The following is a 112,657-nucleotide window of genomic DNA, read 5'->3' as shown; positions in this document are numbered from 1 at the left end:
CAATAAAAATAAGGATTAGAGTCCAGTAACTTTTTTTTTTTTTTTTATAATTGAAAATGTCATGGGCCAACTTTCGCGCACTAAACTAATCTCTTGGGCATGATGATTGATTTACATTACCATTCCCCTAAGCCATTATTAACATTCGGACTGCTTTCAAATTGTTCCCACCAACCTATTCGTCAGTCGTCACGTACTCCCCCAAGCATTTTCAACATTCTCTGTCACCATTGTTCTTGTGTAATTTATATTTGCTCTAGAAGTTTTCAAGCTGAGAATGGCAGGAGAAGAAGAGTGTGGTCATGCTATTGGGATTGATCTGGGGACAACGTACTCGTCCGTGGCAGTGTGCCGGAGTGGTAATGTGGAAATCATAGTGAACGAGCAGGGAATTGAAACAGGACCACTCCATCTTGTGTTGCCTTAAGGTTTAAGAGTAAGCATAAATTGGACACTTTAAGAGTAAGCTGTGCAAGAGCATTAAATGCGGATGAGGCCGTGGCATATGGAGCCGCTGTTCAAGCTGCGGTCTTGAGTGGAAATGGAAATGGAAATGGGAAGCTTCAAGACTTCACTCTTTTGGATGTCACCCCCTATGTCACTTGGGGTGGGGACAGAAGAAGATTACATGCATGTTGTGATTCCAAGAAACACCAGGATTCCTGTGATGATCAAAGATGCTAATCTTACTACTCATTGTGACAAACAAAAGGCTGTTTGGATTCCCATTTTTGAGGGTGAGAGTGCAAAAGCAAGAAATAATAACTTTTTGGGTGAATTTAAGCTCTATGGCATTCCTCCGGCTCCTGAGAGTGTTCCTATCTTTGAGATTTGTTTTAATATTGATGCCAATGGTACCGCTAAATGCATGTCTACCGGACAGAGGAAAGGGATTACAATCACAGGTGAAATGGTGACATAAGAACATGTGGGGGAATTGAGGCAGTACGTGGAGTATATATGAAGTATTAAGTTATGCTATATATATAGTACTAGAACTGAAATAGCATATATGTTATTGAATCGATTTGATCTTCTTAACAGTAAGTTTTGCCAATTTTTTTTTTAGTTTTTTTTTTTTTTAAATTTATGATGGCCTTTTATCTTGACTTTACTCGAATATAAATGTTGGACAACAAATTGTGAAATATGTGAGCTCATGCCTTTTTGTGCTTCTGTTTGGTGATGAATCAGATATTTGATGGCCGGAGGCAGCCAATGGGCCAGCACCACTCCGTGGCTAGTTGTGATTTGTCAATGAACTTAGTTTATGTTTAGAATTAAGATGCATTTTCTTTGTTTATGTTTCTGTTCATGAACCTAGTTTGTCCTTATTCAAGTTCTTCTTGATTATAAGTAGGGATGGCAACGGGGCGGGTTTGCTAATACCATACCACCCCCGCCGGGTAATTGGGTCCCCATCGGGGGTATTCAGGGCCTCTATTATTTTTAAAAAAATAATTCTTTTATTAATAACATACCAAATTAATTAACATAAATATATAATATAATAGATGAAATATATTAAAATTCATCATATTATATTACAATAACACTAAAAATCATAAAGAGAACACTATTAAATTTTAAAGACATGCAACAAAAATTAAGATAATAAATTAAAATATAATTATATAATATAATATTTTTATTAAACGGGTATACGGGGCGGGGCGGGGACGGGGATGGTATTACCATACCCGCTTAATAGGGGCGGGTCCCCACGGGATTTTCGGGGGCGGAGAATTTTGCCATCTCTAATTATAAGTCTTATTGCGCGCAACATGCATGCAAAACTGTAATTGCAATATTTTGTGTTTTCGTTTATTTTCTAGACCAAAATCAGTTGATGCATGTAAGCATTAATTAGCACATGCTATTGAGTCTTAGGTGTAGGTTAATAGAAGATTCAAGTGAAGATTGAAGATAAAGTTCAAGACTTAAATGGAATAGATTGGTTCTAAACTAAAGTGTGTTTTATGGTCCAAATCACGTTTAGGAAAGGTAATGAGACTTGCTCTGATATCTAAATCAGATTAGGTGCCGTACGTGTTAATGGCTCTTAAAAGATGTATCTTAAATCTCTTGATTTTCTTACAAAACAAAAAGTGAATATTAAATTCAAAAAAAACTATTTGTACACAATTTCTACCACCTCATAAATTCTTTCATGCGGCATGTCTTAAGGCATTCTCTCAAATAGGTCGGGTTTGCCAATATCATAGCCACTTTGCTGGGTAATCGAGTCTTCATCGGATATTCGGAGCCCCTATTATTATTATTTTTTATTTTATTAATAACATATCAAATCAATATAAATACATAATATAGTATAGATGAAATACATTAAAATTCATCGTATGATATTACAATAACACTAAATCATAAAAAGAACACTATTAAATTTTAAAACCAACAAAAATTTAGATAAGAATTTAAAATATAATTATATAATATAATTTTTTTATTAAACGGGTATACGGGGCAGGGCGAGGACGAGGATGGTATTACCATACTTGCTTAATTAGGATGGGTCCCCGCGGGGATTTTCAGAGGTGAGAAATTTTGCCAACACATGTCACCATACAAGAATTAAAGCTTATTGTGAAATCCACATGTTGTCTTGTATAGATGAGTCCCCCTAGAAAGGTATTATGAATGTAGCAGTATTCTTTTACTAGCACCGGGTTGTGAGGACTTGATTTAGACTCGAATACTATACGGCGATATAAAAACGTCCCCTATATGATGATACGTGGTGTCTATCATATACCTTATATACTAAAAAGCTTTTATGCATAAAGACGTTCTCATATAAGATGGTCATTATGTATTGCCGTATAATATCTGAGTCCGAATCAAATTTTTACAACTAGAGTGTTGATAGGAAAATTTCTGATTAATGTAGTAAAAAAAGATGTAATGCACTTGTACACGGTACACCTAACATTACTTATTAAATTTTGGACTTAGCCCTCAAGAATACCAAGAAATAAAGAAAACATTACTTTTAAATTTGAAATGTGCTAAAATAGTAAAACACAAAACTAAAAATATTTTAAAAATAAAGAAGCTGTTGGAAAAATATGTAGTAGGGTTGGCATTGGTCGGTAATCGAACCGACTTTCAGTTACCGACTTTGAGGAAATTGACACCGAACCGATAGAGGTCGGATGCCATAAAAAGGAGCCGACGCTGAGTCAAAGGCAGTCGGTCACCGATCGGTCGGTGGCGGTTGACTTTGACAGGTGGTGTGGTTCAGTCGGCTCGAGCATGTTGGTGATTCGACAAGGGTGTGATGTGAACCGTAGCCGACCATTGGCGGTTTGGTCGGTGCCACAACCGAAACCGAGCTGCAACAAAAACAACCGGAACCGATAGTGTAGACAGTAAAAATATTATTTCAAATTCTGCTCATGAGAGAAAAAAGTTTCTATGCAACAGTCAAATTGAGTCCATGTAGCTTTCATCCCACTGGTTTGTCTTATCCTCATATCCCTCACCCAGTTGCTTCTCCTTCCTCTGCTTCTCTCACTCTTACACATACCTCCCAAACTCAATCCTTCAGTATATTCTTTCCCATTATTCTGCTACTTTTTACGGAAACAAAGAAAAAAAGAAAAACTTTATTTATTTTTATATATAAAAATAGATGGCACTGAGCTCTTTCTCTATAAAATTCGGTTCCATTTCGTGTCCGTACGCAAATTCCAGAACCGGGAGGTCTCCGAGACTCAAACTCAACCATTTGCTTCGAATTTCGGCCGATTCGACGACCCCGAAAGCTCGATTCGTTGCTCGCCGAACCGAGTCCGTCTCGGTTCCGCAGCTCCAGCGGCCTCTAAGTAATGTTAGAATGCCATTTTTGGATTCATGCCATTCAATTTCGTGCTTAATTCATGGTCAGTTTCTCAATTTTCGTTTTTTTTGGTTGTAATTTAGGGTTTTTTTTTGTTGGGTTTTCAGGTGAGTACCTGAGCTTGCCGGCGAGTCAATACTCGGTGTTGGACGCAGAGAGGATAGAGAGAGTAGATGACAATACGTTCAGGTGCTATGTGTATAGGTTCAAGTTCTTTGCTTTTGAGGTTTGCCCTGTTCTTCTTGTTAGAGTGGAAGAGCAGCCAAATGGTTGTTGCATTAAGCTCTTGTCCTGCAAGGTCGGTGTGTTTGCGCTTGTCACTGTCTCAGTTTCAATTTTTTAATGTTCGTAATTTTATTGGTTTGAAAAAAAAAATATATATATTATATATATACGCATGTATAATGTGGTTGGCCGATTGATGGTACAGCTTGATGGTTCGCCGATTGTGGTTGCGCAGAATGACAAGTTTGATGGTGAGAATTTCTTTGCTTAATTTTATGTCATGGGTAGAATTAGAATACATAATGCTCATTCTACACTTCATATTTGCAAACTACACTTGAGGGCTCAAAAACATTTTAATGCACACTTCTTTGTGTTCTTGTAGAAAAATTTTAGCTATCATTGGGCTTTTTAATAACAATTTGAGATTGCCTGCTTAATTTTGAATGGCTGTTGCATGAAAGTTGCTTGTCACACGTAATGGTAGAATAATTTAGGCTGTCTCTTATTGCGTTCTCTCTTGAGCCTAATGAGCTGAGCATAGGGAAGCTTGGGCTTGGCTTGTTTAGCTTATCAAACCTAAAATTGGGCTTGAGCTTGATAATTGAATGAGCTCGAGGTGAGCCTTTATTGAGCAGCTCGCAACTAGTTCACAAGAGGCTCCAATCATTGACATCCCTATCTATTTCTTGTTGTAAGGCTTGGATGCATGCATAAAAGATACTCTTTTTCAAATCAAATTCGAAAGGAAATTAATGAACTATAGTGGATGCTTTTAAACTTAAGCTGGTGGAGGTCTTTGTATGAATCTAGATATTCACCCAGTACAGAACTGGGAATGAATCAGTGCACTTTTATGTTTTATCTGTAATGCAAATATTTTCTGCACCAATTAGTTGTGTATATGTGGCTTTTGAACAGTTGCCACATCCAGGTTTTTCCAATGACTTAAGAAGGAAACTGCCATCATCTCACTGAATAAAGTTAATGAGATTGTCACTGATTTTTATTGATTATACTTATTGGTGAAAAGATGTCCCTCCATCTATATCTACAATTTGTTTATAAAGAGTAAGGAAGGTGGCTGCAGTTTGTTGTATTAGTTTAATTCTCAATGATGTAAAAAATTAATGTGGCCTTTTCTACTAGAACATGCATTCATTATGTTGAGTCATTTGATTTATGCTTTTTCAGGAGTTCTTTGACTTTGATTTGGTATGGGAATGCAGCTTATATGGTGAACCAAATATCGTGTGGTAGCAACCAAAGCAACTCATCAGGGCAACAACTCACTTCAGATACCATCATTGAGGTGTTGATTGCAAGGAAATAGTTTCTGATATTAGCATAATTATTTAAATTTATAATTTACCATCCCAAAAGACTGTACATAGATTGTTTTGTGAAATTTAGGTTAGCATTGAGATTCCGTTTGCATTTCGTGCAATTCCAGTCCAAGCTATTGAATCATCTGGAGCCCAAGTCCTTGAACAAATACTAAGAATTATGCTTCCCCGCTTTCTGGAACAAGTTAGTGGAAATTTTTCACATATTTCCTTTTCAGTTTTCTCACATGTTCATAGTTTGGTGCGTGTTCCAGTTCCCATTTTTTATGAAAATATAACTTTGGCCTCTGAGGTATATATAGTATAATGTTCATATTAAAAGAAAATATGAACTTTTCTTACATAAAAATTTCCTCTTTTGGATAGATAACTTTTAATCAATTCAGTTCTTTGCTGTTTTTTTGGTTGAACAAAATCTTTGTTGTTTGTATGTGGGTTACTAGTTGCTTTCTTTTTTTTTTGATGAGTGGGCTGATGGCATAAGGTTTCTGCTTATTTTAGAGTTGCAGGTCTACATTTTATCAACTATTATTCTCTCATTAGTCATATCTTCTGTTTGATACATTTTTTTATTTTTTATTTTTTCCAATTAGTGATACAATTCAACATAAATGAACTAGAATTGTTGTAAGCTGAAGCCTACTGACTTTTTGAGGTTATGGCCTTTGATTTGACATAAAAATATCCCAGATAAAGTGTGTTAATCATAAAGGGGCTTGCTGACTATTTATTATTGGGATGGGGATCTTGGAATTTCAAATTGGACCTTGCAGTTCGACATTTGTTGGTTATTGGTTCCTGTGATGTGTTGCCTTGCTGCAGATTTTTTGCAGTATTATTGAATTAAAATTGTGTTTTTACATTGTATCTAATTCAGACTGAATCATGGAAGACGTGCAAGATGAGTATAATGATTTGAAATTTTGAATTCTTTATTAGTTATTATCTTCTCAAGCATGAATAATGCAAGGATTTGCTATAAGTTAATGGATGTGATTGATTAAGCAGGGGGTTCAAATGAGACAAAATCTGAGAAATTATATGAATTTCAGAGAATAAAGTTTACACTTCATGGAGAAATATTTTTTCTTGGGATTTTCTGTTCAACTTTGACTCATTAAGTCATGTGAATTTGTTATCTAGTGTCCATGTTGATATGCAGTGAAATGATTGCACATAGCATTACAAATTGTTATAAGATGTCACATTACTTTTTCATGCGGATGTTTGAAACCTTGATGTTCCATTTTAAAAATTATGATCCTTGCAAGTTACCTCTCAAGGATAGCATTCATATCCTGACAATGTTGGAGTGGCTCCTGTTATATAATTTATATCGTGGTTGGTTGCAGCTTGTGAGGGACTATCAAGCATGGGCTTCTGGTGATAGATCAAGGCAGCCTCTTGGAACTGGTGAAATATGAAATTGTAGATGATCGCACTTGCAAGTTCATTGGCTTTTTATGTTGAGCCATTACATGTTTATTGCTGTGTTATAGGCAGTGAGAATCGCATATGACACACTTGATTTTTATGGTTCACTAGTTTAGTTTGTTCAAGGAGAGAAAAGGATCTAAAAATTACACCTAAGAAATGAATTTTCTGATTTGTTGTCATAGATTGCGTTACAATTGTCATGGGTAACTTATTGTTGTATTGGACTATATCTGCAATGTATTCCTGTAATTCTTAATGTTCAGATGTTGTGCCTTTTTGGAAGGTTAGGAGTGTTGCTGGAAGCCTGGAACTATGGAAAACAAACATTATTGTTACTTGTAAAAGAATAAAAGAAAGGGTGTTTCCATATTTTGTATCCATGAGTTTTCATACAAGTTGTCATCAAAAGGGAACAGAGGATATAGGAGACTTTTCATGATCTGACAAAATCAAATTTTTTTTAGAGTGCTACTTTCGACGATGTTACACATTTTTAAGGCTATCTGAATTCTGATGTACTTACTTTTGATGTTTTAACCTTCATGAAATGAAGTATCTTTCAATTAAGAAACAAAAAACAGGATTACCCTTTGGTGTTGTTCCTGGTTGAGATTAACATAAATTTAACACCTTTAACATTAAGAGTATATACCACATGTGGAATGTAAAGTTTTGCATTACAAAATATAATGTCATGGGTCTGTCCTCATAGTTATAGCCAATTGATTTTGATTCGGATGCTCATTTTAATTTATCTAAAAAACAAGGAAAAATGATTGTTCAACGAGTTGAGTTAGGCCTGACTTTTGGACCCAAATCTATGGGTAGTGGCCAAGGATAGAGCCCAGGTCGAGCCTTTCCTTATTTGAATTGGGCCTAGACCTCTTAAATTTCAAGTGGAGCTGGCTGACCTATTTTACAACCCATATATTGTGTTTTTTTTTTTTTTTTTTTTTTGAGAAGACAACCCATATATTGTAACTTGTAAGACATCTATTAAGTAGAATGGGCAAAATATGATTGTATGTATCATATTATTCAAAGAGTACATCAGTTATTAAAAATTTTATTTCAGTGGAGATAATAAATAAAAGAGTGCTTCTATTTTGATCACTCAAACCACTTTCTTGACAACCCTTTACAATTTTTTCTCAAAACTTCTAATTATGCCCTTAAACTAAACTAAAAAGTAAAAAAATTAAAAAAAGAAATGCAATTTATAAATATAACATGTCAATCTATTGGTGAAAGAAAATTTTATGCATTGTCAATATAGACTAAAAAAAAAATGAGGAGGCAAAGGGAAAATGAAAAGGGAAAGGGGGAAATTAATATATGGTTGTAAGAAGTTTGATGGAGCTAGTGACATTGCTCCATTATGTAGGCCATGGCTATCTGGCAAATCTATGAGTGTACATCCCATTTCCTCAGAAAATGCCAAAACAAAATAGAAGGAAGACAATTAGAGGTCACCCTTAAATCCTTATTTTTCATTTAATATAAGATGATGGTGGATTTTTCTGTGCCACTTGTTATTACATTCCTAAAAAACTTATGCCACCAAAATCAAAACCTCTAGAAAACCTTTCAACAAAAACAAATGGACGTATAAACTACAAAAGAAAATGACAAAGTACCATCAGGGTCACTCAATTAAAAAACACTCGCATCCCCTTCCCCAAAAAAAGAGGGTTTCATGGTGTTCCATGACAAGTGCAGAATGAATGGCGAAAACTTATCAAGAAACGTTTTCTAATTAGATATATTGATATGTATGTATGTTGTCAAATTGTAAATTTAAATTACTGATCGAATAAATTTTTGTTTATATGTGTTCTCAAAATTACAAGATAACTTGCTAGATTTTCTAATAAAGAAAAACATTAACCAAGAATAAATATAATAATTATTTTCACTTCTTTTTGGCTGTTTTATATGTAAAACCTTGTTTACAAAGGATGGTGAAAACACTTGAGTGAGTGGTCTAAATCACCTAGTTGAGGAGTGGGTAAGCAAAATATTTGTTAAAAGATAAAGTGATATATTAGAAAAACTAAGATCATAATCTAGTTACTATATAAAAAAAGAGTCACATTTAATTCATTAACGGTACCATCTCGATCATTCTATTGTTTGGCTTCAGGAGAGCCAAGATTGGCTTCTCTCGACCTTGAAGTATAATGTAACCGTATGGATGAAGAATAAATCTTAAGAGTTTCGAGCCTTTTTTTCTCAAAAAAAAAAAAAGTTATGATCTCTTTTTTTTTTTTTTTTTTTTCTTATCTATAAGAGGATTTGAACTTGAAATGTCTCCAACATTGTGAAAAAAAATATCACTAAATAAATAATTTGTTGGTTGATACATGTGATCTAAAAATATTGGTTTATCTACGTGTGTGTGGAGGAAAAATGGATATATAGTAATACTAGAAAATTAGGATTAAATACCAAATATCAATAGTTTTTCAGTAAAGCAGCAAGACACCAATTTTTTTTAGTTTAGGTACTAACCTAGAGTAAAACATTTTGGATTAAATCACAAATCAGTTTGTTATACAGTTGTGACTGTCGAACAGTTATAGTTGTAATTGTCAAACAGTCACAGTTGTGACTGTTTAAAAAATCAAAATTTTTAAGGGTTTCATACTTTTGATTTAAGTTTGGGAGATGAAGTCTTATAACCCAAAGACTAAACATTAAAGTTTAAGCCTTGCAAATATTGAAAAAACAACAAATCAATAAAAAAGTTATGACTGTTAGACAGTCACAGCTCGATATAAAGGAGGAAAAATGGATATATAGTAATAATAGAAAATTAGAATTAAATACCAAATATCAATAGTTTTTTAGTAAAGCAGTAAGACACCAATTTTTTTTAGTTTAGGTACTAACCTAGAGTAAAACATTTTGGATTAAGTCACAAATCAGTTTGTTATACAGTTGTGACTGTCGAACAGTTATAGTTGTAATTGTCAAACAGTCACAACTGTGACTGTTTAAAATTTATAAAAAATCAAAATTTTTAAGGGTTTCATACTTTTGATTTAAGTTTAGGAGATGAAGTTCTATAACCCAAAGACTAAACATTAAAGTTTAAGCCTTGCAAATATTGAAAAAACAACAAATCAATAAAAAAGTTATAACTGTTAGACAGTCACAGCTCGATATAACCATATTTTTTAAAATTGGTACCTAAACTGAAATTTAGTGCCTAAACTGAAATGACATAAATATTTTGGTAGTTGAAATAAAAAAACATTACAATTTAGTACCTAAAATCAATGGACCTTAGTAATAACTACTTTAACTCATGCATATTCTAAAGAATTTAAAAATTTTGGGGCTCATGGCCCCTCGTCTAATATATGTTGTTCATGTTATTAATTTATCGACTGGTTTATCCTGAAGGATGAACCCAATTAGAAATTTAGAACCATGGCACATGGGCAGAGGCGAAATACTTTTGATAGGAAAAAACTGAAAGTTACTGCTGGTTAGTTTTTCATGTAATGAAAAAACTTGTTCATTTATGTAGCAAAAGGAAAAACTCGTTTATTTAGGTAGTAAAAAGAAAAACTTGTTTATTTTGTTATTTTGATTAGACTGCATGTGATTGGTTTTTCTTGGACTTTGTATGTGTTAAATTATTGGTATAGTAATTTTACACGTGCAACATGTAATAAAAAGGCATTATATAAATGATTAATGTAATTGACTGATTATAACTTAGTGACAGTTAACAACGGTAGAATATAGCTAAACAACAATTACGGGGTAGGGCCGGAACAAATAAAAGGGGAATACTGAATTGTTTTGTACATTGCCATGTCGAATGTCGATCACCTAGCGACTAAAATAGTGTTTTGGTTTAAAAAGTATTAAAAGAGTAAAGAAAAAATTAGTTTTGAAACTGATAATCAAAAAAGTAATTTAGCATTAAGTTGGATTATTTCACAAAATAAATTAAAATAATAATAGTATATTTGATATTTAACATATGTTTATACAACCAACTAGCTATTAGACCGGTCTAATGTAGCAAGTTTGTCACTTCCGTTGTCGTGAATGCAATAGCATAACGCATTTACTTTCCCAGCGGCCCCAGCATGCCATTTCTCATATTGGGATTAATTTTTGGTTTGATGTATATTGCTTTCTTGGTTTCTTGATGTTGTGTACTCTAACTCTCTTTAAATAAATACATAGCTTATCCCTCTTTAACAATAATATCACATGTATATCATCTTTAATAAATGGCCAGAAAACTTATTTGTATTGATGAATCCCACTTTAATTTATAATAAGTGATATTCAATATAGTACCAAAATATGGTGTTCCATCTTATCATTACTTTAAAATAAGTAGCATATATATGTGGAGAAAGAAGCTAAGTGATTTCTTCGTACTATATTTATCTTCTACATGTTCTAGCCTTCTAGGTTGTTGTGCCATAATTTCTAACACAATACCACGTGCACATTCTCTGTAGTTACATGCTTCCACCCACTTGGAAACAAAAAAGAAGAATCATCTACTCTCAAGAGTCAAGACAACCTGAAAGGTTACTGGACTTTTGGGTAACAGATCGATCAGATAGATATGGCATGTTCTTGAACAGAAGTAGACATCAACAACATGCACCTTAGTGCGATATGTCTCATGGACCCAACGACACACACTTTATTTCATTTTCAACACTCAAATCCCTATCCAATACCTAGGATTCTAATCCCTTATCATACTCCCAGTCTCCCACCTTTAAAACTCTAAAAACCCAGAAAGTGTTGTGGGATTGCAATGTGATTTTGTTTCCCAAAAAGCCCACCAATTCTGACCCATTTTGTCTTCATGGAAGACCATCCCTAGAAAACTCCAAGGGCCCATAGTGTGAATGGATAAAATGATTAATTTTCTGGCTTCTTGGGGATGGAGTTTTGCTAAAACCCTAGAGAATGATATGAGTAATTGAGAGGGGACAAGTTGCATGGGGTTAAAGAAAACTTAGACAGATTACCTAACATAACCTACACTGTTTTCTCCACCCAATGCCTTTGTCCATATGCTCATGGACACATATAAATAATTGTGCTTGTATTACGGTTTTGATGTGCACCCATTGTACCTAATCAAATGTGGCATGTTTGGAAGTTGGAACTCCATCCCCAAATTAATGAGCAAAAATTTTCATGTTTTATGTTTACATGATATATATATAATTTTATTCAGGTGCAGACGAGCGAACATGCAAACTTGCCGCCAAGCGCTTGGCAGTCTATTTTTTCTAATAGTCGAGCGCTGGCTGCAGCGCTCGGTATCGCTTCCGCTGCCAATTTTTGAAGGCATTTCCCCAATGATTCACCTCATACCCTCCTAGGGTGTAGAATGATGCTTGTAGAGGCTGCATGGTAAGTTTTAACTCTTGAATCCCGAAGTTAAAACCTAACATAAAGCTGATGAACTAGTGCTGAGCGCTCGGGAGAAGAAGAAAATGACACTGCCGAGCGCTCAGCGCTGGGTATGAACGTGCGGACTTCGCACTTGAAGCGGACTTCGCATTTGATATATATATATATATATATATATAAGGAGTGCTCTAAAACTAACTAGTTAGCAAGTTAATACAAAACTAACCATGCTTTTGGGACCACCACATAACTAATCTCATAATCCGAACCGTCAATTATTTAGGTTATTTAGACGGTCAAATAATTTAGTCATCTAATTGAGATCAAATAAATAGACGGTCAGTGTTTTCGATAAAAGCATATAAATAGTTGTTATTATAATCAAATGACTAAATGATTTCCGAATTTGAAATTTTTTTACAGGGATGATCTTTGAAATATGGCCTAAAAAATAGATGATTCGGATTTTGAGATTACATTGTGCGGTGAGCCCAACATGGTGGTTAACTTTGTATTAACTTACTAATTAGTTAGTTTTAGAGCATTCTTATATATATATATATCAAATGTCTTCCTCATTTAAAATTAATGTCTCTAGCTCCATGTGTATATGGTCGATTATAGTTAATTAGTTGCATGCATGTGCATGTTTGGTTAATATTGCTAAGACATCATCACATAAAATTACGATTAGCCTTACGATTTTGGGGTTTAAAGTGAACCAGAAAAATTGGAGTCTTCGACCCTTTATATGTATTGTTTGATCCTAACATAAGTATATAAATATATACATAATTTATAAAATTTTGGACTTAACATTTTGGGACCTTATAAGGTAGTTACCTACTTTACCTACTCTCAAGGCCAGCCCGGCATAAAATGGATCAAAAGCTAAATATTATTGCTTCAGGATTTGCAAATGAATGCCTTGAAGACAAATGATGCACAGTGTACGCCACCTATTAGATCGAAATATCCGTACTTGTGGTTTGAGGCTCATATTAATCCAAGTTGCTTCCTGTTGCATGCGCGCATTAAAAGACATACCCCAGCCAATTAAACGTACTCATATCTTAGTTTTAGAAAATAAATTCATTTATAAAATCAAGATATTATACATTTTAAGATCTATATTTGTCTTTTTTTTTTTTTTTAATACTAGAAATGGTAAATGCTAAGGATAATCATCCATACGATTTAGTAGTGGAGACAATTCAAATGATAAGTTTATTTGTTTTCGTTATTCTTCAAAACAATTAAGTTTAGCCATGAGCAGAGCTGAATGAGCTAACCGTACGTCTCAAATCCTCATTTCTTATTGTACAAAAATATTTAAAATAAATTGGAAGGGTTGTTATTTACAAAGAAATACACTTAATCAATCATTTTATACCTTTCTTTTTTTTGTACATCCAACTACCCAATAATTTAAGCAATTAAAGATTAGAGTCGTTTTGTATTTTTCTTTCCGCTTACCAATTTTATTGTTTTTTTTGTAGAGCACCAATTATGGTTTTATATTCCGGCGACATTTTATTCTTTGGGAAATGCTATTTATCTTTTCTTTTCTATTTTTTCCTCCTAATTTTTTTATTTATTATTCTCATTCTGCAGTATTGTTTCATGATTAGAATGGTTCGTTTTTTATATCTATATTCAAAGATTATTTTACAAAAAATCAATCAAATTGAAAATTATTTGATTATATAACTGTTATCAAATAAACAGTGAGTGAATTTAACTGTTAACAAAATTGTTGGTTTATTTAATAACAGTTATATAATCAAATAATTTTTTGATTTGTTTTAATTTTTTTATATAAATGATCTTTAAAGAATGATATAAAAATAAATAATTTCAATAATAAAACTATATCACAGAATATAAATAATAAAGAAAAATATTGAAAAAAAAGGTAGATAGATTTCTCTTTTTTTTTTTTTTTTTTTTACGTCTTTATTTATTTATTTTTCTATATATACTTAATTGTTAAAAGGTCAAAGCATGGGGCTTGATTATATAAAATCGGATAACTTAAAGAAAGCAGAGGAAGGATACAGAAGCAGTGCACGTGGCCTCCATCCGGAAACATTCTTTCTTTGTCAATATGATGGATGCAAAATGCAGGACACCTGTGACCTGTACAACACTACAAGCTGTAGACGACAAAGGGATCCCAAATTCTATATTATTATTTTCTAATCTCTCCCAATATTTTATTTTATTTTAATTTATAATTTTCTTAATTTATCCATTTTAAACCCACATCCTCTCCCAAGTCCCAACAAAAAAAAAAGAAAAAAAGACTTGGCCAAAAAAAAAAAAAAAAAGAAACTAGCTAGGTTTTGTCAAGCCTAGTGAAGTACTTAGTGGTAATGATAGTGTAGGAGATATGCGTGATTGCTTTTAAATCTAACACATTAGACTCACTAGATCATAAGGCAAAGTTCAAACCCTTCAATCAAAGGGTCCACCAACATAATAATTTTGTTTAACTTCAATATTATAGGCATGCTAGGGAACTTAAGTACCCTCCAATATCATCACTTGACCAAAAAGATAACCAATGAGTAGCAGTTTAATTAATTGTCTTCAACTTTAAATTGCAATAAGTTATCACATTTTCTCAACTTAATTTCTTGACTTTGAGAGAAAGCAAATTTTGGGAATCTTATCCAATCACAAAAGAAGCTCTAATCATATATGGTTTGTTTAACTTGTGTTTGAGCCTCATTTCATTCTAATGCTACATATATATATATATATATATATCAGAAACATAAAGAAGAGGGTTGAGGAGATCACTGATCTAATTGTTGGTATTTAAAAGGGTTTTAAAATATTCAATCTAATTTTTATTTATAAATTTAAATGTGTAACTGAAATCATTATTTTTTATTTTCTTTTTTTAATTCCATATCTTTATTTTATTTTTTATTGAAATATATATACAATTCCATATCATTATTAGGTATCTACGAATTGGAAATTTAGACTATAAAGGCTACACCTTCGATCTTCACTTTATTTTTTGACAAACGAATATGTTCATTACTTAAAAAGAAGAAGAAACCTTCTTCACTTTTGATTTATATAAAATCATATAATTTCATACAACTTTTTATTATCTTATTCTTACTATTTAAAATTACTGTTTTCTTTATATTCTATTTTATTAGTAATGATTACGTGACTTGGAACTATATTGGTATGTGAAAGTGCTCATAATGGATTCTATGTAGCTTTGTGTTCTAAGGTCGATCACATTGGAATTATGTACTGTTAATACCTACACATAGAGAGACTGCAAAGACCTTTAGGACCCGGTCTCTTTGATGCTTCTTCAACGTAGGCTTTTTTTTTTTTTTACTCTATATATCTTTTAAAATTTATATTGAATTTATGTTCAAAATTTTTATTATACTGTTTGTTTAAAAAATTATTTTGCCATAGAGATTTACTCAAAAATGTTTATTTATTAATTTGTGATAATTCAAATATTTTTACATGCAACAGTAGTTTATTGACTAAGTAGTTTCTCTCTTATTTTATGGTCAGAGTGTACCAAAGCTAAAGGGGATAAGAAAAGTTGTTGTATTGGGCATGCACAACAAAAATCGATATTTTCTATCACATGCATCTATATTTTGCTGCATTCTTTTTTATATGAGGAAGATGACTGAATTCAAATTTAGGACATTTTGTAATAAAGTATAGAGAAAGATTAATACACTAATAGCTAGTTGGTATGTTCTTGCAGCTTTATATACAATAAAAAAAATCAACAGTAGCAAATGTTAAAAAAAATCCTATCAAGAGTTCTTTAAAAAAAAAAAAAAAAAACAAGTGATCGATTAATTTGAATGTTTGTTTTAAATAACTCAGTCCATTTTTAAGTGAATTTCCCATTTTTGTTGTTACTGACTGAAAGTTACTTTCATGTACCTGAAAAACTTTGTGTGTTTTCTTTTTTGGGATAATATATTAGTATAAATAATAGGGTTTTTTTTTTTTAAAGTGTAGTTGAAAAATAAAACTAATAATCTTGTTCACGTGTTATAATAAATCTCAGTCCAGTCTACTTTAATAAAATCCGCACGACATTGTATCCACTGAGTGCTCGGCACTGTTCACAGAATGCTTGGCAATTGCCACTATGTTTTCACGTAAAAATGATTGTTACTTATTGTCACTGTTCGACAGTGCCAATTTGTCCTGTTTCACAAAAAAAAAAAAAAAAAACGTCGAGCGCTCACCAGGGTAAAACATGGAGAAAATTATAATGTTTGCTTATTTGTCACAAAGTGAGTCTATTTATTATTGCAACTTTTTAAGTGAGTTTGTTTATCATTAACGAGTGTAAATAAACTTTAAATAATTTACTGTAAAAATTTGTAACTAGAGTGGAAGTGACATTTACAATTTATTGAACACTAATAAGTAATAACAAGACCAGTTTCCCAATTTTTGAGAAAAAATGACTATTTTATGCATATTCTCTCTCATTAGACTTATTTCAGCCATTTGCAAAGTCGTGACAGTTTTTACAAATCCCTATATATGGTAATTTTTGGCATGAGCTCCTCTTTTTTGGTAATTCTTTTTTTTTCTTTTTTCCCAGGCATTAACTTTTTTCCTTTCTATTTCACTTAGCCTAAAATTTGTTTCAAATCTCTAAACTATAATTTTGATCCCCGGCCCCAATTTATATCCCCAAAATCCTGGCTATATCAAAGTATCAAACCCCCCTCCTCCCCTTCCTCCCTTTTCTTATAGTGTTATGTTTTGTTTTTTGTTTCAATACAAAAGACTTTTACAAGAGACCACATAGTAACTAAGTACTAAAAATAATATTTGAAGATTTTATTGAAAAAAATAATATATACCAAAAATTGTATAATCATATAATATAATGACTTACAACAATTGATTACGTGACCATAATTGAATCGGTTAAATTTTTTTTTAGTAAAGTATGATGTTTATTTCCCAAAATAATTTCTACAACAACATGGATTGAAGTTTGGAAAGGCAGATTGTTTAATTACGACATTGTTGGTCTGCCCGAAACATGACTTTTTTGTTTGAGTTACATTTTGGGGCATATAAGCTAAACACCGATCGAGCGGGCATTGAAAAAGGCAGCCCAACCAACAATGAACATATGTACACGAATGAATGATACCGTCACGCAACATCCAATGCTGCGATCGAGCGTATACAGGAGAGTAAGACAAGGACCTGATTTTTCTCCTCCTGCCAATTCCAAGATATTCAAATGGTCCTTCCTTCTTCACCTATACAACAAAAAAAGCAAAAGCTAGTCTCTCTCACTTTTTAGTTTCTATATATCTACCTTTGCCTTTGGAACCTTTCGGACTTCTCTCTCATCTCAAGCCATCTTTTTTAATTTTTATTTCCCTTCTGCACTTCTCTCACTCTAGTCCTCACTCCTCACACACTAACTTTTGGACTTTGCTATAGCTTTTCCACGTACCCTTTCTTTTTAAAAATCTTGGCCATTACGCATACTATAAGAGCATGCATGCATTGAGAAAGCTAGCACAAACCCACTATTATTTACAAACTAAATTAAGCAACTAGGCATAACTTAAAGTTAGTTTTTCTTAGTCAAAATAATTTCTAAAAATTTCAATAAAATCTCTTATGGATCGATATTTTTGCTAGGATATACTAAGTCGGTCATGCACACGTAATTGACCACCGACAGTGACTAACAATTGTTGATTAACATAGATTTTACATTAAAAACTTGTTCTAGAGTAGTTCTCTAGAAAACGTTTTTGCACTGTAAGACTTTTGTTGGTAGCATTTCTATTAGAAGCACTTACTTTTTTTTTTGTAATTTTCGGTTCATGGTTGCCTACATGGAATGGACAATGCATTGTATTAGTACGAAGAATTTATGGATATAAACTTGAGTTTAACTAGCATCAGTCAACCGTCATCTTTTTGCGTATAAATGACTCTGAATTATTCATAGGTATGGAGTCTTTATATATTAATGCTTGTCAATCATCTATGCACGTGCGGGTGCATATTTTTTTATTGAAAATTAATAAGAAGTGCTCACCCAAGGCCAAGGATTTAATTTGAGAGACAAAGTGAGGGACAATAATACATGTAATCCTTGAATTTTTTTTCTTTTGGTCACTATGTAGCCCTTGAATTTAACTCAACGATTAAAATTAATAAACAATTAAGCAAATCTAGTCTTTAGATAATATACATCGTCTCTAAAATTAAGTCCTTTAGGTGAGTATTTATGTTGAAAATAATAAAACATATTTTTAAGGAAAAGTGGATCGGAATGTAGTGTTATGTTATCAGCTAATATTAGATTTAATTATTTTTTTTTCTAGAAAAACTTTAATTTGGTTGCAAATTAATATTAAACTTGTAAAATCTAGAGAAAGGATTTGAACAAATGGAAATCACAATTTAATTTGCTCTAGATGATAATATGATAATATATATCATCTATAGCTAATGGACTTGTACAAATAGAATTGACTAATGGAATTCATTTTAGTTTTGGTAGTTAGACCTCTTTTTCTTTCCTTTTATGTGAATCCTTAATGTTTTTTTTTTTTTTTTTTTTGAGAGATATTCTATATGTGAATTGAATCCTTAAGAATGCAGAAGGAAAGAAAAAGCGGTCCAACTACCAAAACCAAAATGAATTCTATTAAAATGCCTTCTTAATCAAAATTCCAAGAAATGTTTCTACATCCAAATAATCATGCAGAAGGCATGAAAAACACTTTTAATAATGAGAAGTATGAGGATCGCTTTCACAAAGAATTAATATATATTCTAAGCTCAATCGCTTCTCAACAACTTGGGTGAAGTTAATATGGTAATACCCGAAAGTCTATTATGAAGTTGGAAATGTGCTTCTCACCTAAAAAAAATGCTTATAATAGTCAACATTAATAATTGGATGCTTTATAATTTTGAATTTACATTTTGTTATAATTTTTGTGCATGCTTTGTTTTTACCAATTATCCGTTCCCAGCTGGTAGTCAATATATTTAATTACTATATGCCTTATGATTTCAGAAAAGTGCATTTGACCAAAAATTTTGTTAAGAAATGTTCTTTGAACAAGGACCTATCATTACATTACACCAATCTCCAATTTGTTAGATTATACCTCTATATTATGTTCTCGATCTAGACCAATTTATATTCTAATTACTTTTTATAAACTACTTAGGCAAAATGGTATTAATTTTTAACAAGTTACATATTTATTATAATGTTTACTCACCTTATCTACTTGCCTTTTCAACTTCATAAAAATAAAGACTCAATTACAAATTGCACGCATCAACTATATATAAAGGGTATTTCAAATTGTTCCTTTAACTAAAAAATATTTTAAATACATACATCAATTATCAAAAACTAACAAACTAGCAATCCTGTTAAAATTTTCATCCAAAATAATGTTAATTTACTTTTTCACTATCTTTATATCTCTCATATGTTTTTTTTTTTTGTTTTTTTTCCAGTTTTCTTCTATTAACTTTTTCACCACATTGCATATGCATTGCATGCACAATACTTCTATTAATAACTTAATACAACATAAATAATTATCGGAGAATACATGTAGAAACTTTTACTATCCTACAAGCTAATTTTCCTAAAGGATTGTGTCAAAGACATTTACTATAAAAACAATAGGAAAATCAATGAAGAACATCATGACATATATATAATGCATGGCAAGTGAATCATGATCATAAAGAAAATACCGGAATGCAATGGGTGCATGTATATATATCACACATCTCTTACGGTGATTGCCAAAACTTAATTCGAGTAGACCCAATTTTCACCTCTTATAATAATATTTTATATTTTATCTTATTATTTTTAAATAATATCATGTGTCTCAACCACTAAAGTATATATGAACAACCAAAAATTGTCGAGTGCAAATCATCACTATTATGCATATCAACCGTCTATACCTAATTTACCGGTTAAGAAATAAGTATATCTAATTTCGTGATATTAAATTAATTTTATATGGGGATACAAATTAGATTTTAAATGTCTCTATTATATAAAACAAGAAATATCACTTGGTGGGACAATTATGGCACTTACAATCATCATTTTTCATTATGGGATTTCCTTCCTTATATGTGTTGGATTTAGATATTCTCACATCTTTAATGGGAGAAATAAAGCTTAATTACAGAAAAGACCAACGATAAGTAAACATTACCAATCAATTTTTTGTAATTACATACGTGGAAAATATTCACTGGTGACTGACCCACAAAAAACTAAAATTAATTTAAATTAAAAGTTACGTGGCACTACCTAATAGACCGCCGCTCTTCTCTCTCTCTCTCTCTCTCTCTCTCTCTCTCTCTCTCTCTCTCTCTCCCTCTCTCTCCCTCTTTTGTGTCTCAATGTTATTTATAAATTCTGAAATCATTCTCTTCTCCGATCTCTCTCTCTTTTTTCTCTGCGTCTTCAACAATTTTCTCTTCCATACACATTTTCCTGAAGCTTAGGGTTTCGTTACAGATGAAACTCTCTCTTGCAAACACATACACACACTGAGATTAAAATTTTTTTGAAGCTTTAGAGGTACGTCTTCTTCTTCGCACCATCACAATTCCGACATTTCGTCGAATGCTTCTAAACCGATCTATTTTGCCTCCTAATTTATTGTTTGCTTGTAATTCTTATCGTCCAATTCTCAATTGTATTGGTAAGGAGCGCGTGTTTAGGACCTATGTATGAATTTCAATTTTGATTAGGTTAAGGCTCACTGTTTATTTGTTTTCTCAAATTTTGTGAATTTGGAATCAAATTAGTGTTGGTTATGTATTGTCATAGATTGTGAATGTTGGTTTGGCAAATGTTTGGGCTTGGAAATGGAGGGTTAAGGTTTGGGTGAGTTGTGGGCATTGAATAGAGGGCTCAAGGTTGGTGCTTGGGTGTCCTAGGTGGGATTTGATAGGTTAGAAATGACAGATTTTGAGCCGCTGCAACAGAAGCCGGAATCTGCCGATACCTGCGCTGATTTTGAGCGTGGATTTGAGGAATTCATGCATGGGCACTTGGATGAATGTATGTCATTTGCGTCATGTAGTTCTCCTCGTAATCCCGATGATGATGATGATGAGGGTGAGCAGCTTGTTCGGAGGAGACGGAGGTTAGATTTGGAGGGTAATGATTTGGGGGAATCATCGGCTGCACGGCGCCACCACTCACGGATTTTGAGCCATTGGGCTGCAAGGCAGGCGCAGGAGATGATAACCACAATTGAGAGGAGGAATCGTGAGTCAGAGTTGATGGCTCTTGCGGGGCTGCACACGGTTTCAATGCTTGATTCCTCCTTCTTGAGGGAATCACAGTCTCCAACTGCAAGGCGGCAGGGGGCTGTGGAGAGGCCGAGCACTCAGGCCTCTGCGATTTTGCAAATGTGGCGGGAGTTGGAGGATGAGCATCTGTTGAATAGAGCGCGTGAAAGGGTGAGGGAAAGGTTGAGACATCAGAGGAGTGTTGAGTCTAATACTAATGAGTCAAGCACAAATATGTCAGATAGTCGGGGGAGTGAGAATCAGGGTAGTTTGGTGGATGCGAGTGAGAGTGAGAATGAGTATGGGACTTGGTCACATGAGCAGTTGGGTTCACAAAATGAACGTGGTGTTAACAATGTTTCTAGTAGGGAGCAGTCTCCTGATCTTGGCGAAGTTGAGAGGGAGCGAGTGAGGCAGATTGTACGGGGATGGATGGAAACTGGCATTACTGATCATTCATCCAATGTTGCTCAGAGAAACAATAGTCCCAGAGCAGAGTGGCTTGGTGAGACAGAGCGTGAAAGGGTGAGAATTGTGCGGGAGTGGGTGCAAATGGCAAGTCAGCAAAGAGGAGCTCGTGGGGGCCGGAGGGAAGATCAGGCCACGAGTGCTGGTGCTCAAGTTGATCAAGTTCGTGACGGGTCGGGGGCTGACCATGAAGAAGGCCAACCTGAGCACATTCGCAGGGACATGCTGAGGTTGCGTGGAAGACAAGCTTTAATTGATTTGCTTGTGAGAATTGAGAGGGAGAGACAAAGGGAGCTCCAGTCTTTGGTGGAGCATCGGGCTGTCTCTGACTTTGCTCATCGCAACCGTATTCAGGTCAGTTTTCTCATGAAAATTGTTTTTTATTTTAATAGAATTTTTAAAATAAATCAATTTGCTCCCATGGAGTGACGGATATTTCATAAATGTGAAATCTATGATCTCTAATCGTACAATAGTGCCAAAATGGTAGTTAGAGCTTCAAATTTGAACTGAGTGATGTGTCTGGATTCTTTTGAAGATCAAAATAAATGAGTATGATTGTTGTCATGCGAGTTGTGTATTAAGTCTTCAAAATGTGGCTTTATGGTCACATTCTCTCTGATGAATAAACTTTGGCAGGTCTCTTTGTATCTCCTCATATTAATGTATTAGAAATATGAGCCTGAACTTATGGCTAAGAACTGTATTAGTTTTTATATACATGTCTACTTTCTGCAAAGAAAACATTAGCGCAGATCCTTAATTGATAATTATATTTCTATATGGTAAATATGGGAAGCAAAGTTATCAGTTGATCCTATCCATGTCTCAGTGGTCATTGTTTTCTATCAATCTTGTGTGTTTTATTATCATGCGTATTTATAAGGTTATTCCTGTATCACTGATTAAAAAATTATAATTTGATTACATGCGTGTGTTAGATCTGCATTTTGACGTAATCCTAATCTAATTGAATTGAGTATTTCTTTCTCATGTTCTGCTCCCAAAAATTCCCTTATGTATAATATATATATTGTATTTCCTGCCTATATGGTCATGACTCAGCTATTAATGGCAATTGAACTTTTCCAGTCATTACTCAGAGGTAGATTCTTGCGAAATGAAAGACCTGTTGAAGAAGAAAGACCACCTTCTATGGCTGCTGGTGAATTAGTTCAGTTGAGACAGCGACACACTGTTTCTGGTTTAAGGTATGTAAATTTTTAGGCATGCCATTTTTCTTAAGATTGCCTTAATTTTTTCATTGCTTATTTTTTTGTTTAGACTTTTAGTGGGTCTCTCTTTTGCGATGGATCTACAGGGAAAATATTGAAGTGAAAATATCATACTTTAGAATGCCAAGAAGATTGTTCTGTTCGAATCTGTGTTTTTTTGAAGGAGCACTTTTATTTTTCATTTCTGCCTGCTCTGTTGTTGAATTTATCTACGCCATTATAAATTTGTTGATGTTCCAAAGATGAACTGGAATTTTTTGATTCCCGAAGTGATATATGAAGTTTTGGTTGAGATTGGAGAATTCATTTTGTGAACACATTTGTTTATTTGTATATTTAGGAGATTTTAAATTCGTCCCTAGTCTACTGTGCTATGAAGAAACATTATTAGTGAGTTTGGGCTGGGGTACATAGGAACATTTCTAGATGGCAGGGAGCAGAGCAGTCATTGCTTTATGCATCTGTTTTACTCAGGTGTTAAATAGAACAGATATACATGTATAAATGTGCATCAGTATTACATATTAGTATTGGCAGCTATGTTAGGATACTTATATGGAATGCTTTACAATTCTTTCCCTTACATATTAATAATATAAAACCAGAATAAATAGAGGAGACTCGTTCGATTTATGCTTTCTTTTTCTTGATTTTACTTTGATTTATTTTACCGTTTGTTTGATGCTCATTATGTCTATTGTTTATTGTTTGATTCCATGTTTTTTAAAACAGAAATTTATTGTTTGATTCCATTGAATTATCAGAATTGTGATATTTTTTGTTGAAAGAAAAATGAAAATGCTCTGAATGTCAGTTGTTAGCATAATGACAAGTCTGTTTCCTTATTAGGGAAGGGTTCCGCTCCAGATTAGAAAATATTGTTCGTGGTCAAGTTGGCAGCCATAATGATTCTACGACTAACAGTAATATTAATGATTCTAGAAGCGATCATACTCAAACAAATGCTTCACAGGATGTCCAACAGGAAAATCATGAGCAATCGCAGCCTGGGGGTGAGGGAACTGACCTCAATCAGTTGCCTGATCAAATAGGGAACTTGGAAATCAATACAGCTGTTGAGCATCTTGATTGGCAAGAAACTGCTAATCAAGCAGGCAATTGGCAGGAACCAATAGCTGAAGATGAGACACAAAACTGGCAGCAGACAACCTTTGGTCAATTTAATGAATGGAGAGATGGTAATACTGAAGATATGGTTGAAAATTGGCAAGAAAATTCAGTCAATAATTGGCCTCAAGAAACTCCCAGAAATGCTGATGGAGAAACAGGTCATCAACAAGAAGCCCAGGGGATTTGGCACGAGAATGGTTCTCGAGAAGCTGTTGAAAATTGGTCAGAAGAGCCTTCTGGTCCTGTGAGAAATCGTCGTTCTGTTCCAATTAGAAGATTGAATAGATTTCATCCACCAGATGATGATAATGTGTACAGTATGGAACTCAGGGAACTTCTGAGCAGGTATTTGATCAATTGTAGCAGGATTTATATGTGCTGAAAGCAACATGGGCTTATGATTTGGTTATTTTTATGATGATTATGATTTTTAATTTTGTAGGAGAAGTGTTTCTAATCTTCTTCGTAGTGGTTTCCGTGAAAGTCTGGACCAGCTGATACAGTCATATGTTGAAAGGCAAAGCCGTTCTCCCATTGATTGGGATTTGCATAGAAATTTGCCAACACCAACTCCGACTTCCCCAGAGCAGGATCAGGAACAACAGAGAGATGAGCAGAATGAAGATCAACATGATGCCATCAACAGACCTTCACTTGTTCTACCATCTCCACCGGTGCCCCCGCCACAGCCATTATGGCATCAGGACTTACACCACACTGGCTGGTCTCGTCATAGCATGCACCGTTCAGAAATTGTGAGCCATCTTTCTTCTACAAATTTTTGAACTTGATACCACATCTATTAGCATACTGGATCTTTTGTTTCTCTAGATGCAGTTCATTCAGGCTTTGTGATTCCTTTCTAAAAAGTTTACAACGTTTGGCTTACTAGACAAAAATGGCTTTATTTTATCATTATGGCTTTTGGGGTTTTAACCATCACCTGGAATGTGGTCATTGAGGAATTGGGACCATAGTATATATCACCTCTAGGCTCTAGGATTTAATGAATTTAAAGGTTTTTTAATTTTTTCTAACCTTTTCTGCTTACTATCATGTATTATTATGACTGCCATCTTTAGAATGGCCTCAGGCTTAATATTTAAAATTTATTAGGATGATGAGTTGTGTGATTTGGGGTCTTTCATCTTTGACTTGCGTTAAGAATTCTCATGATGTCTGACTGGTGAGACATCGTAATACCGTAACAAGCTATCTTTAAAGTAGTGTACAATATCACTATTCATTTGGACTGCATTAGGCCTGTTAAGTTGATGACTGATGCAAATGGGAGATGGTTCATTTGGAGTGTATTTCTGTGCCCAGTTTAGTTTCTTTTCTCGCTGTTTTTTTTCTCTGAATGTGGATTCTGGCATGGAGCAGGAATGGGAGATGATTAATGATCTGAGAGCAGACATGGCAAGACTTCAGCAAGGCATGAGCCATATGCAGAGGATGTTGGAGGCCTGCATGGATATGCAATTGGAGTTGCAGCGTTCTGTCAGACAGGAAGTCTCTGCAGCTCTGAATCGCTCATCTGGTGAAAAAGGTTGGTTTCAGTTTCAGTGTTGTCAATGAACATGGAAACACTTTGTTCTGGAAATGTGTGCGTGTGTACAATGGAACAGTATGTGAATGTGGCTCCTTCCATTGAAGCACGTTTTAGATTGGTTTTGTTATGATTGTTATAACTGTCATTTATTGATCTCTGATAATTGATTAGAAAGATGCAATTACAATGCAGGGTTGGGCGCCGAGACATCAGAGGATGGGTCTAAATGGGGTCATGTGAGAAAAGGGACTTGTTGTGTTTGTTGTGATAGTCACATCGATTCTCTCTTGTACAGGTATGCTGCTTATAACTGTGATTTTGGACCTTAATGGTATGTGTGTGTGCATGAAGACTATCGGTTTATAATATACTGTTCTGTGTCCACCACCTTTTTTTTTTTTTTTTCCCTTCTTCCTTGGTGCAGATGCGGGCACATGTGCACTTGCTCAAAATGTGCAAGCGAGTTGGTTCGTGGTGGAGGGAAGTGCCCCCTTTGTCGAGCCCCGATTGTTGAGGTGATCCGAGCATACTCCATACTGTAAAAAGAACTCTTAATAGGAAAAAAAAAAAAAGAATAAAACTGAATAGAATGTGTGGTAAGGTGGAAGAGAGGCAGTGGTTGTTCCTTGGGATGAATGGAAAGCCGCTGTGGTCCTCTGTCTCTGTAGATTGTTTCAGTAGTAACCGACTAGCCGTTGTTTTTCCGAGTATATATGGAAACATAATGCTTTGTATAATTGGAATAACAAATGGCGCTCTTGATTCATCATTCTTGAGTAAATAAGATCTTCTAATGAAATTCTTTTTGTTTCTTTCCCTCTTGCATTCTTGAATACCAGAAGGCGGTATGATATTTTCTTTTGTTACTTCAGTAGAATGGCTTTTGACCTTGGGATAATGACATTTTCTTGTTACTTCATTAAAGAAATTCAAAAAGTCTGGAAACCCTAAGTCCCAACCCAACCCCACCCTCCGCCCACCCCTGCTGCCACCCTACTGGTGTTGGCGGCCCCACCCATCTCCAACTGGTGTCTTGGATGGCTAAGATATTTATTAACTATTGGTTTTGCTGTATTTTTATCCACTTTGCTGGTAGAGGTTCCAACTTCCAAGTTCAATTCCTCTCTACTCTCATTTAATTAAAAAAAGAAAAATCCTTTTTTCGCTTTGAATATGACTGACTGAAGCATTCAGACTTGGTCCTTAACCATCCAACAGCTCACTCACTGATTTTGTGGCCACTTTGTGCGAGTTTGTGGCTTTGAGTCTAATTGGAATGAACAAAAATTTCAGGCCCAAAAGAACTTGAGCAAGTTAATCCCGGTTGTAATGTTTGTATATCTTACTGGGGTAGGGAATCTCAAATATCACCCTATGCCAATCGGCTTCAGTTGAAAGACCAATTTTTCAGGCCCAAATAGGGCTAATTTTCTGAGACTCTGGATCATCTACTGATATTTACTTATTTAGTGCTAAACTTGTACTTAGGATCATACTCCAGATCTGTTGCAAAGCTTTATAATGCAAGAGTGGTGCACTGATTGATCGGTAAGGAAAGCCGACTGATCAGCAAGGCAAAATTGTTGAAAAAAGTTTCAGATAAATCAATCTGTAAGGAACTTTGTGCTTTTGTTTGTGGTTTTCAGTCTCATCTCTTATAGGGTTTAGACTGTCCTTTTGGGGCCCATGATATAGGGTTTAGTTCTTATAAAGCGATGAATGATTGTCGACTGATTCGTTTGATTCTTTTATAAAGGATTTTGCCTTGTCTAGCAATTGGCGCACTCCTCTGCATTGTACCGTCCACAATAAATTCGGACTACTTATAATTATATTTAAATATTAAGCAATTACTCCCAAGGATAAAAATTCGAAGGTTCATAATTGGAAATTTACCTACAAAAAAATTAAGTTGAAACCCAATCTATTCGGATGTGCACGCTTGGAGGCCAGAAAAAGCCTATTGAGTACTCGGTAAAAATGCCGAGGGCTCAGCATGCCAAGAGCTCAATAAGTTTTTTGAGAGCTCGGTGGATGCAGATGCATTATTCTCCATCTAAATCTACATCTGTATTTTTAGGTTGCAGATAACATATTTTAGATTATAGATGCATATTTTAGGTTGCAAATGTAGCTTTCACATATAGGGCTTAGATTGCAGATATAGGTTATATCTGCAACTGCTGAGTACTCGGCAAGAACCAACAAGCGTTTGATAAGAATTGCTAAGCGCTAGCTAAGATTTTTGTCTTGCGACTTAAGTTTTGGGCCAAGTGGACTGTGGGTTATCTTTTTTTCTTATTTTGGGTTTATATTTAAAACTCCCTTTAAATTATACATAGATGCTCAAATACTAATTGATTAGTAAAAAATTAATAGATGTCTCTTAATGCTATACAATCACTGTATGACAAAAAATTTCAAAAAATTAACCAAACATTTATGAATGAGTATAGACTAAACTTTTCATGTAATAGATATTTATATCTATTGTGTCTATCTCTCCTCACGCGATACGCGATAGTTTTTTCCTACTATGGACTCTAAAAAGAACTGGTCAAGCCAACTACCCTCGCTTGATAGCTTCCATATTATACTTTGATCTCTTCGCTCTGGTATACCTAGAAGAGCCTCTTTGTCATTTCTTCAAGCAAATAAGAAATAGAGCACTTTAGGCCAGATTGGATGTGTTCCATGCACCCACTGTTCTATTTCACATAAAGTACATCTCAAATCTGGATAGATCAGAAGGGCAAGCTTGTCACATAAAGTACATCCCAAAGGAAAAATGTGTCTTCAATGTAGCTATGCGCTGCTATTTCTAGTGGAAAAAAGGTCATTTATGGATTACAACAATAAGACTCGAAAACAAAATTGTTGTAAATTCCTCATTGAGAATGTTTGAAACCTTCATAAAACTATTTGAACCATATTTATGAATCACATTGTAGACTAGATCTCTAGTAGAGGTGAGACTCACTTATCACTTGTATAGGCGAATATATGTGAGTCACACCTCTATTGTTGATGGTCTACATGTGGTATAGTGTGGTCTATGTAACATTACTCATGAAAACCAGTTCATTCCATTAATCATTAAAATCTTTAAGCTTCCTTTCAAGCCGCTCACTGTGACCTTCCACTTCAGGGTATTTGAGGCTTTGGTAGAAGTAGAGCTCTCGCAGATCCCGTAACTCTGTCTCTAACAACAATGCCTTGCTCTCATATCTTTCTTTGGTCAGCCCACCATCTTTGTCCACTAGTGTCTTATGTTCATTTGAATGTGCTTGTAGTCCCTCAGACAACAAACTAAACCAAGCAACAATTAAAGTATTAATGAAGTGAACGAGGAAAGCATAGAACAATGTATACGAGATGGATACAAAAACTTTCATCTAGCACTTATGTGCTTTGAGAAACCAATCATGTCTTCTACAAATGAATTTCGATAAGAAAACTAACATGAATATTCAGAATGTGAATATGTAACATTTATATCCACCTTTCAATATGGGCTTTATGCCTGTAATTTGAATTCAAAGCTTCAACAAGTTCATTATCAAGATTCTTGATCTTTGGCAAAGGATCAACTCCTACAACCTGAGAACTTCGAGTATCACTATGTTGTGTGTTATTCACCTAAAACAGTAAGAATCATATTTGAACAGATTGAATATAATCCAATGGACTTAAAGAAAACCGCACATCAGATAAATCTGTCATCAAGGCTTAAGCTGCCTATAAAAGAGATAAATGAATCGGATAAAAGATATCCAAAATGAAGGAAAAATCACCTCACTTTGAAATGAATCGATGCCTACCTTGTCTTGACCATGTGAATGCTTTTGTACTTGATTTATCTCCACCTTTGGTGTCCCATTGGATGAAATTATGTTAGTATCTTCATTTGTCTGTAATTGATAAGTATACAACAAATTGATAAATCCATATGCTTGATTAATTTTGATTTCAATGACATCAGAAAATTGAGGTAGGGAAGTAATAGCTGATACATACCTGTGGGAGCATTGAATCGATTGGAGTACTTATGTTTTTGGGTTCATAAAAACAAGGACAACTTGCATTGTTACAGTTAGTTCGGTCCTGATTTACTTCTGTCTTTTGCCTTGGCTCTTCTTTAGGAACTTGAGCTTTCTTCATGCACTCCACTTTTTCCTCCTCGAGGCTTCTCAGCTTCCTCTGGCATTCGTTGTTAGCCTTCCTCATCCGAGCAACTTCATTCTTCAGTTCAGCAACCTGGGCATGTAATGCTTCTCTTGCGGCTAAATCCCACTCCAGCTGCAAAACCTTTTCCTCAAGTACAACTTTACTACCCTTGAAATCTTCTAATTCAGACATAGCCTTCTCCATTATGGAGATTTTCTGAACATACGAGATTCTCTTTGCTTTCAGTTCTTCATAATCTGTGGATAATATCTGGAATGAAGCTTCAAGTCTTTCGTTTTCTATTCTTGCTCCATAGAATGATCTCTTCAGAGCCAAAGCATCGTCCTGAAGCAATTTTTTTTTTTCTGCAATTGAACCTTAAGGCATGAATTTTCTTCTGCTAGCTGCAACCTCTCATTTTCAGAAGCTTTAAGTTTTAAATTGAGCCCGACAACAATGCTTTCTAGTTTCTCTTCATTAGACCTCACATCCTCCAACAACCCTAGTACCTTTTCATGATCAGCCAACATAATATCTTGGTTTTGCTTGGAAGTTGCAAGCTCACCCATAAGACTTACAACCCTTGTTTCATACTCCAATTGTAGGATATCAAACTTGCTCTCATATAATTTAAGTTTTCCTTGGACTTCTTGAAGAGCAGCTTCAAGTAGGGTTTTGTCTGTGTGTAAACGATAAACTTCTAGTACAGCTTCTGAAGCTCTTCTCTCCTTTCCATCCCGAGTGACACATATTTGTTCAGTGAGGTGTCCAACCTCTTTTTGCAGGTTCTCAACTTCAATTTTCTTCTCCAAAAACATCTGTTTCAACATGCTTTCTTCTCGAGCAAGTTGCTCCTTATGGTTTTTGTTTCGAAGAAGAAGTGCATCTAGTTCTGAAATTATGGCTCTCTCTTTTGCGGTAATTCCTTCAAGTATTGAAGAACATTTTGCTTCTAAGTTTTCGACTTCCCTAAACGTATCAGAGAAAAACTTTTGTGATTCTTTCAATTCAGTTTCCAAGACTGTACAAAGCTCATGCAACTCCATGATCTGCTTCCTTAGATCTCCATTTGATTTCTGAAGCATACTACATTCCTCCACTAGACTTCTGTTGATATCTTGTAATTCTGAATAGGCTATATTCAAATTCTCACACTCTTCTCGAATTTCTGACCACTGTTGTTGCATGTCTTGCAATTTATGTCTCACATCAACCTTCTGTACCTCCATTTCAGCTTCCAAACTTATAACCTCATCCTGGAGATTCATTGCCTGAGATGCTGCATTTTGTAGTACTAAACGACTTGACTCCCTCTCGTCAGTCATATATCTCAATACAGCCTCCAAGCCACTTATCCGTTCTGATAATATTATATTTTCTTCTTGTAATTCAAACAAGTGGATTTCCAGTTCGTGTTGGTCGCTTTCTATCTCCAATGATTTCTTTGAAAGAGACTTGTTGGCTGAAGCTATAATATCATTCTGCAAATTATCCGAGCATTTAGAAGTGATATTGCCTTCTTTAGGAAAACTTGTCTTGTTTTCCTCAAACGGACTTCTCTCCCTTTGAAGATTAACAACCTGAGTTTCCCACTCCCATTTGCAATCTTGGGGAGCCTTGACACTTTCTTCGGTCATCATGTTGTAAGCCTTAAGATTTTGTGACTCTAAAATACTTTCCAACTTTTCAGAACTCATATATGTTGCTTCAGATTCCAACTTCATATGTAGACTTTTCAGTTCCTGACTAGAAGTGCTGGGACTATTCACCTTCAAATTATAGCCCTCTTGTTCATTGTGGAATTCATGAACAGTTTCAACCCTTTCCTTGACCACTTCTTCGTTACATTGGGGATCATCTCCTGCCAAAGTAATTACTGCTTCAAGTAATTTTTTCAGCTGGAAAAAAGTGTTCAAGATAGCTTCAACTTGTTCATTTTGGGTGATGTAATCTTCACTTAAGAAAACCTCTGAACTATCATAACTATCAGAACCATATTTCTGTGCATTATGTGCAGGCAAGTAAAGAGTACACGGTTGATTCTTCATCTCGGCTATAGAAAGTTGAAGCTGTCCATATAACTTGGAGAATAGTTTATACATCTTAGTGGCAACACTAGTGTAAGAGATGGTATAGACAATTGGGAGACAGTCTGTATCCCTAATTTCCTTTCATGCAAAAGATTCTAGCTTTTGTTGAAGTGTATCAATCGTAATTTCCTTCTCTCTTTCTTTGGTGCAAACTTTACATTGTTCGCCGTCAAGAAAACAAGCTTTATCGGGGAAGGCTTTCAACTGGAGCTCATGTTCCTCACATTCGTTTTCGTTATCTTCATATTGATTTTGCAGTTGATTATAAGAAAATCCTTCAATAATAATTTCCTTCTTCTTCAGTTCCTCCTCAAGATAACTTATTTGGTGTTTCAATTTGCTTACTTCACAATCGGGGGTAGTGAGAAGGCCATTTTTCAAACCCTCCAAGTGGGATGAATTAGAAGCAGCAATGCATGTCTGAAGATCATTTCGTGAATCTGTGACATGGATCACAGCTTCAATTTCTACGCTAGGAATTAGATGATCTCCATTTGCAAGGTCTATTTTTGTTGAATTATGAACAGCAAGAGCTTCAGATAATTTTTCTTCCAAGTTAATGATTTTGCTCTCCTTCTTTTGTAATTTATCCTTCCATTCTGCTTCCCATTCCATTAGAGTTTGGATCTTGAACCCTTGTTCTATCTCTATCTCATGTTTTTTCTCCTCCACAGTTCTTTCAAGAGATTGGATGGTACTTTCCAAGACCTGTGATTCCTGCCACTTCTGTAGCTGGAGCTTTTCAAATTGTGACTTGGAAAGTGAAAGATAAGCAATCTCATTCTTTTGCTCCTCCAGGGTTCCCTCCAGTTCCTGAAGAACAGAAACAAGCTCAATGTTTGCTTCTAAACCTTTCATTAGCATTTGATTGTTTCTGAAATTTAATCTCATATTCCAGTTCCCTCGAAGTTTTATCCAAATTTTGGGCCGCCAAAACTTCACTGGCCAATTGTTTTGCCTTTGCTTCCTCCAACAAGATTTTCAGTTTTTCAATTTCACTCACCATGCCATCACGTTCTGTGTGCAATGCTGAAAGCTCTACTACGAGATCTGCTTGGTAATTTGACTGGTCTGATAGTTACTTCCGCAATATTTGCAAATCAATCATTAGCTTTTGGGTATTTTGTTCCCACATCTTTGCTTCTGCCTTAAGTAACTCAATTGTAACTTGTGCAGCATTCAGGAGCTCTTTAGATGAATTGGCATTCTGTAGTGGTGATGTGACAGCAGCACTTGAAACTTGTCCAAAGTCATCTCTTGGATTTTGAAAATGGCTTCCTGATTCTGACATTTTTGATGAGAATCCTAGGTGATTTGTTCTTGAAGAATTATTAGAAGAACAAGAGCCATAAGAACTATTTTGCGAGCCTGTTGAATCTTTCGTTCCGACCAGATCTTTCATGATGCAACTTAATTTACTTCTAGGGGACAATTTTTCTTTGCACAAGAAACCCTCCAATGAGTCAACGCTACGACGTGAAGCTAATGCTGATAACCTTGCTTCCTGCAATAGTTGACGGCTTTGTTAGTCACAGACTATGAATTGAAAATATATGTCACATGTGTGGATTAGTATATGTAAAAGCAATGACCAACTAATTGATAGGTCCTTAATTCTTTGTAAACTTCAAATATTTACAATTTTTAAGACATTTTTTTTAAAACATTAGTATCAAATCTAACTCCTACCAACATGTTACTTGTACTGATCTAAAAGATAAAACCAAAACGAAAAGAAGACACTATATTAATTTTATGTTTCATGAAACTTAAAGTGGAACAAAAGATATATTACTGTTATGTATAAATGCATTGATAGCAGCACAGATTGCTAACAATTTGTATTTCAACCATAATAGCAAGAAAACTCTTTTTATAAGTCAAGGTAAGCATACCCTACAAAGTTCTTCTTGATGATATGCATTATCCCAGCAGTTACTAGATGAAGATCCAACACTCTTAGTGAATGTATCCTCAGATACTTCTGATTTGTTATCTATGTCATTGTAGTCAACGTTCATCTCGTCGATGTATAAGTTTGTGTAATTTCGTTGCTCATCCCTGTGAAAGTCCATTAACCTTTCAGAATAAGATATAACTTAAGAAATGTGAAAGCACTATAAAATGTTGTACTGAATTGCAAACCTGGGTTTTGTTCTTGGTGTTAGGCACTGAATTTTAACCTGCAAACAAGTTATAGGACCCAATTAAGTTTTTGGATTAGAAATGAAGTTAAGAACCTCTCCATGTTCTACAATGCACATCCTATATAAGCTAGTTTTTCATTTATGATTTTTTAACATTATTTCTTTCGACTTTAACTAGAGGTTTCTATTAATTTTACTAAGATATACACCAACTTGAAATGCAAAACATAGCATAGGTTCTAGAATTTCTTACTATGCATGAAGGTTTGCAGACTTTATGTAATAAAATTTACTTACTTTATACCCAGAAATGCATAAATAAACAATATAGCAAGCTTTTTTGGTGTGTGCTGCTCTTATATAGGATCACAGAAATAGAAATGAAGAAAAGTAGATGCATGTAAAAGAAAATAGATATTGGAGCTAAAGAACTTGGCCTTAGATGTGTTCACTTAAACATTTAGAGAAGTGCCCATTGACATAGTCCCCAAATTACTAATGAGTTTGAAGAGAAATTAAATAAATATCATACATAGTACTATATAAGCAAAAACTTAGCAAAACATGACAAATAATATGCAACTATTAGACACCAAGTGGAAACAATGGCAGATACTCACTTGTAAGAATGTCCCATGGTCACATTTTTTCAATTGTAAAGAAATAGGAACAGAAGCTCTTGAATTCATGTAGCCTGCCAAATTAACCGTAGCTTCTCCAAGAGTACCAAATCTAACTGAGCCCTACAGTATATGTCGTTCAAAATGAGTCAATTTGTTAATGTAGTAAACCTAATTGAATCAATAAAAAGTAAAAGAAAAAAAACCATTTATAATTCATATAAAACTGATTGGCATAAGCATCAGACCATGGCAACAACAAACTTTAAGAGGTATTCATCAACATCTTTGGAAGCATCATCCTGTGACACCCATGTAGACTCCAGTATTGTCTCTTCCCACAGACAGCTTCCATTGCGCACTGATGCTTTCCCAGACTTGGCTATGGATTTTCCTGTTTCCATAGGAATGATAGAAACAAAAAGCTTGTCCCATCCTTTTGGCACCTGAAATTGCGACATCCAATAAAGTATTGGAACTAACTTGTGCATGGAATATCAAATTTGATACACATATAGGTAGAAAGTCACATTGCATCATGTCTTTTTATGACTAACTTCTGACATCATATAAGCTAATGTAGCAGCTTAAAATATAAATGCATAAAGGAATTAATATTTATGGAGATTGAAACATAGAAAAAGTATGGAAATACAGTAAAACTTCACTATCAAGTTTAATAAACATATAGGTGAAAAATTTCATAGAAATTTTGAAAACTAGCCATTTTTCATTTGCATAACAGACTTTTAAGCCTTTTTCTTTTAGAGTTTTAGAAATCGTACTCTTGAGTAGTGCTCAAGTTTGAATCACCCTCAAGTAGTGTTCGAACTCTGTCGAGCACTGCTTGAGGGAAATTCGAGCACTACATGAGGAAAGCTAGAGCACTATTCGAGGATTAATTAGATTTCTAAAACTCTAAAAAAATGGCAAAATGTCTTTAAGTAGCACAAATTTTGACTAGTTTTCCAAATTTCTCAAACTCACATTAGATCATATCTTTTAACGTATGACCAACTTTGGACAACATATAAGTTAAATGTAGCAACATAAATGCTTGAAGGAATTAACTTCTATGGAGATTGAAACATGGAAAAAGAAAACCATGTATAATTAAATATGGAAGTTAAGAAGTAACCTGAAAAGCCTGAAAGTTAGAGAACTTGAACTTGAACTCGACTTTGTCACGGGGTTTTTGGGTCTTGTGCTTCAACAACCCAAACATTTTCTTCTTTCCCTTTTTGTCATTCACCTCCTTCCCAACCTCAAACAAACGCTCTCTGTCACTGCCAGTGTGAGCGTGCCACAAACAACTTGTAATGAGACAGAGTTTTAGCTGCGTTAGCCGTTAATGCTAAACAGTTTTCATTTCTTCTCAAAACTTGTATTTTTATAAGACTCCAATTAAAAAATGGGTAGTATCTAGCTCAAATGGGGTTATATAAAGATAAAACTAATGACTAATTATGGGGAAGACATTTGGCACAGACTATAACTGGGTTTTGATTAGACCGTATTAGCAATATATTTTAGTAATATTTAAGGTCCATCCCCTAAACCTTTAAATTTAAAGTCCTTTCTGAATAAATATACACATAGGCCATCATTCTAAGTTTCTAACTATCTCGATTTGTCCATTTGTAAGTTTCATTTATATTTATCAGGAAATTTAACACCAATTTAGTTTAGATCAATTGAAAGGCCATTTGCTCACTACAGCCCGGGTGGCCCAAATTTTTTTTCATGTTTTATTTTGTATTTTTATAATTTAAAGGCTTTTTAGTAAGATACCCACCTGAATTTTGACTCCATTTACAGGTTACCACTTAAATTAAAAATTGAAGCAAGTTGCCTCCTGAATTAAATTTTGTTTGCAAGTTACCACCTCTATCCAAATCCTCATGGGTTTTTTGGTCTTTTCATAGAGAAGAACTTGGGTGGGGAAGCTTTTGCCACCTCAGCATGCTGAGTGATAAGGCCCAACCAATTATAAGTGACCACATGTACAACCATTTTTTCTATTTTTACAAACTTGGAAAATTAATTAAAAATAGTTCCGAACTCAAAAAAATATACGGAAAATTCTTACGAACTCGTCTTGACTAATACTAATTGACTATAGAGTCAAATTACCAATTTGCCCTATGAGAGTTTCCAAAAAATTTAGGAAGTCTAGATTTATTTCTAAAAAATTAAAATACTCTAGACTCTTTAAAAATTCATAAGATAATCTTTCGAACTCCAAAAAATACAAGGTCTGCACCATTGGTCTTCTAAAAACTAATACTACCTGTCTCGTGAACACTTGCTATCCAAAAGACCTCTCGGTCTTAGAGGAAAATAAATTCAACAAAAATTCTAGAATTTTTGAAATGTCTCGAAAGAATTCTCTAAAATAGGTTTTTGGTAATTTCCAAAATATTTTTTAGAATTCTTCTGAGATTTTACGGAAATTCTATAATTTTTATAGAATTTATTTTATGGAGAAAAATTTATTTTAATTTATTTAGAAATAAATTTGGACTTCCCAAATTTTCTGGAAACTCTTAGAGGGCAAATTGGTAATTTTACTTTATAGTAAATTAGTATTATTCAAGATGAGTCGGTAGAATTTTTTGTATATTTTTCTGAGTCCGGAGCTATTTTTAATTAATTTTTAAAGCTTGTAAAAATAAAAAAATAGAAATAGAAAAATGGTTGTACATGTGGCCACCTGTAATTAGTTGGGCCTTACCACTCAGCATGCTGAGGTGACAAAAGCTTCCCCACCCAAGTTCTTCTCTATAAAAAGACTAAAAAACCCATGAGGATTTGGATGAAGGTGGTAACTTGTAAACCAAATTTAATTCATGGGACAACTTGTTTCAATTTTTAATTTAGGTAGTAACATGCAAATCGATTCAAAGTTCAAGTGGGTATCTTGCTAAAAAGCCTAATTTAATGATCTTAGTCTACAGCTCAATTCTCTTTCCTGATTTAGCTCATTTATCGTAGTCTTACTCTTTTAAAAGTTTAGTCCACCCAAACTTCAAATTTTGGCTCCGCCCTTATGTTACATTGGTTTTGTTTTTTTAATTTCAAATTTAGTATTGATCTGGTTTATTTTCAATAAATAAGATACTAATATGTATAGACATAATATTTAAAGAACAATATTTTTAGCAAACAATATTTTAGGACCGTTTATAACTAAAGTAGCATATACACATAGAAAAAACAAAGCTGACAGAGATTATGATGCCGTTCAAAGTGAGGAGAATCTCTCTCTATCTTTTTTTTTTTTTTTTCTAGTGGTTAAAAAAGGAGAATGGTTACGAGAGGATGTACAGATCTAAAATCTTGAATCATGTACATTAAATCATAAATTAATTTAAACTTTTAAAAGATGTTACCTAATTCCATAGTTGCATCCATGTGTCTATTAATGAAGGCGAGAGAAGAGTGTACCCATGCCCTATCCATTAAAAAAATCAGTTAAAAAGAGTTAAATGTTGTTTAGAAGCATCAAAGTTATTATGCATATTTTTTATGGTAAATGATAAAATAGTACATTGGCTTTTCACTTAAAGTTTTGGATGTAACAAATGGCATCTGAATCCTATGCTAATCTCTTATGTGCTAATCTCATACTAATCAATCAAAACTACATGTTTTATTGTGTAAGCTCATGATCAAAACTGTTCATTTTTTAAAAAAATTTTCAAAGATTATCTCTGCTAAAAATTAATCAAATCAGAAATTATTTAGTCATATAACTGTTATCAAATAAACATACGGTTTTAGTAACTATTAGACTTATTGTTTGTTTATTTAATAACAGTTACATAACCAAACGATTTCCAATTTTGTTGATTTTTTATAGAATTGATCTTTAAAGGGTAATTTAAAAAATGAACATTCCAATTAGGAACTTACACTATAAACGACATAATTTTTATTAATTAGTATGAGATCAGCAGAGAAGGGGTTAGTAACACTACAAGAAAAACATATTTGGGCGACCACACTTTGGGCGACGAACATATATTCGTCGCCCAAAGCAATTTAGGGCGACGAACAAGAACATTTGTCGCTCAATGTTATAAAGTTTTGGGCGACGAACAGATCCGTCGCCCAAAGGAGGTTTGGGCGACGAATAACACGTTCCTCGCCCAAAGTCACTTTGGGCGACGAACACATCTCGTCGCCTAAACATACGCAACAAACAATTAATTGAGAAATACATTGGGCGAGGAATATACATGTTCGTTGCCCAAAGTGTCTTTGGGCGAGGAAAACGTAAATTTGTCGCCCAAACATACTTTGGGTGACAAACTATTTCGTCGCCCAAACTCATTTTGGGCGAGGAATATACATATTCCTCGCCCAAAGGCTCTTTGGGTGACGACATTATGTTCGTCGCCCAAACATAATTTGGGCGAGGAATTTGTTCGTCGCCCAAAGGGTCATCCTGTTTTGTAATAATGGTTTGGGCGAGGAACTTCACATTTCGTCGCCCAAAGTCATTTTGGGCGACGAATTGTGAGGTTCCTCACCCAAGATAACTTTGGGCGACGAAATTTGTAGTTCCTCGCCCAAAGTAAGAATACTTTTTTGTTTACAATTTTATATATGTAATAGCATACGATACGATTGTATTTCCAAAGATCATAACCATTCATTTTTTAATTCCCCACTCAAGGATCATCCATGCAAAAAATTAGCTCAATCGGAGATGTAGAAGTTAGGTAACGGTGGTTGAACTTATGAACGATTGTAAATTTTCTAATACGAATCGAAGTATGAGATGAATTCCGATTTAGCCGATTTTTTGCAGGGATGATCTTCCAGTATAAACGAATAGAATGAACGGTTCCGATCGTTGAAATCACATTGTAGTCTTCACAAATTGTTGAATCGCCAAAATTTCTACCCAAAAGTTAATATAATTATACTCTTCAAGTGTATTTGTATGTAGAAGATCACTTTTTTATTGTGTTTTTAACGATCCGAACCGATCATTCCTTAGTGCCTCACTAAAAGATCATCAATGCAAAAAATTAACTCAATTGGAGATGTAGAAGTTAGGTTTAGCATTTAGGATGTATGAACGATCTTGATTCTTATAATAATAATCGAACGGGTAGATGAACTCCGATTGAGCCGATTTTTTCCAGGGTTGATCTTTGAGTATGAACATATATGAAGAATGGCTCTGATTGTGATAATCACGTTGTGGTCTTCACAAATATTGAAGCTACAAGGTTTTAACGAAAGAGTTGATATAATTTTATTCTTCAAATGCAAAAACCACTGATTTATATGTAGAACCTTATATGTCGATTGTGTTTTTAACGATCTGAACCGTTCATTTATTAGTTTGTCACTCAAAGATCATTCCTCTAAAATATTAGGTCAATTGGAGATCTAGAAGTTTGGTATTGGAGCTTGAACGTATGAACGATCATGGTTCATAAAAAAATTCAACTTTGGGCGACGAAATGTAGCTTTGGGCGACGAACAGTGCGTCGCCCAAAGTCTGAAATTATGGCGGGATAAAACGGTGCCCTAAAGTCAACGACTTTGGGCGACGAACATGAATTCGTCGCCCAAAGTGACTTTAGGCGAGGAATTAACACGTTCGTCGCCCAAAGGTACTTTGGGCGACGAACGTGTTAATTCCTCGCCTAAAGTCACTTTGGGCGACGAATTCATGTTCGTCGCCCAAAGTCTTTAAGTTTAACCCATCTTCTGGGTTCACTTCAGTCACTCTCTCTCACTCACTCCCTCGCCCTTGCAGCGCAGTCGCTCCTCCTTCCCTCAGCTCTCACTCCCTCTCAGCGCGCCGGCCACTCCCTCCTCCTTTCTCCTCCTCCTCCCTCCTCTCCCTCCTCTTCCTCCCTCCTTCCCCGAAACCCAAAACCCCCCCCCTTGGCAACCCACCCCCCCCCCCCGAAAACCCACCCCCCCCATCGGAGACCCACCCCCCTCCCCTGAAATCCACCCTCGCCGAAACCCACCCCCCCGAAAACCCACCCCCGCCGAAACCCACCCCCCAACGAAATTTGTCCGTCGCCCAAAGCACGTTCCAGCGAGGAAATCAGTTATTCATATCCCAAATCTTGTTTAGGCGACAGATAATTTCGTCGCCCAAACATGCTTTGGGCGACGAATAAGTGTGTTCGTCGCCCAAACCCTCTTTGGACGACGAAATTTGTCCGTCGCCTAAACATGCTTTGGGCGACGAATTTTATGTGTTAGGAGACGAAAAAAAATCCGTTGCCCCAGGTGTCTTTGGGCGACGAAATTTAGCAGTTCGTCGCCCAAACTCTTGGGCGTCACATTTTGGGCGTCCAAACGCTCGACGAACCCATTTCGTCGCCCAAACGTTTGGGCGACGAACTATACTTTGGGCGACGAATTTTGTTCCTCTCCCAAAACCTTTTTTCTTGTAGTGTAAAGGATCTAAATCCTAAAAATGTTCACGTAAATTGTTTAGAGAGGTTTAAAATGTTTTTTTTAAACCCACAATATAAACATCTACTATGTGCTTGTGCGGAGGCGAGCGTTTGCCGACTCTGTTTTTTTTTTTTTTTTTTTTTTTAATTTTTTTTTATATACTTGACGGTTGAAATTGTTAAACAATAATATATAAAATTTTGGTGAATGTGATTAAAATAATTATATTTTTGTGTTTTGTGTTGTTTTATATATTTTTCACATGTATATGTAACCAAAAAACATATGAAATTTTTATAAATATCATTTTTATATAATTTTAAGGTTGATAATAGGGGTGGGCATTAATACCAGAAATACCGAAATTGTCCCGTTCCGTCCCGGTCAATCCCGTCCTGAAATTTTGTTCCTTCATCCCGTCCCGTCTCGTTCTTAAATGGGACGGGATCGGTTCTGATGTTTGAAAACCATCTTGTCCCGTACCGTCCCGAATTATATTTTAAATTTTAAATTTTTTTTCTCTCTAACTATTTAATTATTATTTAAAATTTTTAAACTCTCTCTCTCTCTCTCTCCCCAACCCGTGACTTCCTTTTTCTTTCCTTCTCCCTTCCTTCTCCCTTCCTTCTCTCTCCAGCCCGTGCCTTCACTTTCTTTTCTTCTCTCATGTGCCCTCACTTTCTTCCCAGCCCTCACTTTCTTTTCTTCTCTCTTCCTTTCTCTTTCTTCTCACTTCCTCCATCTCTCTCTCGCGACCAGCACCTGACCAGCCACCCCAGCCACCTTAAACTCGAGCCACCCAACCACTTCCAGCTAGTGCGCGACCCAGCCCAGTCACCCAACTCACTGTCCAGCCACTTTCCCAGCGACCTATTTTTCTTCTTTTCTTCTTTTTGTCTGGGATCAGGTTGGTACCAAACCCGTACCGAATTGGTTTGGTCCGGGACGAGACGGTACCAGAGCTCCAAAACGCTCACCCCCGTCCCGTACCAATCCCGAATCCAAAGCATGAGATGGGAACGAGATGAGGTTAGTCCCGTCACCCCCCCCCCCCCCGGCCGGTCCCGTGCCCACCCCTAGTTGATAATGTTGTACAGTTCTACTAGGTTGTACTGAAATTATTCAACACTTTCATTAAAAAAAAAATCAGGGGTCGAGCACTAGGCTCATTAAAGTGGGCCGACTTGGAATAAGTTTTTGCATATGTGCATCGTTTTGTCCTTTTGGGCCATGGTTTTGGCTCAAAGAAAAAGCCCTATTCTTTAAAGAGGACATCCCTAAGACCTACTAGCGTAGATTCTTCATGTGCAAGAAGGTTAGGCATACGCTTTGCAACTGTCAATGGCTCAATTTCCTACCATTGGTATATTCCAATCATTTATGACTTAAGTAGGCTTTTGAGCTTATACTTCTTGTTCTTGGTGTATTGACTCTAGTGCAATTAATCAAATTTGTAATTCATTGCAGGGTATTCAGGTCACTAAGAAGTTAAGTGACGGTGAGATAATTTGAGAATGAGTTCTTTGACAATTTGGAACTCATGAGATTGAGAGACTTATGTTTAATCCAATTGACCCAAACACTTAAGGTAAGAATTGGGTTTGTGGATTAAGGCTCATTGGTGATGTAGTTTAACTCTAATCAAATAATTAAATGCATGATTTAAATATGTGATTATTACTAGCCATAGAAAAATATCTTAGAAAGTTTTAATTAATTTTAAACTTTTACTCCGTTGCGCTATGATAAGTAGATCCAACACTTCCCTCCCTAGCTAAGAGCCAAATGAACTATTTTTCTGGTGCCTAGGGTTTTTTTTTTTTTTTTTCTCTTATTATGTTCAACATTAAGTTAGCATTATGAATCCAGATATAATGCAGATCTGGCATCCATCCTTCAACGGAGGAGATTATGGTAGGGCAAAAGGTTCATGATCGTTTTGTACAAGGAAAGGGCATTAGTCTTATGGCCATCTACTCTCATTGCAAGAGTTTAATGGCTCAACTATGGGGCGTACATTGATCCAGAATTAGAGAATGGAAAACCGTGCTTAGCGTTGGATTGTTAACGTCATCATTTTAAACAAGTTCTAAAGATTGATTTGGAGCAATTCAAGCAACGTTGGTTTGTCATAAGTTTATCCAGATGCGGGTGTTGATTGATGTGTCTAGACCGATTTCATTGACTTGACTATTGATGCACATAAAGAAATTGCATTGATTAAGGAGTCCTCGTCAAGTAAGAATATTTTGGAGCAGAATTTAGAAAGTGAAGAGCTAGTTTTGGCTGGGCAAGAAATCAGAGGTTGAATTTTTTGGCGAGATTTGAAGATTCAAATAAGTTACGTGATTGTCAAATGAATGACGTGGAGGGGTTGGATAATTTGGCTAGTGGGTTGGAGTCTTCTTTCAGCTTAAATGATCAAGTCCGACATGTTAGCCCTTCATCTCCAAGATTGGATGACCCATTTAACTTAATCCCCCTCTTAAGAGAATTTTGTGTAGGTGGGTTGAGCCTTGTGAAGAAGTCTTCTAAAGGGAAACATAAAGGTAATGTGACTGGTATAGCATGTTTTGTACATGTCAAGAACATGAGTAATGCTCAAAAGGTGGGTTGGGGTTGGTGGAAGTTCTTGTTAATAAAGCTCTGGTGGCTACTATGCGAGGCTGGTGGCATCATAAGGTAAATGGTCCTACCGACATGCCTAATCCTTCCTTCTCTTTCTTGGAGGGTGGAGGGTGGAGGGAGGTTAGGGTTTGTGTGAGTTTTTTAGGTGGGTGCAAACCAAGGTTGGGAAATGGGTGGCTAAGCCAATGTGGTGCTGCTTATTACTTAGGAAAAGTTGCATATTGGTGAATCAGCGAAGGTTGCTAGTTCGCAGCCCCGCCAGGCAACATGAATTTGCTGACTTGAAAATGCTAAGGAATTGGAACCCTTGACAGTTAATAAGGAAGTTCCAAAAATTGTTTTTTGTTTCTCTTATGGGATTATTTGATATTATGTTTAAGAGGATTTTTTTTTCCTCGATCAAGATATCATGTTTAAAAGAGTTATTTATTAAATCTTTTTATGTCATGTTTAACTTTCTTGTCATGGTTGGTCACTTCAAGCCCTCGAATGTTTAGGCCCCAAACTCTATAGACACTCTATATATTGTGTTAAGCGGCCCAAGTAATACATAGGCCAACTTTGTATTGTGAGTACACCAAAATAACAATTAAGTGAAAATGGATGGAGGGTCGAGAGCCATACTTTTATAGTTCACCTTAGTCCCTAAAATCTCATGATCGGCCATGTTTTTTGTTTAAGGGTTAATTAGGTTGTTTTTTATAATTTTTATTTTTATATTATGTTTAGTGTTTTTTTTTTTTGTTAAGGATTTAATAGATTCATATTTTGATGATTTAACGTATTGCTTTTCTAGAAAACTTTGATTTGTGGCCAAAATTGATATTTTGTTGGTAAAATTTGGTCAACTAACGATTTCTGTAAAGGAATATGCTATTTGTCTCGACGTTTTTTCTTAGTAATATATTCTTTCTAACTTACATGGCAATCATGCATGAAACTCAACTAACAATTTCCGTTAAAGAATATGCTATTTGTCTCGACGTTTTTTCTTAACTATTCTTTCTTAACTTACATAGCATGCACCGAACTCTATAATAAAAAAATAAAAACTAAGAAAAAAAAAAGATAAACTCTGTAAAATGAATTGATGCCACGTAAATTGAAAAATAAAAGTTGAGAAGAAATAGTTTGAGACATTAAACATTTTCCTTTTAGTTAAAAGTGTCTAATGTTAACGATATGAGATGTACGAGTAATAAATGAAGCATGTTGGGTCGAATTATAATTAAATCAAAACTTAATTAAGAGGGTCCGCATAAAATTGACCCTTGATTTACCAAATTAAGCTTATCCACCAAACATTCTTCCCACTTACCAAAATAATCATCCCACCCAATTAACCACCTCTCTTCCTCCACCATTTTTCACTCACCCATGCATTCCCGCAAGCCTTAACTCTATTCTCTTGCCAAAAGTTCAAATCCACTATGCTAGCTATTATGTTGTTGTACCATCTTAGGAGGTCATAGTTCTACTTTGTCTTTCAACCAATTGATAGATACTTTATAGTAGGACTGCCATTTGGTTCGGTTTTTACCAAACTGATCAGCCACTGACTGAAATTTTTTGATTTTGTAAACCGATTTTCTCAATTCGAAAATCCAAAAGTCAAAACCGAAAAAGTTAGTAAATCGACCGATTACCAAAAAAATTGAAATATATACCAAAAAACTGAAACAATTAGTAAAATTTGATTATGTATACTATTATGTTAGTGGTACCATAAATACTAAACTACTAATATTATAAACAACTATACAAAATTATAAATGTATAATGTTATCATATTAATATTATCAAAAGTGTGATTTAAGATATAGAGTCATTCTCTAATAAAGTAAAAGTTATTATTTTTTGGAAGATAAGAACCTCATCTTTAGGTAAGTAATGCATATAAATATAAATATATATATATAAAAATATAAATATAAATATAAATATAAATATATATATCAACTCATATTTATCGGTATATATACATACTAAATTAATAGGATACGTACTAATATATATTATGAAACTACTTATACAGTTATACTAGTATATATTACTAATATTAATACTAGTACTGTATTAAACTACCAATAATAATCTTACAAATATATATCTATCAAACATCATATGTTATGCATCATATTGGATTAAATTTCAATTTATATTGGTATATATTAATTAGTATTATTATAATTAAACCAAAAATGAATCCAAAGTATTCGATACCAAATCGAACAAAAAACCAAAGTTTACCAAAAAATACCGAAGCGAAAAATATCGAAATTTTTGGTTTTGGTTTATGTAAGCCCCAATACCGAACTGAATCGACCAATGGACAACCCTACTTTATAGTTAAGGGTAAAATACTATTTGTAAAAGTTGATCAATGTGGCAAGTAAATGGTAAAGATGCGCGCATTTAATATTATCAAATACTTTAACAATATTATTAACAATTAACTACTCCTAAACAAATTCTTAAAATTAACCATAAATACAGCCAATAACATAATTAAATTAAGGACAAGAAGGCTGCTATACGCACACCCTTTTTCCTCTCATTGCACACCTTGCTATATATATATATTATGTAAAATTACAATTTTAACCCAATATTAAATTACTATAAAGGACTCATGGCCAAAAAAAAGTTACTATAAAGGACAATATTTATTTTAATAAAAATACCCAAACCCCAGCCCCACCGGAGATCGCCCCCGCCCCCACCCCAGCCGACCATGCTGACAACCCCCTTAGTCGGCTGGCCCGCCACCTCTCTCTATTTCTCTCTCCTCTTCCTCTCTCTCTCTCTCTCTTCTGCCTTAGCCACCCTTTCTCTTTATGTCCCCTCCCAGCCGGACTTAAGGGAGGTCAGCGACCCTGAAGGTGGCACCGCCGGCCTCCCTTAGGTCCGACAAGGATGGGACTCGAAGAGAGAGGGTGGCTAAGGCAGAAAAAAAAAAAAAAAGAGGGAAAAAAAGAGACAGAGACAGAGACAGAGGGAGAGAGAAAGGGACGAGGGAGGAGGGAAGTGGAAAGCCGACCGACCGGAGGGTTGCTAGGTTGGGTTTTTGGTTTTCTTTTTTTTCTATCTCTAAATCTTGAGTAATTTGTAAATGTAAGGGTGTGTACAAGGAGTAAAATTTCGTTTTTTAGGGGTATGGAAATTTTAACACCATACCAAATTTATTTCAAAAAATTTCGCCGAAATTTTCGATGTAGAGACCGGAGAGAGAGAGGGGAGGCAGAGACTGTAGCCGGAGAGGGAGCTGCAGATCGAGGCGCGCCGTCGTTGGAGGGAGATAAGAGATCCGGAGAGGGAGAAGGAAGAAAGAGATTAGGAGGGGAAGAGGGAGAGGGAAGAGAGAGATTATGAAGGGAGGAGAAAAATTGGTGAAGGGAGAAGAAAAAAAAAAAAGAGGAAGGCTGGAAGAAGACGAAGACCAGGTGAAGAGTGGAAGACCACTAGGGGAAGAAGAGGAAAAGTAAAGAAAAAACGAGGAAGTCACGTGGGAAGAAGAGGAAAAGGAAAGAAAAAAAAAAAAGAAGAGAAAAGAAAGGAAAAGGAAAAAAAAAAAAAAAGGAAAGAAAAAAAATAAGAGAAAAGAAAAAAAAAGGAAAGAAAAAAAAAAGAAGAGAAAAAAAAAAAGGAAAGAAATTTTTTTTTCTAAGGTAGATTGAGATTTGGAGTCTTTAGGCAATTGGAAAGAAAAAAAAGGTTTGGGATTTTATTTGGGGTTTGATTTGGTCATTTTGGTGTTTCGTTTAGTTGAAAACATAAATTATGAAAAAGAAATTTATCCCTTATCATGAAGTTTCATTTCCTTAATGTTTGGTTTTTCAATTACGATAATTTGTAAAATTGAAATCTTAGGTAAACCGTTGTCGCCGCTGCTGCCATTGGATTAATTCTATTTTAACCCAATTCGGTTTAATTTAACTATCAAAGACCATTTCCAAGTCCCTTTGAGTAAGCTTGCTACTTTTCGTTGCCACATTGGTGATTTATTCGTGTAATTTTATTATGTAACTATTAATTAGTGAAGTATTTTTTTAATAGTATTGTCTCCGGCGCGTATTATATTCATCACATATCACATGAAATTTACTATATTATTTGATTTCTTCAATGTTTTTATCAATGTAGTAGATAATATGTTAAATAAACATATGGTCAAGTTTCATTCAAAAATTCCATATTTTGATAGAAATTTTCGTCGTTTTTGTCCAATTTTATCACAATCGAAATTTTAATCGAAATTTCCGCGAAAATTTCCATCGAAAATTTCCTCGAAACCGAAATTTTACTCCTTGGGTGTGTAGTGAGAAATTGTATAAAAATAAAAGTAAAATTGGTGTGTTGGGAGTAAAGGGTATGTACTGAGAGGAAGGAGAGTGTGCATATAACAGTCCTCGATCAAGGACAATTTGTATGAGTTAAGTGTGTACATTGACATGAAATAGACCGTCAAGCACTCAGCAAATTAAGCAGTTTAAGTTGCATCTGCATTTACATGTCTATTTTTTTCCTTAATTTTCTACTTGAATATTAATATTAATTTGTGAGGTTGATTAGGTTTTTTATAGTATATTTAAGGAGATTTATTGAATAAAGATATAAAATTATAGTTTTTTTATTAAAAAATATATAATGTAGTTGCAATGTTGTAACTGGGTATGCATAGATTTTCGATCAAGATACAATTGTGGAGCGTTCCGCAGTAATTTTTGTCCTAAAGCTTAATATTGCAACCAGTTATCCTTATAGTTAATGAACTTACATTTTTTGTTCTTCTAGATAATGCACTTTTTATTAAAGACAACTATTATCCCAACTTTTATTTACAAAGATGACATGACAATTTTTTATTGGCTTGTTTTATATAAATGAGGTTGTCAGTTGTCAGTTGTCACATTAGTTATAATCCAAAATATTAGGATAATAATTAGTATCTTTATAATGAAATTGACATCACCCTTCAAGTTTCAAATCGATATTGAGTTCCATATCCTGTTACAGATATTCCAGATGTAGAGACAGATCCAAAGCCATTTGATCGAGATCAAGTAGGCAGATCCATTCAAAGATCGAAACTCGCAGATATGGTAAAAACTCAAATTCATTGTTAGCCAAGGAAAATAACTCGAATAATTTATGTCATTAAGTCCCACATGGTGCCTTAATTAGGAAAAATTATTGGGTACATATAACCGATATATAGTTACATGGTGTAACCAATCCAATGTGTAAGGATATTATTGGACAACATATTTATATTTGTAGGGTATAATATTAAGGCTTATTCACGAAAATACTCCCTGAGACTAACTTCTATTTTCACTTTGCTTTCTTAAAGTTAAATCTTCACATTTTGCCTCCCGATCTTTATAAGTCACTCCTAAAAGGCAAGTTCCGTAAGCTCCATCTTTGAGTTTGTTAAAAACTCTAACGTGGCGCCCACATGGATGAGCATTTTGGTAATTTATTGACGAATGGAGGTGAGTGGGACAGATACCATGCCAAATGGGAACTTGCTAACGAAACATGATTTATGAGAGTGATTTATAAAGATCAGGGGGCAAAATGGGTAAAGTGAGAATGAAAGTTAGCTTTAGGAGGTATTTTCGTGATAATATTAATAATATCCACCCATATTATAATACATATATTGATTATACCACGTATTAATGTATATGTTATACAAAATAATTTATTATTAATTAGGCACCCTAGCATGATCATAGGGGATATAATGTAGCTACTAACTTGTATATTACTCCAATTCTGTATCAGGATAAACTTATCCTTAATAATGTTATTCTCACACGTGGTATTACTTTATTAATAATAATATTTCCATCTGCCGTATGGAATACAATAATAGTTATTTTCCCTTTTTTTATTTATGAAAAATTCTCCCGTTATATATTTCAAAGAAGGACGGGTCCAATAAAACAAAATGTCAATGATTGTGAAAATTAAACTTCATTTGTCTAGAATTTTCTCTCTTATTTGCAGTCTAAGCCACGCATTTGTATATACGCACCAAGTCAAAATGCCAAGAATCTGGTGAAATCTACTTTTTTGGTCTTCATGTCAATTTCCTGGATTGTAGGAAGCTCTTACACTTGTGGTCATTGGAAGAAATGTAGTGGAGGAAACTAGAAAAGTCCGAGTCCATGTAAAGCGCAGGGTTGGCTTTGTCAATGAGTTTTGGTGATGGCCGAATCATGGTGTTGAATGGCAGGCTATGCAATGAGGCAACAGAGATGCGAGACTTGGAAGAGTTCACAACAACCCTATGGACCACGCTCTTGTATCTCCCATTGCTAAGTATCTGTCAAACAGTTTAATAGTTTATCACACGCACGCTCTTTAAAACTCAATTCTTTATTTGATTTGCATGTGCTAAATAGCTTCTACTGAAATGTTTAAAATAATAATTAACCATCTTAAACATTCAGAAGCAAGAGTACTTGATCATTAATCGATAATAATTGTTAGAGTTTAAATAACAAAACTGTATGTACCGCATTTACTGATTAAATCATTAATCACAACTTTTACAAAAGTGAGATGCCCACCTTTACTGAAAAATGGTCGTAGTTAGAAATGTCGTAATCAGCAAGTCCACCTAGCACATCTAGCATGCATTACCTTTAAGGATGATTTTAATTAGGAGACCTTATAGGGACCCATGTAAGAATGGATTCCAACTCACTATTTTCCTTCACATCGTTAGTGTCTAATTTAAAGTGTTTATTATAAATTCAAAGGTTATAATGTATTATTTATTATCAATTATTATTGTTAGATCTAGAATGAGATGGGAGAATCCTTACCTTAACCTTCAAACTGACAATTTAGATTAGAAATTAAGGATTGCCAAGACAATGAAGAAGATCGGTTTCAAATTCATGTAAGAATATGATGTTACTCTTTGTATTGGAAAATACCAACCTCAAGATGATCCCCAACATTGACAACAAATGAATTAGGCAGTGGTTCCACGGTTACCCATCTTCCCTCATGCTGTATTTGAAGACCCTCAACTTCATCTTGAAGGAGAAGAGTGAGGAGGCCATAGTCAGAATGGGGTGGCATGCCAAGTGTCAAATCAGGTTCAGGGCATGCAGGGTAGCAATTAGCCACAATCAGTTGGCTTCCATCTTCAAATTCCTCTAAAGTACTGCCTTTTCTGTCAGCACTTTCTGTAGTTTCCACCAATCCTAGGCTCTCCATGACAGCCTCCATTAGCATTAGATACAAAAATTTGGTGCTCTTGGAGTAGTTCACCGCTGCTTCCCTATGCATATTGACACAGTAACTTCGAATTAGAAGTGGCCGGATTAATGAGCAAAATGATAAATATCAATATCAGAAAAGGAAAAAAAAATACCGTACATATATATCGTCAGCTTCATATATATTGTTGATTCGGTCACTCTCTGACAGCTTAAATTCTTGGAATTTAGTAATTATCTAATATATAAGGTATCAGAATCTTAGTTTGCATGAGATTTTGGGTTCAAAACCTCCAATATATATACATAATCATTCGCAACTTCTTTGTTGGTTTGCAATATGAATTTCCTTAAATCTGTACTTTCAAGATGGAACCACACGGTGCGAGGGTGTCAACTTAATACAACATTACTGGCTTATTGCCTAATAACTTAATTTATGGGGTTTAGTAGTTATCTGATATGCAGATATATGTATTTCAAAATGTATATATATGTATGGGTGAACCATCCTAGCTAGTTAGTTTCGATATTGATGCAGTATAACCGTTGCATCCAAAACTTTCTCCTAATAGAAATGAGAAGAGTTACCTTAGGTCCACAGGAGACGAAGGCCAACAAGGAACAGTGTCTGCTAAAGGGTGGCAGCTAAGCTTGAGAAAGTCTCTCCAGCAGAACACTTTATCATTGCTCTGGTTATAGCTTGTTCCATACCTTGCTGAGGAAGCCATATCCTTTGACATGTACTTTGATCTCTCAATGAAAGGGAGCTCGAAAAATCTTCTACTTACATCAGTCATTCCAAGAATAACATCATCTTTGATACCATGGTTTATCAACTACATCAACCAAAATATTGAGTAGGGGGTTAGTTTTAAATTTGTTTACACTATGAAATAGATGATTGACATGATGTTAACATGGAAAAGAAAAATGCATGTATGAAGTTAAATATCAATTAATAACCTGAAAAAATCCGAATTCTTCGCAAGCTTTTGTGAGGGAGTTTATTACTTGGGATCTGTTGGAACCTTGCAACTGAGTGACATCAATAACTGGTAGCTTGAGGTTTTGGTTGGTAGCATCTATTGCTGAAGTGGGTCGTTCTTGGATGGGCAATATATACTTGCTTGGTACTCTAGTCACCCCTCTTTCACACAAGTGTCTCACTCCTTTCTGCAGGTATTGGCTTTCTGTTGTTTCATATTCTATGTTGGTGCCAACGTTACTAATTGAACCCATTTCAGGTAGCGTATATATGTTAGTTTAGAGAGAGAGAGAGAGAGAGAGAGAGAGAGAGAGAGAGAGAGAGAGAGAGAGAGAGAGAGAGAGAGAGAGAGGTGTTGGTGGGAGGCAATAATTTGAAGAATGATTTCAGAGGTGGTGTACACTACTAACAGGGAGCTAGAGAAACAATGGATCGAGCAGATTTGAGGTAGATTTCAGTTGCAAGTTTGTGAACTTCGATCATTCCCATATATATATAATTCCATTCCTTGGCAAAGAGAGCTTTGACCAAGTTTAGTCAAACCTTGAGGCGGTGGTGAATGACTGCTGGTGAGTAACTTCTACATGCATGCCCCACGCATCTAAAAAAGTCAGTAGTTCTAGGCTTTTGTGGGTCGATCCATCGTCTTCTATACGGTGATTGTCCTAACAATGAAACGACTTTGTTTTCCTTTTCCCATTCATTTCCCTTTCCCTCAGGTAAGCCTTCTTTAAGGTAGGAAATTAACTCCATTGATGTCAATATAAATGTAGTGTTGGGGGATGGTGAAAGATTTGTATACAGTAAAATCCCTATAAATTAATATTATGGGGATTAAAAAAAATTATTATTTTAGAGAGGTTATTTATATATCGATAAATGAATAATTTATTAATTTATTGATAAATAAATATTTATTAATTTAAAAAGAGTTTTATGTTTTTTTTGTTCATGTATTATGTTATATTTTTGGCTTTTTAGCAAAATACCTACTTGAACTTTGATTCGATTTGCATGTTACCACTTAAATTAAAAATTGAAGCAAGTTGCCTTCTGAATTAAATTTTGTTTGTAAGTTACCACCTTCATCCAAATCTTCAGGGATTTTTTTGGTCTTTGAAATTGGGTGGGGAAGCTTTTGCCACCTCAGCATGCTAAGTGGCAAGGCCCAACCAGTTACAAGTGGCCACATGTACAACTATTTTTCTATTTCTATTTTCTTTTTTTTTATAAACTTTAAAAATTGATTAAAAATAGCTTCAGACTCAGAAAAATACACAGAAAATTCTTACGGACTTGTCTTGACTAATACTAATTTACTATAGAGTCAAATGACCAATTTACCCTTTGAGAGTTTTCATAAAATTTGGGAAGTTCAAATTTCTTTTTTTTTAAATTAAAATAAATTTCCTGCCATAAAATAAATTCTATAAAAATTATAAATTTCTGTAAAGTCTCAGAAGAATTCTAAAAAATATTTTAGAAATTACCAAAAACCTGTTTTAGAGAATTCTTTCGAGATTTTATGAAAATTCTAGAATTTTTCTTGAATTTATTTTCCTCTAAGACTGAGAGGTCTTTTGGGTAACAAGTGTTCACGAGAAAGGTAGTGTTAGTTTTTAGAAGACCAATGGTGCAGACCTTATATTTTTTGGAGTTCGGAAAATTATCCTATGAATTTTCAAAGAGTCTTGAGTATTTAATATTTTAGAAATAAATTTGGACTTCCCAAATTTTCTAGAAACTCTTGGAGAGCAAATTGATAATTTGACTCCATAGTAAATTAGTATTAGTCAAGACGAGTCCGTAAGAATTTTTCGTATATTTTTATGAGTTCGGAGCTATTTTTAATTAATTTTCAAAGCTTGTAAAAATAAGAAAATAGAAATAGAAAAATAATTTTACATGCAGCCACTTGTAATTGGTTGGGCCTTGCCACTAAGCATGTTGAGGTGGCAAAAGCTTCCCCACCCAAGTTCAAAGACTAAAAAACCTATGAAGATTTGGATGGAGGTGGTAACTTGCAAATAAAATTTAATTTAGTGGGTAACTTGCTTCAATTTTTAATTTAGGTGGTAACATGCAAATCGAGTCAAAGTTCAGATGGGTATCTTGCTAAAAAGCCTTTATTTTTTTACAAAGATATATGTATCTTATTAAAAAACAAAGGACAAAGATACATGTAATATGTATGACTTTAAAGATGCATGTATTTTAAGGATGATGTTCAATTCGGTTTAGGTACAAAGAAAAGGCAAACGACTTTAGTAGCATATTTGAGAAAGAGTTTGAATTGAGAAAATAGAAGTTGTTAAGTAAAAAGTTTTTTAATATGTATTATAAATTTTTATGTGCTATTTTTTTTTTATATATTTCATCAATTATTAATTTATATATTCATTGGGCCCTAAAGGATTTTAAGAAAAATTATTATTTTATGCATGTAGCGAAGTTATTATTTTAGTACATTGGCCCGAGTTGGGACCGAAAGAATTTATTACTTAACCAAGGTTATTAATTTATCGAACATTCATTCATAGGGGTTTTATGTATATAGCAAATGTTAATGTTGGGATTAATGTTGGAAATTAAATCCAAAATCATGAGTAATTTGAAGTCATGCACAATAATATATTAAGGTGTTGAGTTACTCCATTCATTCCCAATTAACTTAAGATTAAATGTTCAAATTTCTTAATTGTATCAAAGCACAGACTATCAACGTATCAAGTCAAATAGGCACACGTGCTCCCGCGCCACTTAAAAAAAATTTCTCATGTATTCAGCTTAAATTGACGTCATACATGAGAAGATATGTTGAGAGAATTAAGTATCCCATGTACGTACATATATTGGATATAATGTATTGGTCATCTCCAACATGTTTTGGGGTTTGTTTGACTCTTACTTCAACCAGGATTAATATAACCCCTATGGACTGTAGGATTTGTTTGACTCCCACTTTAATCAGTATTGTAACCTAAAGCCTGAATGCTATAAATGGGGCACTTAAGACTTAGGAAAAATAGAAGTTGAGAACATGGATAAAGTGTTGGCCAAATGTTGAGACTGATAATAATTCTTGGTTGAGAGAGTGTTCTTTGGAAAATACTTTGAGAGTAGGTGTTAGGTTTTAGGGTTTGGGTTATGGTTATGGTGATTTAGATCAATTTAATTATAGGTCCATTGATTTTAATTATTAAATTTCAATAACTTTTTAGTTTAGGTACCAAAATTAAATAGTATTTTAGATTAGATACTAGTTGAAAAGTCAAACAAATTAATAAAATAAAAAGTATTAGAATTTACAAATATTACATCACATGCCACTTCAATAAAAAAATATTACATTAATTTATACTATATTGTATTAAAAAAAATCAATCAAGTCACAACTTAACGGTGACTGTCTTGGTAAATTGAAATAGATAACTCACACCACTATATATACTATATATTATTTTAAGTAAAAGTATTATGTGGGCCTTTATTTATACTATATTGTAGTATAATTTTTCTAAAAAAAATTCAATTAAGTCACAACTTAACTGTGACTGTCTCATAACTTAAATGTGACTATCGTTCAGTCACAACTAAATTTGAAGTTGTAAGTGTCGTACAGTCACAACTAAATGTGAAGTTGAAACTATACATTAACAAATTTTCAAAATAATATAAAAGCCTCAAGGACAATTTTGTCAAAACCTTATAAATTTTAACTAACACTCATCATATGTGAGCCATAAGATAAAAATGTCAAATGAAAAAGGCTCAAATCAAAGGGGTCAACATATTTGTGACCTAATCTAAAAAACTACATTTAAATTTGGTAGTTCAATTGAAATATTATATGGTTTTCATGCTATATGCTATACTAAAAAATTATTGAGATTTGGTATTTAATCCTAATTTTCTATTTAATTATCTTGTAATGTTATTAATTACTTTCATAGTGAAGAATTTTGTCGAACCTCGTTAATCCTTGGTGTGCTTGTTTTATCTGCCTTCTTGGTTAATTTTCTTTATTTCTCGGAGTTACATATTTGTCATGACATGGAGATTTATTCCCAACTATAACAGCATCATTTCTCTTTGAAGTAGTTAGATTTTTTATCATTGGATAACCCTTATTTTCATTGAATTCGAGTGTTAGAATAGATTTTTGTTAAAATCCTTTGACTTTATATATTCATGAGTAAGTTATTATTATATATTATAAGCCTATACTTGTATAGATATATTTAAGGATTAATTTTAGTTCAGTAGCTCAAGTTTACTTCAAATTTCAATTTAGTACTTCATGTATAAAATCTTGTAATCTCATACCTTATGTTTCTAATTCGTTGCAATATCATACCTCTGTCAAATTAAGTGTTAATTAATCTATTTAGTGTTGACATAGATCTAACAAGTTGCCATGTCATGCCACATGGCCCGACACATATTGCAATGTGGACAATAAAAATAATAAAAAATCTAAAAGTATAAATAAAATAGAAATAAAACAACTCCAAAATCAAATTCAATAAAAAGAAATAAAAAAGACAAAAAAAAAAAAAAAAAAAAAAAAAAAAGCAATTTTGCAGCAACCCCCAGACCCCTTCGTCTCTTTCCACCTAGCAGCCTACCCATCACCTCAGGCAGATCTAGACGCCGGCCTCCGTGCCTTCCCCATCACCACCGTGATGAGACCGTAGATCTCCAGCACTCCGACCATTACGACCGGCACAATCGATTACCCTCGAGGTGGAGTCCAGCGACACCATAGATAATGTAAAGGCGAAGATCCAAGACAGGGAAGGTAATCGAGGATGGCCGTACTCTCGTCGACTACAACATCCAAAAAGAATCAACTCTGCATTTGGTTCTGAGGCTTCGTGGTGTGATTATTGAGCCATCTCTTATGGCATTGGATAGGAAAAAACAATTTCAATCAAATGGGGATACACGGGCTGCTGGGTGGGGTGGTTTGGGGAGGGGGTTGGGCCTGCTGTTGCTGCAAGTTAGCCTGCAACATCATCTTTTCCCTTTTTTTTTTTTTTTTTGGTCTTTTTTATTTATTTATATTGAATTTGTTTTTGGAGTTGTTTTATTTCTATTTTATTTTTTAGGTTTTAGTTTTTTCTTATTTTCTTATCCACATTGCAATATGTGTCAAGTGATGTGGCATGACATGTTAACATGTCAGATCCATGTCAACACTTAACAAATTAATTAACATCCAATTTGACGGAGGTATGACATTGCAACAAATTATAAACATGAGGCATGAGATTACAAGATTTTATATATGAGGTACTAAATTGAAATTTGAAACAAACTTGAGGTACTGAATTGAAATTAACCCTCTGGTTAATAAGTTAGTATGAAACTAACTACCCTTTTGGGCCCACCACATGAGTAATTTTAGAATTCAAATTGTCTATCTTTTAGGTTCAACCAAATAAATAGACAAACACTACATTTGAATAAAAGTATATAAATAGTTGTTATTATAATTAAATGGTTAAAAGACTTTAAATTTAAGAGATTTTTAACAAATATGATATTTGAAGTAGAGCCTGAAATGAATTGTTAAGATTATGAAATTACATTATTTGGTGGCTTAAAAAAATGTGGTTAGCTTCATATTAACTTGATAACAAGAACATTTTTTATATTTAATATATACAAATAGTACAAATTTAATTAATAGTAGTATACCTTGAGGTACGAAGATATAAAGTCAAATGACTAAAATCAAAATCAAATCTAACATCCGGGTTTAAAGAAAATGAGATCAAATTTTTAAAGATAAAAAACAAAATTTCTGTTTTTCTTTTGAAGTTTAGGAAAGATATTTTCATACAGTATCTGTCAATATATTATATGTAGTTTGTCTTTTGTTGCGCTGTTGATGGTGGTTATTGTTTAATTAATCATGCATACGCATTGTGTCCTAGATTATAGTCTTTTTGGAATCCACGTGGTGGTGGCGGAATGCTAAATATGTCCGGTCCATATTCTCTAGTCCTCCAATAATTAATAAATTATTTTGAATTGTGTCTTGTTCTGCATTTAATTATTGCATGCATTCTTCAGGTTCAGTCCTGTTCATGTTAGCTAGTCCTCCAGCATGTACTGTGTGTTGATTTCAACTCTAATCATATCTCAATAGCCATCGATAACTTTGGAGGACGACCGACAACTTTTCTTCAATTTTTTTTCCGAACGTACGTGGCTGTTTCTCTTGAATACTACTAGAAGAAGTACCGACTGTATCTTCCACTAATTTATTTGTAAGTGCTGTAGCTGCTATATAGGAGGAATAATCTAAATCTTTATGTCATTGTGTAAAGTTATATTTTTTTAATGTGGGATAATACTCCATATTCTTACACATCCTGCACGTGTGGCGTCACTTAAATCAAACACGTAGACAATTCATATTAGGTAACATGGAGTACATGTGGCCACTCGACCTAACACATATGGACGAACCTGCTCTAATACCTTGAAGAGTGTTTGAAAATAGAATATAATTATAATGCCTCAGATAATAGAGGACTTGTTGTCTAGGTTGTATATAAAGTGCATGTAGAGGAGTTATAAAATTACGTTAAGGAAGAGTTACAGGAGTTTAGGAAGTTACAGGAATTACAGGACAATAAAGGGAAATAAAGAGAGAGAAATAAACACAAGGATAATTATGTAGGTGAACTCTTCTCACACCCCCGCAAGCTGAACGAGGGAGGACGAACTGGCAGCTTGGAGATCAAGTACCTAAAACGAGTGGTGGATAACCCTTTAGTAAGAACATCAGCAACTTGATCTTGCATAGACACATAACAAACATCAAGATCATTCTGAACCACCTTTTCACGAACATAGTGATAATCAATCTCCACATGACGAGTGCGAGCCTGAAAGACAGGATTAGATGCCAAAGAAATGGCACTAATATTGTCACACCATAACCGAGGGCATTTAAGATACAAATGAAGATCTTTAAAGATGGAACGAAACCATGACAAGGTGACAGCAGTGTAGGCAAGTTGGCGATACTCAGCCTTTGTTCTAGACCAAGAAACCCTGCCTTGCTTTTTAGAACTCCATGAAATTAAGTTGTGTCCTAGATAAATACAAGAACCTCCGTCCCCAGCATAATCTACATCAGCATAATCCTGTAAAGATAAATGGCTAGGAGTATAATAAAGCCCATGAGCCATTGTATGTTTTAAATAACGTAAAATACGCTTTACTGCGATCCAGTGAGTAGTAGTGGGCTGGTGCATGTACTGACACACTTGATTAACTGAAAAGGAAATATCAGGCCGAGTGAGTGTTAAATATTGTAAGGCCCCCACCACACTTCGATATTCTGTAGGATTTGGTAAGGGATCACCATCAAAGAGACTGAGACGCCGGCCACTAACGGCAGGCGTGGTTATGGGCTTCGAATCAAGAAGGTTGGTGCCCTTCAAGAGATCTGTGATGTACTTGGATTGACATAAGTGAAGGCCCACAGAAGTTCTTGTAGCCTCAATGCCCAGAAAATAATGAAGGGGCCTAAGATCCTTCATAGAGAAAAGGCGACCCATCTAAAAAATAAGCTGATTGATCTGAGTAGGATTGTTGCCTGTAATAAGGATATTATCAACATATATCAAGAGAAATATTTTATCAGGGCCATTAACATATGTAAATAAGGAATAGTCCGCAAGAGAAACCTGAAAGCCCAAACTCTCTAAGTGAGTAAAGAAACATTGAAACCAGGCCTGTGGAGCCTGTTTAAGCCCATACAACGAACGACGAAATTTACACACATATTGAAAAACTGAGGATCAACAAACCAATGGGTTGTTTCATGAAAATATCCACCTAAATATAATCATGTAAGAAGGCATTTTGGACGCCAAGCTGACGAATGGGCCAATTATAACTCACTGGCAGAGTAAAAATAAGGCAAATGGTGTTGTGATTGACTACCGTGCTGAGAGTTTCTCCATAATCGAGGCCCGCTTGCTGATGAAACCCATTGGCCACTAAACGGGCCTTATAACGCTCAATTGATCCATTGGACTTATTCTTAATCCTGTAAACCCATTTATTAGGTAAAATGTTGTAGGATGGATGAGGTGGAACAAGAACCCAAGTGCCAGCCCGTTGGAGAGCATTGAATTCATCCGCCAAAGCCTTCCGTCATTGTTCATCCTTATTAGCTTGTCCAAAACAAGTAAGCATCCATCCCAAAACCAATTGACAATGAGAGGAGTAACTCAAACCCTTATAAGCCACTATGCAGGGTTATACTTTTCCAATGTGGGATAACATTCCACATTCTCATAGTTATTACCAATATGGTATATAGTGTCTCAATAGCTTTGATAAACTGATGAGTTTCGAACAATTGTTTAGGCTAAGAGTCTAGCTATTCATAGCTCCCATTTGCAAAATATATATATATATATATATATTCCTATTTAAAAAAGTTTTTAAAATTCCAAATTTACTCTGAATTGAAAAAATAAAAATCAAACATTCACCCTACCCCACCACCCTTCCTCCCACCCAAGTACTGTATCCAAGTATCCAACCCCCCAACGGGTCCCACCACCCTCACTCGCTAGAGACCTCCTCATCGATCCCATTTATTTTCTCTCTCTATTTTTTAGCCTCTTTCACTTTGTACATTGACACCTAACCAGCCTCTCAAGGTGCCGTTGTACAAAGTAAAAGCACTTAGAAAAGAGAGAGTCTAAAAAGAAAGAAAGAAAAAGAAAGGAGAGGAGAAAGTTGTCGCCCAGTGAGAATGGTAATGTCGGGCATCAGATGGTTGAGAGTAGAGGTGTCAAATGGGTCGGCCCAGCTCGTTTAAGTTGAGCCCATCATGCTTTCGTGCCATGCTCGAGCCGGCCCATATAGTTAAGACCTAAGCCCGACACGGCTCACGGCCCGTGGGCCATTCATGCTCGTGCCGTGCCTTAAACGGGTCAGCCCACAGACATTTTTTTATTTTTATTTTTTAGGGTGATAAAACTAATTTTATGATATTTTTTCTTATTTATAATTAAATATTAGCATTATTTTTCACGAAAATTGAATATTTTTATTGAAAAGTTCTCTAAAAATAGAAAAAACAATGTTAAAATAGTCGTGCCTAATTCGGGCCCATTTCGTGCTCGTGCTTGTGACGTGCTTGGCCCATGTCGTGCTCGTGCCGTGCCGTGCCCGATGGGCTAAAAACTTCGGTCCAGCCCGGCCCATTTAATCGTGTCGTGCCGTGTCGTGCTCGAGCCGGCCCGACTCATTTGACACCTTTAGTTGAGAAGGAGGGAGCAAAGGGTGATGTGATTGCGTTGGGAAGCATTGGGAGTTTTTTTTTTTTTTTTTTTTTTTGAGGGTACAAATAGGAATTTTGGAAAAAAAAAAAAAAAAAAAAAAAAAAGATGTAAGTTGGGTACAAAAAGTAATTTGGGGCTATCAATAGAAACCCCCCTAGCCTAGTTGCAAGCCAGATGACTTCCTGCAACTTTAATGCTTATAGGAAGGCCCCCAACAACTTCCTATGGAAATTCCTTATTAAAGCCGAGCCCAAGATGCTTCTTTCAACGCTTGGAACGATTTGAGGCCTTTAGTAAAAGAATGTTTTGCGCTTCCATTTTAGTTAATGGGTCAATCAAAAAGAGCCCAGTAAACTAGAGCCTAAAATAATATCAACAAAGTATAACGAAGAGCCAATTAAGCAGTTGGATCTAGCATTTGGATTTCCTTCTTGGCTATATGCTCTTCTAGTTTCGGATGCTTTGCAGCGAGCATCACCAATGGATGAGACAAATGTATAGGCTAAAAGTGTTCTTTACTAACCCATAAGCTACTTTAACATAAAAATTTGTTACTTACAAAATTTGTCACTCAAATAAATGAGGTAAATAGTTAGAATAAATATTATTTTATTGATTTAATAAAAGTTATTTTATTGGAATTGATGAAAAATGAAGTTGTTAGATTTTTTTTATTGGTTGAATAGTAAGTAAGCCCTAATTTGCTCTAATCTGACATTGGGTCAAATATACCATGATTTCTCTTGGGTCAAATTTGACAATGATTTTGCCTCATCCATTGGAAGCCCAAAATTTGACATAGCAGTGTAAATAAAGTTTGCCCCATCATTTGCCCCATCCATTGATGATGCTCATTACATAAATAAAGCCTTTTTAAACTAGTAGATATGCAGAGAATATATCAAATCAATTAGCTAGCAAGCAAACCAAATGTTCTCTCACACACACAAATCAAACTAGAGCCATAGAGCCAAGAGAGATGAAGAAAACTGGAGCAAAGAGAGGATGACAATTTCTATTAACTTGTCATAGAGAAGTCAACTAGTGGCCGCTCAAACTCTTGTCTTTTGACTTTTGTTTTTTTGTTTTTTTTCCTTGCACCATTGTAAAACTATAATTCAAGTATTACTGTTAATTGAATTATAAATTGTTTTCAATTTTATATACTATATTTCATAATTATATTTTTTTTTCCTGGCCAAAAAATAATAATCTTTTTTTTTTTTTTTTGTTACAGAATGATGTATTTTACTCTAACATATTCCTTTTGATGGTGAGACCAACAGTTAAAATCAACAATCGATCACTTATACAGAAAAAACATTACAAAACAAAAAAGGATTTTCGGAATTGAAACTAATTAATAATACCTTTTCTGCAATATATCACCAAAAACAGAAGTTCAAATGAATTATACATGTTATATAAAATATATATATATATGTAATAAAATACTTGAATATAAGTTTAGTAATTTAGTATCTAAGAAAACGATCGAGAAAGATAATTTTTAAATGAAAAAGTTGTATAAAATTAACTAGTAACTTTAATTATACTAATATATGAAATCAGGAAGGCCCTAGCTCATTTTGTATTGAACTGGCCTTGACCCAACCCAACTAAACTATCATAGATTTTGAAACTGAGGAATCTGAAAATTGAACCATATATGATCCATGCACATGCAGAGTTTGGTTGTTAATGGGCTGATGAACATGGCGGATGTAATGGGCAACACCAATAAATAACTAAGAGACAATATCCAACACAACACTCGCTGCCCATCTTCTGTCCTTTTTCCCTGGCCTTGTTTATTTGCTGCTATAAGACAACGTACACAACATAGCTAGATATAATGTAGCACTACAACTTAATTATTGGCGGTTTAATTAGGACCATGAATTAATTAATTTTCGAATAATCCTTAATTTTGTCAATTTCCAATATTGTCTTCTTGAACAGATCGGACGACGACAGATGATATGAACCTAAGAAGAGATAAAAAAATCGTTGTAGAGCCTGAAAGTCCAAGCCCAAGTTGTCTTTCGTTCTCATATACATGTTAGTTACAAGATGACACGTCACAAGGTACATGCATGGTCTAAGCCCAAAGTTGGTCTTTTCTTTTTTAATGATAATAGCTAGTTTGGTAAATGGGTGAAAGTAATTAGATAAAATGTGGTATTAATATGGTAGGAATAAGGGTCTATTAGATTGTAGAGTCTAACAACTAAAATTATTAGTCTAAAAGACAACCAGCCAAGTAAGTTGAGCTAAAAGCCAAAATTCAAATAAGGACTAACTCAGTGCATCTCTAAAACAAATCAGTGCATCTGTAAAAAATACAATAAGTGCATCTGCAAAATCAGTGCATCTGTAAAAAATTTAGAAATTTTCCTTTACACCAACTTTTTAAATCAGGGTCCTTTACACCAAGTTTATTAGTGGTTTGGTATTAGGAGTCCATTAGATTTTAAGGCTCAACCACTAAAAATGTTGGTAAAAAAGACAACCAGCTTATTCACTTGATCGAATTCCAAGCCAAAAAGTTTTGTCGAGCACTCGGCAATCTGCGAAAATTGCTGCAAATGCATCTCAAAAAATGCAGATGCAGCTCAAAATATGCATATGCAACTCAAAAAATGCATATGCGCCTGCCGAGCAAATGCAGCTCTGAAAATATAGATGCACTTCAATATATATACAGATGCACCTGCCGAGCAAATGCAAATGCACCTCAAAAATACAAATGCACATGCCGAGCGCTCGGCGGCCTAATTTACGCTCTTACATGCAAGGATTGTCCTTTAGGCGAAGTTAGTATCTCAATGTCCTTCTTACCAAGTTTATTAATGATTTGGTACTAGTATCTAATTTACTATTAAGATATAAGAGTAGGTATATTGAAGCTTTTGAATAAGAAATTTGTTTAGATCGAGTAGTATTGTTTATATTTCCACCCATGTTCTATTTTCTCACCCATCATTAAATTTGAAAAAAAATATAAAAACACTCTTCTTACCTCCCATTATTCCTATAATACTATTTGATATACCAACTCAAACACCAACCTATTAAACACTTTTCCCACCCACCAATATAAGCACTCTTTGTTTATTGCTATAGCTTATTAATTTCTTTGAATTGGTTAGCTAGTTTTATTTAAACAATACGACTAGTTTGTGATCTAATGATATTCTTCTTTATAATGTTGAAAGGTACAAAGTTCTAATCTTGCTTTCTCAGACAAAAAACAAATTATTATTAAAAAAAAAAAAAAAACAACAACAACAACAACACTCAAAGATAGAGATTATATATGGGTTGGATCTATATATCTCTAATTTAAATCTATTTAGGCCCCGTTTGGGATTGCAGTGGAAGACCCAAAAACTGCTGTGGATGACAATTCTCAATCACCTACAGCAGTTTTGGTGTTTGGTAAAAAAATTAAAAACTGTTTTTTCCCACAATTCTCAACTCCCCACAACAAAAACAGAAAGCAGGTTTCTAGGTGCTTTTGAAAGCTGCAGTGAATCACAGCAACAATGAATATTTTATTTTACCCATAATGTCCTCATTGATTTCTATATTTTTAATTTGTTTATTTTAAATTAAAAAATATGTCCATTGTTAGTTATATTTTATATTGTGATAATTAATTACAATATTTTATTTGCACGATTAAAATTATAATATACCTAAAAAAATAATAGACATACTTATTTAATAATGTTGTTCTTAGAAAAATTAATGCTAATAAAAATTTGTAGCCAAAAATTTAAAAAACAAGTAAAACACATTTTATTTTTACCAAACAAATAAGTGAAAGACACTTTTAGCATCATGTCTATTTTAGTAATTATACACAGTCACAGCCCTTTTACATTAATATTTACCAAACACTTTGATACTGTTTTTTGCACTCACAGCACTTTTGAAAACATACTTTACCAAACACTCAGCTGCTTTACTTTACAGTTGACTTTACTTCACAGCTGTTTTACCTCACAGCTGTTTTTTTACACAGCAATACCAAACTGGCCTTTATTTATGTTATCATTTGGCTATCCATGTGGCTCCTTGTCATGCCGTAATGTCTACAACATGTTAAGGCATATCCATGTGGCCATCCATGTGGCTCTCCATGTGGCTATCCATTTTTAAGTTATTTTGGTTTTTCCTTTGAGTTAATTTTTGCTTGATTACCAATTTTCTGGCGCATGGGTTTAGCAAAAATATAAGATATGAGTAATTTTATAATTATAAAGAGGAATAGCATGACATAATTGCCTAATAAAATGAAAACTCGTTTAACTACAAACAAACATGTATAATCTCAAAAGGGAATGCAGCATTATTCGTTCCTCATCTTAATTTCTTGCACTTTATTTTATGAGTACATAAAAATTGTAAAATCTATATGCATACTGAAATGCAAAAGGATAAATAAAAATTATTAATTTTTCGTATAGTAATATTTCTCTCTATAATGTTCAAGAAATCTCAACTTTAAATCTCTCTTTGTCACAAAAAAAAAAATTGCTGAGAGAGCTAAATTAAAGTGAGACATCTAATTGTAATTTTCCATCTATTATATATACTTCTATGCAACTTTCTAGGTGTGATATTCCAAATCCCATGAAATTCTTTTTTCTTATTTTTTCTATATATCCACGGAATAACATAATGATGATATATAAAGTCTACTAGCCCCTACCTCAATTCCCAAGAAGCAAGATTCCTTCTAGCCTTTCACAGATAAAACACCTGTCTTCCTAAGGGAATCAAAAAAAGAGCATCACTTCAATTGTGCAAAATGGTTGGTCTTGAAGAGCTAGCTATCCCTTTTCTTTCACTTTTCCACGATTTTCTTTTCCAAGTTCATCTCATTTTCTCTACTTACTGTTTGATTTTCTTTTCCTATGGTCTGCCTTTTTCCTAGTTTGGCTTGAGATTTTGATTCCTTTCGGCATTAAAAAAAGAAGCAATACTTAATCCTTTGGATATATAGCATACTCTCTAGCTGTTTGGAGAAACAGAAACTAATGAAAGTGACCTTGTTAGTTGTGGCTTTAGCAACACGTTTTCTGGACGGTACCCATCTTCTCTTGTTAAAGCTTATTCTTAAGTTCTCTAAGCCTCGGTCCAAAAAGAAAAATGAAAGTACTTCTCTTGTGTGTCCCACAATTTTGGGTCAGTTTAAGTACGTAGAGCATATCATGCATTCTTCATGGGACATGTATATATGGCTGGCCTATCTAGTGATAAAAAGGTAAGAATAGACGAGCTGTAAACTTAATTAAATATCACAAATTTAAACTTTTAGAGACAAAAAATATCCCGATTAATTTTACTTGATATGTGTAGGTCAATTATTGTTAAGATTTACCTTAAAATCTTGTACCAAAAGGAGTGAATTGCATGTGAAACTTTTATCCGTTGATTACCCCAAAAAAAGAAACATTTTTTGTGGGACTAAAACACAAATTAGTAAAATCAATGAACTAAGATGGCGGGATGAATGTGTATAACCGATTCAGGTTGTATATATGCAGTTAAATATTCATCATTATGCACCTTGAAGCAGATTGAGTATTTCCATTTCATTAGTCATTAATAGTTGTTGACAAAAACAATATAAAAATTTCCCAAAATATTGAAAAGTGCCAATTACATAATTACTTACCAATTTTTAGGAAAATTTGAAAAACTAGCCAAAATTTGTTCCATTTAAAGATTTTTAGTTATTTTAATAGAGATATTATTGTGTGTAATCGTAACATCACTTGACATAATGACGTGATGTTACCAATCCACTTAAATTATAACACGTGTACAATTATTAATTTCTAAAACCCTAAACTCCAAAAAAATACCTTTAAAATCGTACACATGTTATAATTATATCCAGCACATGACCGATTTTGAGATTCTGGAGGCTCGAGGCAAACCATAAAAATTAACCCTCGACCATTCTTATATATAATTACTTGAACTTAACATATATAGTATCTAAGTATATAAAAGATTTATAAATTTCGAAGACCCTCAACGTTTCATAGCCTGAGATAATTGCCTACTTGGCCTATCCTCATAATCACTCATATTAATCCAACAACAAATGATCATTCCTTATATTCCAATTTTCTTTTTCTTTTTTTCTTTTTTGGATGATTCCTTAAGAATGTTGATCATGACTGTAATGTATGTATATGTATATATATATATATATATATATAGGTTCTTTCCGTTGAGGTATATCTCATCTTAAGCATGATGATGTATGACTTGTGTGAGACCCACTCCGCATTGTAATTTAATGATTGAAATCGTCTATTTTCTAAGTGTCTATACAAGGATCATTCTTGCAAAAAATTAGATAAATCGAAAACTATTAAGACATCTAATTGTGATAGAATATATTGATAAATATATGGATTCCATTAACACTTGAAATGATAGCTCTTTAATCAAATGGTTAAACGATTTTCAATTTATCTAATTTTTTGCAAAGATGATTTTTGTATATAGACTTAAAAAATAGACAACTTTAATCATCAAATTATAATATGGTATGAATTTTACAAATTATGTCTCTTCATGTTTAAGTTGTAGTAAAAAAAAATCTATAAATATATATATGTATTTATGCCTGCTCAACTCCCGAAGGTGATCCTCTTAGTTTTGTCCTTTGACAGTGACACTGCCTCCAGTAGTGATTGGACAGTCTCACAGTATTATTTCTAGCACTTTTGAGAAAACTAGAAGACATTGTAAAGTAGAAGTCTCAGTCCTCTTTTTAACCCAACTAATAATGTTTACTATCGTTTTACACACACACAACTCAACTCTCTCTCTCTCTCAGAAGATTCCTTAACATAAAATTAAAGTATACCCTTTATTCTGTCAAAATTAACAGACGAAAGAGTAGCTTATAATCTAAGCTCTGTCTCGTGATTATTATTCCTTCCCAATTATGCATGACTATATAATAATTTTATAATTTGGTGTGCCCCCACCTTTTATGATTAACTTTAGGACACGTAAAATTCAAGCCAACCCCTAAGTTTGCAATTAAAATATATGCATGAATATGACCTCTATTATCACTTGGCTCAGATTGACGTGGCCCGGAGGGGACCATATCATGACCCTTTTGCAGATTAATATATACACATAATATTGGCACATGGGAATCTACCCTAAATGATCCATATATGGCCCTGGAGTTTTGTCAAGCAGTAATTAATTTTCATTTTACAATGCCAATGATCCATTCATGAGCTCTAGCAGCTGCTAGCTAGCAGCTAGCAGCCAAATTCTTATGGAGGAATTTTTTGGTGTGATCCTGATTTCAGCATATAATTAATCCAGTTATATTAAAAAGCACGCAGATTAATAACACATACAAAAGAATTTATTAAAAAAAAAAAACAGTTTTTATTCAATAATATTAGATTCACTAAATTAATTATTAAATTTCTCATCAGAGGACAATTGTTTATTATTTTATTTGTTATAAATATGAACTTTAAAATAAACGTAATTAAATAAAGAAAATATTAACACATCATATGATACATAAATTTAGTAAGTATAATAGTACGTACTCATTCTTATACACATAATATATGTTAAATGCATTACATATCCACATTGTTGGAAATTTCAGATGATATCACCTTTGTAAAAGATGATTACTAAATACTAACAGTGACATTCCCAATATTGAACCTTTTTTTTTTCTCAATTACACAAATAGTACGTACTTATATTTTGGCCTTTTTTTAATATTATTCTTGTGGTTTTAATTTTTTCAATAATACCTTTGTGGTTAATATTTAGTATCAAATTTAAGAACAAAAGCACAATTTTCATGTAATTGAAGTAAAAGAGGGCTCATGTGCACTTCACGTGTAGGGGTATATATAAGCTCAATTTTTTCATCATTTCACTTAGTCAATTTCATATTTGCAAAACCACATTCATATATATAGAGAGAAACTTCCCTGCAATAGGGATATGACTGATTTAGTATCTCAATTCAATAACATGACTGATTTAGTATCTCAATCCAATAACATGATGACACATATGCTTTTATACTTCATCACATAACAATTTCTTTAATTTCAAGATAGAAACTATCTCTTGAGATGCCAAGTCAGTCTATATCACTGTTATAATAAATTTTTTCTCATTTATATAATGTGAAATGAGATGAAAATATAACAAAAATTGGTATAGCTTGTAATTGAATTGTAATATTGGACATTAATCACAGCAGTATTATTAAAACAAATTAAAACTACATAAGTATTATTAAAATAATAGTCAAACCACAATGACTAAACGTACTATTTAACTTATTTTTTCTAAGCCCAATACATTGCGTCCAATGTAATGAATATTTTTCAATTTTTTGAGTTAAAATATTTTTTTTTACGTTTGAAATTCATATATTATTTTTACTGACCATTTGGTCTAGTTGATGGCACTCAATCTTTCCTTTGTCAAGAGGAGATCATGAATAACCGTTGGTAATAGGATGGATCTTGCTTCAATGAAAATATGGCCACTTTACAGATATTATAAATATTGATGTCTTTTTCTGAAAAAATTAAACTTAATTGGGCACTACCCACAATGATTAGGCAGTTAATATTGGCCTTTCTGAAGGCTTTTGGATCATATTATATAGAGATAGGGCACATGAAATTAGACTGAATTTTCAGCTTCATTCTGAGTTTTGATGGTTCTCAATCAAGATATTTATAGTACAACAGTATAGTAGGTGGTTGGTGCAAAATAGAATCCAATGAACGTACAGTAAAAATTTGGTGACATTGTACGTGGGTTTGACCTTGTGAATTAATTAGAAACGGTCGAATCAATCGGTTAATATTTTGAACGTTGTATTGTGCCATTTGGAAGTCATGGAAACTCAATGGATCATGTAACTCGGATTATTATTTAAGACTAACTAATTTTTATTGTTCAACGAAAATCGTCCCACTCTCACTAGACGTCCAAATACTCTGTATCAAGATCGTAGTTCGATCAGATACTTATTATTTTTTAAATATTTGATCTCAAAGTCTAAGATACTTATTTGATTGATCTCATATGACAGGGTTCTACCAAAAAAAAAAACACATTGATATGAGAGAGAACTATCATGGCCCATAATTGTTTTGTCATGTTAAAACTTGGACCAACGAATTTCATTATGATATCATAACTGGAGATCCTGAGCTCTTTTTTTAATTGCCATCTGGCAATGTAAGTAGTATGATTTACATTCTAACAACTTAAGTTAACAACACACCATTTGAAAATTAGAATTATGAGGTGGCTCTAAATTAACGTGTTGAGAAAATTTTTTGAGGGATTGTTTTTGTTATGTGATAGTACTGAGTGGAAGTATAAACCCAGGTAAAAAATGTAAAGATAATTAGGTTTGGGTTCTTTAGAAAAACAGTTTTTAGATGAAGAACGGATATATTTTAAAATTTATAAGAAAACCTTTTTAATTCATAATAAAGTCCCTCAATTTATAAGAAACTTTTTTAATTCATAATAAAATCCTTTTAATTTATAAAAAAAATCCTTTTAATTTATAATAAAGATCTCCCCCAATTTGAAGGGTATTTCCCCTCCTAGGGTGTAGAATAGGCTTTTGTAAAGGCTGCATGTCAGGTTTTAATTCTAGTAATTTTGGGCTATTTTGGGCGGAGCCCAAATTTCAGATTTCAAACTTAACATAAAGCTGTCTGTTGATGCTGAAAAATGGTAAAGCAGTCAACGTCGAGTCAAACCACGTGGACCCGTTGACCTACCACTGAGTGGATGACACGTCGAAGTGGGGTAGGAACGGGTAGCTGGGTCCGACTAGTGATTAGTGAAGAAAGAGTAACATCCAATGCACCCTGCACAAGTACACAAAAGTGAGCGGGAAGGGCACCGGTGTGGTACCGGCCGAAGTTCCTCCGACGCCCAAGTCAGTGTTCAGAGAATCTATGAGCAGAGTGAGTGAATAGTATAATATTGATTGAATTGTCCTTTCGTGACAAGAAAGTACCTCTTTTATAGTACTTTTGGAAGAGTGTCAACCAATCCGGTGATGACACGTGTCCCCTGTGATGACTTGCACTGTAGGAGTGCCACGTGTCACCTGTCTTGAGAATCCGAGTGAGTTGACACGGGTCGGGGGCCCATGAGGCTTGAGCTTGGGAGGCCAGAACCTAGGAGGCCAAGGCCTAGGGGGTCGGAGCCTATGAGGCCGGAGCCTAGGGGGCCGGAGCCTAAGAGGTCAGGGGCTAGGAGCCCAGGAAGGGCTTAGTCTTTGGGCCTAGGAAGTCGATGCCTAAAAGCCCATAAGCCTATGAGAGGCTTAGCTTTTGGGCCTAGGCCCAAACAATATGATGTTAAACCTTGTGTGACTTGTCGTTATGCCCAGATGATTAATCATACGAACACCGTCAAAGAAGAAAAATAAAAAAACTTAATTAAAAATCATAAATTACTACTGGTTTTATTCTAAAAAAGACTCATAAAATGGACTGGACTCTAAGTCTCCCAAAAATGTATGTGTCTAAATTGGACGATAAATTTTTTGTCTTGGACACATGCCATTTTTAATAGGGAAGATGGTACTTAGGGTGAGCATCAGTTTCCTGGTCATTCAAGTCGGATCGGTTAGATTGTTTGTCAATTTGTCGGGTGGTTTTCATGTTTGCTTAGCAGTGACGTTAGAAGGAGAAAATCTAAGGCAGGCAATCACTGTAATGGCAGATCTTGAAATTTTTTACTGACCCTAGCAAAAAGAGAAGTTTATGACTAGGTGACAAATATCTGAAGAGGAGGTCGGTGACTATGTCGTAGATCTAAAGGACAAGAAGGCCGCCATAAATTTGAAGACAAGAGGATCCAGAAGGGCAAGAAGGAGATGAAGAGGAGGAGGTCCAAAGGAAGAGTAGGAAGATCGAGAAAGGAGTTGGGTCGTTGGCAGCGCGCTCTCAATTGAGAAGGGGGCTAGGGTTTTTACAATTTTACTAATCTAAAATAATAAAATATTTATAAAAATATAAATACAACATATAATTATATATATATATAAAGGCGGGCCGACCCTAATAATTCATAACTGAATGACCTAACCAGCGCTCGGTTCAGCCTATTTGTTTCACTCTGCATTAATTTCTTTGTTCTAAATTAACGTGACCTGACTCGACTTGACCCGATTCTGACGGTTGGGAGGTTTAGGCCAAAAAGTGTCCACCCTTAGGTCTTACACCTTGAAAAAACTTGAGGCTAATGTATTTAATGTTTGATATTTACTTATTCAATGTAATCATTCACATAGTTTCTAATCTCAATAATGATGTAGAGTGATTTTTAAGGATTTGTTGAATAACATGTTCTTTAAAAATATATATGACGTATCATTATAAATTTATAATCTCCACTTAAAATTGAAAATTTTCATCCAAAATAGAATTTTGTGAGTGTTCAGTTCCAGGTCTACTGTAGACTGTAGTGGTGAGAAGAGAAGGTAAGAGAGGAATTGCCGCTGGAGTAAAAATAATCATTTGTGAATTGTGATATTTGATATTGTATTTGTGCCTACTTGATCTTATAAATTTTGTCAAACTTGTGTCATACGTATCTTTCTAGAGTTGTCAAAAGAGACAAAACACACAACACATACACATTGAATACTAGTATAGTCTTTTTTTTTTTTTTTTGGGTCAAGGAATACTAGTATATATAGTTTATGACATCCCATATTGCATCATTCTTGGGATTAATTGTAAAGCATTAAACAGTACAACTCACTCTCTCTCTCTCTCTCTCTCTCTCTCTCTCTCTCTCTCTCTCTCTCTCTCTCTCTCTATAGCTCACACACACAAATAGCACAGAAAGAAAGGCTAACTGCTAATTAATCATTTTTATGGATCCCAAAGCCGTATCAATCACTCAACATAAAATGTCAAACCCACGACAGATGAACCATCTCAACAACACCAACCAATAAATTACGCCACAAACAAACCCATCAAACCCAACTTTTAATCAACCCTCTAATTCCAATAACCCGGCCAATAACAAATTAATTTAAAACAAGCAATATTCATGATCACACACCAACCTCTCATCTACCATATCCCTCTCTCTCTCTCTCGCGATCCATGCTTTTCTATATACTAGTCTGCTAATCCCACTGTCCCTATGTTCAGCCAAGAAGAACCAACAAGAAAGAACTTAAACAATTCAACGCAAATCGAAAATTAAGCATAAATTAATGAAATTAAAACACATGCGTACACTCGAAATTAAAAACACATAAATCAAAGCAATTCCATACTGATTGAAGACATATACATATAAAATTCAGATCCAATTGTCTGAGAAACTGATCGATCACCCAATTACTCTTATATATAACGCACCCCAGAAAATCAATTCAATATTGTGATGATCACAATCTTGCACCAACAGGCATGTTGATATCGAATCAGTAGTAGTGACCGTGTAATAATTCATACAAATAATATGAACGTAATTTGGGACCTTTTGAACCATACAAATTACATATAAAATAGAAAATAAAAAGATAAAAAATAAAACCGTGTGATGGGCACAACCGGTAGTATTGCACTGCCGTTGATAATTATTATTTACATGGCCCGGCAGCTCCTTTTCAAAAACGATCTCGATCTGAAAAAGGCGTCGACGTCTTCGCGGTTGACGATCTCAAAGAAATTCAGCTCTGTCAACTTCCTCTTGCATGAAGCTGGCCTTCTCGGCTTTCGGGGCGCCGGCGGGCACGATATGACGGCCGGAATTTTGTGGTCCTCGGATTTCGGGGTGTGACACTCGGAATTGACTTCGTCTTGAGATATGGTTGGTTTTGTGTCTGATGTTGTTTGTGGGGTTGGGATTTTGAGGGTGGGTAGTCTCATAGCAGGCAAGTCGTGGCACAATTCAGTCATGGACATGGACATGGTGATGGTGTGTGGAGCTGATGAGGGGGTTGAAGAAGAAGAAGATGATGATGATGGAGAGATGGAGAGATGGAGATGGTGGAATATATATGAATATGTATAATGTGTATATATAAGTGTTTGTTTGGTGTTTTGTGAAGTGGGGCTATTATGTATTTATGGTTTGGGCCGGAGGGTAAAGGGCTCTCTCTCTTACTCTCTCTCACAACCTGTTAAAGATAGTTGGGAAGGCGTGCGTTAGAAGGTAATATAGATGGGGAGAGAGAGAGAGTCGACAAAGAAAGAAAGGTCATTGCTCCTTCTTTATTCTATCTTCTTCTCTTAGAAAATGACTTGCTCCACCTGTCCGTCATGTCCGTCAAAGTTCGACTATTGTCCTCCTCTTGTTCTAAATCGTTTAAAAAAAAATTACCAATCGCATTATAAATTTGAAAGATAAATCTAAATCACACATTTCAAATTAAAATCGACATTCTTAATGACCCAGATTTATAGGCCGACATTGTATAGAAAGAATACATTTTTGCATGCATATTAATTTTTTTTCTTTATATAAATATTTCTTATCTTTTGGGCCAACTTTCTATTTCTGATTGGATGAGCTAGCTAGGAGGGTAATAAAGAGATGTCCTTTTGGGTCATAAAAATATATTAAGATCCAACAAGCAGATAGCTAGGCAGTTTAGAGATTAGCTGGGGTAGCTTTATCAGCATTTGTGTCATGTGAATGTTCTTTCCTTTTCTGGGCAGGGTAGGTATATTTGCCATTGAAATTACTTTATTATCTTTGCTATATGCAATTAATTATGAAAATTATGGCAATGTGTTAATATGGTAGTGAATTTGGTAAGTTACTCATCATGGACCTGAGCCAGCAATAAATTAATTTAAGGGGGTAGATATAATTAGTAATTTAATTACTCAATTAATTAAAAGAAAAGAAAAAGAGAGAAAGAAAGTAAGTGAGTTAATTAATGTGATAGCTAGTTGTAAGAGAAGCCGTGGTGTTTTGGGGGCAAAGCCTTGCATGGATCAGATCTTATGCCATTGCTGTTGTTTTGTCCTTTTTATTTTCTTGCTTTTCTAATTATTTTAATTATTTTTTTTTTTTGGATCTACATGTTTGACGTAAATCTTACGTTAGAGGCAAAAGGTGGTAACTCTAAAGCTCAAGTGTTCTAATCTATGCTAAGCAGGAGCGTGCATCCCACACTCATCCAAAGTTGTGCAGTGCACGATGTTTATGTTCCATGCTGAGTTCTGAAACCATAAAAAAATAAAAAAAAATAAAAAATGTTCCATGCTGAGCATTTATGATCCTTTTTTCGTTTTTTATTTTTTATTTTTTTATTAACAAGTATGTATCAGATTTTAATTTAGAATTTTCTCCCACAAAATAGAGATTAAATATGTGTTACCTTACCAAAATTATACTTTTAATATCTATATAGTTTGAATTGTTTTTTTAAAAATATTTCACTCAATTTTATATAATTTACTTTATCTTGCAATTTAAGACAACATTTCTGATTCATCAAACTCTTTTGTCGTTTTTTGATGACGTGACAGCATTATAATGGCTCAAGACTAGCATGATCAAGTATATTTTCGAAATTTAATCTTGACTGCAAATTAAAGTAAATTACAAGAATTTGATTTAAATTTTAAAATTTATAAAGATTAATGTAGAAAATTGTCTAAACTACAAGAACAAAAGGGTAATTGAACTTAATTTAATAGATAATCACGTTAATTACTCTCTACAGCTTCTCGAATATAGTTAAATGTCCCATCAATAATATAGTAAATTAGTAATATGCATTTTGCTTCTTATTCATCACATTGAGCTCCCAAAATTTTCCAAAAACTTTCTAATTATTCCTTTGTAAATTTTTTACTTTTTCTTCTTTTTTACAAATAAAAAATAACCAAAATTAGCCACCATTAGTCACAATCCGAGTAAAACTTCAATAGTACATGTATATATATTTATTGTTGCTTCATTATGTATTGTAATGAGAGAGTTAAATACATATATATATTGATTAATTAACTAATGTTTATAAATTTTGAATTCAAAATTTATTCCGATCGACAAAGGAAAACTGAGTGTTATCTAATAAAACAAATGGTCAATTACTTGAATTAATTAAAATATAAAATGTACATACTCGGGATAATTTTTTTTTTCTTGATCCTCTTGTAACCATAAAAACCAAAGTGTCATCAGACTCTGCCTTAAACATTTTTAGAGTGCATTTAGCCATTTATTCCAATTTGCATATATACATCTTCTATATTAAATCTCATTTTTTTCACCTAATCAAATTAATATGGGAAGAGATCGAAATCGAATGACTATATATATATAAAACACTGTACCGGTTTCCACACCCGGCCAACTCATCCACTCTTGAAATCCTTTTACCTTTCATGGTAAATGAAACCTACCTCTTTTAAGTAGCTGTTAGTAAGCCGTTTCTTAAGTTACCAATTGGTCAGTTATAAAAAACACAAAGCCACAAAGGAATATAAGTTGGTCAATTATGAAAAAAAGGAATAATTTGGGTTGTATAGTGCATGTTGTTCACTCTCCCACTATATGCGCGTAGAGAAGCCCACATAAAACAGCAAATCTTTCTCTCTCCATCTTTGTGTCTCTTATGTACTCTCTCTCTCTCTCTCTCTCTCTCTCTCTCTCTCTCTCTCTCTCTCTCTCTCTCTCTCTCTCTCTCTCTCTCTCTCTCTCTCTCTCTCTCTCTCTCTCTCTCTCCCCTTGAAACGGTGCATAGGATACCTTATAAGAGCCTTGAATACGCTCATCTACCAGATCATATTTGCATGATCTCTCTCTCTCTCTCTCTAGTACTTCTATACTCAATAAAATATTAAAAATATTAAATAAATAAAAAAAGAGTCCGGATTAGGATTACGAAATACCAACTTCCCTTATCATCTTGAATCTTTCCACGTGAAGTGTCCCCCCCTCCCCTCCCTTGCTTGGTTTTCACCGTCAATCATTACCTCACACCCCAAACTCATTTCCACGTTCCTCTTCTTCTTTCTTTCTTTTTTATTCCATTTCTAACAAACATATTCCCTTTTTATGGCTATTTATATACACACAAAGACAATACACCACCACATATTTTGAATTTTATTCCTAAAATATTGTCACAAGTGATCTAACCATATCTTAATAGTTCAGAATAAATAATGCTTTGGAGTTAACTTAGTGAGAATTGGTGAATAATAGATTATCATCATGCATATAATAGGTCATGACTCATGAGTTCAATTTTTTCTAATGTAGACAAAAAAATAAATAATGTTTAGAATAACATGTGAATAAATAAAGTATTGTTTTCTAATATATCTAAACTTTTGAATTTATCAAGGTGTTTGTAACACTGTTCATTTTATAAACTGATGAGGGTAGAATTTTATTTTCAGAGTATATTATTTATATATAATACTTGTATCATATGCTTTTGAGGGTAACTTTATGCTATTATTGAATATTAATATATATACACTACAAAAAAAAAATATTGATATTCATGAAAAAATTTGTAGGTAAAGGTATAAGTTCATTACTAAATATGTTAGTCGCAAAAAGTGCCATGACTATGTTGTAGCTAAGTACATCGTCACTAAAGGTTTTACAACTATCCTACAAAGATATTTATTTACAGCAACTTTTAGCAACAACGTACTAAGGTTTTAGTTGCGGAAACATGTTTGTTGTTATATATCCAGAATGGTTTTGCCCAAACATGACAGTAGTAACAAGACACATTTAGCTACAATTGAGGTTTTACCTACGAATTATAATTAAATCTATAGATGGTTGTAGCTGATTGTAACATTAGTCACAAGAAATTCTCTTGTCACTAAAAGTCCATTGTAGTGCTTTTTTTTTTTTTTTTTTTTTTTTTTTTTTTTTTTTTTTGAGGTGGGGGATTCGAACATAAACTCCTTCTAATATTGAGAAGAGATCGACATACAACAAGAGTTACAAGACCAATAGCTAATTGGTGCATGCATTAGTGATACTCTATTGAATGATGTTTAAATATATATATATATAATTCATATGTGATCCTATTGATTTGATTCCCCTAATGCCATAACTAGACAATTAAGTTTAATAATTTACAATGGCATTAGTACTGCCAAATAGATAGATATATATATATATATACGTATATATATATAAATATATCTATCTCTCTCACTCCTAGGTCTAGGTAAGAGAACCATCATCAAAGTCCTATGCGCAAGTTCTATCATGCAAATAAAACCAAAGTTCCTATGCGCAAGTTCTTTATCATGCAGATAAAACCAGACAACAACATTCCAAAGCTTACCTCGTTAATCACCACTTTATTCCTTATGTCAAAGATATAAATTAATGCTTAATTAAGAATTACAGTCTTCTTGGCCAAAAAAAAGAATTACAGTGTCTTCTCTTCCATACTTTTAATATTCTATACATCCCCTTTTTACGTTCACATGTATTATATATATATATATATATATATATATGAAGAACCCATATGCATACATGACACAAAGGTAGACATGGGATTCATAACACAAAGCACTATATATATATTAGGGTTTTCCTTTTTCTTTTTCTATGTATAACTTTGTGTATTTTTTATTTAATTTGCTAATTAGGGAAAGCAAAGTCAATAAAGTGCTGACCGGCAAAAGGGGAGGAGGGATTAGTAGATTATTATGTTCTTTGACTGGATTAGCATTTAATTAAAATCCAGGTGATTTGTATTTCTCACATTAATGGGGCTGTTATTTTTAATTAAATTTATAATACATGTACATAATCATATAAATGCATGATATATATCATATATGTATGCACATGCTCAAATTTCAAATGGGACGGTTATTTATAAACTAATTAAGGATGGTCATCATCGAAAAGGAAAAGTCAACTATTGGAATTGCTGGGCCCGACACCGGAGGAGTCCAGTGAGCCAACCGTCATGAGGCCCAAAAATAATATTATTAAACTTGAAATAAAAGGTTTTAGCCCAAATGAAATTATTTTACCATACCTGCTTGGCTTGGCTAGTTGGCTTGGCAAGCCAAGCCGCACTATGAAGTAAAATAGTTAATAGACTACAATTTTTCTTTTTCTTTTTTTTTTTATCTGGGAATGGAGGATTGGAATTTGTAACATTTTTAATATTGTGGAAAGAATTACCACTAGACCAATAATTAATCTATAAAAAATACTACGAATTAAATCTCTTGAATTAACCATGACACAAACCTATATAGTTGTATTGCATCATTTGGGAATCTACAACAAGGAAAAACCTAACTTCTGGAAGTAGTTAGAAAAAGGTAATGAAAAGGGCTGGTGCCTGGTGGGATAACCCAAACTAGTGAGATTAATTTACCTGTAATTGATTAAACTTTTCTAACTAGTAACTACACATTTTATGAACAATAAAGTGACCTGATCAGACCAATGTCATTTATGATTGGTACCTAATTCTCAACTTATACATATTAATGTCAATTTAATTTGACAGATGGAGGCATTAGTTTAAATAAAATTAAAGAGTAGCTAGGTACAATTTTGATGATCACTCAATTGAGATGAAGAGTGTAGAGATTAATTAGATGGGTAGATATATATATATATATTTATATATACAGTTTCAGGCAGATCATAAAAGCTGTGAAGCCTGTCATCTCACTGTGAGGTGATCCCAGACAATACGTATTTACAATAACCCCAACATGTATGTCATATTCTAGAACACTATGAACAACAATTTCAGAGTGGTGCTATTCTCACCCTTATTCTTACTGACAGTCTCACATGTTACGTTGGGTAATTTTAAAGAACCCGAATATTTTATTTCTAAACCCCACATAAATGTTTTTTTTTCGAACATTCTAACTGTACCCTCAGTTATGATAAAAACAAACCCAGCCGCCCCACCCCAACCGGACACCACCCTCCCCTCCTTCCTTCCTTCCTCCCACCCATCCAGCCACCCTGTCGGCCGGCCCCACCACTGGCCGGTGACCCCCTTCACGCACAGATTGCAGTTTTTGTGTAGTATCTCTTGGCTATGATACCATTACCAAGGACCGATACCATCCAAAATAACTACTAATTTAAAGCTCCCTGCATTCTACTAATTAAAGGCCCCTATGTTCTTCTAAGTGAAAGAAAGATCCTTTCCATCTTAAATTCTGCTTATATCCAAAATGGCATCGTTTTGAGATTTAGGATTAAGTGTTTTGGGTTTGAAATTCACTTCTGAGAGTTTTCATTAGATTGATAATTAAATGAAAACCTAAAACGTCGTACAAAAGATGAAGCAGCGATGTTAGAGCCATGCCAATTGTCAAGTATGTGAAAAGAGAAATGGTAATGTAATGAAAGATCACACAGTTTGATGAGGATTACCAAAGTGAAATCACAAACTACTCTTCTTGCAGGTACAGAACTCCAAGTTTACTCAGCAATAACAAAATTTGAAACTATACTCTCAACTTCATTCAGACCAAAATTTCACAAAGGTGTCTAAAAACGCTTTAAATACAACCCAAAGTGGGTTACCTTCTGGTTTTGCAGATTTTTTGGATGCCCTTTCCCATGATTCACTGCCCAAAGAAACCATTTAAAACACAAATTAATGAACCTAAATAAGCATATGCAAAATTGCCCAGTTCTGTACTTTAAAAAACAGGCACTCAGTTGCTCAGAAGGATTTAGAAGATAAACTTACAGATTAATTCTGTCTAAAGTTGGGTTGCTTCCTTTATGCAAGCTCCTGCTGGAATGCACATCAACTTCATCTTCAATCGCAAGCACCTCTTTGGTTTTTGGCAGCCCGCTACTACCATTGGTACCATTAAGATTCTTTGTATGTATGCTATCTGGAGCTTTAATAGCCTGTACATATGCATTAAAAATAGTTTCAAGCTGAAATTCTACTCCCACATGTTTCGAACAAAAATAAGTACAGTCACACATAAAGAGAAAAAGAGTCTTCACTCAAAATGGTATCTATAAGTGAATCTTTAACATCAATCTAAGAGACAATGTTCAAGAAGATTCCAAACAGCAGAGATAACATCATGAATAGAACTAGATAACACTGTCACTATATGAAAATTGATGCAATAGGGCACATGCATTCATCAATTAGAAAAATTGCAAATACATGACAATATTTAAACTTCAATTTTAAAGTATGATTGATAACTAAGAGAAAAATGATGACAATTAATAAAAAATACCTTGGCTCCAGTAGTCGCCTGGGTTTGTTCAAAGGTCTCAGATGTTGGAACATCATTACGAGGTGCTTTCACCTTAAGGTCGGTGCTTCCAATTTCGTGCACAATACCTTCTTTGGTAGAGCAATTTGAGCCATCCAGTGATAGATCTCTGATGTTTTCTGCTGCTTCCTCATCCACTGAACCAGATTTCTTTTCAACCAATGGACTTGAAAGGTTCACCACTACTTCATCATCCACCAAGCTCTTCATGGAATTTACTCTATCCATTTGGGAACTATCAACACCAGATGCTAATTCAATCCTCTTGGTTCCTTTGTGCTCAGTAGATATAGTTAAATCTCTTAGTTCTCCTAACCTTCCATCCAAGCTCTCAGTTGTCCTAGTAACAGGCTTTAATGGGAATGTCTCCACTATTACATCTGTTGCTATAGAAGTCAATTTAGAACTAGTAGTTTCCAGAACTTCTTTAACATTCTTCTTTGCTTCCAAAGGTTCACTTGTTTGCAGCTCTGTACATGTCTCCTCAGTTTCTTTGTCTTTCAGATCAACCTGGCTACCACTGATGATTAGTACATTGTCAAACATCTGATCTTCAGGCCCAATACAATGCCCATCAGAAACTACAGATTCTTCAGAAACACTCTTCTCTGTTTCCACTGTTCCATTTACTTGTAACTCTGTACTCTTCACTTCATCAAATTCTTTGTTATTCACCTCTACTTGAGTACCATTGATGATTCGCCCATTGTCAGGCATCTGATGTTCAAGAGTAACAGAATGCCCATCAGATGTGAAAACCAGTTCTTCAATTGAACCCTGATTTTGATTGGTGACAAACTGAGATTCATTTGGTGACAAAGCATTTTGCGGTTCTGCAGCAATCGAACCCAATGGATGATGTTCCCAGAACTGATCAATGCTCTGTTCCCCTGCAGTAACCTTAGCAGGACCCAACACTCTATTTTCTTGAATTATATCTCGGACAATTTCTCGTACTGTGTAGAATGACCCACCAACTTCCTTGTGGGTTAGATTAAGTGATGGGAAACTCCCATTGTTCAGTTTCTGATACCTGCAAGCAAGTAGAATACACAATTATATGTTTTATTCCTAAGCAGCAACAAGATTACTATTAGTTTGGCCTGTTTATTGAACTGGGCTTAGAAGAAAACAAAAGTCTCTAAAGAGTGCTTAGACAATATAAAATTATTATTTTTATTTTGGGACAAGAATAAAATATATAAAAGCACCATATGTTAATCAATTTGGCAGGCAATCAAATGCAATAAACCATTTATTCAAAGTTGTTCATAATCTTAAAGTGAATATAATGGCTATACTTCATGTTAACAACCAGCTTATGTAATCCACGATGATTTTTTATTTTTATTTTGATCAATGTAATTCACAATGGTTAAAGTATTATAAATCAACCTATAAATGACTTAAAGCATAACTTAGTTAAGATTTCAACAAAGCTCGTATAGAAGTTGGTTAGAAGCATGGATCTAGAAAACAGCCCATAATTGAAATATATCCAAAAGCAGTATCAGGAGTAAAAATAAACAATTATAATGGACAAGAGGCAATGGATCTAGAAAACAGCCCGTGACTTTAATATATCCAAAAGCAGTATCCTGCTAATATCAGGAGTACAAAAAAACGATTTTAATGGACAAGAGGCAATGCTTGGTCAAGAAATTCCAATATAAGGTAATTTCATAAAAGAATAAGAATTCATTCTCTATTTAATTATCTCAAGTAAAGGGTTGGGAGAGGGTTTAAATTCATTACTAGCGCCCATAATCTTAGTAGATATATTCTAACAACATTGGTTACAACAGCAGTGATTTTTCTAACTACATTGGTTATAATAGTAGAAATTTTGAAAAGAGAATATGATGCGATTACTTCTTTATAAAGGATTCAACCATTGCCTTCCTCTCCTCCTTTGACCGCCGAATTCGGGACTTCCTTCCTTCAGATTCATTGTTCTTAGCTAGGGCAAATGTTTGCCCAACCCAGCCACCCTTTATAGCATGCATTACATTCAGAAAGTTCACCACCTTATGAATTCAAACCTACGTAGGACAACTGAAATCAGAGAGTCCTTGTTAAAGAAAGTTCTTAGAACTTGCATAGGTAAGCTAAAATATTCAATGAGAAGACGGGCAATAACCATCTAATACAGAAAAATTACATTAATTAGCATAAACAATCAAAACAGGCACTAAAAAAATGTTAAATTCACAATCACAACTGGTACCCAACATGCCAATGTTCAAAATTATGTCTAATAACAAATCTGTTTCATATTTAATAATAGAACACATTATTAACAATTAGTGGGAAAAATTCTCTGGACAACAAATATTAACCCGTAAGCATTAAAATAAACAGAATTTTAAAAAGAAAACATCTACGTGAGGTACAAAAATCAAGTAGCAAGGAAAGATCAGTGAAGACGATACTCAACTTTAAAACAGAACCAAAATTAAGCAATATATAACCAGCCTCAATCATCCAGAGAAATAAAGTTGCAAAGATATAGCACCATAACTCATCATAGCAATCACCATGGCTCATGACTTTTATCTTCCAATTCAGAACAAAATGACCTTGAATGTACTATTATTATCAAAATCCACAGACACATCAGTAAATATGGGAAGCATAAACAACTGTGAAGAAAAAGAATTTGTAAAATCCTATACTATCTTATCTTATTGCCACAGAAAGACAAGGGAAAAAAAAATTAATATTGGAACTTACGAAATAATTTCTTTTGCACATGAACAACAAAAACCCCAGCACAATGAAACCGATTGTTGACCCAACCCCTCTAGAAATCACGATGGATATACTAACAGGGGATCTAATATGTTTTGCATGCAAATTGCAAGTGGTATCATTATTCAAGTATTCCAGATAAGATCATTACGAAAAATGCTATAAGAAGAGCAGGTTCCCTTTTGAAGGGTCATAAAATCTTGTTTTATTATAATTTTGAATTACAATTTCTGGGGTTCAAAATTTGAAAATTTGAAAATTGAAAATACAAATTTATTTCATTTTTCCACATTTTCTGACAATTTAGCAAAACATACAGTCACCAAAAAGAACCCCCACAACCCGAAAAAAAAAAAAACAAAAAACAAAAGGAACAATTAAGAAAAAAAGTACCGAATGATTATTATATAATGACTAGAAATAAGTTAAATGGGCCAGATTTTGGTACTTAACTGAGGAAATGGAGTATGAAAAACATATACATGTACATAACAATGTGTGTGTGCAAGTGTCGAATTTCAAACAGGAAAACGACCAAAAGACAGCGACAGCAACCAAAGCTATGAGCAACCCACATAACAAAATAGCTATACTAAGAAAACCCAACAATCAAAAAATGGATTTCAGAGAACTGAAGAATTAACAGCGGCCACTAATTATGTATACACTCAAACAAATAAATTACAGAATTAAAATAAAAAAGTAGAAAAAAGGAAAAAACCTGGAAATGAAAGTCAGAGTTAAGTATATAATCAGGGGAAAGAAAACGAAGCGAGGAGTGAGAGAATTACCTGAACAGAGAGAAGAGAGAGAGAGAGAGATTAGGTTTTGGAGAGGTTTTAAAAACCCTACTACTAGTTCTAGTACAGAGTGAGACTGAGAGAGTCACGGCTTCGGTGGCAGGCAGGGGCCGTAGTGTAATTAACATACAAAAGAAGCTAAGAAAATATATTTAAATATAAATGAGTGGAAACATTCCAATTGGTCAGCTTGTTAGGACTTAGGGCGGGGACGGCGGGAGGCAGGTAACTCCTAATATCATAACAATATCATTTCGGGTCGGACCGGACCGAACTACCATTCTACAAGGATAAATGGGTAATTTTATATGCTTCCGAAAATTTTGCTCAACACACTCACCTATGCCTCTCTTTTAAATTATAAATCTAAATAATGTTTGGAAGACTACATTTTGGGCCAGCTTGAAATGTTTATGGCACCTCTCTCTAAATTTTTTTTTTTTTTTTTCAGTAATGGGTAGTGGGGAGGGTTCGAACGCCAGTGTGCAGAGGAAGCTATTGTCCTCAGCCAACTAGGCCAACCCCATTTCACGTTTATGTCACCTCTGTAAGCTTGAGTTGATTTAGTAAAATGAACTTAAAATCATTTACTTTTAAAAGTGATATTTATATGTATAGCTTACAGAAAATATAAATTTCCAACTTTACCCTTTGAGTGCAGCAATCAGAAAAATTAAATTATTCATTATTATTTTTTGGGAAAAATTTTCAAACAGGACACCCAGTTTGGGGTCAATCTTAGTTTAGAACACCAGTTTGGGTTTGTGCTAGTTTAGGACACATATTTAGGATTTGTATTAATTTGGAACAATCCGTCAACTCAGTTAAAATCTCCGTTAAAATGAGGGATAATTTGGACATTTTTTATTTTAAAAACAAAAAAAAAAAACAAATTTTACCACTAAAAAGATCAAGACTTTTTTTTTTAGGAAAAAAAATCATTAAAAAGTTTAAAACTAAAAAAAGTCAACATTTCAAAAAGATTAAAACTAAAAACCCACAAAAACATAAAATTACATAACAACAAAAAAACAGAAAATGAAAAAAAAATTACCCAAAGCCAAATCTGGCTGGGCTTGCTGCTGGAAGGGGATCGGGGTGGGGAGGAAGGGGGGAAGAGAGGAGAGTGGGTTTTGGGTGGGATTTGTGGGTTCTGAGTGTTTGAGCGTAGATGATTTGAAGCTAAATCCAACATCAAAACCATGAGCAGGTGGTGGGCTGGAGCTATCGACACTGCCAAGGAATAATCACAACAACTCCATAATTTTACTCAAAAAATTTATGCATACTCATTTATTAGTGATCTGTACGTGCCTTTTGTGTTTCTTTCCCAGCTAACATTTTAATTAAGGATGAATATATAATTTTGCAGAAAAAATCAGAAGAAAAAGAAGCAACTCGAAGTCCCTAGAGCATAGGACTGGGTTGGGCCTGTTGCTGGGAGGGGATTGGGTGGGGAGGAAGGGGGGAAGAGAGGAGAGTGAGTTTTGGGTTCTGGGTTTTGGGTGGGTATGTTGGTTCTGGGTTTCGGGGGTTTTGGGTTATGAGTTTCAGTGGTGCTGGTGGCAGAGGGTGAGTGGAGAAGGGATCGGGGTGGGGAGGAAATGGGGAAGAGAGGAGAGTGGGTTTTGGGTTCTGGGTTTCGGGTGGGTTTGTGGGTTCTGGGTTTCAGAGGTTTTGGGTTATGGGTTTCAATGGTGCTGGTGGCAGAGGTTGAATGGAGAGGGGAGGGGAGGGGAGAGAGAGTGAGGCAGAGAAAGAAAGTGAGGGGGTGGGTTTCGATGGGAAGCAGGGGGAGGGTCGGCGACGGGGAGGAGATGGGAAGGGGGCGCCTGCTGGAGAGAAAGGGAGGGAGAAGAGAAGGAAAGAGAAATGGGCTCGGGGTGGGGGGAAGAAGAAGAAAAATAAGGGAAAAGGTGAGGGTGGGGGAAGAATAAGAAGAAAAAGAAGAGAGGAAGGGGTGTGTGTGCAGGGATGTGGATGGAGTTGGGAGAGAGAGAGAGAGAGAGATGGTGAGCTCTGGGTTGGTGGAGATGAGATTGAGAGATCCAGAGAGGTGAGAGATGAGAGTTTTCAAAGATCATAAAATTAGTTTTAAATATTTTAATTTATTTTTAGTATTAATGGTTTTAGTTTTTTAGTGGTAACCTTTTTGTTTTTTTTTTACTGTTTTTAAAATACAAAATGTCCAAATTATCCCTCATTTTAACGAAAATTTTAACTGAGTTGACGGATTGTCCCAAATTAATACAAATCTTAAATATGTGTCCTAAACTAGGACAAACTCAAACTGGTGTCCTAAACTAAAATTGACCCTAAACTAGGTGTCCTATTTGAAAATTTTTCCCTTATTTTTTTTGGCCAGGTAAATTATTTCATTGTTAAAGAAGACAGAGCCTTTCTGTGGGAGCATTGACCCGTGATCCCTAGTTTCCAGAGATGAAGGCCTTGTCAGTAGCCGACCATAGCTGCTCCTTCTCTTTAGTTTTGTTTTAAAATTTTTATAAGTTCACCAAAGGGAAAGATTGGAATTCGGTTTCTTCTATAAAAATAGAGAGAAAATAGATAGACTGATCAAATTTTAGGTGCATGAACCATCAGAAATACAATCCAGTAGTGGTAGTGACAGAGCTCTCCCAGGAGTCCCAGCTATACCACAACATTCTATTGTGTGGAAACAGCAGCTATATGAGAATTCATATTAACAAATAGCTAAACCCCTAAACCTCTTGGCCAAGACACAGACAGCCACATCCAGTTAGAATTGGTTCCTCAGGTAACACAGCTTCAAACTCAGCCATCTGACAATGTAAAAGCTGCCCTAATCTAATAACCAAAGCAGGCAACAGTCAAGAATCCCAAAAAGGAAAAAGGAAATTACAAGATAACAAAGAGTTCAGCATGAAACCGAAAATGAAAAAAAGGAGGGTTCAGCATTAGTAGAATTTCCATTCCATTAAACATGGCCTGCATGCCTCTAGCAATCTAACTCGCCGTAGTCATTAGGACCTTACCCGGGATGCATCATATACAGGGCACTGTCCCGAATGAACAATCAAATTTCTAACTGAAAAATGAGCATTGAAATTGCTCGTATGCTCAGTGATTCAAAAATCAAAACAAGAACTGCTTTATTTTAATCAAAATTGCCTATGACATTGCCAAAAAGAATACACATGTTTCTAGTTGTGAAAAAGAATGTCAATGAATGTTGGTACTATTCAAAAGCTTGGTCCTCTTTGCCACCTAAAATGCGAAGTTAACCGCCTGCCTCGTATGCTAGTGAGCTGCAATTGTGGAAAGCTACCTTGTCTTCCCTTGGCTTCACTGAGTATATATATATATATATTCAGTTATATTCAGTTAGAAAAATACCTACGAAATCCATTCTTGCGAACCATATGTTGTTGCTGTTAGAAAGAATTAAGCCAATCCTCAAACCTCGAGAGTCTTCTCCCACTCTCATCTTGAGAAATAACGAGTTCAGTAGCAGTATTATACTTTTGAGTGTGCCGGAATTAGAATTTGACCATTTCAGTTACAAATTATAAGCTTTCTATCCCCCAAGTGACTTCTGCTTGTATCCATACTTCATTCTTTCCAATAATTTTTCTTTTGTTTTCCTTTTCTTGTCCATCTTTAGCCTATATCTCTCTTCCCTTTCCCTCTCATAAATTCCTTGCCAATGCACTTCCCCAGTTAATGGCCACAACCACATCTCCCTTGGATGGTCACCATCATCTGCAGATTCTGCTAAATCTTCATCCATACTCTTTAGTAATGTACTATCAAAATATTTTGCCCACATGAATCCTTGGCGTTGCTCAACTGGGTGCTGCTCCTCCACTGAACCAGAGACCGGATCTATGTAAACCATCTTCCGTGCACTATGGTAAGCCCAGACATTGACAAGGAATTCTAGTACCCGACAGTAACAATGCTTTCTCTGTTGATTATTAAACAGTAAGTGAGGAATGTTAAACTCCCAGTGGGACCACAAAAACACAACTAAAGACCTGCATAACATACCTCAAGGTCGGAAGAACCCAACAAGCACATACTTTTGTGGCTGGAGTTGGTGTGCAGTGCATCAAGAGAATCAACAAACATCCTGCAGTTCAAATACAAAATTTCAGATATAACCTCACCAATAACCATCTGCAAGTTCTTTTTGTCTGAACAAAACAGAATTTGCTGTCAAGTGGATTTCTGATTCTCTGTAAATTACCGAGAAAACATTACGAACTCAAGGAAGGAACGAGTTGGCATCACCCAGCTATGCAAGGCAGACCAGTGACCACCATCTTCTGGCATGGGAGGAAGAGCTTCTGTATTAGATGGCAAACCATACATCGAGCGGAATGCATCTTCAAAAACATTTCTGCATGCATTTTGGAGGGATGAAAGTCATGTTTGAAGAACATCTATCTTCATGAATTAATTAAAATTAAACTCATGACTATAAGACCCAGGCAAATCCAATCACAATTGAATTTTGGAAATATGAAACCTAAAACACCCACAAAATCTGTGTGCATGTCTATATGTATGTACGTTTTGCAAACCCACATGAAATTGACTATGCCCCATCTTTTTTGTTGATTAAGTAAAAAAAAAGTAATTTAACTGTGTTGTGTGTATCTACTCACACACAAAAAAGAAAAAAAAAAAAAAAAAAAAAAAACCTGTATTTCAATATGTAGACCATTGTTTTTCAGATTGGTAATATTAAAGAGCAGTTCAGCAAAAAATGTCATACATGATTTTATAAAGCCAGCATCAAAGCTAATTGGGTGATTTACTGGTCTAGCAATCCAAAAATTTATTGGATGCATAACAATAATGTAACTGGAAGCCATTCTTCAAAGGATTTGGTTCAAAGTGCACTGTTGGCATTGGATGACAGGGAAGAGGCAGGACAAGGAACCTTATTCTCAAAATACCAGCCACAACATCCATTGTTCAAAAGAGTATCTCCTTACAGCACGGCATCATATATTTAGTTCACAAACCTTGACAACAGTGACAGATATAACTCCACCCAAGTTCTGTATGCAAACAAAAGTAGTACGACTAATATATCAAACAGCATACCTGCAATGGCCCTCATTCAAGATGTCACATGCAGACCAAAAAGTGAGTGCATCTTTGCTTCCTGTCACTCCACCATTCGTGTTCAAGTGTGCCCAAAAGTATATCACATCTCCTTTTGTGTTGTCTTGTATTGTTTTTTCCAAAACTTGTTCAGCTCTCTTGGACAAAGAAACCTGATTTGGGAAAACAAAGATGGACATGATGGCAAACTGAAGAACCGTGCATACAGGTTTATGATGGCAAACTAAAGAACAATGATACATTAGAAAAACAATGATGGATATAATGGCAAACTAAAGAAGAGAGCGGACAGGTTTATGATGGCATGCATACATACATCAATCGGGACATAACAGGTTGAATACTCGTAGCCTAAAATTTTTCCTTATAGCTATCTCCTTACTGCATTACATGTTTCAGTCCAAAGAAAAAAGTTCATTACATGATCAATTGAAGTTTATTTTTATTTTCATGCCAATCATTTAGTAGAATAAAGTCACCTCAGCTTTTTTTAGACCATGGACCTAACTAGATCTAAGAGCACAAAAACTTTGTAAAAATATTTGTAAAAGTTTGTGTCCCAGGATCCTAATCCTAATCCTATATATATATATATATATAATATTGCGAGTTTATGTGTACATAGAGTCCAGTTATATGGATGTACTCAGTTTAAGGAAGGGACCAGATTGTTGGGGCCCACCCTACAATGTTTTCCCATGATCCAAACGTCTGTTTTTTTAGGTTCCCATTCAAGATCATCCATGCAAAAAATCAGTCAAATTGGAAATTTTTTAGTCCTTTAATTATCATTGTGATCATTGATATGTTTATCGGAAACTGTGTATATTATTTGACAACAACTAGATTAATAAACGGTTTTAGACTTAATTGAGTTTTTGCATGGATGATCCTTCAATGAAAATACAAAAGAAGACAATTTGGATCATCAGACCACATTGCGGGATGGGGCCCAATGAGACTGAACAAATATTCTTAAACAAAAATTTCCACCGACAATAAGAAATACCTTCCTACCAGCAGCACGCCAAGATTGAAACCCAATCCAAGGTCTCTTATGAATGCTATCCACCTTGTTTGCAATGGCGAACATTCCTCCAATCTCACAGAGAATATTGCGATAGTAAGTGTCATTCAATATGGGAAGCCGGTCAACAGCATCCACATCATCTGATGTTGACCGCTGTGCTCTTGTAGACTACCACATACATTGTAGGATAAGTTCAAAAAATAAGGCATGAGTATACAGATGTAAAATTATTATTTCAGAGTTCAAGAGAGAATTCTCTATAAGAAAATAAGGAATTCAGTTATCATTAGCAGGTATATAAAAACAATAAGAAGTAGAGTATTTTGTATTTAAACCAAAAAAGAAATAGCTATGAACCTAATGAAAGCATTGGGTGAATGCATGTTTAAATGCTTTCATTGTAAAATATAAAAAAAGAGGCTTTCATTGTAGTTTTCAGAGAAAAAAAAAATGCACAGTTATCCAAGTCAAAGAAAAGATGATGAAACTTGCAGAGATGTAACTAAGAGCATAGTAGAAACAATGAATTCAAAGGGAGAAACTAATAAAGAATATAGATACAGAAAAAGGAAAAAAAAGAGTGGGGGGGAACTCACAAGACTTAACCCACGGTACAGAGAACCATGGTGCAAGAACGGCCAGGTCCCAGATCCACTGTATATCTCATAAATGCATACTGGCTGGCCTGTCCTCTCAAGTTCTCCCTCATCCCTCTCATTTGCTTCAAACCTAAGCTTTTCAGCTTTACGGGCATTACGATATATGTCATCCCATACACCAGGGTCTCTCTCCATTCTTTCTTCTTGCTACAAATACAGAAAAAAATTTCCCTGTTTCAGCTGTCTTTGAAAAGAATTACATTGACACATAAAGGGAGGGGAAGACGAAGTGGGATTGATTTAGACTCACACAAATTCTTTTATTTCAGGAAATACCATACCTCCTCCATTTCTAGCCTCTCATATTCTTCAGAGCTTTCAATTTCCCTCACGACATCCCAATCTAGTTGAGTTGGAATATCGTGCGCCAAATCCATAGTTTCATTCTTAGAGATGTTTGTTGAGTAAGCAACCCCGGAAAACTCTTCTTCAAGGACATTAACTATACTAGAGGATTTCAAGGATGTCTGCTTATCATCGATGTTTAGCATATCCTCTATTCCATAATCTATTTCATTCCCAAACAGATTCCATTCCCATGTACCCAGTTGAAGCTGGGAGATTGGACCTGGCAGCAGAGCATCCGATGGAAAATTGAGTGCATTCTCCAGAAGCCTTGCATAACCAGTTATGCATTCTGATGCCAGCAGGTTCGTAGCATGAAGTTTCCCAGAGGAAGCAACCGTTCGAGCAAATTTAGAAAGTTTCCCGTTTGAAATCATAAGTGAGAAAGCCCTCATTAAAGCATCAGGATTATCTTTTGGAAAAAATATCATGTGAACACCATCAACTACCTGTAATTTCAAAAATGTAAAAGACAATGAAACAGATCCCATGCCTAGTATAGCAATTAACTATCAAGACAAGAAGAATTTTGAACTCACATATTTCTTCAAGACAGGAAAATCAGGTGCAATAACCGGGATCCCAAAGGTCATGGCGCGGATAAGCAATGGAGGAAAACCCTGTACATCTTGTGAAGAACCATAGAGAACAATGTCAGCCATCAATAACACACTGTTCACATCACCATTCAAGCCATAATGCCTTACAGAACCACGAAGAAGTCCTAGACGTGAAGCAACTTCCTACACAAGAGATAAAGGGATCAAAATGCAGTTCATACTTAGTCCTAACTAATGCCAGTAGGTGAGTAAAACACATCAGAAGATTGACCAGATTATCAAATAAAATATACAAAAGTATTTCATTTTCAGTCACCTTGTCATGCTGTCAGCAATCAAATTCATATTGCAAAATACTTTTTTCAGTCACCTATAGCCAAGAAAATTCTTTTGCAAGGAAAACAGAGGCACTTGAATGCATTTAGATCAAATGCAAGACGCACAAAATGTAATAACGATTAAGACAACAATGATTCTAATGGGAATCGATTAAGACTAACTACCTGGAAAGCATCATCATATCCATCAGAAGAATTACCACATAAGAAAACAAATTTAAATGACTGTCCTTCATCATTCCTCCTTGCATATTTTGTAAGCAGTGGTCCTATAGCATGCATCGCCACAGCATAGTCCCATGAAAGCTCATTGTAGAAAAAAGAACTTCCAACAACTACAACCAACATATCATCTTCCTCGAATCCATTGTTCTTCCTCAAATGATTCTTGTTGTGGGTTTTACTGTACCTTTCTGCAGCCCAGAAATCTACTGGTGATCCAGGAATGACAAGGAAGTTTCCAGTATCAAGAACACTATATAACATCTGATACAGGATGGGGGGAAAAATTAAGAAAATTTGGAAAACAAAAGATCGATCATTTTGCAAGAATAACTAGAATAAGGTACAACCAAAACATTAGGAAAAAAAAAATGGGAGATCTACCGGCAGAGTGAAATCTGGAAACACGACAACATTAGCTCTGCTAAAAGCACTTCCCCAATGAGAAACAAGATGCTTCCAGCCCATTTCCTCATACAATGGAAGACGATTAGCAAGTGTATCTTCTTGAATTATCCATATCAGTGGTACTGAACAAAAAGGCTCCTGCATAAGGCTGCATGAATCTAAAACTCACTAATCACAGAATGTCCAACTGAAGCAACTTCATAAATGCATTTCCTCATGTGCAAGTTTTAATATACTTAAGTTTTAACTGGTGTAGAAAGCTGATATGAGATAAAAGAAGGATATAAAAAGAGAATGGAGGTGGAAAAACCTCCCAAACAATGCAGCATATGTTACTACCAATGCTACAATCAGTCATAGTGAGTCACTCCTCTTTCTGGAATTATACTTGTTGGCTGCCATGAATCCATCCGCAAAATCATCACTGTACTCATGGCATACAACATCTAGCAATATTGCTTGAGAAAACAGGCAAGCCCATACCAAGTATTCATTTTGGCTACCCAAAAAAGAGCAACATAATTTAATACAGTACGGAATTTACTTTTACTTCATATTCTGTATAAAAGTATTACAAACACTTAACGAAATTATCAAAAACTAGAATTCAACGAGCTACAAAAGGGTCAAACAAGCCCACCTTGAAATGGATTCTTTTGCTTCCACAGAGTCAACAATAATACCTTCAAAACTGTAGAAGACAAAGTGTCAAAGATCTCACTATTTTAAAGTCACTTACTGATCAACAATAGAAAAACTGCCCTAGTCAACAAAATTTATACACTTCCAACCCAATTAGAAAACCCAAACACAAATTAGGGTAAAGCCATTACAACATAAGGCAAATACCTTGACCAATCAATAAGGCTGTAGTGCTCCACAGCTAAAATTAAAATCTGGCCACCAAGTTGCTCCCACATTTTGCGTGCTTTACCATCCGCTAATGAAAAAATCTGTCATATAGGCATTGTGAGAATGCATAAGTAGCAGTTGATAACACATTTATATTTGTGAATGACTTATTTTAATAACAGAACTGTACAGCAATCTGCACTGTCACTTTCTTTTTTCCAATATAAAAAGGGACATCATATGCTGCTACCAATGATAAGATAAAGAATACCAGCCACTTCCTCCCCCAATAATTGTGAAGAATCCTCTTATTTTAATCCACCCACAACATACCATCAAACTACAAGTCCACAAGACTTTTGCTTCCTTCCCCCTCCAATAGTACAATGCTTCTCAATGAGCAAAGAAACGCATGACTCCAGAATCACCCACAACAAATTAGCAACCATGAACAACTTGTTTTCTTTCGGGCATTGTTGTGGACATCATTTTCCTCTGAATTTCAAGATATACCTTTCTTTTTTATTCATGCAGATCGGCAGGCAACTGTTCCTTAAAATATTGTTTACTTTAGACTTGTTGCAACGTTAACTTATATACTGTCAGATATTGTATGAATGCTTCTAGCAGATGAATGCTAGAGGTTTTTATGCATTCTCAGAGGACAGGTTGTTCCTTGTGTGGATTATAAATTATTATGGTTCTCATCAGAAGAAAAAACAAAAAAAAGGTATGTAAGAACTCACCTTAAGTCTATAACCCAGGTTCTTGATATTCTTCATCACAGTAATCAACATCAATGAATGTGGATCTTTCTTCATGTTTCCCAAGATCTGACATGCAACAAAAATAAGCACAGCCAATGTGAAAAACAATTCAATGCACAAAACATATTAAAATAATATTCCCTTTTGTGGCAGAGTATGGAACCAGTGATATTGAGGCACCTAAACCGCCATACCATGAAAGGCTGCTATAATGTACTTCTAACATCAATGTATTTAGTTAATATGCATATAATGCAAGCCACTCTAAGCTAGCACACATACAATGAAAGAGAGGACCAGTAGTGTCTCAAACAAAGAATATTGGCATTTGCGAGAGCATTACAAGCACAAAGATCAAGCTTTTTTAGGCAAGTTCGATTATTTGAAATAACTTCCACTCTTAAAAAGGAAATAGAGTATGAGGATTGAGTTTGGTTTCAGAATTCGAGTGACCAATTTATCAAAACCTGGGTTTACCAGAAATGTATATATACAGTCAAATAAATCATACAGCCAAACAAAATGGATCTGAGGACTACTTCATGTCAAGACAAATGGTTTTTCCTTGTAAAATCTTCATGTTATTTCCTTCAAAAGAGAAGGAAAAGCTTCCAAAAAAACCTGAAGGCTGCGGATGTAACTTTTGAAACTGACCAAGCATAGAACACCTCACTAAAGACTCCAGTCATACCCAATAAATGCCGAAATTAAATATAAAATCCAATCATTTACAGGTACTGCACAAAGAAAAAAAACTGATAATTTATGCAACGGTCATCTTGCACATGAAACATGTAGCATCTATCAGGAATAAATCCTGTTTAGCCACCTGTTCCAAAAATTTTAAGTAAATCATCTTGTAAACTAAACATATAATTATTTTCTCAATCCAAAAACATATAGCTTCCCACTTAATGCAAAGAGATGGAAAAACTTTTCCTTACAACAGGCTTCTCAATCAATTAAGAAAGTGAAGGAGAAATCATAATCCACATGGAAAGTCAAGCTTTCTGATTGCACCACATCAGCCATTTGAGCGTACAATATCCAAACCCACCCTTGTGATTAAATTCATCTCCAAAAACACAATGAAAGCAAGAGTGTATCCCTCATCAACATTTTGTGTACCCTCCCTTCTTAAAGATTCAAGAAATACACGTGGCAACAAACTTCTCTAAAAAATATTACCCATTTACCACTGTTATTCTTTTTGTTTTCCATATGCATAATTAAAGTCCAGTCTTTTTCTTTCGTTATAAAGTCCAATCTGATAACATCACTCTCTGGTCTAAAGTACTTTCCTTTTTCATTTTTCTCCAATACCTCCGATGATTTCCGCACCTTTGCAACAAAATTGTTTTTCCCATTGTAACCTACCCCTACCTATCCCTACCTCATGAATTAATTTCTCCTCTTTCCATAAAGAAAGCATTCCATAAAAATTATAAAATACATATATCTTACTGCTAGGTGACGATAGAAACTCTACTTCAACTAGAGCTTCTTATTTCTTTCACTTTTTTGGATATTTATGGCAGCAATGACTTTATATAGCAAATCAAAAACAGTCTTCCATGAAGTTATCCTTTTTCTTTTAAGTGAATACTTTGACTACAACACCAATTACATCTTTGTAACATCAATGGCTTGATATAGCAAATTACAAGCTCTCCTATATATAAAAATTTAAATAAAAAATCAACTGATCAGTTTAGCAAGAATATTCAGATCCGAATCAAAGCACAAAAAGTCTACGAACCTCTCATTGCAGTTCCTCAAATGTTCAAGTCCAACCTTCCTTGCCCTATCACAAAGATTTTTCCTCCTCTTAAGCCTTAATTAAGACTAGATATCCTCTTTGAACCATTCTTACTTGTTTGAATCTTTCCACATATTCCCATAAGCCCCAACAGCTGCTTCCCCCAAGTTTCTCAATTTATACCCAACCAGTGCCAATTCACTTGTAACCCTCAAAGAAGTCAGAAAAACCAAAAGAAATCAAAATTCAGTATCTTCAATATTTTATTATCTAGGACTTTAGAACCTGTAAACCTCCACTCAAAACAATGCACCTAAACTTGATAATCTTCAAGTCTTAAGTCTTAACTGAGGAAAATAAGGTGATTATTAAACCATTAAACATTCATAAGAAAAGTTACTACAAATAATTATATTATAGCCCATTTATTTCCCTTCTGTTTTCCCAGAAACCAAACATCCATGTAAACTCCATTTACCAGCTCCCAATTCGCTCTCATTGTGAAAAAGTGCTTAACCAAATGATCAACAGAGTTTCTTTCCAAAAGAAGAAAATGATTAACAGACTTAAATCACACTTAGATAAACACAATTGACCAATTTGTATTACGAAATGCATTCCCAAATTAACAAAAGGCAATCGAAAATGAAGCAAAAGCAGCAAGGCAATAACACTACTCACAAGAGCGAGCCTTGGCGGGCGGACACCAATCCTGGGCTCCAAACGAGCCCGATCAAGCCCATCAGCCTCCACGAACCTCCACGAGACCCTCCGGCGAGGAACGAACCTCAGCGTGCTCCCGAACTTCAAGCCTTCCCTGAGCAACCGCCCTCTGTCACTTCCTCCTCCTGCCGGCCCCCGAAAGACCAAGGTCATGGAGCTCTGCAACACCATCGAGGCCGTGGCGAACACGAAGACGGCGAAGATGAGGACCAAATAGAAGGCCGACTTTCCTTTGAAGGGAAAAAGAAGCCAGAGCAAGCCCTTGCGATAGAAGCGGGAGGCGGGGTTGTGGTGCGATCTGGGCCGCAGGAACTGGCTGCGATCCGCCAACGCCGCCCGGGCTCGGTCTTTGTAGTAGTGGCCGGGGTTAGGGTTCCGCTTGAAGGGGAAACGATCGCGAATCGAGTGGAAGCTTAGATCGTTGTTGTTGCCGCCGGCGCCGGCATTGTCGTCGAGGCTAGCTGGAGGAGACGACGAGTCCCGGCCCATTGATTGCAAGGATTTGATTTCTTTTTCTCTCGTTGGCTATTTTCCGACGGAAAATTGCCTCGAAAAAATGTTAAGAGAGAAAGTGCAGGTGATAGTGGGGTGGTGGCATTGCGATAGAGATAGAGATAGAGAGAGGGCGATGATTCGCAGAGCGTAGTTCTTCTTTTGCTTTCTTTCTCGTCAACGTGAAATGAATGCAAGTGTAACTATCCTATGTGCGAGTGCGACTTACCAAGTGTTTGCATTTTCTATTTTTCAAAATATTTTTTATTTTTAAATTTAAATTTTTTTTTTTATCACTAAATCATTATCCACTTTTATTTTTTTATTGCAATGATTATTCACTTCGAAGCTTGTCTTAATGAATTATCACTAAAATAATTCATTAAGGTATTTGGTATTAAAAATGGCTACCTATTTTTGTTTAAATATTAGACTAGCAATCGGCTCCTTACCGAGCTCTTGGTGATTCAACTAGGGAATAGTTTTACATTGTAACTAATGAGTATAGACAAAATTAAAGTGAACATGATTCTAAATGATTTATTGATTTGTACTTTTGTATGTTTTGTGTTGGTGTATTTATTTTCATATGTATATGCAACAAAGAGATAAAATGCATTTATATAAGTACCTATTTATGCAATTTTAGGATAAAAACTGTCGTCCGATTGAAACTATCGAACAATTTAAATGCCAAAAGATCGGCACTTTATTTTTAGAGCAAATTACACATAAGTATCTCAAATATACCTTATATTTCAACTTAATTCCTCAAGTTCAAAAAGTTGCACGTCAATACATCAACTTTCATTTCGTGAAAACCATATGTCTCCGTTAGATTTTCCGTCTGAAATGTCGTTAACCGCCTACGTAGCACACTGACGTGGCTTTAAAAAATGCCACATAGACAAAAATAATAAACTTTTAAAAATAAAATAAATAATTATAAAAAAAATTAAAAACCCTAATAATTAAATATAAAAAAATTTACTATCTCTTCTCTCCCTCTCTCTTTCTCCTGCGAGACCACCCCATCTTCTTCCTCCCTCTACCTGCACGTGCCCGAAAGTAGACCCAAGGGTCGACGGCACCTCATGCGAATCTCTCTTCTCGCTTCCTTTCTTTCTCGGGTGGTGGTTGTGGGTTGTTGTTCGGCAGCGGAGTCTGGGAGGAGGAGGGTTGCTCGGGTTTTGGAGTTTCGGGAGGTGGGTTGATTTGTGTGGCTGGGAGGAATGAGGGTTGGCGTAGGTCTCGGGTGGTGGTTCAATAGCGGGGTCTGGGAGGGAGGAAGGTTGCTCGAGTTTTGGGGTTTCGGGTGGTGGGTTGATTTGTGTGGCTAAGAGGAAGAAAGGTTGGCGTGGGTCTTGGGTGGTGGTTGTGGGTTAGGGTGGTTTGAGTTGTAGTTCAGCAGCAGGGTCTGGGAAGGAGGAGGGTTGCTCGGGTTTTGGGGTTTCAAGTGGTGGGTTGATTTGTGTGGTTGGGAGAGAGGAAGGTTGGGGTGGGTCTCGGGTGGTCTTGGTGGTTGTGGGTTAGGGTGGGTCTTGGGTGGTGACTGGTGGGTCTCGGGTTGTGGTTTTGAGTTGCAGAAGCACAATGGAGGGATGATGGTTGATTTGTGTGGGTCTCGGGTGGTGGTTTTGGGTTGTGGTTCGTCGACGGAGTGTGTGGCTGGGAAGGAGGAGGGTTGTTCGGGTTTTGGGGGGTAGTTGTTGGGTGGGGAAGGAGAAGGGGTTGTTGGGTGGGGAAGAAGAAGAAGAATGGGTTATGGATTTTTTGGGTTGATTTTTGTTGATGATTTTGATTGATTTTTTTTATGGTTTTGTATTTATTTTTTGTTTGTTTGTTTGTTTTTAATTGAATTATTGGTTTTTTTTATTTTTTTTGTTTTGTTTTTATAATTATTTCATTTTTAAAAGTTTATTGATTTTTTTTTTTTTTTGGTTGTGTATGTGGCATTTTTTAAAAGCTATGTCAGTGTGTCATGTAGGCAGTTAACGATCTCTTAGACTAAAAATTTAACGAATGTATGTATTTGTCACGAAATGAAAATTGAAGTACTGACGTGTAATTTTTTAAACTTGAAATACTAAATTAAAATATATAATATGTATGTATGTAATTTGTTCTTATTTTTATGTGTCAAATTGAAACTGTCGAACAGTCTAAACGTAAGCCTAGTGTCGTGCCAATTTCTCAACTCATTAAAAAGCGAAACAGTTTATCGCGCATTCTGCGTGTGGGCCCACCTATCATCCTATTTATGCTTTTGGCCTTGATAAAAAAAAAAAAAAATACTTTTTTTGTTCGGTAGGGTGTGTATTTGTGTGTCTTGTGAGTGAGTCAGCGAACCAATCATGTGTGAAAACGACAAATAAGTTCACGACTTGACGTTTTGACCTTATCAAAAGCGTTGAAAGCCAAAACGCGTTTTCCTTGCTTTTTTATTTTATATGCTGTAGAAGTTGATTAGATGTAAGATGGTATTATACGCTATTTAAAAAATAATATGTTATCTTTACAAAATAAATAAATTATGATAATCTTTTATTTATTTAAATACGAATGGACACTGATTTGGTCATTATTTATTTATTCTTAGAAATTAATTAATCACCGACTATAAATTTTGAATTTATGACATATTTTTAACAATTATATTAGACACTAAAAATTAAAAAATAAAATCTAAAAAAAAAAAAATATATCCTTTCAGTAAAATAATGACACATCAGACATGATACAAATATAAAAAAAAAATGTGAGACAACTAGCATTATTGTTAAAATAATGATATATATACAGTAAGTATTTTGAATATGATACGAATGTGTATGGCATATAGAAATATTTGTATAAATGACCAAATTAGAATTAAAAGAATAGAATTATTTAGTATTGGGGGTGTAGTGAGTAAATGAGAGAGGGGTATTTAAAGCAGTCTTTAATTAGCATCACTTTCTTATTGAAGCTGACGTCACATTTTGCATACAGTTTTGTTAGGCTGTCAGGTAGTGGGCCGACTATGATTGATAAGTGGGTTGGATAGCGAGAGTTTATATTTTTTTTTGTTTTCTGTGTTTGGCTAACAACTCAGCTGTGGGGTTGGTTGTTATTAATTTGTTTGAGAAGGATTGGTAATAATGTTCACTGTTCACATGAGAATGAGAGTGTACTTCAGACAACCTTTGATTTTGTTTTTGTACTTGGTTCGATTACAAATGATCAAACAACATTTGTACTTGTTAGCTTTGCTACATGGATTAAACTATTGAGTATTTTAAAATATTGTATAAATGATATTTTGGAGGTGATATTTGACCTCAAATATGAGTTATTTATATTTATACTTCTGAGATTTATTGTCTTTGCACATACATTTTTTGAGGTTTTAAAAATTATACACACTCCCTGAGATTTTAAAACTGTTACACATAACCTCCTGTAAGAGAAAACAATAAATAAACAAATAAGAAGATATTTGTATTGAGGTTGGATTTTACACCTTGAGTAATCTTATTAGGCCATTATACCCCCTTAGCATGCTGTTTTGCATATTTTTTTGCATACTTTTTCATCATTTTTTTATCTCACTTTAAGGATTATGTGTAACAGTTTTGAAATCTCAGAGGATATATGTGTAATTTTTAAAACCTCAGGGAGTGTATGTGAAAAGACAATAAACCTTAGGGGGTGTAAATGTAAATACTCCTCCAAATATCTACTACCATAGTCCTCCTGCAGTTTCCAAAACTACCCTTAATGTTATTAAGGCAGTAAAGTTTGATTATTCCAAAACTACCCTTATTGTTATTAAGGCAGTAAAGTTTGATTAATCATTTCATTAACGTTTCTTCATATATAGATTCACACTTGCTGATTCATACACTCATTCCACACTTTTTTTTTTTTAGGAAATTCATTCCACACTTTTAAATGACTATAGGGACGGGCAGCTCAGTTGGTTAGACTCACTAAACCCACCAAATGATAATTAAATCAATTTAATTCAGTTTATAAACGAGTGTTTGAACGCCCATATAAACGAGCATTTGAGTTTGGAAGTTCCAACGCTTATTGTAATTGTTGGTCATTGAAGTATTGCTTAAGGGATTGAAAGAAAGAAAGAAAGGCTTCTTCACACTATGCTGGCCAATTATACTTCTTTTGTGTAAAAGTTAGAGTATCAAATCAAAACCAATAGACAATAAGTGAAAAAGCTTAAGACATTATATATTATAAGGCAAAACTTTGCATTTCCAATATTCAATCCTCTCAACAACCTCTCACATATAGCATGACTTAAGTTAAAACATGTGGACAACTTATATTAACTAACATGAAAGCACGTGTGGATCTTCAAATTTTTTACCAGCTTTTGGTACGTCAAATTGCAATTCCTTAATTCCAAAGACCAATATACAATAATAATAACAAATAATTGAAAGAAACAGTTGGTCTCCACACACCACCCATTCCTCTCGCAAAAATTCACATTCAAAAGCATGTGATACTAAAAGAGGTCCTGGCGTTCGAGTTGACGCCTTTATCCAGCTTCAACCTTCTTTTTCTTTACGAGCAAATCTTTTTTTACTTTGCTTTTCAGCCTTCATTCCTAATGGTCTTTTGCAAATCTACAATGTCATTGTTTTAGACCTCTTCAACCAAAAATGTCATATTTTGGTATAACGATATCTCTAATGAAGGTGAGAGCCACCCATGCAAGTAGGATCGATCTCTATTAAAAATGTGGTCAATAATATATTACCAAAATGCGGTACAAATAATTTTTATTTTTCCTATCAATTGTGGTACAAATAGGTGCGATGTCTAACATCAAACTGCTCCGGGGCATGCATCAGAAAGTTCCATTTATGGTGAAATTAGAATTTATTATTATTCAACTGTTAATCAAACTAGAATTGACATTTATTGATATTTATTGATACATGTTATGAAAGGGGAGCTCGTACAGTTACTACTTTACATGCAGCTGACTTGCATTGCCATTCGGAGTTCATTCATCATCAGGACAAGCTTCAAGAAACTGTCTTATTTTCAGTCGTTCCTCTGATGTGAGATGAGGATCATCACCAGTCAACCTCCCCTGTATGGCAGCTACATTAGGATCATCCTGAAAAACCTGCAGGAAAAGCAAAGCAAATGAGAAATAAACCTCCCCTCTAGCTTGGCCAAGCTGGTGCTCAACACAGCATACGGACTGTTCCCAGAGCAGAGATAAATCTATACAGTACTCGGGGGAACGAACTCCGAAACTTATCTTTGCAACGAGAGGATTTTATTTTCCAATTTTCCTCCCCTAAACTAAGATTTATGTGCAAAGAAAATTTTCTTTCGCAAAATCTACCAAAAACATCAATTTTCTGCAGTGTTGCATGCCATCTATATCTCAATGAAAGAGTTCAACTAATTCTAAAGGCTGGAAACAAAGCCCTGATGGACATTAGTATCTCAAGATCTTACCTTTTTCTTCTTGCCTAAGATAGACAACTGAACGTCCTTTTTATTTTTATTTTTATTTTTTTTGTTCATAAAAGATATTTCCTTCTTTAACATAAAAGTCAAAGCTGAACCTTACTTGAACATAATTGTTGACATGGCCATCCTTGTTGGGAGAGGTGATAAGCTCGTATTTATTGCACATCCATTCACCATCGATAATGTACTTATACTCATATTGTCCTTCCTGTAAAGCATGAGTTTATTTCAAGAAAATGATCAATAAAGTGCAGGACTCTGATTGAATGTTATGCAATCCATTTGGAAGCCAGCATGGCTAACTTGTAGATGCAATTATCTCTCTATAGAATGACACATATTTGGACTTGACTAATAAGCCATGTTTGACCTGAAAAGGCCAAACATAAGCATACTGTCGATTCAGACAAATGCTTACCGGCAATTCCCTCTTGAGAATCCATGAACCTTGTTCCTCATCAAGCTGTAAGGGTATTCTCTGTAAAAGCACCACAAGAGGAAAGCATACATTGAAAAAGACAACAGACATGAAATCATGTATGATGTATCACCACCTAATCATAATATCTGAGGGTCAATTTGGTAACATGTTTGTTTTTGGTTCTCGGTTTTTAATTTTTAATTATAGATAAAGAGAAAAGCAATAAGAGATATTAAAGATGTGAAAGAGAGGAGAAAAGACATATAGAATGAGAAACTAAAAAGCAATACCCACATGTCGGTCATGATTGATTGAAACAGTCCATACTTCATATTTACAGGTAGCATAAGTTACATGTTAAAAACATAATTTGAAGCAATATAGTAAGCATAGAAGTCTGCCTCAAAACTGAAGGGCTGAAATAAAAAGATCATTACCTGACCCCATCCAATATCAAGTCCAGAGATTTCCACTGTAGAGCAATTATTATCTCCCCATGTCAATGTGACAAGCTTTTTTGTCATGCCTGTAAGCTTCAAATGAGAACATATGTGACAAATGAGTTTGTAATAACTTCTTTTATATGCAACAAAAAGAAGACAGATATTCGACCAAGTAAATTTTACTCTCTGTTAAATAAGTTTTCTTTAGTTCAGTCCATTCTAGATAACCACCTCAGGTATTCAAAATTTAAAATAAACAGCTAAAGTCAAAGTTGTAAATCTAAGTCTTTGCATCTAAAACCATTTTCTACTTTCCTCCTGATTTCCCTTTCTTTTTTTGATGAATAAGAAAAGTTATTTAAAGATCAGCCTCATAAGTTTAAATATCGGTCATATGATCATGGAGAAACAGGAATCGATAGAGCAGTATTGAGAAGAAAAAGTGAGGAAAAAATCAAACCAAAAATTATGTAGCACTTCTGGGAAGGAAAAAAAGTTCACTTCAACAGAGGGGATGATAAAATATATTTTTACTAATGATAATTGAAGTTTGAGATTTGAGAACCATACTACACTTAAAAGTTGCATTTTTCTTTGCCCCATTTCTGTGAGGCCTTACTATCTCTTATTAGTTATGTCACACATTTTTTTAAGTAACCTAGTTACTTGTATCTGTAAGGAAAAAGCTTCAACAACTCCCCACCTGTCAGGGTGTTGAACTGCCACCAGTAAGATCTTAAAACAAAATGGAAGTGGAAAAAATCTGCCACAGTTTTTATTACTCATGAAGTCAAACATCAATAATATATAAAAACATAACCAACAATGGCATCCTGCCAAGAAGAAGCAGCAGCGGCAAAGCAACAGGAAATTAGGGATGGAAATACTAGGGTCCTAGTCGGGGGGTGGAGGGGGGCTAAAATGCCTTACATAAAACTTTTGTTTATTAGGTAATCTATATTTAAATTTGGACATACATTAAACTATTTTTTTTCTTTGTTAACATAATGAATAAAACCACATTTGGTCATTTTTTATAGGTTTATTTAAGGTAACCCTAAAAAACAAAAATCTAAATTCAGAAAATTGAAATAGTGAACACAACTTGTCTGATGAAAATGTTTAATTCACTTGCAAAATATTGAACATCATAAATTATAATTTACATATTCTTTATACACAACAAAGCAAAATGCAACAAGACCAATAATTTTTTTTTTTTTTTTTATAAAATGAAGAAAAATAATGTTTTGTATGACTATGTACGACAAATAACTAAAGAATAAATTGAAAAATCTGATATGAAGGTGTTGTTTGACCTCTGTTCTTAGAATATCTGCAACTTATATATTTTCCCTCACTTTTTGATCTACACAGTTTGAGATATAAGAGATAATAATGATATTTGATATCCGTATTTGTCTTGTCTCACTAAAAGACTAGGGAATATGATAATTATGGAAAAACTGTCGCCAACTTTCTTGAAAGTCCTATATAAAAATGCCACATGTATGTAAAGTAAGAGAAATTCTCTAATAAGCATGAAAAAAAGTGAGCATACATAAGCATTGAGATTTGAGCCATTGGATTGCCAAGCACCTATTTTTTTTCATGCTTATAAGAGAATTTCTCTGTTAAGTACATGTTTAAAATTAAAGTTAAAATGATAAGATTAGCAAAAGAGTTAAAAGTTAAAAAGCCACTTGTAAGGTAACTTTTAAGTGAAAAGTTAAATCCTATAATATAATAAACCAAAACTTTTGGGTGGACTAACTACTAATTTCGGAGGCTGAAAATTTAATCACGTTAGATAGTAGTAAGGGGTTTTTGAAATTTGGGGGAGCCATGACCCCCCTTGTCCCAATTTGCATCTGTCCTTGCAGGATGCACTTATCACCTAGCTATTTTTTGCAAGAAAATTTTGTCAAGGAATGTAAATTAATGCCTTGTAACAAATGACCTATTACATGTGTTTCTGGTCAATATTGGTCTGAACTTACTGTAAAAGAGATAATCCGCTATGCACTTTATGTATTTATCAATATGCTCGTATGAGGAAAATTGGAGTAGCAATTTTAAGAATCACATCCATTTCTTGCAGCAATACAATAAACTATATCAAGAAACAACCTGCATCTTGAAAATTGGATGTGAGCCATTCCAGTTGAAAACTGACAGATTGTGTTTTTGGTTACAAAAACTGACAGAATTTAGACATGAGACAACCAGCTATGAGTAAAGCACAAACAATGATTTACTTGAAATAATATTGAAAAGGAAAAAGAAACTCACAATATCAGAAGTTGCATTTTTTATAGCATCCAGTTTTGGGAAGCACGAACGTTTTCTCTGCATTAAATTTAGAGTGAGATACTTCTGAAACATTGCAAAGATCCAAGTTTATTAATACAAACTGCGGCCCACTTTCTCATTTGCTCGAACTAACTGCCATACCACAGACATAAGCTTTCCATAACTTTATTCTTTAAAAAAAAAGTGCAATGTCATACAACTGCATAGAATTCATTATTGGTGTTGAAACCTGACATGCAACATCCTCCTGTCTTAGTTTCATGAATCCATAATTAAACTTATAACTTCTTCTTCTTCTTTTTTTTCTCTCTCTTTTCTTGGATAAATAACTTAAAACTTCCCTTTCACTAAATAATATGCACAGGGGCTTTTACAAGTATGCACAGGGGATTTGAAAATAGAAAGGCAATATCATACAACTTCATAAAATTCATTATTGGTTTTAAAACTTGACATACAAGGTCCTCCTGTCATAGTTTCACGAATCCATAATGAAACCCATATACACTTTTTTTTTCTTTCTTTTTTTGGATAAATAACTTGAAACTTCCATTTTCACTAAATAAAATGCATAGGGTCTTTTACAAGTAGGCAGAGCATAGTCTGATAAGAATATGATGTATTGATATATTATGCATATCAGAAAAACCAATGAAACAGAAAGTTACCAGCAGTAATTCGACAGCATCACTAAGTTTGTATCCCTGTACCCAGAACATGTAAGCCAACTGCCATCATAACAACATTTCAGAACATTGTTAATAAGAGATAACCAACATGGTGGGCTGAATATCATGGACAAATAAAGACATATATGAGATGAAAGTCAATGCAAGCTCAAACATATAAACTTGATGTTACGAGTTATGAGAACCCTCTGAACAGTTCTTATGGTTTTGTTTGCAGAAGTGTATCATTTTAATAATTGTGACACGGATATATCTAAGCATACATATATTTTTTGTTTGCATGGTGTCATTTTAATAACTTTCTACAAAATTTACTATAGCTTGACTGAGTACATAAGCATGTAGCCAAACCTTCTCAAGTATAACCATTCGTTGTCTGTAGGAAATCATAAAATGGTAAAGGCAAGAAAATAAGCTTTCTCATGTTCGTATTTTAATGAATAAGTACACCAAAAAAGCCATCAGACCAGCACAAAGATGTAGTCAAAACTTATAAGAGAAGCAGAACTACTCAGATGCAATGCAACCAAACGTAACACATTTACAAATATGACCAACAATCAGCCTCAATCTCATTGATTGAAATATGCAAGGGCCATGGACAAATATTTGCACTTCAACAAGGAAGCAGCCACTTGCAAGTTCTTATGCACCATTGAAAATATAATATATGAGGGAGGATCCATGGCCCCTAGTTTTTTACACAACTTTTGAACTCCTGGATTAGTATGCTTAGAATGGCTTAGATTAAGTCTGATGTGGCTAATTAAATTATTATTTTTTTAAATAATTAAACATTGAGAACTACAATTTGACAACTTTTCAATTGTAAGTGTCCATTCTTTCTCCTTTTTCCTTGGTCATATTACTAATAAAAAACTTGAGGCTTCAAACAAGTCCATTTAAAATTCCAAAAGAGTGACTAATATAAGCAAAATGATTAATTCCGGCTTACAAAAAGCTGCAAATGAGTGAACAAATACACACTGCACATGCACACACAAAATTGCATGCTTTCATGCATAATATGCATAACTAATTCTATATCATGAAAAAATTAATTATAAATAACTTGGTAACGGGCACAGTAAACAACAGGGGGGAACATAGGGGGTTGAGGGTCTATGAGAATGGTAAGCTTCATTAGTCCCATAAGGTGTTTGATCAAAAGTTGGAAAGCATATTATTAAATAAAACATTAACAAGCATACCGCAACTGCAGGAGCTCTTCCAAGTCCAGCAGTGCAATGCACATAAGTTACACCTCCGTTTTGATTTATGGCCTTATAGAATTTGCTAACAACAGCAGGAAGCCGGAGACGTAGATCGTATGCATCAAAGTCCCTGATACATTAAACATTAGTTTGCTATATATGGTTAAACAACAATATATAAATGTGTCATGTGTCCTCATGCACGGGCACATGCACACGCCCCTCCCCAGAGAGAGAGAGAGAGAGAGAGAGAGAGAGAGAGAGCAATGATTTGGTATTTTCGTGAGAGAAAAAATGAAATTACAAGTAAGAGTTTATAAGCTGTCACTGATATTGCTCTCCAAATAGAGCAGGTAAAATTGTTCAAATCAATGTCAACATAATATCTAATGCATCATTGGTAAAGAAAATCCCAAGGGGAAATAGAAACTGAAGTTAACCACTGCTTCTACTTTTCAGTAATGACAAACAAAGTAGCATGCTTCCATGTCAGAAATTCATTGTTAAATTGGAAAAGAAAATAGAAAACCAGCAACACTGAATATTTTAGCAGAACTAACCTTATTTCAGCACGCAAGTGTTCAATGTCATCAAATGTTTTGGCATACTCTCGAATGGCACCAATGTCAACCCCAAAATATCTGGAAGAACTGGTGAAGGAATTTATAGAATCAATTTTACACTTTACAACTATTACCTCATGCCTAATATAGTGAGCCACAACAATAAATTTTTCTAATAATAAGTTCCATATGTCAAATTGAAACTTTGAAGACAATATACTTTGGGATACTCCAGATCTGAATCTTTTTGCAAGCAAAAAATAGTCTTCACTCCAATGCTGCGAAGCTTGTCAACATCTTCAGGAGTCTGGTAATAAGTAGAAAGAAAAAGATCAGACAAGGTAACTTTAAGAATGGAAAAGTTTGTCCATGCGGTCTGCTATAAAACAAGGATCACCTGTAGGCAAGATCCCACAATCAGATCCGGACGTATGTAGTTATAGTTCATACCTAGCTCATGCCTATAGGTCAGGACTACATCAAAATGTTATACAAGAAATGATTAGCTGTAATTACAGAAACAAAATTAAAATGCAAATCATGGGAGGCACATTCAATTATACCTAAAACACTCAAATTTCACACCAAAAGGTAAATGAATCTATATCCTCAACACTGCGCACCTTCAGACCCAGATTTCCAAAACAGTGCATGACTAGCTGACTATAATTTTACACTTCCATATCAAGTTCCTGAGTATATTGAGCCAGGCATAATAAAGTATAGAGCATGACTAACTTACCAGCACCCATGGCTTCTGTCATGGTATTACTATATATCTCAGATTTCACCTCTTTCACTTCAGAGTTTTCCTCTTTTGCTTCAGCACTGGGCTTGGAACCAGAAATTGCCTAAATACAAACACATTTAAAATATTCAAATCACATCAAGTAGCATGGTCGATAACAGCTTCCAAGACAACATTTCTCAACAAACCAAACAACTGATTTAATAATGGCATGCATTCTGCTCATGTCCAATTACTCCACAACAAAACACAAAGACCCACAGACGCACGCAAATATAACGACTACTTAATATAATTGGGCCATCATCACGGTCATGATTGACAGATTTATGTCAAAAGAACGCTGTCCAATACATTGGGTAAAATTTATGTCACAAGAAGTTACAGTTTAGTCTAAAAGCTTAAACTGACAAAGAGCAGCATATGTGGACCTTGTGCCCATGTGGGTTGTTTTTTGTTTTTGTTTGGTGCGTTTAATTATCAAAAAGAGTAGGGTAGGATAATAAATCCATTATCTAATCCTCTTAAACCATGATAAATTAACAATTACTTCAGAAGCTTAAACTAGCAACAAAGGGCTGTTATTTAGACTTGTTTATTTTCAATTCTCATCTGGGAAACATCAAATTTAAGTTGGGAAATGGGAATGATATACAGTTGGCTAAACTCAATTAGAAATGAGAAAAAGATACATACATACACATAAATACACAAATCATGTACTACCGTCTTCCAGAGCTTTTGTTTCACACAAAAGAAAGAGAAAAAAAACCCCAGAAAAGAACAATGGGTTATAAGATCCATACAATGAGGTATGACAAACAATTGAAGCAAATATTCAATCCAAAAATCACAGGAAAAACTACCTTCACGGCCATACTTCTGGGTAGGTCGGCACTATTCATCACTCCCTGCATTCAACATAAAGTTCGTGAAAATTTTCACACACACAAGCACACATGTATGTATGTACGTACGCATTAGTGAAAGAATTGTGTACCAGAGTTGCGAGAGAGAACGAAGGCTTTCTGGGTTGCCATCTGAAGCCACGGAGAGGCAAAGCAGGGGATCTGGGAATTTGGAAAATAAAAAAATTAATTAATTGATGAAGAAAATTGGTAATTATTTTAGAACATGTGATCGAAGTTGATGACTGACCCAGGAAGATTCTGAAGACAATTCATCTCTGATCACAAGAATAAAGACGATATTTCTTTCAGGCAATCTCAGAGAGAGCTCAGTTTAGAAGTTAGAACTGATATTTTCTGCTGGCTGGCCTTCCTTTTATAGACGTCTTGTTGGGACTAAAAAAGGATCGCCTTTTTGGAGATTCTCCAAAATGCCACTCTCTTTTCAATATAGTAATGGACCAATGGTATTGCAGATTTGCAGTTGAATTCTTTTTTCTTTTTTCTCTTTCTTTTTTTAGTTGCGAACGGTATTAGATAGGATAAAAAAATTATTTTAGAATAGTGAGTCATTCAATTGCAAAACATCAATTCTTTTAAATTAACATCTTACAATCTAATGGCTCAAATTTCACATACTCAAGTATGCTAACTTTTTCATGTTTAAAATTTCTCTCCAGTTTATTTTATACATATGTAGTTCGAGTTCAAATTTGAAGGCTAGAAATTGAGTTATGATCCATGCTTTCATGTTCTGGACTTAAATCCACAGCAAAGAGCCTTTTACAATTCCCTCTAATATATGTCCAACTCCCTATAAAATTGAATAATTAATTAGTATGCAATATCATGATACCATTTAATTAGTTAATAGTGGCCCCTCCTCTATTTGATTTTTAAATTAGAATGAGAATGAACATTTCTAACCTTTAATTGGTAATGCACATTGTTTTGGGATGCGAATGCTCCTTTACATTCTTGCGTGCAAACCAAACATTTGAATGTCATTTTAAATTTTTAATGATTCAATTCCATTTAATTCCTTTC

The 112,657-nt window shown here is 34.5% G+C and overlaps 8 protein-coding genes and 1 pseudogene across 10 annotated transcripts; 3 read left to right on the top strand and 6 right to left on the bottom strand.

Moving 5' to 3' along the window:
• The first annotated feature begins 541 nt into the window (after positions 1 to 541).
• On the top strand, positions 542 to 922 carry LOC147291213 (heat shock 70 kDa protein pseudogene; annotated as a pseudogene).
• A 2,598-nt stretch (positions 923 to 3,520) lies between these two features.
• On the top strand, positions 3,521 to 7,129 carry LOC147291212 (RAP release 2, galactose-binding-like domain protein, putative (DUF1997)). Its single transcript, XM_086236559.1, has 6 exons — positions 3,521 to 3,845; positions 3,967 to 4,157; positions 4,290 to 4,335; positions 5,314 to 5,396; positions 5,498 to 5,614; positions 6,783 to 7,129. Exons 1-6 carry the CDS (start codon positions 3,653 to 3,655, stop codon positions 6,852 to 6,854), a joined length of 702 nt encoding a protein of 233 aa, XP_086092685.1. The 5' UTR covers positions 3,521 to 3,652; the 3' UTR covers positions 6,855 to 7,129.
• A 13,594-nt stretch (positions 7,130 to 20,723) lies between these two features.
• LOC147291211 (RING/U-box superfamily protein) lies at positions 20,724 to 26,829 on the top strand. Its single transcript, XM_086238191.1, has 7 exons — positions 20,724 to 22,449; positions 23,188 to 23,306; positions 24,180 to 24,806; positions 24,904 to 25,216; positions 25,845 to 26,010; positions 26,206 to 26,308; positions 26,438 to 26,829. Exons 1-7 carry the CDS (start codon positions 21,292 to 21,294, stop codon positions 26,553 to 26,555), a joined length of 2,604 nt encoding a protein of 867 aa, XP_086094317.1. The 5' UTR covers positions 20,724 to 21,291; the 3' UTR covers positions 26,556 to 26,829.
• Positions 26,830 to 29,102: 2,273 nt separating this feature from the next.
• Positions 29,103 to 33,128, bottom strand: LOC147291210 (uncharacterized). The gene is made up of 6 exons (XM_086235897.1): positions 32,424 to 33,128; positions 30,558 to 32,249; positions 30,031 to 30,450; positions 29,835 to 29,924; positions 29,516 to 29,652; positions 29,103 to 29,322 (listed from the first exon to the last, which is right to left on the bottom strand). Exons 1-6 carry the CDS (start codon positions 33,126 to 33,128, stop codon positions 29,103 to 29,105), a joined length of 3,264 nt encoding a protein of 1,087 aa, XP_086092023.1.
• Positions 33,129 to 50,050: 16,922 nt separating this feature from the next.
• On the bottom strand, positions 50,051 to 52,601 carry LOC147291209 (putative 2-oxoglutarate-dependent dioxygenase SLC1). Its single transcript, XM_086237568.1, has 4 exons — positions 52,311 to 52,601; positions 51,936 to 52,183; positions 51,061 to 51,406; positions 50,051 to 50,437 (listed from the first exon to the last, which is right to left on the bottom strand). Exons 1-4 carry the CDS (start codon positions 52,584 to 52,586, stop codon positions 50,192 to 50,194), a joined length of 1,116 nt encoding a protein of 371 aa, XP_086093694.1. The 5' UTR covers positions 52,587 to 52,601; the 3' UTR covers positions 50,051 to 50,191.
• A 21,340-nt stretch (positions 52,602 to 73,941) lies between these two features.
• On the bottom strand, positions 73,942 to 74,850 carry LOC147291208 (cyclin-dependent protein kinase inhibitor SMR3-like). The gene has a single exon (XM_086238051.1). The coding sequence runs from the start codon at positions 74,663 to 74,665 to the stop codon at positions 74,339 to 74,341; it is 327 nt and encodes a 108-aa protein (XP_086094177.1). The 5' UTR covers positions 74,666 to 74,850; the 3' UTR covers positions 73,942 to 74,338.
• A 6,254-nt stretch (positions 74,851 to 81,104) lies between these two features.
• LOC147291207 (DNA binding protein) lies at positions 81,105 to 85,659 on the bottom strand. Of its 2 annotated transcripts, none has more exons than XM_086237761.1 (5): positions 85,537 to 85,659; positions 83,867 to 84,036; positions 81,956 to 83,027; positions 81,442 to 81,608; positions 81,105 to 81,316 (listed from the first exon to the last, which is right to left on the bottom strand). In XM_086237761.1, the coding sequence occupies exons 2-5, from the start codon at positions 83,998 to 84,000 to the stop codon at positions 81,208 to 81,210; spliced, it is 1,482 nt and encodes a 493-aa protein (XP_086093887.1). In that variant the 5' UTR covers positions 84,001 to 84,036; positions 85,537 to 85,659; the 3' UTR covers positions 81,105 to 81,207. The 2 variants fall into 2 exon arrangements, with proteins under 2 accessions (XP_086093887.1, XP_086093886.1); XM_086237760.1 differs by having other exon boundaries at positions 83,867 to 84,049; positions 85,537 to 85,640.
• Positions 85,660 to 87,945: 2,286 nt separating this feature from the next.
• Positions 87,946 to 98,992, bottom strand: LOC147291206 (UDP-Glycosyltransferase superfamily protein). 2 transcript variants are annotated; one of them, XM_086238423.1, is made up of 14 exons: positions 98,282 to 98,992; positions 95,821 to 95,907; positions 95,072 to 95,175; positions 94,863 to 94,913; positions 94,199 to 94,370; positions 93,758 to 94,078; positions 93,234 to 93,437; positions 92,631 to 93,143; positions 92,287 to 92,496; positions 91,670 to 91,858; positions 90,640 to 90,812; positions 89,774 to 89,926; positions 89,575 to 89,656; positions 87,946 to 89,491 (listed from the first exon to the last, which is right to left on the bottom strand). In XM_086238423.1, the coding sequence occupies exons 1-14, from the start codon at positions 98,810 to 98,812 to the stop codon at positions 89,102 to 89,104; spliced, it is 3,180 nt and encodes a 1,059-aa protein (XP_086094549.1). In that variant the 5' UTR covers positions 98,813 to 98,992; the 3' UTR covers positions 87,946 to 89,101. The 2 variants fall into 2 exon arrangements, with proteins under 2 accessions (XP_086094549.1, XP_086094550.1); XM_086238424.1 differs by lacking the exon at positions 98,282 to 98,992 and adding an exon at positions 97,601 to 97,747.
• A 4,582-nt stretch (positions 98,993 to 103,574) lies between these two features.
• Positions 103,575 to 112,011, bottom strand: SEX4 (dual specificity protein phosphatase (DsPTP1) family protein). Its single transcript, XM_086238018.1, has 14 exons — positions 111,861 to 112,011; positions 111,703 to 111,772; positions 111,569 to 111,613; positions 110,697 to 110,805; positions 110,352 to 110,428; positions 110,185 to 110,261; positions 109,952 to 110,032; positions 109,389 to 109,521; positions 108,157 to 108,216; positions 107,468 to 107,524; positions 105,170 to 105,265; positions 104,730 to 104,789; positions 104,412 to 104,519; positions 103,575 to 103,955 (listed from the first exon to the last, which is right to left on the bottom strand). Exons 1-14 carry the CDS (start codon positions 111,884 to 111,886, stop codon positions 103,830 to 103,832), a joined length of 1,125 nt encoding a protein of 374 aa, XP_086094144.1. The 5' UTR covers positions 111,887 to 112,011; the 3' UTR covers positions 103,575 to 103,829.
• Positions 112,012 to 112,657: the final 646 nt, after the last annotated feature.

Source organism: Dryas octopetala, chromosome 3, assembly GCF_963921425.1.
Source record: "Dryas octopetala chromosome 3, drDryOcto1.1, whole genome shotgun sequence".
NCBI lineage: Eukaryota > Viridiplantae > Streptophyta > Magnoliopsida > Rosales > Rosaceae > Dryas > Dryas octopetala.
Note: the sequence above shows the minus strand (reverse complement) of the source record. Positions and strands in the feature narration are given on the sequence as shown.

Bases quoted from the DNA above. Each gene is read 5' to 3' on its own strand.
- LOC147291208 (XM_086238051.1), bottom strand. From the start codon at position 74,665: ATGTCCATGTCCATGACTGAATTGTGCCACGACTTGCCTGCTATGAGA.
- LOC147291210 (XM_086235897.1), bottom strand. From the start codon at position 33,128: ATGAAAGGTTTAGAAGCAAACATTGAGCTTGTTTCTGTTCTTCAGGAA. The intron at 29,653-29,834 runs GTAGGCATCGAT...TTACTGTTTTAG, and splicing joins ATTCACATGGTCAAGACAAG to GTGAATAACACACAACATAG. The intron at 29,323-29,515 runs GTGGATATAAAT...TGCTTGGTTTAG, and splicing joins CATAAAGCCCATATTGAAAG to TTTGTTGTCTGAGGGACTAC.
- LOC147291212 (XM_086236559.1), top strand. From the start codon at position 3,653: ATGGCACTGAGCTCTTTCTCTATAAAATTCGGTTCCATTTCGTGTCCG. The intron at 5,397-5,497 runs GTGTTGATTGCA...TGTGAAATTTAG, and splicing joins CTTCAGATACCATCATTGAG to GTTAGCATTGAGATTCCGTT. The intron at 5,615-6,782 runs GTTAGTGGAAAT...GGTTGGTTGCAG, and splicing joins TTCCCCGCTTTCTGGAACAA to CTTGTGAGGGACTATCAAGC.
- LOC147291209 (XM_086237568.1), bottom strand. From the start codon at position 52,586: ATGGGTTCAATTAGTAACGTTGGCACCAACATAGAATATGAAACAACA. The intron at 52,184-52,310 runs GTTATTAATTGA...TGGTTGATGTAG, and splicing joins AAGAATTCGGATTTTTTCAG to TTGATAAACCATGGTATCAA. The intron at 50,438-51,060 runs GTTGGTATTTTC...ACTGTTTGACAG, and splicing joins ATGTTGGGGATCATCTTGAG to ATACTTAGCAATGGGAGATA.
- LOC147291211 (XM_086238191.1), top strand. From the start codon at position 21,292: ATGACAGATTTTGAGCCGCTGCAACAGAAGCCGGAATCTGCCGATACC. The intron at 22,450-23,187 runs GTCAGTTTTCTC...GAACTTTTCCAG, and splicing joins CTCATCGCAACCGTATTCAG to TCATTACTCAGAGGTAGATT. The intron at 26,011-26,205 runs GTTGGTTTCAGT...ATTACAATGCAG, and splicing joins TCGCTCATCTGGTGAAAAAG to GGTTGGGCGCCGAGACATCA.
- LOC147291206 (XM_086238423.1), bottom strand. From the start codon at position 98,812: ATGGGCCGGGACTCGTCGTCTCCTCCAGCTAGCCTCGACGACAATGCC. The intron at 94,371-94,862 runs GTGGGCTTGTTT...AGATTCATGCAG, and splicing joins GCAAAAGAATCCATTTCAAG to CCTTATGCAGGAGCCTTTTT. The intron at 90,813-91,669 runs GTATTTCTTATT...TTCCCAAATCAG, and splicing joins GGCGTGCTGCTGGTAGGAAG to GTTTCTTTGTCCAAGAGAGC.
- SEX4 (XM_086238018.1), bottom strand. From the start codon at position 111,886: ATGAATTGTCTTCAGAATCTTCCTGG. The intron at 110,262-110,351 runs GTGATCCTTGTT...ACTTATTACCAG, and splicing joins TTGTGGGATCTTGCCTACAG to ACTCCTGAAGATGTTGACAA. The intron at 107,525-108,156 runs GTAACTTTCTGT...AATTTAATGCAG, and splicing joins ATGCTGTCGAATTACTGCTG to AGAAAACGTTCGTGCTTCCC.
- LOC147291207 (XM_086237761.1), bottom strand. From the start codon at position 84,000: ATGCATGCTATAAAGGGTGGCTGGGTTGGGCAAACATTTGCCCTAGCT. The intron at 81,609-81,955 runs GTATTTTTTATT...GCATATGTACAG, and splicing joins AGGCGACTACTGGAGCCAAG to GCTATTAAAGCTCCAGATAG. The intron at 81,317-81,441 runs GTAAGTTTATCT...TTCTTTGGGCAG, and splicing joins ACTTTAGACAGAATTAATCT to TGAATCATGGGAAAGGGCAT.